This window comes from Petaurus breviceps, unplaced genomic scaffold (assembly GCF_028583685.1).
Source record: "Petaurus breviceps papuanus isolate PSGF00001 unplaced genomic scaffold, PetGlider_PUasm1.0 139, whole genome shotgun sequence".
Lineage (NCBI taxonomy): Eukaryota > Metazoa > Chordata > Mammalia > Diprotodontia > Petauridae > Petaurus > Petaurus breviceps.
The window spans coordinates 16,350,615-16,494,793 of record NW_027185697.1 but is presented as its reverse complement, the minus strand read 5'-3'; the positions used below and the strand labels follow the sequence as shown (position 1 = coordinate 16,494,793).

The following is a 144,179-nucleotide window of genomic DNA, read 5'->3' as shown; positions in this document are numbered from 1 at the left end:
CTGGGATTGAAATGCAAATCTTCTTCCAGATTCTCCATCTTTCCGCTGTGCCCCGCAGGCTCCTTCTATATTATTCATGCATATCTACATGCATACATACATGCATGCACTCATTCACTCACTCAACAAATATTCATTAAGCCCTGAGCTGGGTCCTGGGCGAGATGTGAAGCCCCAGCAGCCATCTGGGCGGATCGTGGTGAAGGATGGGATACGGAAACCTCTTTACAACCTTGTTACATTCTGTTGCAATGTGTCTTCCAAGCTTGGGCTCGAGCAGAGCATATGATTGCTTTAAACTCTTTGAGAAAGCAGGTCGTCTCTGAGCCCAATTTATGAGTTGGAGCTGCAGGGAAGTGGTTAATGAGTCAACTTCACCGTTTTATTTAAATCCATCATATTTCCCCCAAGTAGCTGGGAATCCCTGTTGGGAGGGGAAGTCTGGCTTGAGTTAACGAAAAGGCTACAAAACCTTCTGATTGGGGAAAGGCAGTCACAGGGGCTTGCGAAGAATGCCACCTGCGCCTCATTTCTTCTGGCTTCTATAAAAGTTTGGAATCGGTCATTCATTCAGCAAACATTTGTTATAGTCTAGTTACATAGGGTATAACAATGTGGAGAGTCCTTGGAGTTGAAAAAACCCCAATTCAAGTTCCTCCTCTAAAACACACACACACACACACACACACACACACACACGTCATATGACCCTGGTTGAGTCACTTTACCTCTCAGTGTTACTGGAAACTCTAAAATTAAAAATTGCAAAGAAAGTGCTAATCTGCACCTGTAGAGGGAATTTCCTCACCAGAAACTCTCAGGGATCCAGCCTAAAAACAATTTACAATTCATGATGCTAGGAAGTGGTGGGAGAAAGAGAGAGATGAGGAAAGTGTGCTGTGAACTCCTAAAATTCTTTTCAATGCTCAAATTCAGTGTGCTGGCTGGACTTGGAGTAAGCAAGACCTAGGTTCAAATCCTATGCATGGCCATGGAGAAGTCACAACTTCCTCTGAGCCTCTGTTTCCTCATCCATAAAATGGGCACGAGGATACTTGGATAGATGTCTTCCAAGCTTGTGGGTACTTAGCCACCCACTTAGCCAACTTCTAGCCCTGGGTCATGATCAGTTATTATTCTGTGATATTCTGAGCCCCACCCTCATGCAGTTCAAAGTTCAAAAGATGAGTCAAGATAGAGTGAAATACCAGAAAGAGCCCTCCTGGGGCGGGTATCAGGATGCTGGGTTCCCATTCTGGTTCTGCCATTAACTAGCTGTGTGACCATGGGCAAGGTCCCTAACCTCTCTGGGCCTTAATCCTCTCATCAGCTTCCTTTTTAAAGCAGGAGGATGTTCAGTCCAGCCTTAAATCTCTGATCCACCCCCATTGCCCCCATCCCACATCCCCCCACACATCCCCACCCCACCCCCCATACTGCCTCCCCAAGCCACTTCCTCTGACCCTGCTAATTTCCTTATCCCAGTGTCTTCTTGTGGGCTTTTCCATTAGAATATCATAAGTTCCTCGAGGATAGGGGCTGTTTTAGCTTTTTTCTAGTGTCTCCAGCACACAGTAGGCACTTAATAAATGTTTATTGATTCCTTCTCACACTCTTTCAATGATTTTCCCTTTCTCTCTTGAGTTTGAGAGCACAGAGAGGGGATGGAGACATATCTTGGCATGAGGCATGAAAACTAGACCCCTCGCAGCAGGGAGCATCTTTCTGAGACACGCATGTCTTTTATTTAAACAAAAATATTTCCCAAGCCTCTCCAGACTGCACCTAGTCCTTTATTTATAATTCTTACTATCATACTTCTTGATGCTGTTTTGAGTCGCAGGGGTATTCTAGTGCATGTTTAACAACCTGCTCTGTGAAAAGCAGAATACACCTGAAAGTTAATCTATGCTATTACCATTTCCTCCAGCACTTTCTGAAGTCCAGACACAAACAAATAAATAAGTACATGAGTGAATGAATGAATGGGTGGATGGGTAGATGAATTGATGAAGCCCTGAGCAGTAGCATGTGATGATTTCTGAAGTAGAAATGCTCCCACTGACAGTTTAACAACTGGCTCTCCTGAGTTTGTACTAGTTGCTTCCAGCCTATGCTCCCCAAGACTATCAATCTCAGTTAAACTTTACATCTACTCAGTGCCTGGCATGGTGCTTTCCACACAGGCAGTATTTATTTAATGTTTGTTGAGCTGGAGTGATTTGGGCAATCGGCTTCCCCACCTCAGTTTCTTAGGAAAAATTGGGCTTGAATTCTACCTCAGGCACTTCCTAGCTGTGTGATACTGGACAAACCATTTAACTTTTTGCCTCAGTTTTCTTATTTGTAAAATGGGCCTGCTGATTTCTAAGGCCCCTCCTAGCTCTAGCTCTGTGGTCTGAGGACCCTAGGCACCTTATTAGAAAGTATATGGTGCCATAGAAAGATTGAGGGCTCTGGAGTTCAAATCTCCACTCTGTCATCAGTATTCCCTATGTAACCCTGGGCAAATCACTTAACCCTCCTCCCACCCTTCTCTTTAAAATAAGAGAGGTCAACAAGTTGACCTCTAAGGGCTATTCTAGTTCAAAATCTACAATCCAATGACATGAGTTCAAATCTTAGCTTTGCCCCTTATCCCTTGTGTGACCTTTGTCAAGTCCCTTATTCCTCTCTGGGCCTCAGTTTCTCCATATGTAAAATTAGGGGACTCTGAAGATGGACTCTGAGGTCCTTCCAGTTCTCCATTGAGTATCTGTGAAATGGATAGTCCAGATTCAATTATGCTAAGCTTCCTTTCAGTTGTAATATTCCATGCTCTATAAAGATGTGCTTTTCTTCCCCGACCTGCCCACCTGACATAATAATCTGTAATAATAATAATTAAGGTTAATCCTCCAGGTTATATAAAAAAGGGGGAGACATAAGAAAAGATTTCATGTAGAAAATAGTGCTGGAGCCGAGTCTTAGAGGAAATAAGAAATTCTAAGAAAAAGAGGGTAAGAAGAAATAGACTCTAAGCATGGAAATCAGTTGAAAGGCACTGATAAATCTCTGTGGGGGGAGGGATACAGAAAGACAGAGAGAGAAAGACACAGAAAGAAGGAGAGAGAGAGAGAGAGAAAGAAACACAGAAAGACAAACAGGCAGAAGGACAGGAGGGAAAGACAGACAGATAGAGAGAATAATGACAGAGAGAGGAAATGAAGGGAGAGAGAGGAAAAGAGGAGAGACAGAGAGGCAGACAGAGACAGACAGAGCACACAATAGCCAGTTAGGCTAGGCTAAGGAGTGTGCAAAGAGAAATGCCTTATGATCAGGTTAGGAAGGAAGGGTGAAGCCAAGTTCTAGAGGGCTTTAAATGAATTGAGATATTGGGATGTATGCTCATTTTCTGTAGGCTTCCTGAAAACTTTTTTGGGACAAATCCAAAAGGAATGAGTTCAACAATTACATTCAACAAAAGTTTATTAAGTGACTACTCTGTGCAAGATCCATTCGATTTGGCAATTACGAGATCATGAGTAACAGTGAAGAGAGCAGTCTGAGTTGAGTGGGGGGGTTGCAAGCCAGATTTCAGTGGGATGAAAAGTGAGTGAGAAGAGAGGAAGTCAAAGCAGCCTAAGGAGATTTTTTTTCTAGAAGTTCGGTTGAGAAAGGAAGGGCAGGTTTGAGAATATAGCTTGATGGGATGGTAGAATCAAGTGAAGATTTTTTAAATGGGTGGAGTGAGTTGAACATGGCTGTGTAGACATCAGGGAAGGAACCAATTGATGGGAGAGATTGAAGATTAGAAAGGGGTCAGATTATTCTGGGGGCAATCTTCTGGATAAGATGGGGGAGGGGATCAAGTACACAAGTATAGAAATTGACCTAAGAGATGTGCCATTTTCTCCTCAAAGACTGGAATTCTAGAGCAAATGGGGCAATGGTTAGGAGCAGATGTCAGGGGGCGTTGAGATATTGAATAGGGCAGAAGGAGCTCACTGCAAATAGAAGTCTTACCTGGTCCCTCAAAGCTAGTCTCTCAATGCCAGTGCTTTCCCTCTGGGACTACCTTCAATTGATGCTCTTTCTCTGTCTTTGTCTCTCTGTCTTTCTCTGTCTCTATCTCTCTCTTTTTCTGTCTCTGTCTCTGTCTCTGTCTCTCTCTCCACACACACATACACACACACACACACACACTACGTAATTATGTTTTCTCTACCATTAGAATGTGTTTTTCCTTGAAGGCAAGGATTGTGGTTTTGCCTTTCTTTGTAACCCCTGTGCTTAGCACAGTGTGTGGCACATAGTAGGTGCTTAATAAATGCATGTTCCTTCTTTCTTTTCTCAGTAATGTATGAGGCCAGTTCTAATGTTTACAGGGTAGAGGAAAGGGATGCTTAAAGAGAGTTAGGTTTGGAGTAGTCACTGTGGTGGGGCATGTGATAGAGAATCAATTAGGGATGAGTGAAAGGATTGCTTTGATGCACTGAGGGACTAGCTGAGATGTAGATAACACTTTAATTTGTAATGAAGCCTGTGAGCTTGCAAAGACTTCCTCCAGCACCATTCACCAGCATTCAAGTGAGCTGTTATTGAGAGTGATATTGAGGGTTGGGATCTGTCAAGGGATTATTGGCAACAGGGCAGGAAATTCAGGGACGATGGATTCAAAAGTAGGGAGAAGTATAGTGTTGACCTGATGAACTAAAGAGAAAGAAAAGACAGAGCGAGGTTGAGTGAGGCCTGAGCAGTGGAGAAAATGGAAGCTATGGTGACAGCAAAGTCTAGATTTCAGAGTGAAACAGGGTGAGATGAAATGATAAGAGCTTCTGGCCAGAAAAGGAAGTCCAGTCTTCTTAATCAAAATTAATCTTAATTATGATTAATCAAGAATTCATATACAAAGGATATCACCCTCATGGATAACGGTGAGATCCAGCATCCCTGTGTGTGACCAAGACGGGAATAAAGACCATGTCATGGGAGACAAGTTTTGTTGCAAATCACACAGCCAGTATGTGTCAGAGGCAAGATTGAAATGTTTCTGATTTAAAGGTCAACCTTTATACTCTACTCCATGCTACCTCTATCCTGAATTCTGCAAGTTCTTAATAAATGTTTGTTGGATGATTGAATTGAATGATGCTTAGAGTTTAAGATTGGGTAACAGGGATGATGTTGGCATTGCTCACAGATACAAAGAAGAAGATTAACAAATACAAAAGTAGCAGGAGGAGGAAGACATTAAGTTTGGTCTGGAGCATCAATCAATCAATAAGCATTTATTAAGCACCTACTATTTGTCTGTCACAGTGTCGGGCTCTGGAGATACAAAGACAAAAGCAAAACAGTCCTTGCCTTCAAGGAGCTTAAAGAATAAGAAGTGGGTGTGTGTGAAATGTTGATCTTGGTCTATTGTTATTCCGTCACATTCACTTCCTTGTGACCCTATGAACCATAGCCTACCAATACTGTCCAAAGGTTTTCTTGGTAAAGATATTGAAGTAGTTTGCCATTTCCTTCTCCAGGTCATTTGACAGAAGAGGAAACTGAGGCAAACAGGGTTAAGTTACTTACCCAGGGTCACACAGCTAGTGTTTGAGAGCAAATTTGAACTGAGTCTTCCTGACTCCAGGCTCAGCAATCTATCCACTGTACCATTTGGCTGCCTTAGAGGTGAGGTTTCACAAATCATCTAGGTGGAGCTGTCCAGCAAAAGGTAGAAATGTCTTAGGGGAGAGTTTAAGTTGGTTTTAACAAATATTTGCTGAATCAGTCAGAGGATTAACTGAAATAATATTTGTAAAAGTGCCTTGAAAAATTTAAAGCATTAAATAAATGCTAGCTATTATTGGTATTATTCATGCATCCAATTGAAATGGCTACATGGGTATCTCACACAATAGATGAATTCCCTAAAAGTCCTACAGCCTAGAAACCTAGAGCCAGAAATCAATTTGGAGAGCCTTCTGTCCAAGCTCCCACCTGGGGCAGAGCTCCCTTGGCAGCATCCTTGACAAAGGCTCTTCCAGTGCTCACAAGGCAGCAGGGCTGGTTGGCTCTGATGGTCCAAAAGATACTTTGGAGGCTTTCAGCACCCTTCCGTTCACACCTGGTAGGTTATGTCTGCTTCTAAGAAGTGAAGATGGATTTGTGTGCTTCCAGTCCTGTTTTCTGGTCCCTCTCTTTAAGGCAGCTTTTCCAGGCTGGGAGGTCATCAGGACTATACCAACAGCAAGAGGAGTAAGATTTGAGGGCACTCTCCATTTGGAGACACTGAGATCCAGCTGGAGAACCCTTCCCCCGCCACACTCCAGTTCTGTATGAAGTGGTGGCGGAGATGCTAGGCAGCAGTCTGAGGTTGTGCTCATGTGTGATTTTGCTTCAACGATTCTCATGGCAGCCCCCTGCTCTTTGCATTCTCAAACTACTAAAGGGGATTCTCCTTTGTGGTAGCAGCACAGGGGTGGGTGAGAGGACACAACTCCTCCAGGCTTCCTTCATCCTCTGGCACTCCCTCAGTGAGCTTCCACAGCTAAATCAGTCGATTAACAAGTATTTATTAAAACCTATTGTGGGCCAGGTGTATGTGTAAAGACAGTGCAACAGTGGCTAGAGAGAAACTCAAAGTCAAGAGAATCTGGGTCCAGATCTTGCCTCTGAGAAGATTTCTGTGTGATGCTGAGCAAGTCACTTACCTCTCAATCCTCTAGGCAACCCTATAGGACCCTAAGTTTCAATGAAGGTATAGGTAGAGTTTCCTCACCCTGGAATTTCCTATACGTATGTATATAAATAATCATAGGTTCCATCTATAGCACTGTGATTGGCACCGTGTAAGGTCAGTCAGTCGGTAAATATTTATTAAGTACCTACTGTGTGCCAGATGGGCAGCTAGGTGGCACAGTGGATAGAATTCTGAATCTGGAATCTGGAAGACCTGAGTTCAAATCTGGCCTCTGACACTTACTAGCTATAAGACCCTGGCCAACTCACTTCAGCTCATTTCCCTCAGCTGATTTATCTGAAAAATGAGCTGCAGGAAAAAAAAATGGCAAATAATTCCAGGCACTTTGCCAAGAAAACCCCAAAAGGGTCCAAAGAGTCAGACCTGACCAACATGACTGAGCAAGCCCTTGGAGAATTACTTGAGGAGAGAGGTCCTTGAGGCATGCAGACCAGTGAAGAGGCCATGGCAAGAGTCTAGGCAAGAGATGCTGAGGGCGTCTCTCTGGCCTTCCTGAGAATCATTGAGTCCCAGACTCTCGGTTTTGGAAGGAATCTTAGAGGTCATCCAATCCAACAGCAGAAAGAACCGTGGGTTAGAGTCAGAGGGTTTGGATTCAAGTCCCTGCTCTACCATTTACTAGGTGCGTGACCTTGGACAAATATTTCTCCTCTCTGACTTAAAATAAAGTCAGCATAAATAAAGAAGCAAAATAGCTTCTCTGTAAAATGAGGAGGTTGAACAAGATGGCCCCGATAGTTCCTTCTAGCTCAGAATCTACGTTCCTGTGATGTCTGCAGGGATCCCTCCCTCACCATCCCCAACACATGCTGCCTGCCTGCTTCCCAGAGGTCCAGTGAGGCTCTCACAAGAGGTAAGTGGTGCCGGAGAGGAAGAGTGGGCCACCACCCACCATGAGTCAGAGAAGCCCGGCTTCAAGGCTCACACTTGTTGGCTGAGCAACCGCAGGCAAGCCCTCAATATCTCTAAGACAATGAGGAAGTGCTGACTTGCCTTTGTAGAGGGAATTTTATCATCATAAGGGTTCCCTATATGAATAAAGTCACAGATCCGGGGCCTGGCCCTCATTTATTAAGTTCCTACCACAAGTCAGTAACTGTGCTGGGTGTCTGCCCCTGAAGAGCTTACTGGGGGGTTGGGGAGCAGGGAAAGACATGTACAGAGATAAGCAAAAAACAAATAATCTGAGAGCGTAGGGAATTAGCGATTGGGGAATCCAGGACAGGGCTTATATAGAGACTGGTTCTTGGAGCTGAGTGATGAAGCTAGGGATTCTGAGAAGCAAAGGTGAGAAGGGAGAGATATCAAACCATGGGCAGCAGCAAGAGTGGGAAATGGAATGGGACATGACAAGAACAGCAAATAGGCCAGTTTAGCTGGAACACAAAGTGTGTGGAGTGAAATAATGTGGAATCAGCCTGGAAAGATAGGCTAGAGACAGACTGGGGAGACCTTTAAAGGACAAACAGAAGGGTTTGGCTTTTTCCTAAGGGACAGTAGGGAATCACTGAAGGCTCTTTAGCAGGTGGTGATGTGGTGAGACCTGGGCTTCAGCAAACTCAGTTTGGCAGCTCCATAGAGGAGGGATTGAGGAGATTGGGGGAGGGGGGACCTTGATACAGGGAGATCAACTTTCCCCATTGGCGCTACCTGCCATGTGCAGAGCAGGCACTCCATAAATGAATTGGATCTGTTTGTGCTGCCCTCACACTCACTGTACTGAACATCAGGGATCAGCACAGATGTAATGTGTACCATGTTGAAGTTTGAGAGCAAGCTGGAGTGACCCAGCCCAGAACCTGGAGATTTCTTTTTGGAACAAGTCCCAGATATTGGCTGGCTTCTTACCATATGATTCTCATTCCTGATGTCAGAGGATTGAAAACGGGGCTCTGTTTAGACCTCCGATCACAGAGGAGAGACTTCAAAGCTGGAAGGCCCTGAGCAATCATCTATTCCAAGCCTCTCATTTTACAGATGGGCAAACTAAGTCCCAGAGAGGACCAGGGATTCACCTAAGGCCATAGGGTCAGGCTCGACTTTATCTAGGTTCCACCAGAGTTGCTTAGTGGGCCAGTAAGTAATGTTAGCACCTGAAAAAGCCCCTCTTGGACTTTAAGCATCCCCAAAGAAATCTTTATTAAAAATAAAAAGAATCATCTTTTTGTTAGCAACATGCCCTCTCCAGTGGCCCGTGTGGGCACTGTCCACTGAAGTACTTACTAAGGAAGGATCACGGGTTAACTTTCATCTGCCCAGAATGGGAACGTTGACGAGGGACCAACGGAAAACCTTCATCCAATTTTTTTCAAATTAAATCAAGAACGTCCATAATTAGTTTCCATCGGAGACATCTAGTGGGAAATGAAATAACTGAAAAAGCCATAAACTGCCTGTTCTCTTTCATTAATATTTGCTCCCCAATGCAGGCCAGATAAACCACACTTGCAGTTTCAAATGAGTTACTTTAAATCTGATGAATTACTTTCTCCCTGGATTTACACCACCTGTCTTGGCTAATTACTCCCACTCTTTTCTCCCATCACATTTGAGGTTTTCTGAAGAATGAAGAAACCAAAGTGAGTTTCTGCTGAAATCTTAATAGGTTTCTTTTTTCTTTCTCTTAAAAAGACTCCACTCACCACCTTTCTTTCTAGCCCCACACCCAGCATGGAGCAGCTTCTCCTGCAAAACTGGGTTTAGAATCCAAAGCTCATAGCTGGGTCTCTGCTACAACAATCATGTAGTTTGTAGATGGGTTGAAAAGAATGGGTTCAGACCCCTCAGGTTCACAGTTCTGTGGTTTGGAGAGCTGAGGCATAATCTGTAACAGGAGAGCTGAAAATGCTGATCCCAGAGGGGCCACTACTTGGCAACTTAAGGTATCTGGGTGAAAGTGATAGCTAAGGGGCCTTGTGGATAAAGTACCCAACAGGGAGATGGGAAGAAGACCTGAGTTCAAATCCTGCCCCCGGTACGTGACCCTGGGCTAGTCACTTAACCTTGCGCATCCTCAGTTGTCTTATCTATGAAAGTGGAATAATAGTAGTGCCCTCCTCCCAGGGTCGTTGCAAGGATTGAATGAGATAATGTTTGTAAAATACTTTGCAAGCTCAAGTGCTGTACAAATATAAGCTGTTATTATAGTAGAAAGAGTGCAGGCAGTGCTTGTGTGCAGTGGAAGGAACCTGGAGGTCAAGGACCCACATTTGAATCTCTGTTCTGCCACTTAGGCTTAGGGTTCAAGTTGGAGGCTTAGGGTTAAAGTCAGAGGCATTAGGGTTAGACACGCCAAGTGCCTCCAACTCACACCTGTGTGACATTAGGTAACTCAAGCCCACTGGGTCTCCATTTTCATTGTTATAAAAGGAGGGGATTGGAGTAGATGACCTCTAAGGTCTTCCTAACCTCTAACCATGTGGTCTCTGACTGAGAATATGGAGGAATCTGGGTTCAGAGCCCACTTCAGACCGGTCATTTAAGCTTTCTGAGCCTCAGTTTCCTCATTTGTAAATATATATGTGTATGTGTGTGTGTATACCTCCAGTGTCTCTCTCAGAAGGTTGTTGTAAGGATCAAGTGAACACTACTGTGTGAAATATTTTGCAGACGTCTCTGGGTGGGGAGACAGAGTCAGTGTCATTGTCCTACTCTCCTTGCCTAGTTTAACATGAAACCATAAACACAGGGTGTTGCTATCGTTCCTGCCCTTTCCTTTCTCTTCTTTTCTGCCTTAGGTGGAGTACGGTAAATTAAACAGACAAAGCCATGACCTCATGAGCTTTGAAAAGTTGTAAGAGTGAGCTGTTAGAGGTCCAGACATTGGAATTAGTGCCAGGATGTGTGGACAGCCAAGAGGTCTCAAGCTTGACCCATCATAGCATTGGATCTAAGGCAATCAAGAGGGACGTGCACATCTATCAACTATGACATATTTAGAAATGAACTTGGTGAGGGATGAATGCTTTGCACAACGGCTTTCAGTTCCAACCCACCCTCCATGCCTGCCAAAGTAATACAGGGGAGAAGGTTCTCTGGGCTTCGGGGGCTAGATGATCTTCTGTTCCTGCTATATCTTCTCAGTAAATATCCCTTCTTAAAAGATAAAAATAAAATAAAATAATGAACCCTTGATGTGTAAGAAGTACTGTGCTGGTAAATCAGGGAACGGAATAATAGATGATTTCAGCAAGGCTTTTGGCAAAATCTTTAATGATATCCTTGTGAATAGAGCGGAGAGATATAAACTACCTGTTAAATGTAGTTCACAGTTAAGTCAATTTAGGACTGCTTGGCCAAACTAACCTAAAAAGTGCTGATAGAGACAAGGATCATGTGACCAACTAAATAGTAGACTAAACTTGGTCCCCATTCCTCTCTATATCTTAAGAAAAAAACTCAAAGGAACAAAAATGTACTAGATACAGAACAACTACAGTTCAAGACACAGGACAAGAAAGCAAGGATACCAACAAAGAAAAACTTTATGAAATTAGAAAAAAATAATCCTTAAGAAGTTTACTTAGTGCTCCTGCCTCATCAGCCTCCATACTCCAAAATAGATGCACAAATCAACCCATGGGTTTGTGCTTGGGATCTATGCTGGGACACTCCTGCTGCAGACAGTGTCAGGCACACCTTATACTCCTGTTCATCCTTTACCCTCTTTGCAACAAGTAGAAGATATTGATTTCACCCAGACACATTGGGGCTAGGGGGAGAGCAGGAATTAGACTTCCTTCTGCCTAGATCAACTTTGGATTGGGCTACCCTAGACTGCAGAGATTCTGAAAAGAACACTCATGTAACCCTTCCCCAAGTTTGCAGAGAGTAGGAGAAATTGATCCAGTCTAACCAAAGAAATAAAGAATAAAGAGTCAAGGAAGAAACAGGGTTGGAGGTCACCTTGAGGTTCTGCACCTTGCCTGAAGGAAAGGGAATGACATCCAGCTGGAGCCAGCCCTGTCTTTCATGAAACTACTTAGGGTAGAGAATGAATCTCAATAAAAAGGAACCCCCCCCCAATTTGTGAGGAAGCTGAGGCAGCCCTGAAGTTCAGGCTGGGACCCCCACTATCAAAGGAGGAAGAGTTAGAGAGTGAGTGACAAGGGATTATTAGGTAAAAATGCTAAAGCATTAGTGAGAAGGAAAAGAAGGAAGAGGAGGAAAAAAGGAGGAAATACCAAAAAAAAAAAAAAAGGAGGAGGAGAAGAAAGAGAGGAGAAAGAGGAGGAGGAAGAGGAGGAGGAAGAGGAGATTCAATTTTTTAAAACAGAGCAGATAAATCCACCAACAGATAAATCAACAGGGAGGATAAAAAAATTAGAAAGAAGGATGTGTAATAAATTCTCAAAAATTTTACAAAGCTACTTTAAGAAATCTTACAGGGGTGGCTAGGTGGTGCAGTGAATAAAGCACCAGCCCTGCAGTCAGGAGGACCTGAGTTCAAATCTGTCCTCAGACACAACACAAAAACTAGCCATGTGACCTTGGACAAGTCACAACCCCAATTGCTCTCCAAAAAGCAAAAAAAAACCTATCTTACAAAACAAATGAAAATTAAATAATGCCTGATGAAATATAGAACCTTTTAACTCTCAAGAAATTATAGAACAAGAAGACATTCAATAATCGTTCTAAAGAGAAATGAAAACCATAAGAGAAGTTAGAAGGAAACAAATGTCAGAACTAATACCCTTCACAACAGAAATAATTAGCAGATTAGAAAAAAATTAAATATGTTGTGGTTTCTCCATAAAAGATAAAGAGACAGTAACAGATTTGGAACACTAAAATATCAAAATGAAGGATGATTTGAAAGAACAGAAGCAAAAGACAATAACACAAAAAGAACAGAAGATCTCCATACAGGAAAAAGGAATTGATATTAAAGACAGGATACACAAAGACAATTCAAAGATCTTCAGCTTCTATGAGAACATGACAAATCAAAAACAAAAATCTAAGCACAAAAATACAGGAAAAATACAGTAATGAAGAGATGAATAATTAAAAGAAATATTAACTAATATAAAAAAATGGGTCAGATATATGGAGAAGGAAAGACTTCATGACCAAACAAGAGGTAGAAAGCATTATAAAATGCAAAATGGATAATTTTGATTGCATTAAATTGAAACACTTCTGTACAATGCCAATGTAACCAAGATTAAGAGGGAAGTGGAAAATTGGGAAAGAATTTTTACAACCAATGTCTCTGATAAAGGCCTCATCTCTAAAATATACAGAGAAATGAGGCAAATCTATAAGAATATAAATCATTCCCCAATTGATAAATGGTCAAAGGATATGAACAGGCAGTTTTCAGAGGAAGAAATTAAAGGTATCTACAAACATATGAAAAAAATCCTCTAAATCACTCCTGATTAGAGAAATGCAAATCAAAATAACTCTGAGGTACCACATCTCACTGGTCAGATTGGTTAAAGTGACAAAACAGGAAAATGACAAATGCTGGAGAGGATGTGGAAAAATTGGAACACTAATGCAATTACTGGTGGAGTTGTGAATTGATTCAACCATTCTGGAGAGCAATCTGGAACTATGCCCAAAGAGATATAAATAATTGCATACCATTTGACCCAACAATACCAGTTCTAGGGTTGTATCCCAAAGAGATCATAGAAGTGGGAGGAAGACCCATATGTACAAAAATATTTATAGCAGCGCTTTTTGTGGTGGCAAAGAATTGGAAATTAAGGGGATGCCCATCAATTGGGAAATGGCTAAACAAGTTGTGCTATATGAATGTAATGGAATGCTATTGTGCAATAAGAAATGAGGAGCAGATGGACTTCATCATAACCTGGAGAGACTTATATAAACTGATTCTGAGTGAGGAGAGCAGAACCAGGAGAACTTTGTACACAATTACAGACACATTGAATGTGTGACAACTAACTTTGATAGACTGGGCTCCTCAGCAATGCAGGGTTAGAAGACAACTCCAAAGGACTCATGATGTAAAGGGATATCCACATCCAGAGAAAGAACTACAGCATCTGAATGCAGATGGAAGCAAACTACTTGCCCTCTCTCTTTTGTTTTTGTTTCATTTCATTCCTTCTTTCTCATTCACTCCATTAGTTATAATCCTTCTTTACAACTTGACTAATGTTTAATGTGAAGGGATTTGTAGATCCTGTATTTGATTACATGCCACCATGGGGGGGGGGGAGGAAAGTGAGGAGGAGAAAATTAGAAACTCAAGGGATTCTAGAACTTAATGTAAACTAAAAGTAAATAAATATTTTTTTTAAATTGGAGAGCTACAGATTTTCCCCCAAAAGAGAGAAACTTCATAACAAATGCAAATAATGATTCAAAAAGAAAAAATGGTCTCTTCATAAGGACTGCATGAATATCTGGAAGATATTAAGCAAAAGTTTAAAAATGAAATAGAAGTTATATAGTTAGAAGAAGAAATAGCTTAGAAATGAAATTTATAAACCCTACCCAAATAATTGCCTCCCCGAAAACTAGAATAGACCAAATAGAAATCGATGTCTCCATAAGATAAAAAGAAATACTAGAACAAAATCAAAGATCAAAAACTAGGAAAAAATAAAATATATGTGTTTGTTTATAAACCAAATGATCTGGAAAATAGGTCAAGAGATAATTTAAGGATCTTCAGACGCCCTGAAAATCATGGTGGGGGAGAGGAGAGAAGCTGCCCAGATCTATTATAATTAGAGGGCAAAGTGAAGGTAAAAAGAATATACCAATCATCACCTGAATGAAAACCCTAATGGAAAATGGCATAGCCAAAATCCAGAGCATCCATATCAAATGAAATAATCCAAGAAAACAGTCCAGAAACTTTTGAATACAGAAAACAAAGCACCAATTGAAAGAATCCACAGATTGCCTCCAGATGAGTGCTCATGTGAATGGGTCAATATCAGTGTGGACGGATGTTTACAGTGTAATATTTTGGAAGTCACACCTCAGTATAGTCTCTCTCCTTCCATCCCACCCCACCCCCCATCTGTCTCTGTTCAGCTTTTTATCAGTGAGTTGAATGAAGACATAGAGGACATGCTTTTCAAATGACATAATGATGAATGAGATAACAACCATTTCAGAACAAGTTATCTCTGTGCTGGCCAGTCATTAACTAAATAAAACAAAAGTCTAAATTAACACCAGACGAGAAGAGAAGATTTTGTAAATGTTTTGTGTGCGCTTTCAGATCATATGACCAACAAGATGGAGGATTAGACATTTTTTATATCTCATGACCTCTCAGACCTCTCCAAAACAGAAATTATGCACCTAAGATAAAGCAACTTCAGCTGTCTCTGTGGTCTGGGACACCCAGAATCCAAAAAGAGGTTTAAAAACTAAACTTGAACTGAAGCTCACTGACCCTGAGCATACTCAGCACTCCTCCACCTCCCGCGTTATCAGCTGCAGAGAGCATGTGCTAGTAGCCCCAAAACCCAACAGACAGGCTTCTAACAAAACCCAGCTGCACACTCTCACCCTTTCTCTTTCCAATGTTGTGGATACCCTGCTTCCAGGTTGCTGAAGTTTGCTCCAAGATAGCTGGTGGGACAGGAGCCCTTGAGGAACAAAAGCATCTGGAAGCTGGGACAGAGAAGCAGCGCTTCAGCAGACAATGCCATGCACCTGTTCTACAAAGCTCTGAGCCGCAGATCCTGGGTCACACAACCCTGTAGCACCAGTGCAGCAGTTCTCTGAGCTGTTGGTGCCAGACCGGAGAAGCAAGGAACAGAAGGAACTAGAGAGAACACTGTGTGTGGACTGGGGGAGGGAGTGCAATTTGTAGAATGACACTAAGTCTAAAGAATAGTTCTCAGTATACAACTGGGGCCAGTTCCATGTACCCAAGTCACTTGGGACACAGACCTGTGATGGTTCATTTCCCTGTGTAAGAGAAGACTGAGATACTCTGAGACCCCACCTCCAAGGAAACCACCATCAGAGAGGAGATACTCAGAAAATGAAGAACTAGTAAAAGGGAGGGAAGTGAAATTCCCTAAGATCTAAAGAAGAAAAAAACCCTCAAAATTAAACAGATAAAGCAACTGAGAAAACACTGCTGGTTGTCATCCTTCACTCTCAAAGAGGACCAAAATGACATCACTGTGTTGGAGTCAAGATACAGTGTGTCTGACTGTAGCTGATCAGACCAAGATGAACTTGGAAGGCTCCACCACAGCTCAGGCACTTTTGAGTTACTGAAATTCTGCTTCACTCATAGAGCACAGGGCCTTCTTTGAGGCAGGCATGCCATGCTGGGCAGTCCTCTATCAGTGTCTCTCATTTCACTCAATTTATTCCAAAGTTCTTCAGAGTGACCTTGAGAATGTCCTTACATCACTTCTAACCACCATGTCAGCTCCTTCCTTGCATGAGTTCTCCATAAAAAAGTCTTTTAGCAAGTGTACATTTGGCATTTGAACAATGTGGCCAGTCCATCTGTGAGTTGCACTCTCTGCAGCAGAATTTGAATTTCTGGCAGTTTAGCTCAAGAAAGGACCTCAGTGTTCGGTGCTGTGTCTTGCCGGATGATCTTCAGAATCTTCCTAAGACAATTCAAAAGGAAATGATTCGATTTCCTGGCATAGTGTTGGTAGACTGTCTAGGTTTCACAAGCACACAACAATGAGTTCAGAACAATGTCTCTATAGACCTTCATTTTGGTAGGCAGTCTAAGACCTCTCCCACACCTTCCTTCAGAGCGTCCCCAAACTGAGCTAGCTCTAACAATGTGTGTGTGTGTGTGTGTTAACCTTAACTTCTATGTGGACATCCCGAGAAAGTATACTGCCAAGCGAAGTAAACTTATCCACAGTTTGCAAAATGTCTCCATGTGTTGTAATAGATGGTTCCATATATAGACAGTATGGTGCTGGCTGGTGGAGAACCTGTTTTCTTGGAGTTAATTGTTAGATCAAAACTAGCACAAAGCAACAGAGAATACTGTGCTGCATCTCAGTTTCAGAGACTGCAGAGTGTATAATCATCTGCAAACAAAAAAAAAATCATGCACAACCTTTTCCTCCATTTTAGTCTTGGCTTGCAACCTTGAAAAGTTAAATAATTTGCCATCAGTGCAGTAGCTGACCTTGACACCCTTTTTATCCTCTTTGAAGGCATCTGACAACATTGCTGAAAACATCATGTTAAAAAGCATGGGAGGAAACACACAGCGCTTCACTCCTTTGGTGACTGGGAAAACACAAGAGCATTGTCCACTATCCAGAACCCTGGCAAGCATACCATCATGAAATACTGATGAACTTCTCTGAGCAACCAAATTTTGACATAACTTTCCATAAGTCCTTATGACTGACAACATCAAAGACCTTGGTCAGATCAATGAACTTTGCTTATAGACTTCTGTTCTGCTTCTGGCATTTCTGGGGTGGGGGTGGGGGATTAATAACAGAAAGAAATATGGCTTCTAGTTCAAATAAACAAGTTCAGCCATCTATAAATAAATACTGCAAAACAAAGGAAAATAATTCAACACTTGATGAAACAGAGAACCCTATAAAACGTGAGAACATGGAACCGCAACATGCTCTTTCTGAAATGAGATTTGAGGACAAGCTCTACAAGCCAGTAGTAGAAATAGCCTCGAGGGGAAAGCCTAGATATTTTGGAGGTTTTTGACTGCATGAGGAATATAGAGCATACATACAATATATATATGTATATGTATATATATGTATGTATGTATGGAAAGAGAGAGAGAGAGAGAGAGAGAGAGAGAGAGAGAGAGAGAGAGAGAGAGAGAAGGAGGGAGGGAGGGAGAAAGAAAGAGAATTATAGGAGTCATGAATGAAAGAATGAAGGTCAGTCTAGGATATAGGGAAAGAGAGGATAGATAATGAAGAGAGTGAGAGGAATTCTTTCTTGGAAAGGGGTGCAGAAAAGTGAAAATTTTTTTGGTCTTTATTAATTTGTTTACTTTTAGTTTACAAGATTCATCATCATAATTCCTTGAGTTTCAAATTTTCTCTCCCTCCCCCCCTCTCCCCCCCATGGTGGCATACAATCAAGTATAATATCTACAAATACTTTCACATTAGGCATTAGTCATATTATAAAGAAGGATTGTATCAGATGGAATGAAGAATGGGAACGAGGAAACAAAACCAAACAAGAAAAAGATCAGGTAGTTTGCTTCAATCTGGGTTCAAACTCAGTTCTTTCTCTGGATGTAAACATCTCTCTCCATCATGAGTCTTTTGGGGTTGACTTATGACTCTGGATTGCTGAGAAGAGTCCAGTTTATCAAAGTTGGTCATCACACATACGTTGTGCCTGTAATTGTGTACAAATTCCTCCTGGCTCTACTCTTCTCACTCAGCATCAGTTCGTATAAGCCTCTCCAGGTAAATATGAAGACCGTCTGCTCCTCGTTTCTTATAGCACAATAATATTCCATAGCATGTATATACCACAACTTGTTCAGCCATTCCCCAATTGATGGGCACCCCCTTAATTTCCAATTCTTTGCCTCCACAAAAAGAGCTGCTATAAATATTTTTGTACATATGGGTCTTCCTCCCACTTTTATGATCTCCTTGGGATACAACCCTAGAATTGATATTGCTGGGTCAAAGGGTATGAAATTATTTATAGCCCTTTGGGCATAATTCCAGATTGCTCTCCAGAATGGTTGGATCAGTTCACAACTCCACCCGCAATGCATTAGTTTTCCAATTTGCCCACATCCTCTCCAGCATCTGTCATTTTCCTCTTTTGTCATCTTAGCCAATCAGACTGGTGAGATGTGGTACCTCAGAGTTGCTTTGATTTGCATTTCTCTAATCAATAGTTATTTAGAGCCTTTTTTCCTATGCTTACAGATATCTTTAATTTCTTCCTCTGAAAACTGCCTGTTCATATCCTTTGACCATTTATCAATTGGGGAATGACTTGTATTCTTATAGATTTGCCTCAATTCTCTGTATATTTTAGAAATGAGTCCTTTATCAGTGACATAGGTTGTAAAAATTCTTTCCCAATTTTCCACTTCCCTCCTAATCCTGGTTACATTGGCTTTGTTTGTACAGAAGCTTTTCAATTTAATGTAATCAAAATTATCCATTTTGCATTTTATAATGCTCTCTAAATCTTGTTTGGTCATAAAGTCTTCCCCTCTCCACAAATGTGCCAGGTAAACTATTCCTTACTTTCCCAGATTGCTTACAATATCAGCCTTTTACCTAGATCATGCACCCATTTAGACTTGATTTTGGTATATGGTGTTAGATAATGGTCTATGCCCAGTTTCTGCCATACTATTTTCCAGTTTTCCCAGCAGTTTTTGTCAAATAGTGAGTTTTTATCCCAAAAACTGGGGTCTTTGGGTTTACCAAACAGTAGATTACTATAGTCATTGACTTCTGAGTCTTGTGTACCCAATCTATTCCATTGGTCCACTACTCTATTCCTCAGCCAGTACCAAGTAGTTTTGATGACTGCTGCTTTATAGTACAGATTGAAATCTGGTATAGCTAGTCCACCTTCCCTAACATTTCTTTTCATTAATTCCCTTGACATTCTGGACCTTTTGTTCTTCCAGACGAATTTTGTTACTATTTTTTCTGGCTCTATAAGGTAGTTTTTTTTTTTTTGGTAAACTGATTGGTATGGCACTAAATATGTAATTTAATTTAGGTAAAAGAAAAATGAAATTTTTAAGAAAAACTAATAAACAAGACTAGTCAAAGGGGAGGAAAGGAAAATGGAATCTAATTGACTAATTGAAAGGGAACAAAAGGGGGAAAAAATTATATAACCCGATAAAAGCAGGAGAGAGAAAGAAACTAATAAGCAAAACCCTAAAGGGAAAGGAGTAACAGACAAGAGGAGGGTATCAACGGTGAGAGGAAGAAAGTCAGTGGAAATAGGACTACCTTAAAAAAAGAAAGAAAGAAAGAAAAGATCAAAGTTCCACTATTGTTTGAGATAGTTCTGGAAGTCTTAGCAACATCAATAAGTCAAGAGAAAGAAATCAAAGGCACAAAGACATCTAAAAAGGAGATAAAACTATCCCTATTTACTGATAATATGATAGAATACTTAGAAAATCCTAGCAAAGATATTAATTTAGACAATAACTGCTTCAGCAAAGTTTTATGCTTCAAAATAAACTCTCAAAAATCAACAGCATTAGGGGTGGCTAGGTGGTGCAGTGAATAGAACACCAACCATGGAGTCAAGAGGACCTGCATTCAAATCCAACCTCAGACACTTGACACACTTACTAGCCATGTGACTTTGGACAAGTCGCAACCCCAAGTGCCTGTATCAGCAATGCCATATTCACAATGCCTATAGAGATTACAAATATGCTGATATAATTATCCTTCACAAAATACGTCAGGTTTGCCATCTGGGGAAATAAACTAGAAAATTTATTAAGATACCAAAAGACTGAGTCCCAAAACCAGAAAGTGAAAGCCATCAGAGTAGTTATGATATTGGCACAGGTAGATAAAGTAGAAAACACCCACATTTTCAAGCCTTTAAAACAGAACAGGCTACCTCAGGCAAAGGTCCTCCTCTCCCCACTCACAGCAACCACCCAGCGTCCTGGAAGAGCGCTCCCAGCAGCTCCGGCCGCCGGCAGTGCTCAGCAGGAGTCCTAACTCAAAAAAAAAAAAAGGCAACCGCCGCCAACTGCCAACCGCAGGACCGTTAGCTCGGCTTTTCACTTTCTCTTGCTCTGCTATGTCAGCACGTCCATGGGGCATGGGAGATCTTTAAATCCCATAACACTTACAGTGCCCTCCAAAAAGAAAAAAAAATCAACAGCATTTCTATGTAATAATAATAAAACCTAAGAAGCAAAAATAGAAAGGAGATCTCATTTCAAATAGTTACAAAATGTATAAAATATCTGTCTTACCAAAGCACACAAAAGTTTTGTATAGTTTCAATTACAAAATTCTCTTTATCCATCTTTGCTTCCTTGTGTTTTCTTTTGTCCTCTGCTGTGCACTTGTTACTTTATTCTTTTCCCCATCCTCCCCACCCAAAGGCTACAATCAAGTGTGGTTGGATACATGTATGTATGTGTATGTATGTATACATATATACATAAACATAAATATCCATAAATATATGTATACATAAGACTACATTATGCTTATTTCCACTTGTCATCTATTTCTCTGAAGGTAGATAACACCTCCCTTCATAAGTCCAAGTCTTTCCATATTTTTAAAAATCTACCAGCTCATTATTTCCTACACCACAACAATATTCTGATCCAATCACATTCTATCTGGGAGATTATCTATGAGAGTTTTTCTGTCCCCAATTTTCTGCATCCCTTCTATTCTTGGCTATATAGGTTTTATTTATACAGGAAAATTTTAATTTAAAATAATCAAAATCAAAATAATCCATTTTACACTTCAACACTGCTCTTACCTTATAATATGGCTTAAGGTCTGATACTACTATTCCTTCGTATCTTTTTTTCCCCTGGTTTCCTTGAAGTTTCTGACCCTCTGCTCTTCCAAATGAACTCTGTTATTATTTTTTTCTGATTCAGTAAGATAATTTTTAGTAATTTAATTGGGATGTCATTACATAAATAGATTAGTTAAGTAAAATAGCCATTTTTTATTATATTAACTTTACCTGCCCTTGCGCAATAAATATTACTTCAGTTATTTAGATCTATCTTCATATAAAAGATGTTTTGTGACAGGAAAATGACAAATGCTGCAGAGGATGTGGGCAAATTGGAACACTAATGCATTGCTGGTGGAGTTTTAACTGATCCAGCCTTTCTGGAGGGCAATCTGGAATTATGCCCAAAGGGCTATAAATACTTTCATACCCTTTGATCCAGCAATACCACTCCTAGGGTTATATCCCAAAGAGATCATAGAAATGAGAGAAAGACCCATATGTACAAAAATGTTTATAGCAGCTCTTTTTGTGGTAGCAAAGAATTGGAGATTAAGGGGGTGCCCATCAATTGGGGAATGGCTGAACAAGTTGTGGTATATGCATGTTATGGAATACTATTGTGCTATAAGAAATGAGGAGCAGACGGTCTTCATATTTACCTGGAGAGGCTTATACGAACTGATGCTGAGTGAGAAGAGTAGAACCAGGAGAAATTTGTACACAATTACAGACACAACGTATGTGTGATGACCAACTTTGATAGACTGGACTCTTCTCAGCAATGCAGTGATATAAGTCAATCCCAAAAGACTCATGATGGAGAGAAATATGTGCATCCAGAGAAAGAAATAAGTTTATATCCAGGTGGAAGCAAAATACCTGATCTTTTTCCTTCTCTTATTTGGTTTTATGTCCTCTTTACCATTTTTCATTCCATCTGATACAATCTGCCTTTATAAACTTGACTAATGTATAATGTGAAAATATTTACAGATCCTATACTTGACTATGAGCTGCCGGGAGGGGGGGGAGGGGAAGGAGGGGGACAAAATGTGAAGCTCAAGGAATTGTGGAATTGAATCCTGTAAACTAAAAGGAAACAAACAAATTAATAAAAAAAGATGTTTTGTGTTTATATTAATATAGCTCCTGTGTCTCTTTTGACAAATATACTCTCATATTTGTTTTACTGTCTAGTTATTTTATATGGTCTAAAACCATTAATATGACTGACTAGTTTACCCATTTTCCTCTTTTGATTAAATGATTTTAGCTTTAAATTTGTCTGAAGTCATGATTACTATCCCTGCTTTTTTACATCATAAATTCTATTCCTGACCTTTATTTCATGTTTGCATGTATCTCTCATTTTTATAGCAATTCACACATTTCATGTTATACTTATCAAATTACCAGAGGGATACTTTACAGAACTTGGTAAAAAGAAATGACAAAATTCATTTGGAAAATCAAAAGATCTAAAATATTAAGGGACATGATGAAAATAATTAGGGACATAGGAGGAACAGAAGCTATCCAGACCTCAAACTATATTATAAAGTAGCAGTCATTAAAACCATCTGGTATTGCATTAAAAAATAGAGAGATCAATGGAACAGGCTAGACAAGGAAGAACCAGAGAAAATAGAACTCAATAACCTAGTGTTTGATAAAGTAAAAACATAAATTGCCTAAGAAAAAAAATTCTCATGTGACTAAAACCTACCAGCGGTCTGGCAGAAATTAATTTTAGAGCAACACCTTGCATCTTATTTCACAATACATTCTAAATGGATATGTGTGTACATACATGTATATGTATATATACATACACATATATGTGTGTGCGTGTGTGTATATATATATAATGTTCCCCAATAGATAAACATCAAAGGATACAAACAATTCTTAAAAGAGGAATTGCAAAGTATTTACAACCTCACAAAAGAACACTCCAAATCACTAATAATAAGTGAAATGCAAATCAAAACAACCTTGAAATTTCATCTCACACCTTGCAAAGTGGCAAAAAAAGACTTTAAAAATCACAATAATGGGCAGCCAGGTGGCTCAGTGAGTAAGAGCACCACCCCCAGAGTCGGGATGACCTAGGATCAAATCTGGGCTCAGATACTTAGCACCACACCCAGAAATAACTGGCCGTGTAACCTTGAGCAAGTTTCTTAACCCCGACTGCTTAAAAAAAAAAAAAATCACAATAGTTAGGGGTGGCTAGGTGGAACAGTTAATAGAGCCCAGGCCCTGGAATCAGGAGGATCTGAGTTCAAATCCAGCCTCAGACACTTGATATACTCACTAGCCATCATGTCACTTAACCCCAATTGGCCTCCAAAAAGCAAAAACAAACAAACAAGCAAACAAACATCACAATATTCTATATTGAAAGGATTGTAGAAAGATAGGCACACATTGTGGGGAGGAGAGAGAGGGGGACAAAATGTGAAACTCAAGGAATTGTGGAATTGAATTCTGCAAACTAAAAGTAAACAAACAAATAAAAAAAAAGAAAGAAACATAAGCACACTCAAACATTTGTGGAACTGTGAAATGGTACAACAATATTGGGAAGCAATTTGGAAATATGCAAATAAAGTTATTTAAATGCCCAAACTTCTATTCTTCTATTTGGTTACAGGTATGAACTCTAGCAAAGTCACCAAAAAGAAGAAACTTCCCACAAGATACAAAATATTTATGGTAACAATTTTTGTGATAATGAGGAACTGAAAACAAAGTAGATGCCCATCAATCAGGGAATGGCTAAACAAATTGTGGTACAAATACAATGAAGTATTACTGTGCTGTAAGAAATGATGAATGTGATAACTATAGAGAAGCTTTGGAAGATCTCTATGAACTGACACAGAGTAAAGTAAGCAGAGCCAAGAAAACAATATATACAATAACTACAGCAATGTAAATGGGAAGAACAATTACACACCAAAAGATCAAAAGTGAATGTAACAAAATTACAAAGCAAGAGAAGAGAAAACATACCCAATCCACCCCTTTCTGGACGTGGTAGAGTCACAAGTATTAGACATCTGAAAACCTGTGGTTTTTCAGATCTTTTCAATGTATTGATGAGTTATGGTGATTTTTTTTTTTCCTTCTCCAAAAAAATACTATTTGTAACATGGGTTGGCTCTCTGGGTGAGGAGAGGAAGAGAAACTTGGGTATGACAATGTAAGAAAAAGAAGTTATCAATAAAAACTTGGTTCTGAAATGCACTACAGCCATTTACAACAACTTCAACTGAAGCCATTCAAATAAGCTGAAATAAAGGAAATAAATATAAAGATATTTTCTCTATCTGCATTTCTAAAAGAAGTTTAACCAATACAAAACTACTGCCACAGCTAGGAGTCTAAAGAGTCCAGAAATCTCCTCTCACTGCAAATCATTAATCTCTCTCAAGCAGAGATTCATGGCAGCTGAGGGCAATATTTGTTTAGAGTATAAATTGGTGAAAAAAAATAAGCAAAAAAATTACAGAAGAGGAAATTAAAGACTATTTGTAGAGTCATATGACAAAACAGTCAACAACTAATGATAGGAAATGATCCTGCAGAGAATTTGGCAAACAGATGTTTTAGCATTTCTATTTTTATCTCTGCCATGAAAATACGACCACCATATTTGAGTTCAACTACCTCAGTGTCTAATTAACAATGTAAGAGAGTGGCATGGAACTTAAGAACATGGAATCAGGAAGAATAACTAAACTTGGACACATGATGAAAATAAGCCGAAATGATAAGGGGTGCTGTAAAATTCAAATGAGATGACGGATGTAAAGCCCTTTGCAAACCTTAAAGCCCTTTATAAATGTCAGTTATCACTGTCATTGCTGTTATTGGTATTAGTAGTAACCTCCAGTATGGTAATGACCTCATTCTCTGAGTCTTCTACTGCACTCAGTTAAGCTCAAGGTATATCAATATAAGGATGTGCTGCTAAATGTTTCACAACTGTCTGATGTGTGTGTGTGTATGCGCACGCATGCAGAAGAGAGAGAGAGAGACTCTTTTATAAGGCAATTACAGAAATAGAAATATAGAAATAGAAAAAGATATACAGTTAACAATTGTAGACAGAATGTGGTGTCTTCTTTTCTACCTTTGCTCAATTTTAACACCCCAAAGGTAGAACGACGTCTTTTCTTATATCCCTTTGAGGACCTGCCCCCAAGGAGGTAAGTGATAAAAGGAAAAACCTCATGTACACCCAATATTTCTAGCAGCACTTTTTATAAAAGCACAGAACTGAAAACAAAGTAAATGCTCATCTCCAATTAGTGAAAAGCTAAACAAGTAAACAGGGTGTGTTCCATGGGTACAGGGGAATATCATTGCATTCTAAGAAGTGATGAAGATGATGAACGCAGAGAAATAGGGAAAAATATGAACTGATGCAGAACGAAGCAAGCAGAAACAGAGCAATAGACACAATCATTAGAGCAATATAAATGGAAAGCACAATGACAAAATAATTGAAATTGAATGTCGCTAAAGTATCATAACTAAGCTTGGCTACAAAAGAACATATGAGAAGATATCTCTCCATCCCACCCCAATTTCTTTGTAGAGAAGGGGGACTATGGGCATGGAACTGTAATACCTGATTTTTAAGGTTTAGTAGATGGAGTTTTTTTTCCTGACCTGTTTCTCCCTGAATTTTTATTCTCTGTTAAAAAGTATGGCTCTCTGGAAAAGGGAGGAGAGAGAGAGATATTGGGAAATGTAGGTGATATAAAAACAAAACATAAAAATTAAAATTTACTTTTCAAAAGTGTAATGTATTTCCTAAAAGTGTTACTGCAAAATATGCCCTCAAAATTTTGTTACTAAAAATTTATTGCAGTTCATTGAGACAAACAACTGTAAACTAGTTCTGAAAAGAAATAAAAATATTAATACTGTCCAAGGAAACAGATTATAGTCAGATCCAAAAGTATTGTATAAGCCCTAATATTTTTTCTTTCAGTATACATTTAACACCAACCTTAGGAAATATTACTTAATGTTTATCTTTTCTGTGTAACATATATATATATATATATGGAACACATAACATACATTTATATCTCTTTATAGCTAATATTAATCTATTCTGTATATGTACCCATATTACATGAATGTATTATATATCTTTATATTATATATACCTAATGTTAGCCTTTTCTATGTAATATATAAAATGCATAATATATATTTTATACTTAATCTTTTCTGTATATTATATTCATATATCACATACACATATTTACATGTGTATGTCTAATGTTAATCTTTTCCATGCTTATGTATATGAATATATATCTTTTTGTGAAATATATGTATATATTTATGTAAACATGTAGGTAGATAGAAATACCTAAAGTCATATTAACTTTCCTGAAACTGGTTTAGATTACAACCTTCTTAAGGATAGGATCAGGGCCTCATTTATCTTTGTATCTGTCACAGTACCTTGCACAATAAACATTTGTTTAAATTTTATACACACATATATACAAACATGTGTATATATACATAGACATAGACATATAAACACAGAATGTAGTTTCCATTTTAAAATATAATACTTTATTCAAAAAATGTAAAAAAATCTTTATTCTCAGGCATACAAAAACAAGATACCTTTTGACTTGCCTTGGGGGCCATAGTTTACCCAACCCTGAGAGAAGGTGATTGATCAACATTTCCCTGATTTTCATCTTGCCCCCCTAAGGAACTTAAGATTTCCACTAGGGTGAAATCAGAAACTTTCTCTTGGATGAGTGGAGATCTTGTTCCCAACTAAAGAACTCTTGTGTATTTTCTGGCATATTCTAACGTACGAAGTCCAGTTTCTGATTCCTTTTGCTTTGAATGAAGGGTTTACTCTTCATTCACTATTTGTGATGGAACTTTGTGTAACCAACTCATGGAAGGAATCAAACTCATGAAGGTGAGTTAAGGGTTAACTACCTAGAAGTGGTTTTTGTTTTGAGCTAAAATTGTACTCTAGACCAGCAAAATGTATGAGTCCAGGAAGATATAATCCTAATCTAGTGCCCCTCTCAGACACTGAGGAAAAGTGCACGCAGACTTATGACTCTTCTCCTCCTTCCCCCTGGGCAAGAATCCTGGTTTCTCTTGGAGAAGAGTGGGTATCAGTCCAGAGATATTTACCCATTCTTCTCACTCAGATGGCCCATGTGCACATACGTATCTTCTTAGGGGACATTTACACTTGGCTTTTTTTTAAGGGTCTACCTAACACACTGCTATGCACATAGTACCTCCATGCAGAATAATGGATAAAGATATGATTTTAGTCATGAGCAGCATCTGGGGAGATCAAAAGAAAATGAGAGGCTGAACTATGCCTGGCAACAACCGCAAATTGTGGGACTAGGTGGGTCCATCCCCTCTCAATACTGAAAGTGATTGACAGGTCCTTTAATAAAAGACTTCTGTCATCTGGATGGCAGAGCGAGAATTCTAAAAACTCTCATCAGGCTAGAGCAATGGGCCCAATCAAAAAATATGAAATTTATTTGGGATAAAATTAAAATCCTATTCATGGATTTTTAAAAAAATCAATTTCACAAGTACAAGTTGGGGGAAAGGAATAGATGGGTTGAAGTTTGTCAAGGCCAGGGGATCTTAACCTTATTTTGTGTTGTGGACTAGCAAAGGATATGAACTTCTTAGCACCATGTCAACAAGCATCTGTGGGCACCTTCTATGCACCAGTCACTGTACTAACCTCTGGGGACAGAAAGAAAGGAAAAAGTAATTCCTGCTCTCAAGGAGTTCCCAGTCTAATGGGGGATATAACATGCAAGGGCCTATGTACAGACAAATTGCATCCAGTGTAAATTAGAAATAATCAACACAAGAAAGGCCCTAGGGTAAGGAGACCTGGGAAAAGCCTCCCGCAGAAGGTGGGACTTTGGCTAAGATTTAAAAGGAGCTGGGAAATCAGGAAGCAGAGAGGAGGAGGACTGTGAAGGGGGACAGCCAAGGAGAATGCCTGACATCAGGAGATGTAATATTTTGTATGATGAAGATCAAGAAGACCAGTGTCACTCTATTGTAATCAATTTACATGTCAGTTTTAATACACTTATGATGTTATTAAGCTGGAGATTTCTCTGAAAACCCATATGCTTGCATACCTTCATTAAATACATTTGTCTCAGAAAGTCTTATCTGTTTTATTGATTGGTACTTGGACCACCTCACTGATTTATCATCTGGATCTTAAAAGTTTCTTGCTAGAAAAGGAATTCCCTCCCAGAGCAGTATCAATAACATATCTCAGTTCAGTTCCCTAAATGAGGAATGGGAATTGAACCAGATTCTATGTGTGGCACCTGCAAATCAAATATTCATGTAGCTCTGAACTAATAATTTTGATGAGATACCAATCTTCCAGTCAACTATAGTGGCATTGCCCAATTGAAAAGACATCAAGATGAGACTATAAACTCTCCTTTCAGGTCAAAGACTGTGTCTCACATAGATTTTGTACTTCCTCTGGGAACTAACACAAAAGGAGCTTAATCAATGTTGGTTGTATGAAATTGAATTCAGTTCATACCCTCCTTCCTGGCCATCTTCTCTGTAGCCTTCCCAACCTCCTTTCCCCATATCACCATCTCAGTTATAACCAATGTGCCCCTCCCTGACCATGACCCTCATACATAAATTGCCTCCTCCAATTAGAATATAAGCTCTTTGAGGGGTTCTCTGTTGTTTTTATATTTGTATTCCTAGCCAAATAAAAATGCATGGCGCATATTCAGCACTTAATTTTTTTCAGTTCATTTCTCAATGTTTAACTAAATACCATGCAATATAACGTACAATGTAATAATGCATACAAAATAATATGTAGCCACTCCTGAAACTGAGCATTTATATTCACAATTTAGGGAAGGTGGTTGAGGCAGATTACTCCACACAGAGCCTCTCACATACTAATAAATATTTGTTGATTTTGCTCATTGGCCTGTCATGGGAACATAACTTTTTTTCCTTCCATTTTCTTTATGTTCAACACATTATGTGGTTTTAGTATAATCTAAGTTCCATGAATAGAAAGGATTATGACTGGTGGGAAGAAAATCCATTTAAGAAGTGGAGGAATTCTAAAGGATAGGATTCAGATTTTTTTAATTTACTGAAAAAAAAATCCCTTTTACCCTCTAGATCAGAGGTGTCAAACATCCAGCTTGTTTACAATACTCTAGAATGAGATTAAAATAAAATTGGGAAATATCTAACAAAGAAAACAAGAATGCAATAGAACACAAATGACATTGCTGTGTGGTTTTTCTGCGCAGTGTGTGGCCTTTCTGCGCAGTGTGGAGCCTTGTTTCTATTTGAGTTTGTCGTGATAGCCATAGAGAACTCTAAACCCTGCTAGCATAGACTTGAACTGCTTAGCAAGGGGGAGAAGCCCAGCTGTTTGCAAGGGGAAGACTCTTTGGTAACCAATGAGGACACTACAGCCTTGGGGAGGCTGTACCAGTCTGGTAGTCCAGCACTTACCACATCATATACTCTTAATAAGTGTTTATTGAATTGAATTGAATCTGTACCATCCCCATGCTGAAAATGAATTGAGGTGGCTTTAGCAAAGCACCACCTGCTGGGCAACTCGTGTAGTGCACTCCCTCCCTGGATAATTCTATGAAGACACCCTGCCTTCCTGTGGCCATAACTAAATTTATTTCAGAATTCTACTATTGCAGTATCATGCACGGGGCACACAAGTATCACATTTATACAATGCTTTCACATAATATTATCTTACTTTATCTTTATTAAAAACAATAGGGAGCATATTATTATCCCCACTTTAAGAATGAGACAGACACAAAACAGGGTCTCCAATGGTGGACCTGAGACTCAAAGCCAGGTCATCTGATGACCAGTCCAGGGCTTTTTTTTTTAACTAAAGAATAATGTCAGAGCTTTAGAACAGCAAAATCATAGAATCATAGATTCAGAGGTGAAAGAGATCTTTCTCTGGCCACCTCATTTTACAGTTGAGTAAACTGAGGCTCTGACAGGTTAAGCTAGTGTCTGAGGTGAGATGCCTACCCAGGTCTTCCTAACTCTAAAGTTCTTTTACATCCCCTTATCCTACAAATGAATAAAACAAGAAAAGTTAGGGATTTTCTTGAGGATGTGTAGGTAAATAGTAGCAGAGTTAGGGTGAAAAATCAGGTTCTCCACCTCCAAATTTAGTCTCATTTCCTTTTTCCATAATCTCTCCTCTTTTTCCTCCATTTGCCTTCCCAGCTGGCCAGAAAATACCTAATCCTTAATGAGTTTCCTTCCTCATTCCCAAATCCTACAAATTTGAGCAAAGAATCGCCCTACTACCTGGGCGGCCATCCTTGCTGCGTCCAAACTGACTAGAATTCCCAAAGAAACTATGACTTCTACCTCAATGCATTCTACTCCAATTCCCCTTAATAATGCATCCCAGGCATAAGGCTTCAGGCTGATGTTTACGTGGATCCATGGGTTATTTCCAGGCCCAACCATTACCGGCAAATGCGGTGACATTAATATGAGTAAATGCAGGAAAAAGGATGAAATAAAACATATCCTATTGAAGGAAATGAGAGCTCCTTAAGAAAGGAAAACACGCATAGGAAAAGACATGGGCATATCAGAATACAAAGAGGACCCAGGGGGATTCCAAATTCCACAGGCATGATGTTATTGAAATGGCTGATACTGGAATAAGCACCTGCAGATATGAATTACATCCTTGTTCAGGCCACTAACATCGCGGGACTGACATCTCAGGAAACACTCATGTTATATCTCAAATCCCCCTGCCAACTGCGCAAATATCCAATAAATCCATCCAAGATATAAAGGACATTATCTGAAGGGCTTACACTGCTGAGCAAGTCGCCTCTCCTGCCGCAAAGCCGCTGCCACTCTGAATTTATTGGGGCTTCCCGCCTCACTCACACCTCCACCCCTAAAGTTTTCTGGGGAGAGAGGGAGGAAAGGGGAGGGCAGAGGTCAATGCATTAACTTCTTCAGTACTAGGTTGATCAAGAACCCTCATGGGCAGAGCCCAGATGAAATTCTTATGAGCTCATTTGGACTTAACATAAAACAACCGTTTATGGGCTACACTATGGGCAATCAGGTGGTACAGTGGGTAAAGCACCAGGTCCGAAGTCAGGAAGATTCCTCTTTATGAGTTCAAATCTGACCTCAGACACTTACTGCCTGTGTGACCCTGGACAAGTCACTTAACTCTGTCTGCCTCAATTTCCTCATCTGTAAAATGAACTGGAGAAGGAAATAGCTAAACTACTCCATTATCTTTGCCAAGAAAACCCCAGATGAGGTCTTGAAGAGTCTGAAGCAACCAACAATGAAAATGGGCTTCACAAGAAGAATTGCCCGGCACTGAAAATATGTCGATTTTTGAAAACTCATATTACAAAGTGCCCCCTTGCTGTGCCTGCCCCCAGGTGCTGCCCCCTTGGCATAACCTTTTGACACAGGACTTTAGACATCTGGAGCTGGCAGGGACCCTCAGAGACTATCTGTTCTGACCCCCTCTTTTTACAAATGACAAAACTGAGATCCAGAGAGGGGAAGGGCCATGGTGACAGAAGTAATGAGGAGTAGAACCAGGATCGCAAGGTCATGGAGTCAAAGCCAGAAAGAGCCCCCTCGTTTTGCAGATGGGAGACTGAGGCCGAGAGAGCTTTCGTGGCTTCTCCAAGACCACACAGCTATAGTGCTCGGGAGAGCGAGGATTCACACCTGGCTCCCTCCAGATCCTTTTATTGCCAGTGCCTTCCCTCTGTCTAGAGCTTGTGTGCATAGAGATGATTGCATATGTCTCCCCTGTCAGGCTGTAAACTCCTTGAGGGCAGGGACTTGTCCCTGGCCTACATTTGTATTCCCAGTGCTGAGGAGCAAGGCGCCGAGCTCTTAATAAATTCTAGTTGCCTGCTCTTATGTACCAGACTTGGGATACAAAAGGGGAAAAAAAGCTGCGCTCAGAGAGTTTATATTCTATTGGAGAAGCTCACATTCAACACAGAGATCCCTACTTTTCTGTAGAGCTAGAGGAAACCTTAGAAATCATCCAGGCCACTGTTCTGACCTTTTACCTTTAGGATACTGAGGCCCAGAGAAGTAAAACCACTTACCCATGTCTATGTAGCTAGTGAGGTCAGGGGTAAGGCTTGAACCCTGAGTCAGGAAGATGGGAATTCAGATACAACCTCTACCATTTATACCTGTGTTCCCATTGGCAAGGGTCTCCTCTTCTCTCAGCCTTGGTTTCCTTATTGGTAAAATAGAAATACTAATACCTAGACACTTTCCTCATAGCTTAAATATTAAGAGGTTTAGTACACTTTTATTAAACACCTACTAAATACCAAGCACTAAGGACTCTAAGAAAATAATGAAACAAAGTACTTTAAAACTTCAAAGAGACAGAGCATCGGCCCTGGAGTCAGTAGGACCTGAGTTCAAATCCGGCTTCAGACACTTAACACTTACTAGCTGTGTGACCTTGGGCAAGTCATTTAACTCCAATTACCCTGCCTTCCCCCCTCCAAAAAAAAGTCAAACAAACAAGCAAACAAACAAACAAAACCAGGGACTATTTTGGGGCAGCTAGGTGGCGCAGTGAACAGAGCACCAGCCCTGGAGTCAGGAGGACCTGAGTTCAAATCCAGCCTCAGACACTTAACATTAGCTGTGTGACCTTGGGCAAGTCACTTAACTCCAATTGCCCTGCCTTCCCCCCTCCAAAAAAAGTCAAACAAACAAAAAAAAACCAGGGATTATTTTGGGGCAGCTAGGTGGTGAAGTGAACAAAGTACTGGCCCTGGAGTCAGGAGGCCCTGAGTTCAAATACAGACTCAGAAACTTAAAACATACTAGCTGTGTGACCTTGGGCAAGTCACTCAACCCCAATTGCCCTCCAAGAAAAAAGCAAAAAAAAAAACCCTTCAAAGAGTGTGCTTGGCAAGTCTTAATATTGGATCTTTGGCCAGTGCACTAGCCTCTGGTCCAACTGGCTCAAAGAGTAGAAAGGGGGAGGCAGATAGAGTCCTCAGCCCCCAAGGCTGGTCTCTATTGGCCCAACCATCCTATTTGTGAACGGAAAACCAGAGTGAATCATGGAGCAAAGCCCAGTGAGACCACTCAATATTTCATTTCAAGTTTAATTCAGATATAAATTCCCACCAGATCAATCTGCTCACCCCCAAGGAGAATTAGCATCAGAATTAATTGCAAGATATCACTCACACTCCCTTCAATTTCTGTTTCTGAAACTATGTGTATTATAGGTTCTTTAAAAGTTTTACATATGGAACTGTCTTCCTCTTAATAATAAATCAAACTTGTTTCTGTGTTGATTTCCATCCCTAATGGTTTTATCCTTATAACATTCAGTTTGATTCAATGGACACTCACAATGTAGGGATTGGTTTATTCTACTTACATGTATATTACCTGGCACATAGTAGGTGTATAACAAATGTTTGCTGATTCATTGATTGATCGATTTACTCAGTGCGATGCTCGGTGCTGTGAGAAAGCAAAGCATATGCGTCGGGCTGTCAGGGGGCATGCAAGCTGTCTCCAAGGATGTGGAGGCTGTCAACCAAAGGCAGAATAGGCTTCTTCTGTTTAGCTCAGGGAGAAAGAGCTAGGCGCAATGGAGAAAAGTTTCAGAAAGGCAGATTTGGACTTGGATCTTTCTAATGATCAGTGTTATGGTTGTTCGGTTGCGTCTGGCTTTCTGTGGCCCCATTTGGGGGTTTTCTTCACAAAGGTACTGGAATGGTTTGCCATTTCCTTCTCTAACTCATTTTACAGATCAGGAAAATGAAGCAAACAGGGTTCAGTGACTTGCCCAGGGTCACACAGTCAATAAGTGTCTGAGGCTGGATTTGAACTCATGAAGATGAGTCTTCCTGATTCTAAGCCCAGAGTTCCGTCCACTGTGCCCCCTAGCTGCCCTTAGTGATTAATATAAATATGTATATATATGTATATATGCATATATATATATAAAATCTAAGATTTGTAAAGCACATAACATATCATCTCATTTGATCCTCACAACAACCCTTGGAGGAAAGTGCTATTATTATCACCATTTTACATTTTACAGATAATGAAACTGAAGCTGAGAGATTAAGTCACACAGCTAGGCAGGATTTGAACTCAGGTTTCCCTGACTCCAAATGTCTCCATCTCACCATGACAGTTATCTCACAATGGAATGGATTACCATGGAAACAGAGCCCTAAACCAGCAGCCTAGAGCGGGGAAGCATACACTTTGGAACACAGAAAATGTGGCCACTGATTAAGAGCTGAGCTAGGCAAGGGAGAAAGGGTTGACTTTGATGAAGCCAAACTCCAGCAGCCACTACCAGCAGTGAATTGAACAGAGAAGAAAATGTCTAATGGAAGTTGCTATCAATGCCCTCTAAATTTACTGCATTGGTGAAAATCACCAGCTTCCCCACCCTAGTTACAGCTTTGCTTCAGAGACAGCAGAAAGATTAAAAAAAAAAAAACATGGCCCCAGAGATAGACAAGTGGGAGCTGGGAAGGCTGGCTCGGCAGCCCTCTCCCACTAGGTTTTCGAGCCAAGACTACATGACTACTTTGAAATGTGGTGTGTTGGAAAAAGGATTTTGGTTCAGTAACAGGTTGAATTACTTGGTAGCTAAGGACCCTTTCAACTCAGAGCATCTATAAAGTCACCTAGCATTATACTTGAATGGCTTCCCTTCTGGGAGAAAGTGCTTTGTCAGTTCTTGGACCAAAACAAAGGTTTAGGTTATTCAGTCAAATTATTAGGTTATCATTATTAGGCTATTTAATCAATACCAGGCACTAATTATCTCATAACAACCCTGGGAGGTAGGTATTATTATTATCTCCACTTTATGTTGAGGAAACTGAGGCAAACAGAGGTTAAGTGACTCTTCCAAGGTCACAGAACCAGTAAGTGTCTGAAGCTGGATTTGAACTCGGGTCTTCCTAACTCTGGGTCCAGGGTTCTATCCCTTGAATCACCTCACCTGGCTGTGAAGCTCTGAAGCATTCCAATGACTCTCCTTAACTCTGCCATTCCATAAGTGTAATGGGGAGCTGGCACATGTCCAGGCCTCATTCGCTTGCTCAGATGGCGTCTCCACATGAAAGACACTGGGGAGTTGGCTCTGGGAAATTCCTGATGATGTGGGGGAAGTGCTTTGGAGAGATTAGAGCACTGGTGACCTTCTGTAACGCGCTGGCCTGTCATGCACGAGGAGCCTGTTTCCAATGACTGCATGGTCACAGCTGTCAGGATCTTCCCAAGGGCCCAAGTCAACTTTGGCTCCCAGTTTTGATATTCATTTTATTATCTTAAGATGCACTTTGGCGTTGGGGAGGGAGAGAGTAAGGATTCACATAATACCTACTATGTGCCAGGTGCTAAACATCAGGCATGGCACTGAGCGATTTGTAATTATCATTTTATTTAATTCTTACAATAATCCTGGGAATTAGGTGCTATTATTATCCCCATTTTGCAGAGGGGGAAGCTGAGGCAGACAGCAGTGAAGTGACTTGCCCAGGGTCACATGCCTTGTAAGTGTCTGAGGCTGGATTTGAACTTAGATCTTCCTGACTCTAGGCTAAGAACTCCATATATTGTGACACCTAGCTGCCCCAAGTGTGACAATGTCTGGTGAGAGGTCATGCTTTAAGGGGAAGGTTAGGTGGCCCCCAGGGAAATGTGATCATCTTGGCCTTTCATTCATTCTTTTCCATTCTAGGTTCACAGAATGGTTCTCCATCCTTAGGGGTTTCAGTGACTGAGAGAATAAGCCACAAGAATCTGGGAGGTGCAATTCAGGACTGGTTTCTTCTCTTACAACATGACTAGTATGGAAATACGTTTTACATGATTGCACATATATAACCTATATCAAATTGCTTACCATCTTAGGGAGTAGAGAGGTGAGGGAGGGAGGGAGAAAAATTGAAACTCAAAATTTTAAAGAAATGAACGTTAAAATGTATAGAAATGTTATTAAAAATTAAAATGTAACTGGAAAAATAAAATGTTATTAAATAAAAATACATTTAAAAATTTAAAAATAACAGCGCTGCTATCTTTGGGTATAAACTCTGTGGGACCAACTCTATTTAGGAACTAAGCTAAGTTTCAAGCTTAACCCTCCCCTCACCACCACCCCACTAGAGACCATGGTGGTATATGTTCCAAGGTATTGGGGAGTTTTCACCTTTATTCTTGGTCTATCTCTGATATATTCTTTTTTAAAATTATTTATTTTTAGTTTACAGCATTCAGTCCCACGATCCCTTGAGTTCCAAATTTTTCCCCCTTTCTCTCTCTTCCCCCCTGCCCCCCATGGCAGCATGTAATCTGATATAGGTTCTACAAATATCTTCATATTAAACATTAATCAAATTGTAAAGTAGGATTATAACCAATAGAATGAACAAGAAAGAAAGAACAAAACAAAAAAGAGAGCAAGCAGTTTGCTTCCATCTGTATTCAGACTCCATAAATATTTCTATAAATATGGGTATCCCTTTCCATGAAGAGTCCTTTGGAGTTGACTTCTAATGTTGCACTGCTGAGAGGAGCCCAGGTTATAAAAGTCAGCCGTCACACATACCTCGTGTCTGTCATTGTGTACAATTTGGGTTCTGCTCCCCTCGCTCAGCATCAGTTTATATAAGTCTCTCCAGGTTATTATAAAGTCATTTCTTATAGCACAATTGTATTCCATTATACTACTATACCACAACTTGTTTAGCCCTTATGCAGTTAAGGGGCATCCCCTTGATTTCCAATTCTTTGACACCACAAAAAGAGCTGCTATAAATATTTTTGTACATATGGGTCCTCCTCCCACTTGTATGATCTCTTTGGGATACAGCCCTAGAAGTGGTATTGCTGGGTCAAAGATATGCACATTTTTATAGCTCTTTGGGCATAGTTCCAAATTGCTCTCCAGAATGGTTGAATCAGTTCACAACTCCACCAACCATGCATTAGTGTTCCCATTTTTCCACATCCTCTCCAGCGCTTATGATTTTCCTGTTAGCCATTGTTATGTTAGCCAATCTGACTGGTGAGATGGGGTACCTCAGAGTTGTTTTGATTTGCATTTCTCTAATCAGGAGTGATTTAGAGCATTTTTTCATATGTTTATAGATATCTTTAATTTCTTTATCTGAAAACTGCCTGTTCATAACCTTTGTGATATATTTTTTGTGAAAAAGCTACCTAAAGTTAAATAGAAGTGGGATGCTAGTCACTGGGCTCCTAGAATTGGAGGAAGAAGCCTCAAATTGATGACAAAGAAACTAGGGGTTCAAGTCTATGAAAGAGAAAAGGAATAGATTTTTGTGCCAAGATGGTGGAGTAAAGGCAGGGACTTGCCTGAGCTCTCCCCCAAACCCTTCCCAATACCTTTAAATAATGACTCTAAACAAATCCTAGAGCAGTAGAATCCACAAAGACAAAGTGAAACAATTTTCCAGCCTAAGACAACTTAGAAAGTCAGCAGGAAAGGTCTGTTGCACCTGAACGAGAGTGGAATATAGTCCAGCACAGTCTGTGCCAGTGCAGACCAGGTCCCAGCAAACCACGAGCAAGTCTTGGGAGTCACTGAATCAGCAGTGGCAGTAGTTACTTCTGCAGTTCTCAGCCTACAGATAGTAAGGGAGTAGAAAAACTAGTCAGAAAGAGATGACAGGGGTATTTTTGCTAGTCCTGGGGCAGGACTCTTATTTTGCCCAGGCATGGATCTGGGTAGGAGCCCTGGGTGGCAGTCCCAGGGTGAGGAGGAGCATGAGCATAGCAGAGCTTACAGCCACAGTGGAGGGGGGATCCCCCTCACCGTTCCAGGTCAGAAAAGAGTTTTTGTGGTCATTGACAGATCAGAGCACAGGCCAGGAGAGGAGTAAACACCTCCCCTGAGATCACAGCACTTTAGAAGAACTGAAAAATTACAGGTTCCTAGAAGTATCTCTGAAAACCTGAACAAAACCCCTGAACCTTGGGACAGTGTGCTCTTCACCCTGGAAGTAGAGCCCTACTTTTAACCCACAGTTAAATGTCATGTAGTAGGCTGGGGAAATGAGCAAACAACAGAAAAAATATTCTGGCCAGAGAAAGTTACTATGGTGACAAGAAAGATCAAAACACACATTCAGAAGAAGATAGCAAAGTCAAAGCTTCTACAACCAAAACTTCCAAGGGAAATAGGAATTGGTCTTAGGTCATGAAAGAGCTCAAAAAGGATTTTGAAAACCAAGTAAGAAAAGTAGAGGAAAAATTGGGAGGAGAAATGAGAGTGATGAAAAAAATCATAAAAATGAGTCAAAAACTTGGTAAAGGACACACAAAAATATACTGAAGAAAATAACACCTTAAAAAACAGACTAGGCCAATGGTAAAAAAGATACAAAAAGCCAATGAGGAGAAGAATGCTTTAAAAGGCAGAATTAATGAAATGGAAAAGGAGGTGCAAAGGCTCACTGAAGAAAATAATTCCCTGTGGGGTGGCTAGGTAACACAGTGAATAGAGCACCAGCCCTGGAGTTAGGAGGACCTGAGTTCAAATTCAGCCTCAGCCACTTAACACTTACTAGCTGAGTGACCTTGGGCAAGTCACATAACTATAATCGTGATTGCCCTGCCCTCCCTACCTCCAAAAGAAGCAAAAAGAAAAAAAGGAAGAAAAAAGAAAGAAAGAAAAGTAGAGAATTCCTTAAAAATTAGAATTGAGCAGCTAATGACTTTATGAGAAATCAAGAAACAATAAAATAGAACCAAAAGAATGGGGGGAAATGAAGACAATGTGAAATATTTCATCAGAAAAACAACTGACCTGAAAAAATAGATTTAGGAGAGGTAATTTTAAAATTATTGGACTACCTGAAAGCTATGATTAAAAAAGAGCCTGGATATCATCTTTCAAGTAATTATCAAGGAAAGATACCCTGATACTCTAGAACCAGAGGGGAAAATAGAAATTGAAAGAATCTACTGATCATCTCCTGAAAGAGATGCCCAAAATGAAAACTTCTGGAATGCTTGAAAAAATTTTTTTTCACAATTATTATTCCTAATTTTGAAGCAAGTTTCTATGATAAAGGTCTTTTTTCTCAAATATAGAGAACTGAGTCAAATTTATGAAAATTAGAGCCATTCCCAATTGATAAATGATCAAAAGATATGAACAGTTTTCAGATGGAATAATCAAAGTCATATGAAAAAAAATGTTCTAACTCACTATTGATTAGAGAAATACAAATTAAGACAATTCTGAAGTGTTGCCTCATACCTATTAGATTAACTAATAGGACAGAAAAGGAAAATGACAAATGTTGGAGGGGGTGTGGGAAAAGCAGGACATTAATGCATTATTGATGGAGCTGTGAACTGATTCAGCCATTCTGTAGAGTAATTTGGAACTATGCCCAAAGTTCTATAAAACCCTTTGACCTAGTAATACCACAACTAGGTCTGTATCCCAAAAGAGATTTAAAAAAAAAAACAAAAAGGAAAAGGACCCATATGTACGAAAATATTTATAGCATCTCTTTTCCAGTGGCAAAGAATTGGAAATTGAGGGGAAGTCTATCAATTGGGGAATGGCTGAACATGGTGTGTGATTATGATGGAATACTGTTGTGCTATAAGAAATGATGACCAGGGTGCTCTCTGAAAATCCTGGAAAGACTTACATGATGCAAAGTGAATTGCACTGTGTATAAAGTAACAGCAATATTGTAAGATGATCAGCTATGAATGACTTAGCTATTTTGAGCAATACAATGATACAAGATAACTCTGAAGGATTTAGGATGAAAAATGCTCTCCATCCCCAGAGAAAGAACTTCAATCTGAATACAGATTGAAGCATACTTTTTTTAAACTTTATTTTTCCTGAGGGCTTTTTTGTCTATGTTTTCTTTCACAACATTATTATTATGGAAATATTTTGTGTGACTACACATGTATAATCTATATTGAATTGCTTTCCTTCTCAATGAGGGGGTGTAAGTAGGGAGGAAGGGAGAGAATTTGGAACTCAAAGTTTAAAAATGAATGTTAAAAATTGTTTTTACATGTAACTGGGGAAAAATAAAATACTAAATGGAAAAATAGGAGATTTTTCAAGGGGGGATGTAAGACATCTGGCCTAGAGAGATTGGGACCAGAGTAAACCTCAGACATAAGCATGCCAACTCTGTGCTGCTGACAGTTTAGCAATTTGATGGATTGATAATTATCGCTTAGACATTTCTCTTACTGCCCTGAAACCCTCAACACAAAACCAGTGCCAATTTCTTACTATCAGTTTCTGTTTCAGCCTGTCAACAGCTCATTCAAATCTTGAACCTTTCTTGACAGAAATGTCAATGGCTACCTCCATTGTTACAGATCCTTTAAAATAACTGGTTATAGGAAAGTCTATAATAGTGGGGTTCCCTGCAGAACTATATTTGAGAATGTGGCAATTAGGTGCAGCAAAGAAAGCACAGAGAGCTGGATTTGGAGTCACTAAGATCTAAGTTTGAATCCTGCTTCAAGCATTTCCATAGCTCTGTGACCCTGGGCAGGCACTTAACAAATGCTTATTGAATTGAATTTCACCTGTCTATATCTGTTTCCTCAACTGCAGGATGGGAATAACCCTTCACAGGATTGTTGTGAGAGTCAGGATAATATATGGAAAGTATTCTGCAAACTTTATAGAGCTTTGTGTGAACTGAGAGCTTTATGTAAACTTACCAGAAGAGCAGACTGGTTTTCAAAGAGGCAGAGGAACTAGAGACCAAATTGCCAAAATTCACTGGATTCTGGAGAAAGCAAAGGAGTTTAGTGACTACACTAAAACCTTTATTTATTAGTGTAGTCACTAAAACCTTTATTTGTGTGGATCACTGCAAAATGTGGCAAGTCCTCAAAGAGATGGGACTATAAGATCATCTTATTCATCTCCTGAGGAACCTGTATACAGGCCAAGAAGCGACAGATAGAACCAAACATGGAACGACTGATAAAGAAGTACAGCATGACTGTATATTGTCACTTTATTTATTTCACTTACATGCAAAGAAATAAGTTCAGATTATTCTCTGGAAGATCAAATACTTAATTTTAAGTATTTGAAGCTTAATATTAAATACTTTGACCACATAATAAGAAAAAAAGACTCACTGGAAAAGACCGTGATTTTGGGAAAGATTAAAGGCAAAGGAAAAGGGGATGGTGTAGTGGGAATGCAAATTTGGAAGGTCTTCCCTGCCCCTAGGCTAAAGTGCACCTGAAGCCTGGGGTGGGAGGCTTGTTTTTCAGTAGATACTTTTTGGTTGGGCAGTGGGTCCAAAAGGTTGTTACATTCTCTGAGCCAGGAGAAGGCTATATAAGCCCTGATGTGTAGCTTTGTTTTGGGGGCTCACTTTGAGAAGTGTTCTGTGATTTGATATGGATTCTGGGAAGCCGTTGTCTGGAGCATCCCCGCCCCTTCCCGCTTTGAAAAACCCAGATGTTGACTGGGTATGGATGTAATGGCTGGACAGTTTGGAAAGCTGTCTACTTGATCTGTTTCTGTCTTGATAATTCTGCCTGTATACTTTGAAGTTCGGGGTGCTGACCTTTTAACCCTGAACAAGGCAAACGATATATGGTCTGACTGATTAAAGTAAGCTTGTTAACCCATTTTGAGTTGCTTTCCTTTAACAAAGCAGATCCAAGAACCTGTATGGGGAGCACGCTTGGGGTGCTTGCTGCTACAGATGGCAAAGGATGAGACAGATAAATAGTGTCATGGATGCAATGAATATGAGCTTGGACAGACTTTGGGAGATAGTAGAGGTTAGAAGGGTCTAGAGTGTTATATTCTATGGGGTCTTGAAGAGTCACACATGACTTATAAATGGTCTAGCTAATTTTATTGTTATTGGATTCAAGAAGACACAAGTTCAAACCTTGCCTCAGACTCTTCTTAGTGCCTATTTGATCATGGGTAATATTCAATTCACTTTATGAACTTACCTTCTGTATAGCTATAATGAAGCTTTGTGATTGAGTCCCATAATGTATTAATCTCTGAAAAATCAAACTTGCATGAAATGAAATGATAGATACAAAGTGCAAGGGAGAAACACCAGTGGCGGCTGCCCCACACGCCCCATATTGGCTTGTGCTCAAGACGCGATGGGAAAGATTTCATTCTGGAGATGTGTGATAGGGAATGGAGGAGACTAGTGCCACAGCCAGTGAGAGGGTGACTGGTGGAGAGTGGGCAACCCCCTCCTGCTTCCCTAGTTACGTTAAAAAGAATGTTAAATAACCTATCAGGGGCTCCTAATGAGGGTCTTAGCTAAGGAAATTTTATGTATGTATATATATATATATATAATATATATATAGAGAGAGATATACACATATACACATGTTTATATACATGCATGTATGTATATATGCATGTGTGTGTGAATATATATATATATATATATACACCTGTATTTCAATGGAATTGGTTTCCTTTATAATCCTATGTGTTTCATCTTATGCATTTATAAACATTCTTCCAAAAAAGCTTCCAGAGGCTTCACCAGACAACATTCTCAGGGGGTCTGTAGCACAAAAAATGATCATGAAACCCCAATGATCTCCAGTATGTTAGATAGACCCACATGAAGGATTATGAAGGATTGTTATGAAAAAGAATAGAAAGACAGCATAGAGTGGTTTTGCAATTATTATCAAATTTGATCCTCACAATAACCCTGTAAGGTAGGTGCTATTATTTCCCCACTTTCCAGGTGAGGAAATTGAGTTAATGAGACTTGCCCATGGTCACACAGTCACTCTGAGACTGGATTTGAACTCAGGTCTTTCTGACTCCAGGCCTGGCTCTCTATCCACTGAGCACTGTAGGATAACTCCAAGCTGGAAACCTGGGGCAAGAAGGACACTGAAACTTTGATTGCAAATCGAGGGGGATGGGGAAGGCTGTGTGGGGGTTGGGGGTGGGCACGAGATATTGGACAAGATCAGGGAACAGCCAGCTGTCCACTTTGGCTGCTTTGTCTTCATGGAGTAGATAAAGGGAAGAAATGTGAAACCAGCCTGAGTAATCAGGATGGAGCCAGATTGCAGAGGTCTTCTATTCTGTTTGGTCTTTACTTGCTTTCCCTCCCTCAGAGGGTGAGCTTACTTGGGGGTAAGGACGATCTTTCTGCCTCTTTTTTACTCCTAGACCTTAGCCAAGGTCTAGGAGGAAATGGCAAACCCCTCCAGTATCTTGGCCAAGAAAACCCCCCAAATGGAGTCACACAGTCGGACACAGCTGAAATGATCCAACAGCAAAATGAATGCTTGTTGACTTGACTTGACTTGAGGAAAGAGGGAGATATTAACATTTTCTGAGCAGAGAAAAAAGGTCAGACCTGACTTCCAACAGCTTAGCCCTTCGAGGAGCTGCACTTTTCTTAGTGGGTATACAATCCCTCCATAATGCAAACAGCACCTTCCACTGCCCAGTAGACAGTCTTTAGGAGCAGCTATGTGGGATTGAAAAATTCATCCTGAAGACAACGTGATGTTGAGTTTCTCTGGCCATTTCTATCCTGACTCTGGGGCAGTGGATGGTTTGTCCCGAGGCCCATGCTGGAGACTTTCGTGGCCTGGCAGGGCCGTCCAGAGTCTATTCCACTGGCACAGCCTTCATGACTCCCAGCCTCCAGACCTCTGCATCATGAAGAGAACTTGGAGGATGATTTGGCCATGCTTCTATACACCATGAGTAAAATGGCCTGTCAACATTGGTGTTGAAAGGCCAGCCTTTGGGATACTGAGGCCACTGTAGCTCCTTACTCTCTTTGAAATACTCTTTTGTTGACAGTGCTAATTAGAGGCCCAGCCTGCTGGTCTGAGCCAGGGGAGATGGGTTTGCTTTGGGGGGAGCTGACTAGGCAGCCTACGCCGTCACTCTGATTAGAGTTATACGAGGGCCCTGATCGATGCAATGACTGGCCAGCTGTTAGTTCCAGAGATCCGATGGGGAATCACACTGTCCACTTCCTGGCAGAGGAAAAGGCCTCACAGGGCAGAATGAGAGGCACCACTCTGAATATGACCAGTGTGGGAATTTACTCTGTGTGATTGTCCATATTTCTTATGAGAACCTTTTTTTTTGCCAAGGTAAGAAGTAGGAGGGAGAAGAAAGAGATGCCAGTTAATTGACAAAAAGTTACCTTTTTAAAGAGGTTTATGAGACCAGAAGCGGTGATGTTTAGACACCTCTCTGCCAGAAGTTATGTAGATGAGTTCCATATTATTACCATGAATAACACCAGTCTCTTAAAGCCTCCCAAAGGACTCTATAATCCTTATCTTGTTTGATCCGCAGGACAACTGCGTAGGGTAGGGGCCATTATTATCTCCATTTTTACCGATAAGAAAACTGAGGCCTAGAGGTTAAGTGCCCAAGGTTGCGTGTCAAATAAGGCCCTACCAGCCCAGCAATCAGTGATTCTGCCCAAATAATAATATCCCAAGTTGATAATATTAATATGATCTGTTAACTGGGCTCAAGGTAGCAATGGGTTTTCATTTCCCGGCATGGGCATTTGGTGGTGAAAGTCTTCCCTGATCATAATGTGCCCCTCTGTCCAGTCAGTCCCCTCATAGGACCACCTTTCTAGTCCATCAGCTTTTCTAAATTATTGTTTCCTAAAAAGTAAATAAAGCCATAAGATGACATGCATCCTTCTCTCCTCAACCCTCACTTCAGAGTTGAAGGGGAAAAAAACCCTAACAACCCCTACATTTCTTGCTGCACTGCTTATTGGATGGGCATTGTTTCATAAATCATTAACATCTTTCTCAGAGACCCTTTTCCCAAGGAAGAAGAAACCCAATCCCTCTTCCAGCATCCATGGCCATCATCCCACGCGACCACCCTGATCCTCAACCGGGACTTGACAGCTCTCATCTTTCTCCTCGAGGAAAATTAAACTCACTCCTACCCTCTGCTTTCCACTCCCCAGTAGTAGACAAGGGTCATAAATTGAAGAGACACACCTTGGTGCCTGTTGCATCTCAGCCGAGGTCAGGATTTGTTGGCACCATCCAACTAACAGAATTAAGGACGTCCAAGTAATGGCAAAAACTAAAAGCAATCATATTCCTTTTCTTTAAAAGAAAAATCCCAAAAACAAACTTCTACAGGAAGGGGGAAAAATTGCCCTGCTCAGCTGCAATAAGGTGAGAGGTTAAATGTGGACAGAAGACTAATACATAAGCAGTTTCTTAGTTCTCTGATGGGAATACTTAAGAAGCTAAGTATGCTCAGAACCAGATGATGTGTGACTGGGTCCAACTTCTTCCTCCAGGAGCTGAACCAATTCATGATGTAATGCCCCAGGGAGAGCATACTTCTCAAAAGAGAGGATCTTTCTGGGGACAAGGTTGAGGAAAACATCTTAATATTGTTAGCCAGCTTTTGGCCTGGTGGTAAGAGGACTTTGCAGGCAGAGTCTAGGACAGCCTGAGTGAGACAGAAGGATGACTGGAGTGAGGACCACACATCTCTAGAGGTTTTGGGGTCTACTCAGTGATTCTGTTTCCCACCAGTCGAAAAAGACATTTGGAATCACATAGAAGCGTGTTGAGAAACACAGGCTGTCTCAGTTGGAGACAGTCCTAAAGATCATCTAGTCTAATGACTTCACTTGGACAGGGTGACCAGAGGGGGAAGGGACTTGCCCAAGGTAACACAGTTAGCAACCCAGAAATCCTTCTGACTCTGTTAAGAGTACACACCAAATAGAACAATGGGCGAGTCACTTCTCCTTTCTTGGCCTCAGTTGCTGTTTTAAAATCTGTAAGAGGAGAATGCCAATAGTGGTGTAGCCTACCACACAGGGCACATGTGAGAAAGACGCTAAAATTCAGTGCTTACAGAAACACAAGTTACTATTACACAGGGACTTGAACCTCAGTCGAAGTCAAAGTCAGAGTGCCCACCAGACAGAATCTTGGGCAAGTAACTTCTTCCTTTACCTGTAAGAGGGGAATGATACCATTGGTATAGCCTATCACATAGGACCAGTGTGAGAAAATTGCTATGTGAGGCTAAAATTCAATGCTTCAGAAACATGAATTATTATGATGGTTGAATGGCAAAGTTGTAAGTAGGACGGGGCAGCTGAACTCTTGTACCAAGGGTGACCTTCCTGGAGAGAAAGGTTGCCTACCTGCTGAGGTCCAGAGATCACACCGTCTATGTGTCTTCTGACTGCTGATCTTCTACCAACTCATGAGTACTCCCATGGAGGTAGGAAGAAAAACGTACTTGGTCCAGGAGGAATGGCAGAGGGTGATCAGTTATCCCTTCTCTCCTCATGAGGGCACACGTTGTCAGATTCTCTTCCAGGGCCTGCCTGCCCGAGGCTCAAGAGTTCTAGCTATGGCTCTGCTGAGAGGCCTGTGCTTCCCAGAGAGTTTCAGAATTATGAGAATTCTAGGACTGACCTGACCAATTACTGAAAGGACTGGTATCTTTAATGAAGGTCCCTAGAACTGAACATCTTGGTTTTCTGTTATTTACATCAAAAACAAATTAGAGCCTCAAGGGAAGAGTTGTCAACTCTTAATCTGTTCGATTTTAAGGGCAAAATCAAAGGAGTAAATGTTCATTTTTAGAGCTAGAAAGAACCTTAAATGTCTGTCTAGCCAACTCCTTTATTTTAGAGGGAGCAGGCACCATAGTGGATAGTGTGTTGGGCCTACAGTCGAGAAGTCCTAAGTTCAAATCTACCCTCAGATATTTTCTAGCTGTATAATTCTGGGTAACTCACAACCTCTCTTAGTCTGTCTCCGCATCCATAAAATGGGGATAATAATAACACCTAAATCACAGGGTTGTTGGGAAGATTAAATGAGATAATATAAAGTGTTTTGTAAACCTTAAAGCACTGAATAAATGCTTTTCAGTTGTGTCTGGCTCTTTGTGACCCCATTTTGGTGTCTTCTTGGCAGAGATACTGGAGGCATTTGCCATTTCCTTCTCCAGCTCATTTTACAGAAAAGGAAACAGAGGCAAACAGGATTAAGTGACTTGTCTAGGGCCACACAGCTAGGAAGTGTCTGAGGCCATATCTGAACACAGGAAGATGAGTCTTCCTGACTCTATTATTAAACCAGAAGAAGAAAAGCCCTAGAGACGGTAAGTTATTTGTTGTAGGGTCCCATAGGGCAGGCAGCAAGGGGGAAGGGTAAATCAAATTCTGATGATTGTAAGAATTAGAACAAGACTGGATAATTCTGATATTCTTCTTTAAGCATTAATTTCAGCCTCTTCTCCAAGTCATACCCTGACCATAAGAATCCCCATAGTTTGACTTTCTTGGGACCCTATCTACAAAGAAATAACCATTGGATGATAAGGCGATAAGGCCCTTGTGAACAGAGATCTGGCCTTGTTTCATCTTTGCCTTGCACAAAAGTGCCTAATTTCCTTGATCTGAATTACATAAAAGGCTGTTTGGTTTGGTTCTCATCTGATTCTGCCAGTGACCAAATCCATCCAATCCAGTACAACAGGTATTTACTAAGGAAAGCAGGAAAACAAAGACAAAGTGAAAAATTATCTCCACCTTTCAGCTTATATTCTACCCAGGGAGGGTTTATTGTAAGAACAGAGCTAAGAATGCACATTATAATATGAGTAGGAAAGAGAGAACCCTAATAGGAAAGGCTTTCCATTGGAGGTGGCCCACAAGCTGAACCTTGAAGAAAGGAGGGAATTCTAGGAGGTAAAGGTGAGGATGGAGTGAATTCCAGGCATGGGAAGCACAAGTTGGAGATTGGAAACTTTACTGCAAACTCAGTATGGGCAGTAAGAAAACTTTACTGCAAACTCAGTATGGGCAGTAAGAAAACTTTACTGCAAAATCAGTATAGGGGTAAGAAAACTTTACTGCAAACTCAGTATAGGCCGTAAGAAAACTTTACTGCAAAATCAGTATAGGGAGTAAGAAAACTTTACTGTAAACAGTATAGGCAGTAAGAAAACTTTACTGTAAACTTCCCTTTAGAAATTCAACAAAGAAATTGACTATGAATGCAAAAGCAATTACTCAGCTCTCCTGGGATTCAAGATGAACCTTATGGAAAAAGTTGAAAATATCCCCATCTGCCTTGTCAGTCCCACCTTCCTCACTACCATCAGGGTACAGGAAACACCTCTCTATATGGTAGGTTTAGACCTAAGAACTCAAGAAAAACTTCACGTTTGGAAAACCATCTTCTTAAGAATCTTACATCGTTTTCTTTCCATCCTTCATCTAGGATCCTGGTCCTACACTAGAGACTTGACAGCCTGAGAGCCATGGACCTGAGCAATACCCACTCACCAAGGTCAAGTCCATCTCATTTCCCACAATGCAGAGATCCTACAAAAACTCTTTTTTAAAAAGCTCTTTAAAATGATTTATACTCCCCATGCATGCCACTCAGGGTGCTTTATAGCTGCCTCCTTTGACTTCACAATGATTGTTGCACAGGGAAATCTGCAAGAAAATCTGGAACATTCCTCACCCTGGCTTGCAAAGTTTCAGGCAAGGTTTTTCCCTGTAGAGTTATTCACAATGTGAAACATGAGCCTATCGGTCCAATTAGTCTCGTTCTGATCACTTCCACTCATCCAGACGTCTGATACCGTTCACCTAAAATTTTCGATCAAAGTTCTCGTTTTATTTTTTCAAAGAGATTACTTCCATGGTGGATTTAAGCCTTTGCTCCCATTCTGTGAGGTATTTGGGCAGGATGCCTAGCTTGGGAATTTATGTTTTCTTGGTGAAGGTACCTAGAGACCTCTGGGCACAGGTAACTATAAATTAGAAGTTATTATTGCGATTAATAATAAATACATTTTGTCAGGCCCATAAAACACAACAGGCCACTACAAGATGAATTATCTTGTATATGCAATAAGGCTTTCTCTCCACCCATCCAAAGGAGGGATTGGATATAGAGAGAAGGGAACCCAGTAGACAATACTCAAGCCTGCTTCATAAAGGCAGCTTTGAAACTTGACTTTGAATGTTAGGAGGCTTATTACCATGGGGGTGTTATTGACAATTTTCTGGGCTTAATGTTCTCAGGACCCTCTGGTGCTTGGTAGCCTTTGTTCATTTAAATCCTGGAATTTCAGCATTTATCACCCTTTGGGGGCCTATGCAGAATTTATTTTCTTTCGGGGTTGCCATTCTCTGCGACAAGTTAATTTAACAAATAACAAAGTGTATAACCGTTGTGTATAAAAAAACCCCGAAATGGAGCCCCGCAATTGAAGCTCCTTCACAACCAACAGCTAAACTTTTTTTAAGAGAAAAATCAATGCCACCTGCAAGCTGTAAATATGTGTATTTAATTTTTTTTCCTTTTCAGTATTTGCTTTGGCTCTGACCTATTCTAACATTCAGCTGAACAAGAGCTAAAAATTGTCAAACTAAATTCTTGTTTGAGAGCAGGGCTCATACTACCGCCAGTTTCTGAGGAGCACGGATCCAGGCTTGGGGAATGTGTTTTGTTTGTTTTGGCTGTGACATGGGGCAGAACAGTTTCCATCCCATCCGAATGCAGTCAAAAGGGTTTGAAATATTACACAATAAAAGTCATTCATTATATCTGTCTCCTTTCCCTTCCAAAAACAAAAATGGCTGACCAGTTCCAAATCCGCACAGGGGGCAGGAAGATGGGAGTCAAAGGTTCACTGGAAAGGACCCAAAACTAACACCAGGTTTTTCAGGTTGGGACTTGGGAATCTGTTCCACCCTGCATCCTCTACGGAGGCTGGAGGTTTTCTCTTCCAGCTTGCTTGGAGCAGCTTGTTGCTGTTGTACGAGATTTACAAGACCTAATTACAAAATGAAAATGTCGATCTTGTTGGAGCCACAGAGATTAAATCAAAAAACAACCTCAAACTCTACTTTGCATAGTACAGTTAGCTGATGAGTGAGCCAATCCTACTTCTGACTTAAAAACAAAAAAACACCTTCTCTATGACTCTCCTGGAGTGTATGGGTTTGGAGTCAGAACACTTTGGGTTCAAATACCACTCTGCCCCTTGCAAGCATGGTCCACAGTAGAAAGAACATGGGCTCTGGAATCAAAAGAACCCAGGTTCTAATCCCACCTCCATAAACTGTATAACCATGGACAAGTCATTCAGCAGCTCTGGGTCTCACTTTCCACATCGGTAAAATGAGGGAGTTGGCCTCTGAGGTGGCTTCTCCCTCTATATGTCTTATTATAACAATTTTGATCTTATCAACTTGTATGACTTTGGGACAGTCATTTGGACTCTAGGCTTCAGTTTTCATTTGTAAAATAAAGGGGATGGACAGATAGGAGGGGTAGTAGGGACTAGTTTAAGATTTAAACAACTCTCATTTTATGGTGAACAGCCTCATTCCATTGTTCCACTGGACAAATCAACATGCATTTATTAAGCACCTACTGTGTCAGGTTCATAGCGCTCTCTCTGTCTTCTCTCTCTCTCTGTCTCTGTCTCTCTCTCTCCACACACACACACATTTCATTTTGCATGTATATATATATATCTTAATATCTATCTACACACACAAATGAAACTATGCTTGCCCTCAAGAAGCTTGAAGTCTACTGGGGGTGGGGACATGTACACAAATCATACACAGACTATGCAGAACATGGAATGGTCTTTTCTCTCCAGCTCCTGGCTTCCTTCAAGTCTCAGCTAAAGTTGCACCTCTTGCAAAAAGCCTTTCCTCCCAATCCCTTTCCCTCTATTGAATGTCTCTCATTTATCCCATTTGTTGGTACCTAAGCATGTTGGAGCTCTCATTAGATCATGATCTGTTTTTGCCTTTCTCTGTGTCCTGTTGACCATCATTGACATCCTGTCATTAAATCAGCAGGCAGTTATAAAGTGCTTAAAATGTGCTAGGCACTGAATCAGCCCCACTGTATACATGCTTTGCTCCTATCTTTGCCTGAGCCACAGCATGCTGCTGGAGGAAGTCCTACTGCTGTGATCACGATCTGATGCCAAGTGGGTCCATGACCAATTCTTGTTATTGCCCCCACTAGAAGCCTTTTCCTGCATGGTAAAGCTTTGTCTTCCTCAGTTGACTCTCTCCGACCCCCCATGCCTCCTCCACTCCCTTTAGTACCTGCATTTGCCTCCTTTGCAGAGGTCATTCACCATAAACCTCCCTCCCTCCATCCTTACTCCCCCATCCCGCACCCCCCCCCCCACACACACACACCACCTCTCTCTTCCTCTCCCTTTCTTTCTTTCTGTCTCTGACAAAGGGGCTGTTCTTTTCTTTGCCAACCACATTTCCTCCCATTTCTCCTTCAGGAACTTGCCTCATCAATCATTCTTTACCTCATTTTCCCTCCCTATGGGTTCTTTCCTCACTTCCTAGAAAACTTGCTTAGGCCTATCCCATTCTTAAGGAATCCTCATTTGATTGTGCCATCCCAGGCTCTCAGCTTTTACCCTTCTCCATTGCCAAATTTCTGGGAAGACTAATCTCCCCCTTAACCTGCCTCTGTTTTCTTACCATCACTGAGATTGCTCTTGAAGATTACCAATAATTGCTAGATCCCGTGGCCCTTTCCTAATTATCCTCCTTGACAAACTCATAACAAAACTGCCTCGTTATGTGTCCTCTTTGGAACTTTTTTCTTCTCTGTATATCTCATATCTTAGGCAATGTGGCTTAGTGGATAGCCAGCATGACAGGAAGGCTAGGCTGAAGTCCCACCCGCGACATGTACTAGATGTCACTGAACCTAGGCAGCCAGGAATGTATGTTGAAGAGACGTCCTTCTGAATTGGGGGAGTCTATATATATATATATATTTATGAAATCATAGGTCCAGTATCACTCCCCCATTTATTTATGTATGTACATGTTCTAACACCCTCATAGAATGGAAACTCCTTCCAAGGCAAGGATTTTTTTCATGAGACTGTATACATTTAGCACTAGATGTACCAGGACCTTAGAGGAAGGAACGGTTGTGGCTTTCTGGAAATGGAGGTGAGGTGGGAATAGACTTTTATTATGGGGGATGGCTTGTGCAAAGGAGGTGGAATATTATACAAAAAGAACAAATCAGCCAGTCTAGCTGGAACCTGCATTGCTTAAAAGGGGGCCAAGTATGATGGACCTGGAAAGGTAGGTGGGAAGCAGTGTGTAATGGGCTTTACATAGCCGTTTTCATTTGATCCTAAAAGTAACGAGGGTCCACCTGGCATTATCTGAGCAGGGGTAATAGATACAAGCTTCAAGAAAATCACTTTTGCAGTTACGTGGAGGATAAATTGGAAGGTAGAGAGACCAAATGGGAGGCCATTTGAAATAGTGAAAGCAAGAGTGGGTATCACCAAATAAAGCATTTGCTGGCATCACGATGTTCCAGGAAAAAAGTTATCCCGCTCAGGATGAGAGACAGGTAGATGGCTCAGTGGATAAAGCACTGGGCTTGGAGTCTGGAAGACCTGGATTTATTAGCTGTGACCCTAGGCAAGTCACTTTCCAGTATGTTTGCCAAGAAAACCTTAAGGAGAGTATGTTCCACAGGGTAACAGAGTTGGGCATGACTGAACAAAAACTCATGATGAGATTTCACCAGTTACTCCAATTTAAATACTATACTAATTGCAGCAAGCCTCAGAGCACACCAAAACCTCATCAATAAAAAATTCTCAGAAGTGCTCAATTTTCTAACCATCCACCCTGGGAAAACAAAGTGGATAACAATTACATATTGTCCAAACTCACACACAACTAGATGGGAAGCTCATTAATTCCTTCTGTGAACATGTGTATCTTGGACAGATTTTGGATTAAAGCTGGAACTCTAAGAAATCTTACATGTTATATATCCTATATATTAAGGAAACTGAATAGCATCTACAAGGCTGGTGAATCTCGTTTTTGTTCAGTCATGTCTAAATCTTTACCATACTGTCCATGGACCATACTGTCCGTGAGGCTTTCTTGGCAAAGACACTGGAATGGTTTGTCATTTCCTTCTTCAGTGGATTAAGGAGAATTGAAGTTAAATGGCAATGGAAATATGAGATGCATATAATTAGCATGCTCTCAATGGTGACTTGCAAACGAAGTGACACTAAAGGCATTATTGAGGACATGCATAACTGTTGGGAAACAGCGTCAAGACCTTGGAAATACCAAAAACCCAAAGGAAGGCCTCTCCCTTGCAGCAGATCCTTGAAAAGATTCACAGGTGAACAAAACCCTGATTGGCTTTCAAAGCTTTTCATCATCTGGCCCCTTCCCACCTCTCATTGAGCCAGTGACATAGGTCTCAGTGCTGGCTGTTCTTCACACATGGTGCTCCATTTCTGAGTCTCTTCACTGGTGGTCCTGATGTCTGGAACATTTTCCTTTCTTATCTCCACTTCCCAGCCTCCTTTGGTCTCAGTTACAACCTTCTAGCCTTTCTCAGACTTCCTTAGTATCTTCCCTCTGAGACAATTCCCAATTTATCCTGTCTACCCCTAGGGCCCCTGAGGTAGTTCAGCGGATAAAGCAATAGGTGTAAGAGTCGAGACCAGAATTCAAGTATGATGCTAGTTGTGTGACCCTGGGCAAGTCACTTCACTCTGCCTCAATTTCCTCATCTGTAAAATGAGCTGGAGAAGAATGGTAAACCACTCCAGTATCTCTGCCAAGAAAACCCCAAAGGGGGTCACAGTCGGAAATGACTGAACATTTTTACAGTTGTTTCCATGGGATCTCTCCCATTAGACCGAGTTACTTGGAAGCAGAAGGTGGTTTTTGCCTCTCTTTGTATGCCCAGCTGTTGGCAGTCCGACGCGTAGTATATACTTAATAAATGCTAGTTGCCTGGCAACAGAAGAGGAAGAGAGAGTTACAATGGCCTAGACAAGCAATTCTCAAAACCCAGGGACCCTTTTCAGGGGATCTGTGAGGTCAAAACTATTATCATTAAACACTTTTGCACTAGAAATGGAGATGCAACCCCACAATCGAAAGCTCTTTGAGATTCTCATGATTTTTATGAATGTAAAGGGGTCCCAAGATCAGTAGTACTTAAGAGATCAGACACATCGGGGACCATCTGATACATTGCCTGTTAACTGAATGGAATGTCTTGCCATGGGATTATTTTACTCATGGACCGGATTGAAATTACGAATGTTACATTCCTGGAGACTTCGCAGCTCTTTGGCCGAAAACACATGGATAAAATGGGCTCCTAAAAGGGCCCCATGTAGTCAAACTCTTGAGAGATGGGGAAACTGAGGCTTAGAGAGGCTCAGTGACAATAAGGTCACCCAGGCAGTAAGTAGCTGGGAAAGGCTTTGGAGCCACTACACACCATGCTGCCTCTGCCACATTTCAAAGTCTTCAGGAACCTCCTCCGAACTCCTATCAAGGATCCTGTGCTTGGATGACACATCACTTGTCTGATCTATGCAATGGCTGAACGATTTAATCTCAATCTCTTTTCTCATCTGTAAAATGGGAGACATGCTTCTACCTTCGCTTCACAAAGCTAAGGAATGAATGACGTTTTACACATAGCAAGCTATCATTACAAGTGAAGACTGAAACTGATCATGTTTTGCAAAACTAAACAAATCCCTCTGCTGTATGCGCTGCTATCTGGAGCGGTGAAATGTCAGCTGTCCTCCCTGATTTGCAAAGGAACTAATTTTATCTATATTATAAAGCCATATTCAGGAGCAGAAACATCCTGAAGAGCTATGATAGATTATTAGCAAATCCTGAAATCCTGTAGAATCCCTACCCTCCTATTTAAATTTTTCAAAGTTGTGATTATGGCTTGACAAATATTAGCTAACTTTTAAGATTAGTGTCAAAGAAGTATAAGTATAGGGGTGGCCAGGTGATGCAGTAAGAGCGCCAGCCCCGGCGTCAGGAGACACGGATCGGTTCCGGCCTCAGATACTTGGCACCCACACAAAATAACTGGCCGTGTAACCTTGAGCATGTTACTTAACCCTGATTGCTTTTAAAAAAAAAAGTGAGTATAGACAATGTAAAACTATGCATCTGGCTGGACTAGTACCATAGAAATTTGCTGTGGAAAGTCAGGGTTTCAGCTCATTGTAAAAAAATTAAAAACAAAACAAAAAATGCTGAGTTAAAGCCCAAGAAGAGTGAAAAGCAATTTATTTTCAAAATTCAACCAAAATTCTTAGAAAGTTAATAATTATCTTTTTGGTTAGTACATTTTTTTCTGGTGAATTTTTATTTCAACCTTCATTATTTTAAAAAAGTTAACAGTTTCTATTCACTAAAGTCCAGTAAAATGGAAGAAAAAGAATCTTTCCCTCATTTTAATTCAACAAGTATTTGTCTGGCAGGAGTTAACACTCCCAAGTACAACTCAGAGCACTCAGGTTTTTCTCTAATGGGTCCATTGACATTAGATTTCTTGGGGACAGTAAGTAGTGTCACTCTCTACCATTGTCAATTATCCCAACCAGATTTCTGGCATATTAAGGCCAACCTCATTTTCTTTGGTCTGCTAGTGACCTAGGGTTAAAACTACTGGGGGCAGGGTAGACAGGGAGAGGGGAAGAAGGATGATTTACTGGAAAACAAGGGAAAAAGGAAAATTGAACCAAACTACCAGAGAGAGAAAAGACCACTTTTTGAAAGAAGAGAATTCTAACCTAGTGTAACCAACCCCCTCCACTAGCCAGAGAAGGATGGCAAAAGGCAAGATTAATTGGCTCTACAGCAGGCCCAGCAATGGAAGAAGCTTATGAGCATAGAATGTGCCCCGAGTTCTGCAAACAGGCTGTGCAAAGTCCAGTACATTTTGGTTTTTGGACCCAGTGTGCATTAGTTACATCAGCTTGTTTCCATGTGACTTGCCTCTTTCCAACTTAGGTAGGGAAGAAAACAAATATTTCTAGCTGTGCTCCAGTTGGACATCCATTCATGTAACCTCTCCCTGTACCTCCCCAGGACCCACCCCCCCAAATTTAAATACATCAGCTGTGATCAAGTGCTATCTTTAGAATCTGTTACAAAAAAGTGTCTCCCCAATTCTGTGTCTGTGTCAAGCTGAAGATTACCGGAGCTAAGCATGGAACCTGGACCTGACAACCAGGACTCTGGCAGAAGGGGAGCAAAGGTATGGGCAAGACTGAGCCTGGAGAAAACAGCAGCAAAAAGCAGGAGTTGGGAGTGAGAGTGGCAAACATAAAAAAAAAAACAACAAAGATGTCGGTGTGGGAAATTGTCAGAGGCTGACTTGCTAGAAAGGATTGGGGGTGCCCAGCTTAGCTACCAGATGCCTTATTTCATACCAAATAATTGGGGAACAATTTAAAGAACAAACACACAAAAATAATCAGGTGTTGCCCTGGATTTATAATTAAATACACACAAAAAGCCTCATGTCAGGCTGCCATCTTCTGGTACAAATAAGAATTTACATCAATATAAAAAGCTATTGGAAGATTCTGTCTAAAAATTTCCAGGATACAGGGAGATTTCAAGAAAATGTACTATGAGTAAAGATGTTCAGCAAGGCAGTCGGAAAAAATGAACACAACATAAGTACATCATGATCTTTGTTTTTACCACTCATGAAAAAACAGTAAAAGCAAACAAGCATGATCAAATACAGAAATCTTAACGTTTAAAATTTTTTACAACACAAACAGTGTTTGGTGGATGAAATTGCTTCTAAGTTGCTTTAATTCTTCAGATCTTCTGTTTTTGGGAAAACTGCCTATTGTTATCTGTAGAAACCAAGTAAAATATTTATAATGAAACATTTTGAAACCAATAGTAATTCAAAAGTATATACAATACAACGTTTTATTTTCATCTTTAGTCATAAAGAGTCAAACAAGTTAACAGTGAAAGAAAGATCATTAAAAGATAAAGGAAACATACACATACCAAATATTTTCCCCTCCCTGTTAGTAAAGGTTGGGAATTGAAACAGAGAAAATTTAATTTTAATTACAAACATAAAAGTCATCTGATGCTGCATTAGACTAGAGAAAACTGAAACATTATAGATTATGTCAGAAAGGTTTTGCCTTCATGTTAAACAATTAAGAAACAAAAGACTGATAAAATATTGAGTGCTACAGACTAAATTTGTTTGAAAAAAAAAAACATCAACAAGAAATCGAGTACTTTTTTTTGAGGTAAAGATGATTTGTTAACCATATCAAACCATAAACAGAAAAAAAAAGCCCATAAATGTTTTACATTACAAAAAACCAAGCTTTGGAAACAATCTACTCTTTAGCAGGAGTTGGGATCACTTTGAGTGTTAATGTAAAATACATTAGTCTTAACCGCAGGGGTCCCAGACCTACTGGTGCCAAGAAGGTAATGCAGTCTCTTTACAGAAGAGGAAAATGCTCCATCACAGCAGGAGTTTTTTTCCTTGTTGTGTTATTTATAAAGAGTTCTATTTGTTAACAAGTTTCTGCTATTATGGCAAAAAGGCTTAATAGGACTTCAAAGAAAACTGTTGAATGACACAATGATTTATATGGATTTTATAAGTTCAAGGCAGACCAGAGTTTCTTCGGTCTTGTAAACTCCTTGTGCCCATTCACCTAGCGACCGATGAGACTCCAGCTCAACGAGGAAAAGCTCAACTCCCTGATGCGAACAGAAGCTCCCAAGTGGAAATGTCAGGGAGAAAGAAAAGGATGCTGCTTTTTAAGAGCAAGCTTGGATCTAATGGCATCCACACACCAGCAGACTATTTTTCTTGGGCCCAACCAATTAAGATCATTTAAAAGCTGTTACTGCAAGTTAAACCATGATAGCATCACTTCATGTTGAGAAAAAAATGTTCAATAAGCTTCTGAGTTAGCTGTAACTATCAGGGTGATTCTGGCACTAAGAATTAAAAACCTCTGCATCTAAGCCAACCACCTATTTATCTGTTGAGACACTGACAGCTTAGTTAAAAGCAAACAATGCTTTCTTGTTGAGCTCATTTTAAAAAAATCCTCAATGGTGCATTTATTTTTTGAAAACAAGTCACTGGAAAAATTATTTTAAACAGTATATATTTCAGATTGGATTTTAATAATTTTATGCACAATTTTCATGGAGATACACATAACTTTATCAAGCTTTTGAAATTTGCAAGCAAAGTGGAGTCTAATTTTCATCAACTACCTAAAAAAATGTTCTTTACTTCCTAGACAAAATTTTATGAAGAATTCACTTTTATATTTAGGAAAACTGTCTTAGCCTTCTTACAAGTCAACACAAGACCTTCTTCTGTCTTTTACAGCCTTGGGTTAATTTGATTCCTATTTACTTAAAACCCCTTCTATCTCTATATAATGAATATCAATTTTTTTCTAATTATATAATTAGTCAGATTTAGATATCGAAGGGAATTTTTCCAAAAATACCACTGAATTTCCAGGTAGTTTTGCAAATTAACTCAATAAAAACTGGGGATTCTTAACATTAATGGCCTAAAATTTTTATTCTTTCTTAGTTTCAGTCTCACTAAAGCATCATTTACCTTTAAGAAGGGAAAAAGATGAATTATTTTCTTTAAAAAGGTTAAGCATGAAAACACACTTAACATCTATTTTTAACTGGTTTAGTATGTTGACCTTTACGTTACTGAACAACGAAGCATTCTGAAGGATGCCAACTGCAAAGAAACGATCTCTTAAACATATAGTTACCTTCCCCCTTATAAAACGAATGCTGGAAATGTCAGATATTGTTCGGATTCTCCAATACTTCCATTTTTTCAAAGTCACTCGGGCAGTTTTCCTCACTCCTATGAGAAAGGCTTGTTCTCCTGTAGTATTTGGGTCGGGAGGCACTTCTGGTCTCTGAAAGAGCAGACACACAAAAGCTCTTCCTCCTGGTCCCGTGAGAAGCAACAGACACAGAATCATCCTCAGAGTTTTCTCTGCCGGAGACAGAGGCCAGGAGATGGGGCCCTTGTGTGTAGGACAGATTTTCAAATTCTCTGGTATTAGAAAAACACACTGTCCTCCTCTTGGCTCTGTGAGCGGGAGAGGAAGTAGAGGGGCCTGGAAGTGAAACCCAAATGAGACCCTGACTCTCAGAATTTCTTCGAAGTCTCGTGCTGCGTCTTACTCGTGTTCCACTAGTGTTTAGTCTCCTAAAGGCTTGTGTAATGGACTTGGTTAAATTGTTAAAGAGTTCAGAGCTGTCAGAAGGTACTTCTTCTGCTGGACAGAAGATGGGTGGCTGGTTCCCAGGCTCTTCAAAGTGGCCCTCCTGGTCAGCTGGACGATAGACAGAGCTTCTCCTCCTCCGCCTCTTTACAAGATTTTTGTAAGTCAGGATGCCACTGGAGCCTCTTGGCTTTCTCTGCTGCAGCTCTGGGCCGTGGCTCTGGACTTGTGCCTCATCTTCACTCCTGACAGTATTTTCTAGAGGGCTCAGCTCTGCCTCTGCAGCATCTGCTGCATGGCTGTTCCTTGGTCTCCCTTCAGAAGCTATGAAAGCATCTTCTTGCTTTTCACAAGATATGCCCAGCTCTTCTCCCTGATGGGTGTTGTTAGCACCTTCAGATTCACAAACACTTCCCACATCTGGAATAACGGCAGCAGACTGCAGGGGCTGCAACAGAAAAATGTCGGACCGAGGGATGATTGGAGCCATCCCTTCTACTGTGGTAAGAGTGAGCACTGGAGAAAGAAGACCTCCATCCGGGCTTCCAGGCCTTTTCTTGGCGTGTTCTAGGCTCTCCAGCTTGTTCGCAGGCCTAACACGGCCACTTCCATAGACGGCTATCCCACTTCCATCTGAACCCTGGTCAAAAGTCACAGCACCAAGGGATGGGTCACTTCCTACATTAGAACCGGAGAGTTCAGAGGTGTCATCTTCTTTGTAAGACAGATCCAATGTTTCTGGGTTCTGGGGCAAATATTTACTTCTAGGTTTTCCAACTGGTATATTTAGGCCAGTGTTCATGGCATCTTCATCTCTGTCTTTGGAATCGCTGTAATCCTCTTTTGGCAAGTCAAGATAATCTGACAAAAAGGTAACAAGGGCAAAAAAATTTTAAAAACTGTTGCTTGTGTGCACCTTGTAAAATTAGGAGGAAAGAGCCTATCAAAGATTCCACCCACCACATAGGACACTCTCCTGAGTAGCTCCCTCCTCTTTCTCCCCATAACAATAACCTAAGGGGTGAAGTACCCAAAATATTTGTTGGACGAGCTGATCAGTATCTTCTAGCTCAGGAAAACATTCCAATTTTATAAATGCTCCTCTGGCTATATACTTCCCTCATGGAATCCACAACCCGTGTCTGTCACGTAGGGAGAGGCATGACCAAGGAGCTAAAGCAGAGGAAAATAGCTAAACTGTCTAACATCATCAATATAGTCAGGACTAAAATCAGATTCTCTACATTCTTTGAAGGGGTTCCTTTTGCCATTTAACTCTTAATTACAATGAACTGCTACTATATTCTCTAGCTAAGTGTTATATATAATTCTTTAATTCTAACACACACAAACAAATGAAACTGAAAAGCTCAGTCCTTTCTACCTGGCTAATAAAAGAACCCAACACAAAATAATGTAATGCATAATTTGGTATTTACATGGGGTAGACCTAGTTTATGACAATCAACCTGTAGGGTGGATTCCTTATACAGTTTCACAGATATATGAATATTTATCAAGTTTTCATGAATTCCTACTCCCATACTGGAGAAGAGGTAAAATTTTTAAATGAATTACCTACTAAATCATTTTTATCATGTTATATCATTGGATCCAATTATGGATTGAACTGTACAGGGACTAAATATGTTCGGTATTTCCAGTAATAAACTATCTGTACTAGATCCAAGATAGTGTTGATTTTCATCAAATTCCACCCAATAATTAATTTATCTCAATGCATCATGTTTAGACACAAAGGTTGGAAAAGAGAGCAAGAGAGTGGGGAAGTGAACAAACTACTAAAAAAAAAAAAAACCCCAATTATATAAATAAAGCCTTGAAAACAAATAAGCACAGAGCTATGGTGGGATTTAATTAGTAAAAAATTGTAAGTTATTTTTGATCTCTCTAAATCAGTGAGCCAATTTTTAAAAATCCTAGCATTTAAGCTGAAGACTTTCACTGTAATGTGGTCTTTACAGAGCGGTGATACTCTGAATCCTAGAAGATGCTTAATATTAAATATGTAAGATTCTCCAAGTCCAGACGAGTAATTTTGTGAATAACTAGAGGCAGTGTGGCTCAATGGCTGGTCTTGGAGTCCAGAAGCCCAGGGTTCAAGACTTGGCTTTGTTCTGCATTTGATGAATGATGAAGGACAAGTCACTTAATCTCTTAGTGTGGCATGTAACTCTTGAAGTATTTAAGTTATCCGAGATGTGATCTGTATCATCAGAGGTTCCCTAACAGTGATGAAATCCTAAGTCACCCAAAAAACGGACCAAATATAAATGAGCCAAATTCTCCCTTAAAATATATAGCAAAAATTTTCTGCCTTGAAAACTATCATAAAAGTTTAAGTCTTTAGACAATTATAAGGAAAGTAGTAATGACTTGGTTTTCAATTTGCTTTACAGCAGCTGGTTACCCTCAGTATTACTAATAGTCTTAGGTAAAATAGAAAAAAAAATCTCTTAGCTAAGATTCAAGTGAATTGGAACATGAATCAACCCTGAGTACATTCCTTCATATCCAGCAGCCCCACATCGGGCTTCATGTCCTATTCAGCCATCCAACAGGACACCACCTCCTCCCCTAATTGTTCAGAGAATAAGAATTAAATTCAATATTGTCATTACTACTGGAAATGGTATGAATGGATAGCTCCATGGTCCCGCTCACAACCTCTCTGATTTCCTAGATCAGTTTCCCAATGTGATATAAGAAGCTTGTCAAGTAGGTCTGGGGATTATATGACAAATGGTTAGGATGAGTCTACTAAAAACAGTAGTGTTAGTGAAAAATGTTGTGGACTGGAGAGAAAAAGATGGGACAGCAGGGGCAGGATGGGAAAAAGTTAGTGTGTCTCAAAAGCAAGCATCAGTTGAAGAAATTATTTCAACTGAACAAAACCAATTTTTTAAATGAAGATATGAAAAACGCTTTTTATACTGAGCTGGAAAAAAAAAGCGAACACTTTCGCTGCCACCCCCCCACCCCATGCCCCTAGAAAGACAAACTAAAATTAATTTATTTCTTATATTCAACATACATGGCCAGCTGTACAAGTGATTCTCCTTTCCTATCAAATCGGATGGAGGCAAGTTAACTGAAAGTCCCTTGGGCAAGAGCCCAGAGCCCTCTTCCCCACCACTGCTTCCTCCTCGCGCTGCAGTACATCCTCCTGGAGAAATCTAAGGTCCTTCAGGGCATATTTACATTAGGATGTCCAGCTCATGGTTAAGTGGTCAACAGATGTTTGTTGAGCAATTTTTATGCCTGTTCTGATTATTCAGAAGAGATTAATATGGGCAAGAATGCTGAAGGATAGTGTGGAAATGGATTGCAATCCGAAGTTACCCACATTGATGGAAATAGCTATACTGCCATATGTATGTTTTAAAATGACTGAGAAACAAAAGGAGAAGTACCATATACCTGAGCACCACAGAACAGGCATTCTTTGTGCACTGGGCGTTGTCGTAGAAGGGTTCTCGGGCATCTCAGGAATAGGACTCAGAAGAGGTTTCTTAGAAGCCACCTCTCTTAGGCCAGAGAAAGATTTCTGTAACCTCTTTCCCTTTCCTTTTCTCCTGCAATTTTTTAACACCTAAGAAAATGCATAAAACATTATAATCAAAACAGAAATTATGATGTTATCCTTTATAATTTTTACATTATCTCTATCACTCAAATTCTTCATTAGGTTATCTTTACACGTCCGAACAATCTCTAACGAGTTGCCCTCACCCTAGATAAGAAAGGTCCTGTTCCTGGTTTGCAGTTGACATCACTGCTCCGATCATATCAAGGCCCAGAACCTTGCAGAATCTTCCAAATTAGAACCAAAGACACTCTAAAGAATTTTGTTTCCCTTTCCATTTGAAAACTCTAACGTGTAAAAGAATGCTTATTGTTCGGATGAGGACAGGCACAAATGGATGGCCAATCCACGGAACTCAGCTGGTGGCAGTACATCCATCTGTATGAAATTTTAGAATTTAGAAATTCATTTTAACTTATTTATTTAATTAGAACTGAACAGAAACTAGAGAAGGGCCTAGATTAACTTTTAGGAAACTCCACAATGATTCTAGTGATCTCAAGTGTCTTGGTAATGTTAAATGGCTACAAGTCTTGGCACAGCAAAGTTTCCAGAAACCTAAAGTTGCAGGACACCCAAAGAACAATTACTAAACAATAATTCTGCAGGAGCGGTAATCAGGTGTCATCAGAGATACATGAGCAAACAAGGTCATCCGGCCATGTAGTGGGAAGGATGGAGCCTGAGTGCTCCAATGTGTTAGGACACCCCCAATTTCCACAAAATGTGGACAGAACAGAGTAAAGCAGCAGGCCAGAATGGAAAAGGTCAGGGTGGGCTACGACATGCAGTTGGAAGTCGTATACCTCCACAGCTGCCACAAATCCAACTCAAGAAAAAGAAGCATATCAACACAATAAGCAGCAGAATGTCATTTAGAATTTTTAAAAGTTGTTCATTTCTGCAAAGCACCTGACAGTTTTCCCTTATACGTTCAGGGATCATATGGTGAGAAGTGGGCTGAATGTTTATTCTATATTATTAGTAGTAATTTACAACAACAATATATTCACATAGCACTCTACATTATAAAGCACATCACTTGCTCATCATAATATACAAAAGCAGAGTTGGTAAACGGTAGTGACCACTTTACAGAAGGGTAAACTGATTCTAGGTGAGGCTCGATGAGCTTGCCCAGGTTCCTGAGCCAGAACCAGGACTCTGAGTCCTGGTCACTCCTCTTGTGCTACAACACTGTGATGTTGTGATGCTGTGATGAGTCAAACTCTAACCTCCACTTTGGACAGTGCTTTCCTACAGGTCTAGGCTGGGACGGAATCTGTCTATGACAAAGCTGGTTCAATAACCAATGTGTGAGGACAAAATAAACATTCAAAATGATCTTGATCAGAAAAGCAAAGGGTCAAATCAAAGCTGGAAACTAAAAGGAGAAGATAAGAGGTATTGAGTTTAAACTGAAAGCTAAGTTTAAAAAAATGGCAATTCTAACGTGGAAGAAACCCAGCCTGGCAGCAGCTGTTTCAGTCATTCCAAGTCAACATGCCTGTATTAAGGGCTTGCCACGCACCAGACACCAGGCCAAGGCACTCAGGAGACAAAGAAATGAAACCACAAATTTAACATGAGTCAAAAGTAATACATGGCTGCTAAAGAAAAAAGAAAAAATACATATATATTTTTAGGTCTTAATAAAAGTCCAGGGTTACACTAGACCTCTTAACGACAAGCGTCCTGCCTGGAACGCCGTGGGAAATACTTGTTAAAGGAGCCGACCAGACCACGGGCATGGAAGAGGCAAGGAAAAGCAGGAACCCTAAGAGCCTGGGAAGCATGGAGAAGAGCTGGAGGAGAGGGGATGCAGAGCGCAGAGAAAGCCAGGCCTGCCACGGGAGGAGGCCGCCAGGCCGAAGGCGTCAAGCTCACGCCTGCCAGTGGGGCCCAGGCTGTCAGGATGGAGGGAGGACAAGGCCAGGGCAACACACTCACGTGTACCTTCTTTGATGCTGTTCCGTTGATGTTCTTTGTTCCTTGAGCTTTCTTCCTACTGAGTTTCCTTTCCATATCAGGCTTAACCTCTACACTAATCAGATTGCTAAAATGAGCCTCTTCAGTAACATCAGGTGACTGCTGCAGCAAACACAAAATTTGAAGTTAAAAAGACAATGTTAAGCTTTAAAACTCTTGTGTGAGCTGCTAAGTAAGACATTGATCTGTAGATCATATAATTATTTTCCTTTTGGCTACACTGCCCCTTACCCTTCCATGGGCTACTTTTCCCTCAAACATAAAATTCATTAGATAGTAACGGATTTTAAGGCTTGAAGGAGAAAACTGCTGGAATGATCCACAATTTATCAACTCAGAAGTCTCCAACCTGATCTTGAACTGACACATAAACCCAGGACTTTATCATCTGTTATACTAACCACATTTAAGGAAAAGAAGGAACAAACTAATAACAGATTTGTCAATTAAAAAAAAAAATCAGAATCTATTGAATTAGTATGGTTCATGAATCCAGTATTTACTACCCTTGAACACTCACAGAATAAAAATTAGGAGGATGGGGTATTCAAATATTTTGAAATTACAAATAAAATTCCATTAATTCAATTTTATGGAAAGTTCAACTACAATTAAATCTGAATTATTAAAACAGGAAGAACATTGTTTAGTAGATTTTAATGATTAAGGCAGGCATTTAGGACACGTTTAGATCTCACTGCCCCAAGGCTCCCTGTACCCCCACTAAAACTTCAGAAGGACAATACAGCTACAACAAAAGACAAAAAGCTCTAAATTGAAATAAAAGTTTACATTAAATTAGATCGCCTGCTTGTTATATTAATAAATAATGGAGAAAATATCAAAATTTAAAGGATTTCTTTCTTAAGAGTTCACTGGAACCCAATCAAAAAGGATCTTCTAAATGGAAGGAAAGAAAAATCATTCATTTCATAAAGAAATTTTTTTCACTCAAAAGTCTATTAACAATCAAAGCTTCAAGTACAAGTGTTACACTTCAAGTAAAAGTGTTACATTTGTTTTCTTTTATACAAATGGAACAAAAAACCAAAAATCTTACCTTTCTTTTGCTAGAGGATCGTGTTACCCTATCAACTTTAGGAGGGGAAGTTTTTTCACTTTTATTTGAAGAATTAACAGCATCAGTGTCTGAATGAGTAAAATACAAGACAAAATCAGAATTTCAATTAAGCTGACAACACAAAAGATGTCCTTCTCACACACACAGAAACATTTAACTTATAATAATTTCTGATACAATGAAGACATTGCTATCCTGACATCTTCTAAATACCCAAGGTAAGTTTAAAAACCAGGTACATCTACTGAAATCTACTGAACACCATGAAACTTGACCTTTCTCAAAACCATCCAACACTTGTTTCATCACTGCAGGGCCATCTACTTCTAATTCACAGTATGACTGATGCCTCTATACCTTAGGCACTTGTGGACAGTAATATCAAAGAAATAAATAACAAACCATAAAAGAAATCACCACTGAGTGGCCTGGCCAGTCTTCCAGTGGTGAATCAAACTCATCTGAATCTTGACAAACTGAGACTGTAGTTGGACCTGTACTTAGAGTCCTTCCAGGTTGGCAGGCTTTTACCACAGAAGTGTTCTCCGATGATAGAGCCATAAAGATTCCAAGGTTGCCACCATGTATTGACAGAGACTGAAATAGTTGTAGATACATTACAAAAAAAAATGCAATGTGTTAACACTTACAAATTAAAAAATTAAAACATAATTTGTTTGCAGTAAGGGAAAAATGTTTTGTGTTCTGATTCCAAGCAATAGTCAATACAATGCCAGGCTTAAGAATGAATAAAATATAAGCTTTTTGTGGGCAGTTGTCATTCATCTTTCTATCTTTTGCATGTAACACAGTACCCTGTACATAGTGAGAATTTAATAAATATCTACCGAATTAAAGTGTATTTGGACACTATACTTTTAAAGTTCATTGTACTGGTAACTGATTCACATAGGTATTCACAAAATTTTAATTCGGTTCATCAATTAAGTATTAAGATCAAGTACATATTTTTTATGGGAAATAAAATTCTTTTAAGGGTTGGGAGCATAGAGAAAATGAGTCCATTCTTGATGGTCCAAAGATGTCTCATACTCAGGGTTCTCTACTGAGCTATGCCATCTTAATCAAATCACCACCTTCTGCAGGTCAATTTTCTCATCAGTAAAATGGAGACTAGATAATCCTTAGTCTTTTTCAGGTCCTTAGACTTGCCAGTGGTACTGCGATTATGCCCAGACACTGGCATCACAGAATCCCAGGACTTGGAAGGGACCCAGGTGACGTATCAAGTTCAGCATCTAGTCCTAAAACAAAATCTCCACTAGAGAAGAGCCAACAAGTGGGTCTTTGGCTGGTCCTTCTCTGCAGTCCTCCGCCACCTGGAACCCACTGAGGGGGGCTGCTCATCCATATTGGATAGGTCCAATAGTCACATCAAGCCTGAGATCTCTTTGCGACTTTCATTCACTGTTCCCAGTGCTGCCCTCTAGGGCCATGTCTGATCTCTCTGCTGCTGGCAAGCTTTCTAATACTTAAAGCTAGCTATGACCCTTCCAAAGTCTTTCTTTCCAGATGAAATCTCCTCAGCTCCTGAAGCAGATACTTCTTTAAGGGCATAATATTGAGGGGCTTCATAACCCTAGCTATTCTCCTTGGGATCCACCTGTTAATAGCTGTCCTTCCTAGAGTGAGGTCCTCAATGAGCAGACTTTACAAAGCTGACATACAGTAAAATAAGCCCCAGAAAAACAGTACAGACAGAGATCATCACCACCATGGCAAAGAAAAGAACAAAGAAAGGGAAGCAGTGTTGTGTAACTGGAACGCCCACGCTCGTGCCCGAGGGATAAGGGAGAAGGCATCTCTCTAGTTTTTGCAGGCAGGAAGCAGAACCATGGAAGCGGGACATTCCACTACTTTACAGTAGACAACTTTGTCATCCATTAGCGTTAACTCCTCCTCCTCCTCTTTGTGTCTGTCATTCAAGCTGGCTTTTCCTGAAGCCCACTCCTCTCTATCTTTTCCATAAGAAGAGCAAGGGACACTCTGTGCAATGCTTTGCTCCCATACAGGTAAATCTGTCTATAGAGCCACCCTCCTGGCCTACCAACTTAGTAACCCTGTTACAATACTTTGTAATAGCCCTTCTGTTCGAATCCGCTGGTATCTGTTCTTAACAAGCCCCGGGGCTCTCTAGGACCATTCCTTTTTCACCATCTCTAAAAGATACTAGAAATTCTCCTGGAGTTGAAGTTAAGCAGTAACTTCCTCACTTTTTTTTTTTTTTAAAGCAATCGGGGTTAAGTAACTTGCTAAAGGTTACACGGCCAGGTGTTTCTGGGTGTGGTGCTAAGTGTCTGAGCCCGGATTCGATCCCCAGGTCATCCCGACACTGGGGCCGGTGCTCTTACTCACTGTGCTACCTGGCCGCCCCACTTCCTCACTTTCTTTAGAACAAAATCTAACCTCTGCTGTTTGGCATCGAAGGCCTTTCCCACCAGGGGCCTCAGTTTATCTGTGTAGCCTCACTGGATGGCTCTACCGCTCCCAACACTCTGCTGTCCAGTCCCAATGGCCTTCTCTTTGTTCCATGTACATGGCATTCCATCACCTGTCTCCCCACCTCTGCACTAGAGGTCTCTTGGGCTTGGAATGCACTACTTCTCAAAATGCAGACCAAGTAGCACTGCTCTGGAAGAAAGCCTGCCCAGATCCCCACAGCTAGTCCTCTCTTCTGATCTTTATGGTGCATATGCACTGCCTCATTCCAACTGAATCAAAGTTCCTGGACTTTGGAAGTTTCAGCTCCCTTTCTGAAGCTGTGTGCCCAATAATAAATACCCAGTGCTGGCTGGCTCGTCTATGTACAGACTCCATTAATTCTCCTATTCTCCAGTCATGAAAGAGCCCTCACAGTGGCTCAGCACTTATATCTATCAGTCTTCAGCAGCCTGGATTCAGGACCTTAAACACATAGATGGCTAAACGCTCTTTCCATACTCCTTATGTAACTCTCCACATGTAGCCAGCTTTGGTTTTGTCTTTTCCCGTGTAGGGACACTTCTCTCTCTGGTCCTATGACTACATCATTCACCCAGAATAGGAGGTCTATCAATCCCTTTCTTTCCCCAATACAGCTAACAACCATGACCCTCAGTTTTCCCCCTCAGGCTCCTAACACTGTTCTGCTGACATTGTCCTCCGTTTTCTATGCGCATCTGGCTAAAAGCTGCCCGGATTAGTGCCTGTGTATCTACATTGATCTCTTTACACAACTAGAATTTTCTGAGGTCAGGCCCATAAAGGAGAGTCACAGCTCCTACCTGAACCAGAGAGTAGCCATGAGAAAAGACTGAGGAGAAACTCCATCATTCTCTGGGCTAACTGTTCAACAGATCTGGAGCTAGCTGCTGGGTGTCCTGTGAGCATCTCAGAGACTTTGGCTGGATGACTATCTCCTTCACTTGGCCTATACTGACTCTAAAATTGAACTACTATTTAAGTAACAAGATTACCTGTCAAGACTTCCTACTGTCCAACTGAAGAGGGTCTCTTTAAGAGAATTCTTACTAAACCTCTTAAAAATCCCCAAATAGAACATTTCCAGTCACCTCTCCGACAGGGGAGTTGTATTTGGTTTATCCTTCACTACTTGTTCACGAGGTAACTAAAAAGAGTTAAAAAAACATAAACCATACCTTCAAGAGTTTCAGAGGATGAAGAATTAGTAGCAGGTCCTAGAACTGCAAAAGACATTTCAAGTGGTTCCATGTTTACCTGGAAGAAAATGGAGTTGAAAGGATTGGGAGGAAAATTAAGACTCATATTCAGCAGATGATCAAGAGAAAAACCCATGACAAATAAAGAGGCTTTGATGAGGAGTGATACAAATTTATTTAACCTAATTCCCAATACATCAAGTCAGAAAAGAGGCTGCAAATGTGAACTTTCTAAGAAAGGAAGAAAGAAGCAGTAGAGGCAGAGTAGTGGGAAGGAACCCAGAGCTCAGCCGCTTCCGCACTGGCCACCTAGGGGAATGCAGGTCACTTTTTTGAAGTCTCACTTTCCTAATCTATAAAATACCTAATAATACATAAATACACAATAGCAAATAAAACAATGTTTGTACTTCCTTTTTCTTAGTAAACAGTAAAACACTATATAAAGTTATTATTATGACAGAAAAACGTATTTTCTGGTACCTTTGAAAGTAAATTGAGTTTACTGACACATGCAATACATCAAAATAAAAAATTTACAATTACAAGTGACAATATGCCTAATCTACCAGGCTTTATTTGTGAAAAATCACTTTCCTAATACCCAAGAAACATTAGAAAAGTGCTTCTTGAACATAATAAACTACTTATACAATAGATGTACAGTATGAAAAATGGCTTTAGATTTAATGATTTTAAATCTTACAGGTCCCATTACAGGTTCAACTTTCACCAAAAAAAAAAAAAAAATCTGCCTTATGAGAAGAGGTAATGATTTCTGAGTGTGTTGTATATGCATAAAAGTTCCAAAGATATCTCATTTTAGGGGTACAACTCATAACAGAACCTATACATTTAATACTCCCAATAATTTTCCCACAAGATTTCGTGAGAATAGCTTCATTAGAAACAGTCAAATATTTTAGGCTTTTTTGAATCTAAGTTAGTCATGGGTTAGTCATCAGAAACCCAAATATAAAATAATACAGTCATATTTTAAGCCAAGGGTTAACTTGGCATCTGTGAACTTCTTTTTAACTGATAATAATATTTCAATAAAATTGGCTTCCTCTGTAATCCCACTAAGTATTTTATTGTGTGCATTTAAAAATATTTTTCTGCAGAGGGTTCACAGGCTTCACAAACTGCCAAAGGGTGACACAAAATTAGGGTAAACTGCCCTATTTTAAGTCAATGTTTGGCTCTTGGTTTTTACAGCAAATGAGCAATCTGAACCCATTCTATTTAAATCAAACAACACCCCCCTCCCCCAATCCTTGAAAGGAGGCAGGCAAGCAAGCATATTAGTTTAAGCACAAATCTGTGACTCAGGTACCCAAAGGAGCTGAGGGCTGCTCTGAGGGCAAGCCTGGCTGGCACAGGCCTGTTCTCACTTACAAGATTCTGTTCTGGCTCCTCAAAGTTTGGTTGAGATAATGCCTCCGAAATGGGTGGTCTTGGGCAAAAGGGAGGATGAATGTTTCTCATATCTTGCTGTCGAACAGGTGTACCGCCTTTCCGCAGTGGGGTATTTGCTGGCAATGATTCGTCAAACACTTCTGGGCTTAGCTCTTCTCCAAAAGTAACTCTCTTTCTGTGCCATGTTTTTTGTTCTGCTGCAGACAAAAAAAATATAAACAATCTTATACTCTGAAGCCTTAGATTTGAAATCTACGTAATGCTTCAGAAAAAACAGCGGCAATAGAAAGTGAACAGCAATGAGGACAATTTGGAATTTCTTCAATGTTTTTAAATTTGCATAAAATGAGATGTAAAATTCTATTTAAAATTTTGCTAGAGTGAATGGAGAAGTTGGAAGTCAACCCGCAAACCCACAGACTCAGTCATCATTACAACACAGGGAAAGCCCACCCCTGCCTGGGAAGAATGGGAGTTTTCTAGCAACCTCTCAGTGTTCAACTCCAGGCTCCTACCACTCCATTTCAGCCTTCTAACAAGCTGCCTGATTTCCTAAGACAACTCCTAACCCTCTCACTTGTGAACTTTACCACTTCACCTGAAATCATTCTGCAGTGGTTAGCATACTTCCACAGCACCAAACCCTCCAGTGATTCTGCAATTATTCAAACCCCTCTCGATGGGGCATCCTCTTATTCTCAAATTAAGTAATCAAATCATCCCAGGGTCCCATTCTAAAGCCACTCACCCCCTTCTACTGTGCTCTGAGAAAAGTCAGCTCATGTACAGTAACAAATCAGCTTTCTTCTTAAATTTTTTCTCCCCCAGAGGTTGCCTCGGGCTGCCAGTTTCCCAACAAGTTCAGCAGCCTGGTTTATGGCCTCATTCCCATTGGCACTCTCAATCGCCAAGCTTATCCATTTCCCATGATTTACTCCCTCAACTGCACACAAAGATAGTCACGTCTCTTGATCTGGTCCTCCCCAAGTGTTTCCAGTCCAGGGCCATGAACTGATCTGACAATAACCTGTCACCATTCCCCTTCTTCCTAAACCTCGCTACTCCAATCCTTCAAGTGACACCTCTAATCCTTGACCCCCCCAAGTTCTTTCTCAGGTCATTATCTCTTTCCTTTCCCCATCTTGACCCCTTATTGAACCATGCTGTCACTTCTCCCGTCCCCTGTCCATTATCCTGTGACTCCGTTGTGCACAGCCTCATCCGTGGACTACTCCTACCATCTGCTGCCTTCACTCCTACTTGCATGTTCTTAAAACTGGAGGAAATCTTGAAATTGTGCTTACTCGTTCTACTCCTAATTTATATTACATAAACTGGGCCCTGACGGAGGCTGAGGCAAGGCAATGCTTACGTCTGACTATTTCCACTCTCCCCAGCTGCTCTTTCAAACCTTTTTACCCCCTCCTCCAACCTGCCATGGGCCTCCCTCCTCCATCCTCACAGCTTTCACTAAAAAGACTGAGTCCCCTCACGAGAGTTCCCTCTTCTCTATCGCCTCACAGCGGTGCTCTGCCACCACCACACTTCTTGACCCCGCCTCTAAGAGAAGACCCTTCTCCCGCCTCAGCAAACACTTCTAGGTGCACAGGTGGTCCTGCTGCACCCTGTTTTCTCCATCAGACGCCTCCTCTAGCATTCCCACTCTTCCACCTCTCCCTGTGTGCTGGCTGCCCCTCTCCTGCCGACAAACACGCCCGTACTGGACCTGGCCAGTGTCTCGGGGATCTTTTGTGCCTACACCCTTTAAAAAGGCTGTCTACAAGGTGCTGCCTCCAATTCCTTTCCTCTCCCTCACTTAATTCTGTGGTCTGACTTACACAGTCATCATTGAACCGAAAAAGCTCTTGTGAAGTTAGTTCCTTGTCATTTCCTAGCTGAAGGGCCTTTTCTCAGTCCTCACCCTTCTTGACCTCTCTGGCAATCCTTGCTACAGTGGGTCACCTTCTTCTCCTTGACACCCTTCTCTCTCCCGGTTCTTTTCCCACCTGTTTTACCCATTACCTTCTCAGTCTCCCTGGGCTAGCTCTTTGTCCAGCTCACGCCCACCATTCATGCGTCTTCCCTCCCCAGAGGCTCTGCCTTGGGCCCTCTCTCCTCTTCTCCCTCTATACTACAAACAAGATTTTCAAATGTCCAGCCCCAACCTCTCCCAACCTTCAACATGGCGTCACCCAATGCCTACTGGACACCATGACGCAGACAGCTCGAGGTATCTCAAGTCCATTCTATCCAACACTGAACTCATTATCTTTCCTCCCAAACCCTTCTTCACTTATTACACTGGTGGCAGCACCACCCTCCTCCCAGTCAGTCAGGCTCCCAAACCAGGCATTATCCTCAACTCTACTCTCATGTTCACCTCCCTTGTACCTCTGCCCTCAGGCCACGCCCTCCCTGCCCCATTCCATCCTCTATTCAGGAGACAATCTTCCTAAAGCACAGGTCAGACCAGGTCACACACTCCCCTCCCCCAATCATGACATTTCAGTACCAAGCACAAACTCCTCTATTTCGCCACCTGACAGCTGGGTCGCTTCTTACCACCTTTCCAGCCTTACTGTATTTTCTTCCCCCCATCTATGCACCCATAAATTTCCTTACCATTTTTCAGTTCTTCACAACCCTTTGAAAGATCTGAGAACGAGAATGATTGCTTTCCATCATACCCAGTGGTGTCACAATGCTCCTAATAAAACAAAACCCAATGACATAGTTTAGAGCCCTAACATTACTTAGGACAGCAGTTGCAAAACTTTTTTCTGCCAAGAATATTAGCAATGTTTAAAATCTCCTTGGACTTCAGAATAGGTGTGGCCTGGGAAACACACAGGGGAGTCTGGATTCTCCTCTTACTAAATGTGACCAGGATAAACTGCTTACTGTCCATACCTATACAACCTTATTCAGTGCTTTATGCCTGACAGAGCAGGATTAAAATGAGAACTATTCGGTCTACCCTCACCACCCATCTTAAAAGGCGGCGTTATCAGACTCCAAGAACTGACTGAGCATCTCCTGGCTTGGTACACTTCTCTAACCCCTGTCCTCTTTCATTCCCATCATCCTGACCCCTCCTTTATCACCATGATATTCCCATTCCTTTTTCTATTTTCATAAGGACCCTCATGCGGAACCATGAAGAGCTTGAAGAAGGAAAAGGCACCAGGACATGGAGGGCAGTCTTAGCCTAAAAGGATGTTTTGTTTCCTGACATGCTCCAGTCCCCAGATGTCCTCTACAGGACCAGCCTGGGAGATAACCTCTCACCTTGGATCTCGAAAAGTGTCTCTGACAGGAATCATTAAAAAATGTGTTAGTGCAAAACCTTGAAGGTGGATTAGCTTGGAAATTGTACTCAAGGCATAATTTAGTAATTAAACAGACAAATGGTAACTAGAATCATATGACTGCATAATTTCTAACCGGAAGGGATACTTTAAAAGCCCCTCTTTTTTACAGAGGACACGAGGACCCAAAGACAGGTAATGAGAGTTGAGCTTAGGATTTCCAAATATAAATCCACTGTCCTCTCCACTATACTTGTTTCCTTATAGAAATCTCTTCCTGCTGGTAATCTCTTTTTCATACTCCCATTACTGGAAAAAGATGAGGGGGTACCCATGCTCCCCACCCAGACCCTCGGTCTCTGTCTTCCAACTATGGAGGAGGCCAGCACTTGACAAAAGAGTGAGAGTTATACAAACCCCAAAGATGAGGACCATGGGAAGCCTAAGAGTCAGCACCACATGGATTTCACCTCTCTTCAACATACAACTGGTTTTCTTTTACTTTCAATTCTAAATTTCCTAAGTTGGCTCCATAAAAGATAGCACCCAGACCCAAGTTCCCTTAATGTATTTCCCTAATAAAGTCCTTCAACACAACAATCCCTCTCAAACCAATTTGGTCCTGAATAGGCACCTAGTGGCCCCCCTACAAATGCACATTCTGTTCAACAAATATTTATTCAGAACTAGGTATAATATACAAATAACTACATAGAAACCCCCCCAATCAAATGTCTGTATTTGTGAAAACAGATATCCATTAAATACGCAAATTACTTCTTTTTAATTAATTAATGCCTACAAATAAATAGGCATACTTCAAACTTTGTTCAGCTTGGTAAAAATTTTATCCTTTCTTCCACAAGAGTGCAGCATGGCTTAGTGGAAAGAATGCTAGACCTGGGAGTCAGAAAGACATATTAGAATTCTTCCTAAGACAATTATCTGTGTGACCCTGGGCAACCATCAGCTATCTATCTAGGTGTTAACTAATTATCATGTTCCCAAGGGGTTACCTAGTACAAGATCCTGCAAGAGGACAGGGGAACTAATGTGGGCTTTGGGGAAAGGAGGATATATTTAGAAAGCACAATGAAGCAAAGTCCACAGAATGGAGTGAGAATCTCAACAGTTTTGCCACTAATTATTTATATGGTCTTGAGAAGTATCAACCTCTTGCCACCAAATGAAGAGGTGGTACTAGGTGATGTCTCAGATCCTTTGCGGCTCTAAAGTGCAATGACTATGTACCAACCACCGAGTAAAATCATTTTCATGATTATAAAAGTCAACCTTGGAAAAGAGTATGGAAGTGAGGGTCAAGCTCAGACAGGAAGGTCTCAGCTCAAGTCCTGCTTCTGGGTGAACTGAGGCAAGATGTCCGGTGTTGCAGGTCACTTTAAAAGACTAGAAATTGTAGAAATTCCTGAGCTATTTAAGAGAGGCTTCCTCACAAGGAGCTTCCTGTATTGATGAAATTCACAGGACAAGCAAAAAAATAAAACAAAGGCCCCTCATCCAGTATACAATGACAAGGAAGGCAGCCGTTTCTGCCAAACACTACAATCGACACAAAAAGAGAAGACAACACTTAAGACTGCTGAAGGTTCTGGAGTTCTGTCTTTCAATCGCCCCCTGAAGAATTCTCTTTTAGCCACATAAGCCTCTAGTTGCAAGGCTGGTACCTGTAAGCTTTCCAGAAGCAGCTTCACAGGGGTCTTCTTCAGCACAGAGCGAAGGAAGGAGGACTCACAACATGAAAGGTCCCCCTTGTACACATGTGCCATGGGTGGCATGGTCGCACTGAATGCTTGGGTGCTCAGTTCTTTCTCAGCTTGGCTTCTTCTTCCACTATATCTCGAAGCAGCATTACTTGCTATTTCTTCCTCTGCACATCCAGCTATGTCCTTCCCTTGAAAAGAGATACACAAAAGCTTAAGATTTTAAGGGTAGGTCAAGCCCATCTGAATTAAAAAACAAACAAACCAAAACAACAACCCAAAAAATTATTTGTTTACAAAGAAAAGCAAGCTTTTGAGAGGATTTTTTTTCCTAATCTTTAAGTGAAGTATCTTATCTTACAGTGCATTCTGGTGTGGAAGCACACTAGGGAAAAGAGCAGGGTCTTACTTTTAAGTCTTTTCTCATCAAAGATGCACCATATGACAGCAAAAATGGTGATGCTACTCAACACTTACCATTTCAGTGTAGCTGCTGGGGCTGAAATAGCCCCAAGTCAAACCCTATCCTTCCTAGTGTTGACCTGCCTGTCCCTTCTTGCTTGGAAGGGTTCTGAAGTCTGGCAACATGGCCTGAAAGGACTAGGAAACTATATAAAATTGGGTGGTTTGTTCATGTTAAACACAGAAAACTGATACTTTAATTATCACTGTGGATCTTGGCATGAAAATGCCATCTGAAATGCCATTACAAGGCAGAAGTATTAATGTAAAAAACTTCAAAAAAATGTTTATCTTTTTCCAGCCTCTATGTGAATTTTTACATAACAAACTCCTATGAATTAATGACTTGCCAGAGGGAACCAGTGGGAAGCATTAGATTTGAGTCTGAAGACCTAGGTTCTGTCAACAGTGGAATTAACCTGGTGATAATGGACATGTAACTCCACCTACCTTTGCCACTTGAGTTTTTTTCACCTAAAGAATAAGGTTGTCAGATTCGATGTCATCTACGTTCCCAGTTTGACAGTAAGACCACGCTATGTAACCCAAGTCCACTCTACCTCTAAAGTGAAGTCAAAGTGCACCCACATCCCCCCCCTTCAGTGCTGTGAGGGCTGCTGCAGAGAAGAGCCGAGAGTGCATCCCAGTGGCGCCAAACTTAAGCTCCACTATTGTTTACAGCCCAGACACAAAGCAATAAGGTTCTCTTTAACAGTGTACTTTATGTAATCTCTGTCAAGCCAAATTACTTTCCTCTAATAGTGTGGGATTTGGGCAACAAGATAAAGCAAGGACACCTTAAGATCAAAGAAAACTATATCCCTAACACAACTTAGGAAGTTTTGAAAAGGGAATTAAAAAGATCAATGACCCCATCCTGCACTCTGTTAATTGTTACCAATGGCTGTTTTGTAGAAGAGCATGGCAGGAATAGCCTTAACTCAGCCTCAAAAGATTATAGAAATTATAAAGAACTCCTGGATTTTCCATTAATAGACAGTAATGAACATATTTCTCCACAAATTTCTGTAAGTCCTTCTTGAGCCTATTAAATGTTTTCAGTCTACTCAACTACTTAGGATAATAGATTCCACATGTGAATGCTTCCCTCCACCAAAAAACCCTCAATTCCTTTTGGATTCAAGGGGACATCTCCAACTTTGAGTATTATGGGACCTGGCTCACACATCTGGCCTCTATTGTGAAAATTCAATACCTTCAAACTTCAGCTTAAATAAACACTAAAACATAGAATACTGTATCCTCAGGGCTGGAAGTGATACAATGATTAACTGAATAAGACTCCATTCCTGCCCTCATGGAGCACACAATCTACTTAGGAGAATGCAAGAAATCAACTGTAACAACAATGTTGTAACTGTAACAACAAAATACATGAGATATAAAAACCAAACAGGCAGTGAGGTGGCCAAGAAGAAAAGAGTGCTTGGCAAACCACTCCACTATCACTGCCAAGAAAACCCCAGGGACAGAGTAATCCCTGCAGTCACAGAGAATTAGACACAAATGAACAAGTGCCAAGGAGGAGCCCAGTTCATACACACCTACTACGTACCAACCAATGTACTGGAAATAATACAAAGGCAAAAACAGTCTCTGCTCTACTGACGTGTGTGTGTGTGTGTGTGTGTGTGTGTGTGTGTGTGCTGAATGGGGGAGATCCAAATCCTACACAATAAGGCAGGAAAGGGTTGGCCCCAAATTGGTAAAGGACCTTGAATTTCGCTAGGTAGTGTGATTTTTAGTCAGCAGTCTAATTCAGAATAGCAGAAGGATTTTTGAGCAAAATAATATTCTTGGATCTATGCAAAAGGAAAATCCAGGGGGAATGACTGGTTAGGAAACTGCAAAAGCTAACATGAAGGTCCTGGACTGGTAAGCTGGCTATAGGAACAGACAGCAGGGGTTAGACATGGAGGAAACTATGAAAGGTAAAGAGAAGGGAAAAACTGGGGCAGCTAGGTGGTGAAGTGAATAGAGCACCGGCCTTGGAGTCAGGAGGACCTAAGTTGAAATTCGGCCTCAGACACTTAACACAAAAACTAGCCATGTGACCTTGGGCAAATCACTTAACATCAATTGCCCTCCAAAAAGCAAAAAAAAAAAAAAAAAGAGAGAGAGAGAGAGAGAGAGAAGGGAAAAATCAGAAGAGAGGACCATCACCCAATCAGATGAAAAGTGATGTCTTTATTAGTAAAGAGTCAGAAATAGAAAACTGTTTTGGGGTAAAGATAATAAACTTGGTTTGGGAAATTTACATTCAAAGTGATGGTACAGATGTCTTTTTGGCTAACTGGATTTGAGTTTAGAGCCTAAGAGGAAAGTGAAGATGAAAATACATATTTGGATGTCATCTGTGTAGAAGTTACAAAGAAATGATGACTTAGGGAGAAGCTGGCTGAGTCTGGCTCCTCCTCAGGGAACCTGAATGGGCTGCAGAGAGGCTGGCCAATGAGGGTCTTGGAATCTCCCATCAATGGGCTCTCTCTCTCAGGAGACAACTTGCTGAATTCACAAAGCCCAATGAACTGCTTCTCAGCCACATCCCTAACAAGCAGCCACAGAGACTAGTCTGACCTGAGCACATAAAGTGATGGGTAATTGGCTACCAATCCAGGAAGTTTAATGAACTTCTGGACAATTTCAATGATGAAGGAGTTTATTTCTTACATAAATCCAAAATTTAACCGCTACTCACTGTTACTGTACATGGTAGGGGCAGTCTGTCATGGTGGACCTTTCCTTACAAACATTCAAGATTTATTCTGATTTTGAGAACCATAAGCATACTGTCTTTCAGGCAAAGGGGGTTAAACTGATTTTATCTAGAATAATCAACAGTTAAAATCAATGATATCTGTAGAAGGGTAGGAAAAGAAGGCAGATAGCAAAAGGTACAGGAAAAAAAGGGGAATGAAGGTATAAGGTGCAGCAGAATATTTAAAATCTGGTAGTTATTAAAGTTGAGAGTGAAAAACCCAAATGGTTCAGAGAGTTTTTTATGTCTGAGGAGACCTAAACATGCTTATACACAGAAGAGGAAGATAACAGAGAGTATGAAGATGTTACAGGACAACAGGGGGATGCTGGATACACCAAGGATTAGCCCTAGTAAAAAGTAGAGGGTAAAGAGAAGGAGGGAATGAGTGAAGAGGCTGGGAGTTTTTAAGAAGGGAAATGAGGGAAATAATCTTTGAGGAAATAGGAATCAGGATGCACTGCTGGGAAATGGGTCAGGCAATGAAGCTTTGGAGCCAAGCAAGGAGGAAAAAGTTCAAATAGTTATAGTTAGACCATGAGACATGGATTCAATGAGCATTCATTACATAGGATTCCTGTGCAAAGCAGTGAGGGCCTAGTATTCTCAAAGGCTAGGTTCATAGATAATGTCCTCTGGTATGAAACCTCCAGTCAAATACTTACTATTCAATTTGTGTTATCTTGACCCTAACAGAGATTATGATCTTTAACATACAGATGGGTCTTACACATGTTAGAGATGCCATAGGACTTGCTTTGGTTGAAAGCAAAATTAGAGAAAAAAAGGATAAAATATTCTCCCAGAATAGGAATTCTAAAATAATGACAAAGTACACAGAGTTATGGACCTAGAGTCAGGAAGATCTGAGTTCAAATCTTGCCTCAAGACACGGACTAGTTGTGTGACCCTGGGCAAGTCACTTTACTCTGCTTGATTCATTTCCTCATCTATGAAATGGGGATGCCAATACCACTTACCTCCCAGGATGGTAGTGAGGATATCCAATGAGACCATATGAAAAGCACTTTGCAAACCTTAAGGAGCCAGGTAAATGCTATTATTAATGCATTTTAAACAGGACATGAGGTCACCACAATAGAAATGGAATAATTACCCCTTGTAGCCCCTGAGAGACTTTTCAGTGAAGTATTCTCTAAAACTGAGCATCCAGACTGCGCAACAATGGATGGATCACAAGAAGATTCCTGGGGGGGAAAAGTGCTGATTAAGGTCAACTTTCTGGGAAACACCAAGTAAACAAACGTTGATTTCTTGTTCAATCTGGTCAAAATAGGCCTGGTTTCATTTTGATCTTATATCAGGCACAGTAATAACTAAGCTATTCTTTGTACTCTAAACAGCCAAAGGGAATCTTTTCAGTTTCCTGGGTCAAATTTGGAAGATAAATATCTGTTTTCTAGTCACTCTATTTCTACAAAGCAGGGTCTTTGGTGACCTTAGAACTGGCCAGATTTTACTCAATGATAAGATCCATGTTAGGAGATGTTTTATTTAGTAGAACATAACTACACTGTCTGAAATGAATTCCTAAACTGTGGTCTTATGCTTCAAAATTCATCAAGATCCAAAATCTTATTCTCACTAAACATAATAATTTTTAAAAGTAGGAAAAGTTGGAGCAGCTAGGTGGTGCAGTGAATAGAGCACTGGCCCTGGAGTCAGGGGGACCCAAGTTCAAATCCAGCCTCGGACATTTATTACTTACTTAGCCATGTGACCTTGGGAAAGTCACTTAACCCCAATTGCCCTGCCCTCCCCCTTCCAAAAAGCAATAAAATAAAAGTAGGAAAAGTCCTACTTCATTAAAGAAGGCCTCCTTTCAGATAGGCCATCTGACATAACAAAAACAATGGAACCACATAAAAATCTAAGGGCAGACACATCCAACAATGCACCCCTATCCACTACCACCACCATATACAATCACTACAGGAAGTCAAGCACTACTTAAATCAATAACCACCAAGTTCTGATGTTTTCTTTCTCAAGTAATTACCTTAGAATGATCTGTCGTATAAGTTTCACAGGTATAAGTTCGGTTTGTATCAGGAAAAGAAGTAATATGGAATATCTGGATGTCAGTCAATTTTTTTTCATCATCAGCTATATTTTCTTTTAAGTTTCTCTGGTAAGATATTCGCCTACGCTTAGATGGTACCTCTCCACACAGCTTGGGCTGGTCGCAACGTTTTGGGCTTTTGTTCTTAGCTGAATTCCAGATGGGAGGTAAAAAAGACAGCTTTAGAATCATTTAAACAATTTACCCTTGAAATTTTAAAAATATTCTATGTATAATTCTGAATATTTTTATAAAATTAATAAAAAGTTCACTTAAAAATTAAGTCATTTTGAAATACTGTAAAAAAAGGAAAAAACCCACTAAAACAGATAAAATGAAAATTTAATGAAATCCAGTAATTCAAGGCTACACTTCTGAAAAAGTTTCTAATGCTGGGTCTGGCTATTAGTGAAGGCTCCTCAGTAGATCTATCTGGTGAGCTGATTCCTTAATTCTGAAAACCTCAGTGGTGTGTTTCTTCATCAAGAAAACAGTTCACACTTGGGGTCAGTCTCCACAAGCGGGAACCTTTAGCCCCTGGGCAGTCTTGCCCCAAGACAGAGCATCATGACTCAGCCTAAGTGGCTCCCTCATTATGAGGTACACAGTAACAGCCTTTTCATCATCATGGACACCAGCACCCAGGCCCACTTTCTTCCCTGGCCTTAACATTTTAAATTCTGATACAACTTTTACTGCCCCAAACACATGAAATTTCAACAAAGCCATCCCTAATCTGTTAAAACAGTCTCATTTACCTTGACTGTTTATTTGTTACAAGGGCATTGGGCAGAAGAGGATTAGTGGCAAGGAGAGCCGGAAAAGACGGAATAGCCTAAAAGAAGGTCATGTAATAAAGCATTTTAAAAAAATTGCACAGACCAGATGATAGGCCACAAAGTATCAAGACACAAGGGTGGCAGCTTTGAAAGTTACCTGTTAAATTTATTTTATATTTAAAAAGAAAAGCAAGCTCTATAGAACACTTAGTTTCATGTGACAATTCTTTTATGTTTTACTATGTATGTGAAAATTAAAATTGTCTTATCTGAACCCCCCTACTTCATGATAAATTAGATAACAGAGATCACATTAGCTAAGCTTTGTATTTCTAGCATCTCCTAAAATAGTAGGCATTTAAAAAGGTTTTGTTGTTGCTGGGTTTTTTTTTTTGCTTAATTTAATTAACCTTGATAGACTACATTGTGATTCAGTTATTCTTATCTTAAAGCAATTCTATCATCAGCAAATCTTCTATAATGACATAAATGACCGACTAGGTCAAAAACACTGAAAAACATTACAGCTGAGGAGGTAAAAACTAAAATCACAAATGTGAATGGATAACGTCTGTCTCAGAATGTATGCTCTGGAGGGAAAGGGCTCAAATCTTACTGACTTCTATTAAAGAGTATCAGTCACAATGCTACATATTTATATTTGAAGATGGTTCCAAGCAATTGTTGGAATTGGAATCTAACCTACTAAGGCTATATGACCATTACAACAGGCACAGTAATGTCAAGCTAATTTTCCTTTTTCACAGCTTTTCTGATTCCACAATTAAAGATGACCATTGGTTTATAAAGCAGAGTTTAAAAGCTGAGGTGATGGATGATAAATGATTATAAAGAAATATTTTTAATACAAAGACAAGCAGTTCAGGTCTCAGTAAATATTTGTTGAGTTTAATGGACAAACAGGATTGCTTCACAGCAGGAAGCTGAAGGGCAACTCAAAGTACTCCCCAGGTATTCATCAAATGCATTTTTTTTTGCCAGGAACCAAAGTTTATAATGTATTCTGCATAAAAATTCTTGGCAAAATCGACTTTGTTTACTTACTGCAGTCTGCTTGAAAGTCTCCCTCTGGCCCTGAATGTCCAGACTTTCCTTCGTTTTCCTTTACCTGGTGAAAAGCAGATTGGAAGGCAGAAATTCGCTCTCTTAACGAATCACCATTTCTATATCGAAAAGGGCTGGCCTGCTAAAGTATAAGAACAGAGGAGGTCAGTCCAAAATGCATATCCTATATTCCATACCTAAAACTGCACTATTTAAGCATTAACCACTTAAATACATATGATGATAAATAACTGTTAAATTCAGGAGGCTCTATTAATAAGTTTGTTGAACAAGTAACTGAATGCTTTCCTTCCTGAAAAACACACATTTAAAATATCCTACCTGCAGCTTTCTTTCCCACACACAAAACCCTCCTCTATATGAACCCAAGGGCTACTTGCAAAGATGAACACAAAAGTCATTGGTAACATACAACCTAATTAAACTAGAGCATTTTAAACGACCCCAGATTTCATCTAAGTTGGGATATAACTCACTTGACATCGATGACACAGTACAAAAAAAACCTCTAGCTTCAGTTAACGGAAAAAAACCAAGATCTCAAAGTTAAGGTTAAAATGCATTTAACTAAAAGAGATAAGCAGGTTACCAGTATTATTCAATGTTGTTTTAGAGCATTTAATACAACCATAGATAGTACAAAATACCCTAGAATATACCTGCCAAAACAGACCCAGGAACTACACGAATATTAATTATAAAAATCACTCTTTAGAGAAAGTCAGATTTAAATAATTGGAGAAATATTCATTGTTCATGGGTAGGGAGGGCAAAGCCAATATAATAAAAATGACATCTAACTAAACCTATTTATTCAATGCCATCCCAATTAAATTACTAAAAAAACCATTTAACTAAGTTAGAAAAATATAATAACAAAAGTCATTTGGAAGAACAAAAGGTCAAAAATGTCAAAGAAGGTAATAAAAAGTGTATTTGAAGGAGACTTAGCAGTACCAGACCTTAAGCTATTTATAAAGCAGTAAATACCAAAATTTTTTGGTACTGGCTAAGAAACAGAAAAGTAGATCAATAGAAGAGAGTAGACATGATATACAGCAGTAAAGATTTAAGTTTTAGGATAAGAATCCATTATCTGGTAAAAATTGTTGGGAAAGCTGGAAAACAGTATGGCAGAAGTTGGGCATAGACTAACATCTTAAACCACGTACCAAGATAATCAAAACGGATACACAACCTAGATACAAAAGGAGATATAGCAAGAAGATTAGAAGACTATGGAACATATTATTTATCAGACTCAGGTCAAAGAATATATGAAGAAACAAGAAATAGAGAGCACTGTGAAGTGTAAATTTCAATTACATTAAATTGAAGTTATTATACAAATAAAACCAATGCAGTCAAGATTGGAAGGAAAGCAGAAAATTGGAGGAAATTTTTCATAGACAATCTCAGATAAAGGTCTCATTTCTCAAATGTATACAGAACTTGGTCAAATTTATAAGAATACAAGTCATTTCCCAAGTGATAAATGGTCAAAGGATATGATGAAGAAATCAAAACTATACAGTCATATGAAAAAAGGCTCTAAATCATTATTGATTAGAGAAATGAAAATTAAAATAACTTTGAGATGCCATCTCACACCTATCAGACTGGCTATAATGAAGATGCACTTCAACTGGGGAATGGCTAAACAAGTGTGGTATGTAATTGTGATGGAATACTACTGCACTCTAAGAAAAAATGAGCTGGTTGGTTTCAGAAAAACATGGAGATTTGTACGTATGAAGGAAGATGCTATCCACCTCTAGAGAAAGAACTGACAAAAATATGTATATTATGGTTTTACATAAATGGAAATGTTATTGTTTTATAGTGAATCCTGTTTTTTCTTTCATTTCTCATTTTGTATTTAAATTTAAAATAAATAAAAAATTAAAACAAAATTTCTCCATGCCTCATTCTGTGTATTCTATTTTTATGAGAATTAAAAGTTCATTCTAAGTATGTTGAGGTAACAACACCACATTGACGAGCCGATCCCTGAAGATCAGCCTTATCTATCTTAACCAAGAAATCATTGACAGAGACTATCCAAAGAGCTGGAGGCTGAGTTCTTATTAAGGATAACAGTTCATCACCCAGGTTGTCAAAGGATGACACTGTGAATTCTACTTCTAGTCTGATGTTGCAAAGGTGAATGGGAAACAGAACCAGACCAAAAGGGAAGGGCAGGAGAATTGGAATAAACAAACCAGACCAGAGGGCTCCAAAGTTCTCTCCCAGAATACCAGGAATGATACAGTTTTGTTAAAAAAAAAAAAAAAAGTGCCCTGTTTAGGGTATAACACCCTGCTAAAAATTTTAAATTTAAACCTTCAAACCTTAAAGTCTCTTCCTTTAATCGGATTAACAGCTACCTGAAATACTCAAGAGTAAAAAGAATTTCAATTCTAGCATGGGTTCACAGTGAAAAGAAGGGCTATTGAGGAAAGCCAGATATGTAAAGTTGGGCTTTGCAGGCACAGAAGGCAGACTGAATGAGAATAACCAGGAATCAGTGGGAGAGAACAGGAAGGTGAGAAGAATGAGGAAGTACCTGAACTGTTTTTTTTTTTTTTCAGTATTGCCTTAGGCACTGCTGGGAGTTGGCAACGTGGACACGACCCCACCAAAGCCACCCCAATCATGATTTGGCAATTACAGGGACATTGTGATAGGCTCAGTCCGGGAGTCCAGGAGGTTCTGCTTCTGGCACATTGGGCCTGGGTAAGTTTTTTCTAAGTAGCCAGCCTTGCTGCCTTTGCCTGGGCCCTCTTTCCCAAACCAGACAGCTCCTAGCAGCACTGTTTGCTTCTGGTAACATATAACCACAGATGACTAAGGGCTGGAAGGGGTCTTAGCTCATTTTATAGATGAGAAAACTGAGGCCCAGCGAGCTTAAGTGACTTGCCTAAAGCCACAGGTAAGAGTCAGAAGGATTTAAATTGAGCTGAGGCCCAGACTCTAATTTCAGTCCAAGCTCTTTTCCCACTCCGCTACTCTGCCCCAAGGCTTAGGTCATCAACCCAGAGTTTGTCCCAGAAAAGTATATGCCCTTATAGGTCTTTTCAGTATCACTAGTTATTTTTCACTTTAAATATTTGTATGCCAACACAAATTATGGAAAAGGGAGGTAGGTAAAACTGGGAAGGTATAAAGTTGTTAATGAAACAAATATCCAAAAACTTAGTTTTACTTAACTCCAGGGTGGGTTTATTCTGATGGACATTTTTTTTTAAAGCAATTGGGGTTAAGTAACTTGCTCAAGGTTACACGGCCAGGTGTTTCTGGGTGGGTGCTAAGTGTCTGAGCCTGACACTGGGGCCAGTGCTCTTACTCACTGTGCTACCTGGGCGCCCTGACAGTTACATTGCTAAAAAGTTTCACGATTCTAGCAAAACAACTAAGGCATTTACCTCCCTCAAAGAAAACCATAAGCTTTTTTTAAAGCACTCAATGAAAAACAAAAATGTTTTCAATATATAGAATGCCCATAATATTGTTTTAGAACAAATTTGGTCTACTATCTCTTAAAAGCAGCATTACAATATGTATTTATCATTAGCAGCAGGCATTAAAAAAAAATGATTTTGTAAAGGTTCTACCACTGGCAAAATTTGAGAATCAGTGTTTGAATGAGGAACCAGCTGACAACATGAAAGGAGGCTTAGCTTAAGAGTGACATTAGGCTGCAAATTCCTAAAGGAAAAGGGGAAAGGAGATAGAAACATTGCCCCTTTCTTGTGATTTTCTCAGTCTTATAGTCCCATGTTTTTATCTGTATCTATAAAGATTATGATAACAACATAATGTAAAAATCCCCCCACTCCAAGGGGAACTTCTCTATCTCAAGTCCAAGTGCTCAAAGCTCCTGCAGCAATCCGGGGGTGGGATGGGGATGGACAGGGACTTCTGCAGGGAACTGCCCTGTTCTACAACTGGAGGGTTAAGTGACTTGTCCAGAGTCACAATGCCAGTTGGCACCAGAAGTGACCCTTGAACCCAAGTCCTCCTGGCTTGGAGGTTAGCTCTCTAGCCACTGGGTCATATTTCCTCCAAATTCAAGATAGAGAGTATAAGTAAGCTAAGCAGAGTAATTTGGTCAAGTGCCTTGAGCTGAGTGAGCAAATGTTTTCAAAGCTCACACAAATGAAAATAATACATGCAAAACATATCTCTTCCTCGGAGACTATTAAGGATCCATCCAAGTTGGGGTCAGCCAGACCATTTTCTGTTTTTGTTAAGCCCTTCTCCCCGCAGGTGCGTTCTGCACTGTATGGATAATGATCTGTTAAGAATCACAGAATTCTGGAACAAGGAGGAATTGGAAGAAACCATTTGGCTGAGCTCTCTCAGAAGGCCCAGTCAGGACCCCTGAACCAGATTTACTGTCTCCCAGTGAAACAGAAAGGTGGGAAAGGCTCGGAAAAATGGACATCAATTCCATTTTAGCTAAAGAATATACATGAAAGAAAAAAAAATCAGTAGAATTATTTACAGATCTGAAGCTTTTACACTGTATATTCAGTTCTTTTTGTCAAGGTTTCTGCCTGCAATATTGTCAAAAACAAAGAAAGATTATTTTATGTAGAGTAATAGAGGGAAAAAATTATCTTATCTATATATAACTTCTTTACATTTTCTCTTCTCATCTCAATAAGTGAACTTCCATAATGCATTAACATACTTCCCTAACATTCCCCCCAACCTTGATTTCTATCCTTTTGAAAAAAAACCTAATTATTCTAATTTTCCATTTCTATCAAAAGTAACACTAAATAAACAGTAAGTATGTTTCCAATTACAGCAAATACCACAAATAAAAAGTTCTGTAAAGCTTTCAAATTACCTCCCATTAGGTTCTAGAGTGGAAGAGGAACAGACAGTTAAAATCTGGATGCCATGTTTGTTGGTGATCTGTTCACACTGAATTTTACTTTTAGTCAAATGTGCTCATAAAGCAAGGTTGCTGCTACCAAAGCAGCAGGGCATTTTAAATTCAAATAAGGTCATGCACATTTATGATGCAAACTGGACCTTTATGACACACTTATTAAAAAGAAAAGACAAGCCAGTATTCAGGCAAGTCTTAAATTATTTTTACTAATGGAGAGCAACAAACAGAACCAGTCCCCAACTCTGATGTGCTTTCCTATCACATTTGACTATGAATAAGCCTGGGAATTTACAGCATTTCAAACCAAACAGCCAAACCAGAGAATTAAAAAGGACACTAGCAATTTCTCTTCTCAAGGCCATACTCAGAAGCTTGAGCACTTCCCATTTTCTTTCCAAACAATTTTTCCTACCTCCCCAGGAGCGAAGGTGCTTGGGATTAAGAAGCCTCTTCAGACATCCACTGGGTTACCATGGTCCCTTCTACCTGCTCCAAGATTCTATTCTAGAACTGTGCACCTCCTGGGCCTCCCTAGGTCAGCAATCCCCTCAACATGGGGATTCCTGTCCAGGGGCAGACTGTACCCCAGCCAAAATTCCTTCTTCTTGTGGCATTTTTATCCACTCCCTCAAGAGTGGATGGCAGAAAATCTACCTATTATAGCCAAGGGGCTAGAGGCTTTCTTTCCTTTAGACTTTTAACATTCCATGGGCACTAGGGTAGCATAAAAGGGGTTCCTTACTCTCATTCTATGAGTGACTGGATTTTTGGATGTTTCCTGGCTCAGACATCCCTTAAAAATGCAGATTTATAACCCAACCTTGCCTGTGCCCCAATGTCACTATCATCCAGGTTCTCTTTCAAACTGATCACAGGAAATTTAAGCTAGGTACTGGGATTTTGGGGTGGGGGTTTCCTCACATTCTCCACATGGCAAGGATACCAGTGGAGCATTCTCCCATAGGACAATTCCATGGTAGTGGCTCAATCATAGATTTTTCTGATCACAACCTTTAACAGTATTGTGACTAAGTAATTCCTTACTTATACTATATTGCAACTTCAACAAACCCATCACATATGCCTTTTCAGGGCCCTCTGGGTCATCCTTGACTTCAATTTTTGGGGAACGGGTAGTGTTTTAAACCACTTCTTGCAGACAAATCACCATTACCAATGTCCTGAAGCCTCCTGATATGCCCGTGTGTCTTTCCAATGCTCTCTGGTTCATTGGCAAGAGCGTAGCACAGTGCTCAGCACCCTGGCCCTTAATAAATAGTTCTTGATTGGGTAATTTGATGCTTCAAAAATTAGTGTTTCAAGTTCATGGCCACATGACATCATTAAAAAATATGTTGCTAAAATGAGAGACTTTTCAATTCTAAGGCTTCACCTTATACCTTGCAAGCTGCCAAGCAGCCGATCACCCGCTGACTAAGTCGCATTGATTAAGTTCTGGGTGCCAGGCTACAAAGAAAGGCAAACCACAGGAGCTCAGTCTTCTGGTGAGAGCATGACATGCGAACAACCGCAGGAACAAAGCCCGTATCAAGAGAAATTGGGCGGGTATCAGAGGAAAGGGCATTAAAAGGAAGGAAAACTGGGAAGAGCTTTTTGCGCAAAGTGTGATTTTAGCTGAGACCTGAAGGAAGCCCAAAGGCAGAGAGGAGGAGGGAAAGCATTCCAGACACGAAGAACAAGCAATAAAAGTTCCTGGAGGGAGGAAATGGGAGAACTTGGGTGAAGAACAGCAAGGAGGTGGGTGTCACTGGGTCACAGGGTACATAGAGGGGATTCAAGGCGTTGAAAAGCCTGGAATGATAGGAAGGGACCAGGTTATGAAGGGTTTGTGCAAATCAAACAAAGGACTTTATATCTGATTCTGAAATCAATAGGAAATCACAAAATTTTATTGAATAGCGGGCAGGGAGAGCTAGGCGGTAGAGTCAAACCCATGTTTTTGGAAGATTAATTTGACAGCTGAATGGAGAATGGACTAGAGTGGGGAAAGACTGGAGGCTGGAGGACCAAACAGCAGAATATTGTAGTAACAGTCTAAGTGTGAGGTGATGAGGGCCTACACCAGGATGGTGGAAGCATTGGAGGAGAGGAGGGGGTCTACATGAGAAATGCTACAATGGTAAAATTGATGTGCCTTGGCAAAAGATTGGATTGGGTGGGGTGGTGGTGAGAACAAGGAATCAAGGATGACATCTAGATTGGCCGTCGAGGTGATAAGGAGAATGGTGGTTGTGATAGTAATGGAATATAAAGATTCCCCTGTATTGGCTTGGTTTTCAAATAGATTGTGTTAAAACCCAGAGCTTGTTAATCCCACCTGTGGGATGGACTTGTTGATGTAAAAAGAGAGTCCTGAACTGGGAGGAGCTGGTGATGTGGATTTGGAGAGACAAGAGAGAGGCAGAAGAACTTTTTGGAAGCAGCACCCTTGTGGAGGCAGAGAGAGACTGAGAGGATTGCTGAGGGCCACTTTGAATCGCCCTGGACTTTTGAGACCTGCCCCCGGAGCCGCCAAGGACTGAGGAGACATGGCTGTTTTGCTGGTACTTTGTCTGTTTTGATGTTGTTTTGCCAGATTTGTCCACTGGTGAAAGACAGTCCTGTTGTTGAAGAAGTCCTGGAACCTGGCTGTTGGCTAAGAGATCCTGAGACTGTCCTGCAGACAGAGAGTGAATACTGTCCACTGGTGAAGGACAGTGCTGTTGTTGCAGGGGTCTGGGAACCTTTCTGTTGGTTCAGAAGCCCTGAAGAAGGATTTTCTTGTTGTATGTTTACAGAAATCCTAGGAGAGGGTTTTGCTAATGTTTTCAGGGGTTCAAGGACTGTTCTGCAGACAGAGGATGAATTAATGAAGAGACTGGCAATGTATCTTGTGGCCTTGCTAAGCTTTGTCTCCCTAGGAACTAAGATTGCTGAGAACTTGCCTTGTGTCAAGATGAAGAAAAGACCTCCATTTGGGTATTAAGCTAGATGTAACTCTGGGGTGGATTCAATTGTGATCCAGGGGTGGGGAACTTTTGACTTTTTTGTGTTTCTATGGTTGAACACGTGAATGTACTTTACTTATGTTTGGAAACTAATCTCCATTTGAGAAGAGGGACTTTGTGGTGGACTAAATGAAGGTACAGCCTAGGGATGGAGTAGTATTTAGAACAGGGACTTTGTAATTGATTGAATCAATGTAAGGTCCTGGGGTAGGGTAGTACTTGGAGATTATTTAATCACACTTGGTAAATGCTGTATTTTGAATTATGCTATATGTTGATTCTCTCTGTTCTTAATTTGTCACTGAATAAAATGGAGAGCACCTATGCTGGTATTCTGAACCTTGGGAAGTTGCCTTTCCTTGGCATGACATTACAGTGGTCCCCTCAGCAACAGGGAAGTTAAGAAGAGGGGAGAGTTTAGGGGGCAAGCAATGAGTTAGTTTTTGACACAGTGTTTAATGGGACATTCAGTTTGAGGTGTCTAAAAGGCAACAGATGACATGAGACTAGAGATCAGGAAAAGAAGCTAGGCCTGAACAAATACATCTGGGAATATTCTCTTATGTGCCAAGCAGAGAGAAGTGGGAGAGAGAAGTGTCATGAAAAGCAAGAAGAGAGCAACAGGAAGAGGACTGAGGAAAGGCTATTTGATCCGGCAATTAGGAGATCATCGATAAATTTGGAGAGAGCAGCTTTGACTGAATGCATCAGAAGCCAGAAAGCAAAGAAAAAGAGTGGGAGGAAAGGAAATGGAGCCATCTAGTACATTCAGCCTTCTCAGGCTGTTTATCAATAAAAGGGAGAGGAGGTACAGGACAACAGCCAGACAGATCGAGTGAGGGTCTTTTTTTTGAGGATGGGGGAGATAAGGGTATGTTTATTTGTTTTATGTTGTAGGCAAACAGCTGATGTTGGAGGGGGAAAGAAAAAACACAGATTCTCGTGGAGCTATTAACTGGCCCAACCATTCTGGGAAGCAATTCAGAATGATGCTGTGACTAAAATGTCCATACCCTTTGACCCAGAGAGGCTGCAGTGCTCACTACCACCTCGCCATATGGGCCCTTCTAGAAAGGAAGTAAATGCCTATTGCTCACGTAATGGCTAAACAAACTGTGATACATGAATATAAGAAAGTATTACAGCATCATAAGAAATAATAAGAAAAATGTGAGAACAGTAAGTTTTCTATGAACTAATAATGCAGAGTGAAACGAAGTAGAATTTAGAAAATATATATAATAAATAGAAATAAAAAGAACCAAAAATAAAAATCATGAAACTGAATACTGTACTTATAAAGACTGTTTGTCTCCAGAGAGAAAATGAACCTTTCTCCATTCTTGGCAGAGGTGGGGGAATATAGGAACGGAAGCCTGCATCTGTCAGCAAATAAGGTTGATGTGTTTGTTAGTTTTGCCTAATTTGCTTTTTCTATTTGGTTACCAAGGGTGGTCCAACAGGTAGGAAGATTATAATTGGAAACATACTATCAATCAAAGCTCTCACATCAAATATGAAATTAAAAAGAAGTTTAGATGTTAGAGGACAGCAAGCTCAGGATCCCAGAAAAGAATGTGAAGGGTGTTCTCTTGCATTTAATCAATGTTTCTGCTTGGTTTCTTGTGTATCCCAGACTCAGGGAACGACAGCATGACAGCACCAAGAGTTCAGTCCATCTGCCCACCAGGAGTGGAACTCCATTAGCACTACTCCTTTCTCCAATCAGATCCCTTCACATAGCTTCCACTTCTCCTCTGCACTCTCTACTCCTAATTTCAGGTCCTCAACAACTCTCATCTGAGCTACCGCAATAGCTTCTTGCCTGGTCTTCGCCCTGCCCCCTGAAGCAGCCAGCACATGGCAGCAAAGACCTAAGACCCCACCACGCCCTGCTCATGATGCTCTCTCTTCCTTTCCTGCCACAAATCCCTCTGGCTGTGTGGCAAAGCCAGATACCCCCTTTCCCTATGTTCTTACAGAGGACAGCAAACAAATTCAAAGGCCTCTGGCCCCAGCCTACCCTTCCCAGACGCTTCATTACATGCCCCCTAGTGTGCTGCTTGTTCTGATCCATTTTCTCTCCTGTTTTCATGCCTTTAATCTCTGCTACTCATTTCTCTTTGGAAGGATGTGTGGCTCTCTTCAAAGGTCAGGCCTTTCCTGAAGCCCTCAGCTGCTATTGCTCAGCATATTCCCCCCATTATCTTACATCTGCTCTGAATCTATTTTGTACTTAATTCATGTCCATATATAATGTGTATAAACATGTACAAATGTCGTACCTCTCATTCAACAATTCTCTGCTGATAATCAGAAATGAAATGAGTGCTACATATAGTGAGGATTCCCCATGGAAGAGTAGGGATGCAATGTTGTTTCTTATTGCTGGTGTGCTCATGTGCCATTGACACTCAGAAGTATTCAGGAGAGGCAAACAGTTTTAAAAAACAATAAGCATTAATTAAATGCCAAGATGTGTCAGGCACAGCGCTAGGCACTGGGAGCGGCCAGAGCTGAGGCCACCAAACAGTCTTTGCTATCGATGAGCTTACACACTAGACCGTGGCACAGGAAGCACCAGTGGGGCCCTACTTCTTCCACTGGGAGTCTGTGCAGGACGTACTCCACCATCCTGCCTATATGTGGCAATCATTACGCACCTTTCTGGACATACACAGAAAATTGTTGAATTAAGGCTGCCACATTTACACAGACTTACTGAAGGTCAACCAAGTACATAAAATACATTAGGGAATTTGCATAACAGGAAGAATGTGGTCTCTGCTCCTAACTAGAATGTGTGAAAGAAGTGAACAAAACTGAGACAAATTATGTTAATAAAAAAGATCATTTCAAGAACTTATTAAAAAAACACATACCTGTACTGAAGAAGCTTCTACCAAAGGAGAGCCATTTGCATTTTTTAAATTCCTTTGCTGAGCAATGTATTTAATGAGAAAATTTGTTTCAGGAGAACCTCTGACTCCAATTGTGGAACGGCGCCTTGATTTTTTTAGCAAGGATTTTCCTAGAATGAAAATTTTCTTACAATTTAGGAAATCCCCTGAAAAAAGTACTCAATAGTTAACAGTTTAATAAAGCTTATTAATATTTAAAGTTCTAGTAGAAAATAGTCTCCTGCATACAATCAGCACACATATGGATTTTAATGGACATTTCTTTGCCTATTTCCTACCCATGAAGAATACTGGGCTTGCCCACCTCAATAATTTAGTAAGTATCTACTACGTTTGGTGCTGAGGACAGAGAGACATAAAATAAGTTCTTGTTCACCAGGCCCTTACGTTCCTTGAAGAGGCATGTGCTCCACTGACAGGCCATGGCCTGAGCAGAGGATGGGGAGAAAGGCACTAGCAGCCATGGATACCAGAAAAAAATCATGAAGGAAGGCAGGGTTCTCCGATGCAGACATGTGAACCACGGACAGTCCAATATGACCTAGAGAACTTGTTTCCAGTTTCACTCAGAGACCAATAAGCCTTTAAGGCACATGCACCTGCTCATTATACTTGTCCCAAACAACAATCAATATTAGGCTGCTTCTGCCGCTCACCATCTCCTGAGAGAGAACATGTACACAAGATATAAAATGAAGGCATACATTTTCTTGAAGCATAGTGAATGTGGGAATGTGTGGGAAATTGTTTTGTTTGACCAGTCATTAATGTTTTTCCCCTCAACTGGAGGATGGGAAAGAAAGAGGCGTTAAGGATAAAACAGCCAAAAGAAGAGAAAAATGAGTCAGTGAAACATTTCTTTCTAAATGCACAGAACAGCTGGACAGAAGGCCCAAAAGAATCACAGATAAGCGGGAAAACTTTCAGAGTTATATATTTAAAAGTTATACCCAGGAGAGGTTCATAGTTTCAGGAACCTTTTTCCTGTTCTAATATGTGGGGGTGGGGGGGGGAGAGGTAGAGAAGGAAAGGGAGAAGGAGAAGGGGAGAGAGATAGAGATGCTTTAGTGTTTGCTAGTAATTTTTTAAAAGTAAAAAAAAAAAAAACCTAAGCTACTTTCTCCCTCAGTCTATTTACTGATCAGTCAGGTCTCAAACACTTGAAAATATGTACACTGGCCAAAAACTAAATTATTTGGCACATGTAAATTTCTGCTCAAAGAATGTTTACATTAAACGCACCTACCTGGATTTTAAGTTCCTGATGAAGCATATCTATCCACTCAATTTTTATACAGGATGTCCCAAAAGTCTTAGTGCACCAACAAAGCTTTAAAACTGTACAAGACTTTTGGGATTCCTTGTAGTTATACATTTTTTTGGCCTTTTGGAAGGCAATTGGGGTTAAGTAACTTGCCCAAGGTTACACGGCTAGTTTTTTTGTGTGCGTGTTAAGTGTCTGAGGCCAGAACCAAACTCGGTTACTCCCGACTCCGGGGCTGGCTCCGGAGCTGGCGGTTTACTCACTGCACCACCTAGCAGCCCCTATTTACACATTTAAAAAAATGCAAATTTGCTCAATTCATACAATATCTTGTACTTGAAAAATCTCTCTGAATTTTTCTAATCAAACCTATCAAATGCGAAATATTCTTATTGGCATGTCATCATTCCAAGATAATCCATTCTATTTTGAGATAACTCTAAATATTACTTAAGTTCTTCCATGCACAGAGGCTGAATGAATGAGTGAAAAAGGACTTACTAAGTGCTTACAATTTGCCACACAGGGTGAGAAGCACTAGAGAGGGACACAGAGATAAGCTAGAGGATTCTGGCCCTCCAGCTGATTTTCTAATTAGGGGAGGTAAGGTAAAGAGGAAAGTTCAGCAGGAGGGCAGACAGCAAAGTGCAAAGGAAGAGAAAGACATCATATTCACCCTACTTCTTCCCCATCCCTGGGCAAAACATCAAACAATCCAGCAAAGGCCTGGGTTCCCATACCCTGACTAGCCCAGAGACACCTTCCATGTAGTCTTAAAGGACCCTAGAAGCAAAACTGTCCTTTATGAGGTCAAGTACATCTCCTACACACAACCTTTGCTGACCCACAAGTCACAGCTTCTCACTCCCTCCATCACCAACCCTTGTTTTGTATACATTTTCCATTTACTTACTGGTGTACTTGCTTGTTTTTTCACATTAGACCCAGCACAGTGTTAGACAGTTGAATTCAGACACTGTCATCTAGTTCAAGCCTCTTCAAATACAGAGGTCCAAAGGGCTGAACATCTAGCCCAAGCATCACTCCCAGCAGGAGCAGCTGAGACAGAATCCCAAACCAGACCTGCCTCAAGTCCGGAGACTAGCATCAGGCTTTTTCCTAAGCCACAGATTTGTGGCAACCCTGAGCTGGCCACAACTGTCTTTCCTTATCCTCATCCTCCAAAGTGAAAATGTATCTTCCAATACCTAATTGACATGAACTGAATAAACTTCCAAGAAATTCCAAGGGGACAATCATTCTATCATAGCAAAGACACCTACTCTGTTTTCTCATTTTTCTTTCCATGAATAATTACATATTGAGAGTGGATTGCAAACCTAGGAGCCCATCAAGAAAGAGAATGTCAGCTCAGGCACAGAGCCCAAGAGATCCGGGATAGCAGTCAGTCCTGTGGTTTTGTGCCCCAAGCAGACGATGGCTGGCTCCTGGATACCACAGTCAGAGTGCAACAAGGAAGATGAGGGGCCAGAAGAAAATCAGGGAAGGCACCGGCAGGGTAGCCAGAACAAGAGGCCACTCCCAGGCAGCGGTCAGCTTCTGGAGGATTAGTCTTGTTTCTTTTGGCCAGAGGTCAGAACCAGGACCACTGGGTAGAAAAGGCAGAGACAAACTGAGGCTGGAGGTCAGGCAAAGTTTCCTCAGGTGCAGAGCTGTCCCAAGGGCGAGGGGCTGCTTCAAGTCCACCTCATTGCCTTATGACAGCTTCGGGAATACCTGGCAAAGGATTTTTTTTCAGAGGTGGGCTGGGGACTGGGTGTCTTCTGAAATCCCTTCCAACTCAGAAATTCTTGGTGTATGTTCTGTGTGCATGGATCACAAGACTGCATTAATTATCCGGTGAAGCCTCGAGGTCAGTCTTTATACTTTGTTATTCAAGTATAGCATAATCCTATTGTAACTAGATGAATGGGGTAAGAAATGATAATGAGATTTCTCTCCTTTAGGATATTTTGGGAAATAATCTTCCCTTCCCAATCATTAACATAAATATTCAAAAGACCTTCAGATTGTCCCCGTGGCTAAGATACAAAATAAGACTTGACAAGATAGGCCTGGGACCATCCAACCCCAACAGCTTCAATGTCCTGGCCTACTAGCCTTTGACAATATATATATATAAAAAGATCTAGGGGAAAAAGATGAGGTTTCAAAATGGCTGGTGAACTCCACAGATGGCAGGGGCTTTCCCCCTGTAGCGTAGTGACCACTGTGGGTACAAGGAGCTTGGAAAGAGGCTTTGGGGAAGGATACTAGACTCCATTTATGGGCAGGAGGGTAGTAAGTTCTCAAACTCCCTTCCATACTGAAGAGAAGGCATAAAAAGGTTTAATGCAAATCAAGGGCTATCAAGACCAAAAAGAGATAGACTGGGCACCTCTGTCGTAAGTATTTCTATTTGGCCTCTTTTGAGAATTTTGCCTTACAAAAACAGAATCAAATTAAGCAGGTGATAAGCTTGGATCACATGTACCCAAAGATATAGGAGTATGTGCATGTGTATTTTAAATCTGGTCCTACCTGCTCTTGGACTTTTTGTTCTGCAAAATATCACCTGAGGACAAAATACATTTTGACTTATAACATCCTATGAATGCTCTCCTATCTAGACTGACCAGACCTAGAATGTGGACACATGTAACAACATACAACACATCCACAAAAATCCTACTCTTCTGCTTCTGGGAATGTAGGAGTGACCCCGGAACTTTGAAAACCTGGGTGGCAGACTGCAAGTGATGATGGATTGGATCTAATCAGTATAGGTTTCATGAGACTATCATCTGAGGATGAATCCATAAGCTAAGTTTGGAGACCAAACACCACCATGAAGTTGGCCAATTAGCTGTAAATTCTTGTAGCCACAACAAAGAAAAATGGTGGTAAAATCACAGAATAATTTGAGTTGGAAAGGGTTTCAGGGGCCATCCAGTTCAACCATCCACAAAAGGTATTACCACCAAACATTCCCCACTCAGGCAGTCTGTTGCACTGTGGGAGAGTTCTAACTGTTAGGATGGCTTTCCTGACATCAACCACAGCAGTTTCTCTACAATCTCCATTCCCTGCTCCCTGTGCAACCCTCTGAGGTCATACAGAAAAATTCCATTTTTATCCTCTGCATGATTTCCCTTCAAATAGATACCGACTGCTCCCCAGTCTTCTCTTCCTCAGGCCAAACATGCTTTGGCCAGTCCTTTGATGACATGAGCACAATGCCCTCTGCCATCCTGACTGACTTCCCCAAAGGGCACAGAAAAACACCATGCTCTGGAAGAGGGCTGGAGACAGCAGAATACAGTGGCCCAATCAGTTCCCTTTCTTTGGAAGCCATGCTTCTCAGTGCAGCTTCAAACTGCCTTTCGGACTACCACAACAGCGAATTCACACTGGGCTTTGAGGTCTCTAAAAAGCCCAGGTGTTTTCCAGAACAACTGCTATCTAACTGTATTCGATTAAACCTAATGCTCTAGTAACCAAGACCTTTTTGGGTCCTACCTCTCTGTCCTAGTTTTGTGTCATCTGCAGACCTGAGAAGCATGTGGCTATAGAAGTAAGATCAAACACAGACTGGTAGGCTAATCCGGAGACCTCCTGCCATGCTGACATCGAACCACTTAACAACTTCTCTTTCAGTGTGACTAGCCAACTAGTTCTGAGTCTGTCTACAAGTATAATCAACAGCTAGGTGGCTCAGCGGATAGAGGACTACTGGGCCCAGAGTCAGGAAGACCTGAGTTCAAATCCAGCCTCAGACATTTCCTAGCTGAGTGACCCTAGGCAAGTCACTTCAACCTGTTTTCTCATCTGTAAATTGAGCTGGAGAAGGAAACAGCAAGAATCTCTGTCAAGAAAACCCCACAGGGGGGTCATGAAGAGTTGGGACATGTCTAAAATAAGTAAACAAATATGTATTATCACCTTGTCTGCATCTATGAGAGAATTTATACAGGTTTGGAAAAAATTCAGTATTGCCCTCAGCTCCCTTTTCCGGATGCCCATCTTATTTCTATTGTTAAAGAGGGAGCACAGTGCCAGAGCTTCAACTGTCAAGGTACTAGGATCTACATTAGAAGAGGGAGGATCCAAAATGATGAAACTGTAGATTGTCTGAAACAAGAAAATTCACATAACCCAAAAAGATTTTTTTTCCCCTCCTATATAGGAAAGGAACTGAAGATATTTGGTTCAGTGAAGAGTTAATTTTTATTATGATAAACTCTGCTCTGATAAGACTGAAGAAATTCCCTTGTGAAAGGGAATCTGAATAGGAAAACAAGTTATTCCAACCAGATCGCTATATAGGCAAGATGGATGAGGGGAAAAAAAAAGAATGCCCAGTATTTTAAGATCTACTCTTTTTTTCTTCTTCTAAAAATCTTTTTTTTTTTTTAAGATTTAGAAGACTCTAGGAAAATACATTTTCCCCAACCCTTGCTAAGTATACTCCGTCCCTGGCCAGGGTCTTGTCATTCTCAAGGTCTACTCTTAAAAAGTGGACTAGAAGGGGCGACCAGGTGGCTCAGCAAGTAAGAGCACCGACCCCAGTGCGGGGATGACCTGGGGATCGAATCTGGGCTCAGATACTTAGCACCACACCCAGAAATAACTGGCCGTGTAACCTTGAGCAAGTTAGTCAAAAGTGGACTAGAATGTCATCTTCTGCTCTTACCTGGTGAAGTCTTCACAAAACTCTCTGGTGTAATTCCAAGCTGCTCCACTGTTACAGTAGAAAAGTTCACCGGGGTCTTAAGTTTATCTGGTGTCCTGAAGGCTGGGTCCACTACCGCTTCTTGTTTCTGATTACTTAAATGTTTCTCATCAACTGAAGACCTATTTTCTGAAACCCAAAGTAAGACATTGTGCAGTATAGTATAAATTATGGCATAAAAATTTTAAAGATTCTCAAACTCTAAATTCCAAAGTAAGGAAAGTGATTACCACATACCAATGCTGTTAATAACAGGCTCCTTGATTTCAAGGTCATCTGTGGCTTCTGAAATGACATCCATCTAAAAAATAAAGAACACGATGGCTAATGGGAAAAAATTCAAAATGGCTTTCTGATTACATGGACATAACAAATATATGCCCTTAGTCTTGAGGAAAGTTTTGAATATAAAATAGAAAGGCTGGGTTGAAAAAGAGGTCAAACAAATGCGAAAGGTCAAAAAGGAATTGACAATGTTGATGAGATGGCAGTAGTATAATAGAAATAGTGAATTGTTAAGCATATCTTTTTGAGGTTGCAGAGAGCTGAAAACTAAGGGGATACCCATCAACTGAAGAAGAGCTAAACGAGTTATGGCATATGTAGGTGACAGAATGCTATTGTGCTATAGGAAATGACAAAGTGGAGAAAGCTGGAAAGATGTGTATGATTGATGTAGAACTGAGCAGAGCCAGAACAATTTATACATTACTGTAAAGTCTTAGATCTCTGATCAATGCAAAGACCAATTACAATTTCCTAGGATTCATCATGAAACATGCTCCCCACTTCCGGACAAGAGGTCTGACTGGGACATAGCTTCTGATGTGGCTAGTGGGGGAATTTGTTTTGCTTGACTATACATGTTTGTCCCAGGAGCTTTGTTTCTCTTCATTCTCCATGGCTTGGGGGGGCGGGGGCGGGCGAAGTTGGGGGAGAAATGGAAAAAGAAGGGGGAAGCAATTTTTTTAATTAAGAGAAAACTTAACTAATTAGAATAAAAAAACTGAATTTGCAGGTAGGTTTAAATTTTAGCTCTGCTACTGAATGCTTCAGTAACTTTGATCAAGTCACTTGTGTTTATGCTTCATATAATTTCTCTTTAGAAATTCTACATTACAGCCAATTCCCCCCATCTCTATATTACATCTGCCTCTGTGCATCCCCCAAAACTGATCTAATGCTAGAATACAGTAGTACTTCATGTCAACCACTCACTACCTAGCGTTAGACTCAGTTACAATTACGTCCGTCAGTTGCTTTTCATGGGGTCTGACTCTTCATGACCCCATCTAGAGTTTTCTTGGCAAAGACACTGGACTGGTTTGTCATTTCCTTCTCCAGTTCATTTTACAGAGGAAACTGAGGCAAACAAGGTGAAGTGTGTAGAGAATTTTCAGGAGGCCCCAGCTTGGCTAATGAAATGTTCCCCTCCCCTCTATTATTACTTGAAAGGGTACAGGGCAGATAAGCAGGATGTATAAACTTGTTTGGATGTAGAGAACTTTTGGGGTCCCTTGGCCCCGCTAAAGGAAAATTCCCCTGCCCTATACAGTTACCTGCAAGGTTATAGGGCAGTTAAGCAAGAGAGCGTATCTTATTTTTGTTTGTTTATGCCTCCAGATATGGTCCTAGGGTATTACCCTAATAAATAACTAACCTTAATCAAGGGTAAATAGTAAACAACATTAAGGGAGGGTCCTTGTCTGCATTTTTTTGGGTCACACAGACCTTCTGTTGGAGGGCATATAAACTCTGTGAGCCCCTTGTATCTTTGGCTCTGTATGAAATGGTCCTGTAATAAACAAGACTATTGATTACACCCCTGTCTCGTTATTCTCACCACTGGCTAGCCCACCAACTGCGATGGCGGAAGTAGAAGTGACTTGCCCAGAGTCACACAGCTAGTAAGTGTCTGAAGACAAATTTGATCTCAGAAAGACCAAATTCCTGACTTCCTGATTCCAGGCCTGGTGTTCTGTGCACTGTGCCATGTAGCTGCCCCAAGAAAATGATAGTAAAACGACAGTGCTGGACTAATGATTGTGAAGGTCCTTTTCAGCACTAAATCCCTTGAGAATCCCACCTCTGAAATGTAAAGCAATTTACCCAAGATCCCAAAAACAGGAGTCTCAGAGCTAGGATTTAACCCAAGTCCTCTGGTTCCAAAGGCACCTCTCTCACGATTTTTCACAACAAATACAAGGTTATATCTAAAGTGCTTTTGGGTAAGACAGAAATTTCAGTTAAGGTAAAGATCTCATCCTCTTGAAGCTGTGATAGAGAAATAAGATACCAATATATAATCATGAATTGATTGCTGATCTCAATCCTTATGAGCATTCTACCATATTACAAATCATACCCATCTGTTTTCTCACTGGGTATCCAGTCCTCGTACTCCCATAAATTTTCTACAGCAAACTGTACCCAGGCCTTTTGCTACCTCAAGGGACCCAGGCAATACCTGGGTTGTGGGTGTTTTCGTGACTTTGCTATTCTGTGCACCATTACCAAGAGCTCTGGAAGGATGCTAAACAGAGTGGTGTGTAAGATCCCAGGAATCGGAGCTGGAAGCAACCTTGGACATCATCTAAGAGCTTTACAACTGTGAAGAACTTCACAGATCTCATTTCAGCATCTCAACCTAATGAGTAAGCACAGCAAGTATGACCAACGATCCCATTATGCAGATGAGGAAACCACTCAGAGATTCTATCCAGTTCTAAGCTGGGACTGGACCTCGGGTCCCTGTGACTTTCCACTACAAACATGTCCATGGTCTTACAGACAAGAGACCTCCATCCCAGGAGAGTGAGTACAGATGGCCTGCTCTGGAGCAGTGACACTGAAGGAATATGGAAGTGCTCTGCCAAGGTTATCAGTGGCAGATGAGGCTCTCCCCAAACTCAAAAACACCAGTGATCCCAAGAGAAACAGGAACTCTGGCTGGGCTTTGAAAGGAAAGTCGCCATCCCCCCCGCCCCTTCCCTCGCCATGCCTGTCAGGCGCCTCCTCCTTACTGCCAGCCCCAAGAACCCCTCACTTGAAGAGGGAGCGCCAGCTTCCTGGGGAAGCCTCTTCTGGTTCCCCCAGATTTATTTTGCACCCCTGGGCCCATTTCCCCAACAGACCAAACGCTCCTTGAGGGCAGGGACCAGCTGGGGAGATTTCTGCCTCTTCTCCCCGGGGCCTTGGGCAGTTCCCAGGACACAAAGGGCACTTCCCGCAGCTCCAAAGCCTCTCTTTCCATCGGCCCCCAGCACAGAGGAGTGAGCGCTGCGGGTGAGGCCCCACTGCTTCCCAGGGACTACGCGGAGGCACAACCATCCACAAGGTAAGAGGGGCAGCAGGGGCAGGCACTAGGAGGAAGGGGGAGTGCACCCGGGCAGAGGAGCGGGAGCGGATGCGCCCTGGGACGCGCTGGGCAGCACGCGCATGGTGGTACCCACGCCTTGGGCAGCTGCGGAGGACGGGCGCTACCGCAAACACGGCAGGCGCAGCGATCCCAGGCGGACAAGGCGGGCCGTGCAGCCGGACGCAGACGCGGGGCCCTCCTCCCCTCTGGGCGCCCCGGGCCTCGGCAAACAACGCCAGCAGGGAGCCGGAGGGGCAGACGGACATTCCCGAGGGGGGAGGGGTACGCAGAGAGAGCGCGTCCGTGGGGGAAGGGGCTCGCCGGAGACCTCGCCTGAGCGCCTACTGCACGCCAGGCTTCGGGAAGGCCAAGACCAGCCGGGCGACCCCTCGGTCCCTCTCCCTCTCCCCGCCTCCCGCCGGCACCCAGGCTCCCTCACCTCCCGTCCGCCGCCGCGGCCATGTCCCGCCGCCAGGTTCAAACGGCCGGCAGCGTACCCCGCCCCTTCACGAGCGCCTCCGTCAGCACGTCGACTCGCGGCCAACCGCCCGGCCTGCGTATATCTCTCCGCCGGCTCGCCGCGCGCCTGCGCAATGAGCGGAACCTGCCCCGCGGCCGCGAGGACTTCTTCGCCTTCTCGGCGGAGTGATCCTTTGGCTAGTCCACCTGAGAGAGACAACTATTCCCGCCGGCTGCACACACTCCCTTCGGTTGGCTCCGGCGATTTCGAAAAGTAGCCTTCGGACCAATCACGATCGGATGCCGGGGTTCGATCGTAGCCAATAGACAATTCCGGACGGTGGCGCTTCCGCGATTGGTGGGCCGAGGGGGAAGAGGGGCGGGACAGTGGGGCTGTCCCTGGAGTGGGCTGCTGTTCCTCCACCTCGCGCACCCTGGCTTCCCTCTCACTGCTTGGCGATTGGACGGACGCTGGAGCCATCACCGCCGGATTCCCGCCCCGAAACTGTCTCAGCTGTCGATTGGACCTTTTCTTCGTCCCACTTGAGCCTCCTCCCTCTGTCACGTTAAATTCGGGCCCACCCTCTCCTCCTCGCGGTTGGGCGAGCGACCTCCAGCCCTGCCCGGTGATTGGTCTGGGTCGCCGCCAGTCTCTCCGAGGGCGGGGTGAGGGGGAAAGGCCAGGAACGGGCGGAGTAGTGGGGTGTGGAGAGTGGGAGGGGACGGCTCTCGGGGGGTGTGTGTGTGTGTTGGGGTCTGGGGCGGAAGGACCCCCCCCCCCCCAGGGAGGCGGGTCAGGCTGAGGGCTGCCTCTGGGTCCCGGGTGGGTGGCGGGGGGGAGGGGGAAGGCGGGGGGGTGGAGGCTCCCTCGGGACCCGGCGCGGGCAGCGCGATGAGGCGGGTCACCCTGTTCCTGAACGGCAGCCCCAAGAATGGCAAGGTGAGGGGGGAGGGGCGGGAAGGGAGGGGGGAGGCGTGGGGGAGGGGACCGGAGTCCAGGTGTTTGGCAGGTGTGGGGCGGGGCGCCAGGACCCCCGCCCTGGAGTGCCCCAAAAAGTCCTCCAGTGCCTTTATTCCCCCGCCCCCCGGGATTTCCTGGTGGCCGGGAACACCCCATCGTGGCAGCTCCCTCCTGCTGCGGCTCACCTCCTTGTTTCGGCGTAGTCTTCTCCATTTTACAGATCGGGAAACTGAGTAATAGGACCCTAGGGGTAGCGCTGGAAGGACCTTAGAGATAGCCTAGTCTAGCAATGCTCCCATTTTACAGATGAGGAAACTGAGGCCCAGGGAGATGAAGCAGCTGTAAGCCGCTCTGGCGTTTAGAAACTCTTGCCAGCATGGCTCAGGCATATGACACAGAAGTCCTTGGCTCCTGCCCTGGCCTCGGGGTTCTAGTCTAGGTGTAGAGCTCCCGCAGACTCGCCAGGCCGAGAGTAGAGTCGCGCCCCGCGCCCCCCCCCCCCCAGTCCGGCAGGTCCGGAGCCGAGAGCCAGGCAGAGTGAGCCCCTTCCTTTGCCCCTCATCTCCCTAAAGCGCTCCCTCCGCATCTCCTCCTTTAAGGCTTGGCCCCCAGGCCCACGGCTCTGTCCCGGCTTTCCCTTGTTCCTCCCGCCGCCTCCAGAATCACCTTGTATCTATTTTGCGTGTTACTATGTATTGGATATTTACATGCCATACACTGTATCCCTATACACATAGTATCTCCCTTCGCCTGTAATCTAGGGAGCTGGCTACGGCCTTGGGAGATTCAAAGACTTCTCCCGGCGGGGTTGGGACTTTGCCCCGGTCGGTGACACCAAGATACCCAACATCTCAGCTCTTAAGGAGCTTCTCTTCCTCTGTGGAAACCATGAATCCACTCTTAATCATTTACAAAGTAAAGGAAAAGTCTTGGGGGAGGGGAGGGCAAGGTGGGGTGGGTGTGGCTCAGAGTTGGGAGGCCTCTAACTGTGCTTTCTTTCCTTGGGAAGGTTTTATTAACCTCCTGTTAAAATTGAGATACCGAGGGCCCAGAAAAAGTTATGTAATGTAAGTGTGTGTCTGAGGCCGGATTTGAACTCAGGTCCTCCAGACTCCGGGGCCGGTGCTCTATTCACTGCACCACCTAGCTGCCCCTGGATTTCAGTTTCTTCAGACTATGTCTCTATGATCTGGGTAAGTCACTGAACCTCTCAGTGCCCTCTGGGAACTCTCTGTCTTCAGTAACTGATCTGCTTTGGGGGATGGAGTTTTCTCCTATTGCATTGCCTCTTCACACAAAATCCCAGAACTGGACCAAGGAACTGGACCTACCTTTTATCACAACTCTGTAAATCTTACTAGCCCTATGCACTGTGAACTGGGATGGCTGTCATCCTGTGCCTAAGGGTTACAGTTGGGAATAAGCATGTGTACAGCACCTACTGTGTAACCCTGCATCCTCACAAAGACCTTGGGAGACACATGCTGTTATAATATCTCTATTTTACGAATGGGAAAACTGAAGTCGAGGGAGGTGAAGTGACTTGGCCAGGATCACACTAACTAAGAGTCTGAGGCCAGATTTGGATTTAGTTTTTGGTGATTCCAGGTCCAGAGCTCCATGCACTGGGTGCCAGCTGTCTTTCTTTCTTGGATATGAGGTGTCATCTCATTCAAACTGCTTTTCCAGCTGGGAGAACTGATTTCAGAGAGGTGAAATGACTTGCTCAGGGTCACACAGTTGGTTCTGGTTGCAGAACCAGGATTCTGACCTCCCATCCAGTGTTCTTTCTAGATTATGATTAGGAGATGAGGTTGGCAAAGGTAGTGGAGGCCCAGGGAATTCTCAGAAAGAGAATCTGGCAATGAGGTGCCTAATAGAATGAAAGCCTCAGGGCCACAGGATGGGGATGCAGTCGGAAGAGTCCATTATTGATCATCTAGGGTTAGGGTATCCAGCATTGATCTGTCATTGACCCTCTTGGCTTTTACCACTATAGTACAGTAGCTGGTTTAGTTTGAAATCTTGGTCAGTAGATGAGGGGGGTATCTTTATTGATGAGATAGAGGTATCTGTGGGTCTGGCTTGGGGCCCAGAGGGTGAAGCAAGGGGGGAAAGGGGAATAGCAAGAAGATGGTTGGATGCTAGGTCCCAATCAGTACTGTCATTGTAAGGTTTTCTTAAGATTTTTCTTTAATTCCCTCCCCTTAACAAACCAAAGGTAAAGTGATTCTTTTATAGTTTTTTGTCATTACATTTTTGAAAAATTTGGAGTGTGCTCCAAATAAGTTCAGTTAAACCTAAAATTGAATGGCAGCCACTGGCATTTATTTAACTCTTTATAGATTCTGCTACTGTGCTAAGCCCAGGGGATACTAAGAGGCTAAAGACAGCCCTGCCTTCTAGGTGTTCACTTTCTAGTTCTGGAAACATTATGTGAATGTCTAGGTTTATCCCAGAGTAGATAAAGGTAATACAAAAGACCAGGAAATGCCTCCTGCCTAAGTCTTTGAGCCTGTCTTGAGGAATCCAAGGGAGCATTCCAGGCTGGGGGCACAGCTAGTTCAAAGGCCCTGAGTTGGGAGATGGAGCCTTTGGAGAACTGTATGTAGCAAGACCTCCTAGCTAGATTGTAGAGTGCCTAGAAGGGATTGAGGAGCTTGGGTCCTTGAGGTAACAGGGAGTCACTGGAACTCATGGGGGGTGGAAGGGAGGTCGTGGAGAAGGAGACCAGGTCAGACCTATGATTGACTGAAGGCTAGATTGGAATGGGGAGAGACTTGAGGCAGAGACTGGTTAGAACATTTTTTCTTTGCCCCTGGCCTTAGCCTAGGGTTGTGGTTATGTAAGGAAGGGAAGGGGATGCAGGAGAGATGTTAGAAAGAGAAGGTTTTTACCAACAAAATTTGGCACATTATCGAAGGAAACTTAGGGAGGAGGGAAGGAATCTACCTTTGATACCTTTGGGCGGCATGGCTTGTGTGGTTGTCATCCTCTCATTAACTGTACCTCTTGTCAAGGTGTGACATCTAACAGTTTTTTTCCCCAAACCTCTACTGTTCAGCAGTGGTCTTATCTATCACTACACACTATTGGTCTTTGGGAGGAATATTTGCTTAGGAATATATTTGTTAGGTCCCTGAATGCAGAAAGGAGAAATTGGATTATTAGAAGTTGGCTTGTCTATGTACAACCAGGAAACATTTCCAAAACCAGGGATGTTTTTACAACTGGTTAGATTTAGAACCAGTCTTTGTAGGGGGCAATGCATTTGCAGTTTGAACCACAACTTGATTCATTAACTAAAAGGCTGTGTTTTATTTTCTCCTAGAACTGACATTATTATCTAGTGTAATTCAAAGACAGAGTTGTGGGTATTAATGAAAACTATTTGATTTTCATAAATATTAAACCTACAAATAGTTAAAAAGTTAACCATTCTCCCTTCAAACCTGTTTTCTTTTTGTCTGCATGAGTCAGTCTTTTTCAATATTGAAGTTCACCTTTAGATTAATATTTCCAAATGCAAATATAAAACCAAACTGATAATGAGGTGGGTTTTTTCCAATGTTATTATTGTTCATCAGCTACCCGAGTGTGTGAATGAAATGTCTGATTGAAGACAATTCTGTACCACTCGCATTTGGTCTGAAGTTTTCATCTTTTTCGACCTGCTTTTTGCAGATGCCTTTTTCTGTTATTCAAATATAAAACTGTTGTAGTGTCACTGGAAAAAATGACTTAGTACATCCAGAACCACAAAACATTTTTGTCCCTAGAAACAGGCCTCTGATCAACCTTTTGTTTATCTAACATCTCTGGTATGTTACTGCTGGTGAAATGCCAACTGGCTAGCCAAAATCTAAGGCCTGGTCGTGGAGACTTAACTATATTCTTCATCTCCATGGAATCACAGAGGTTTTATTTTGTTTTTATTTTTTTTTTAATGCCAAAATTGAGGCATTGTCTACATATATTTGTTCAAGGGTGTTGCTTTTCTTTTAAAAGGTCATGAAGCTTTTGAGATTTTGGATTAAGAATAAAAACTTATTTAATTTTTTTTTCACTTTTTATCTTCAGAGAATTTTAGGATAATAATCAGCATTTCTCAAGTTTTGTAGTAGAATATTTCCAGATGTGGCTAAATTTATTCCAGAGAGATTACTCTAGTAAAAGGTGGAGACAATTGATATCTTAATGGAGCCTTGGAAATAAATCATACTACAAACCTTAGTTAACCCTTTTGTGTAAAATATCTTAAAATTTCTTCTGTCAGAAAAAATATTTTAGAAAATTTTATCTGTTCTTTTAAAAAAAATGATTAGCAATATGGAAATGTTTTTCATGATTGAGCATGTAGAAGCTATATCAAATTGCTTGTCTTCTCAAGGAAGAGGAAGGGAGAGAATTCGCAACTCAAAATAAAAAAAAACCGAATGTCAAAAATTTTTATGTGAAGAAAAATTGAAATTAAATAAAGAAAGAGAAATGATTGGCAAATGAAAGTTATAGGTTCTTTTTTAATGAGACCAAAAACTGCCCAGCCTTCTTTCACAGATCCAGCCGACATTTGTGTGAGCATGGTTTTGGTGCAGGCCTAAAACTCACCATGTCCAAAGCACACCTCATCCTTCCCCAGCCCTCAAACCTTTCCTCATCCTTACTCAAGGATGCCGCCCTCTTTTTAGTCACCGTGGCTCAAAGCTTAGGGGGCGTCTTTGACTCCTCCCTTTCATTTCCTCTATCCGATCTATTGCCAAGCGCTGTCGATTTTACCTTCACAACATCTTGTCTCCACTCCTCCTTGCCTCCTCTCCTACTGCCCCCAATATTGCCTGGTACAGGCCCTCATCACCGAGCACTGGGTCTATTTCACTAACCTGCTCATTAGTCTCACTTTTCCAAATATCTTCCTACTCAAATCCCTTCTGCACTCCCCTGTGATCTTCCTAAAGCTTGGGTTTAACCATATCTGTCTCCTACTCGATAAACTTCTGTGTCTTCTCTTACCTCCAAGATCAAATATAAAATCTCTTGGTTGGTGTACAAAGCCCTTTATAAGGGGCAGCTAGGTGGCACAGTGAGTAGAGCACTGGCCCTGAAGTCAGGAAGACCTGAGTTCAGATCCAGCTTCAGACACTTGACATACTAACTGTGTGAACTTGGGCAAGTCACTTAGCTTCAATTGTTTTGCCTTCCCCCCTCCAAAAGAACACCCCCAAAACCAAAAAGAAACAGAACCCTTTATAAGCTGATCCTCTCTGACCTTTCCAGCCTCCTTATACCTTACTCCTTGACACGGACCCTTTGATCCAGTGGTGCTGGCCTCATGCCAGTTGCGTGAATAGGACATTCCATCTCATGGCTCTGGGCATTTTCATGGAATGGGAGGGCCTCGAATGCCCTCCCTCCTCATTTCCACCTCTTGGCTCCCTTCCAGCTAAAATCCCACTCTCAGCAAGACTCCCCTTAATGCCCAGGCCTTTCCTTGCGTATCTTCAGTTTATCCTGGGCTTATCTGGTCTGCACAGTTATTTGCATATTCTGGGCTTCTCTAAGGCCAGGAATGACTTTTCCCTTTCTTTGTATCCCCAGTGTTTAGCAGAATGTGGGGCACACAGTAGGCACTTTATGAATGTTTGTTGACTGACTTGTGATTTAATTTATATGTGGAACTCCCCTTTTGGAAACTCCCTCCACTGGTGCAGATTGGCCACTTCTGAGTGACCCACAGCTTACCTATGTGCATCAGAGCTGGCTTTGAATCTGACTCGCTGGCTCCAAGGCTGACACTGTCTGCTACTCTTTGTTGCCTCGAGAGATTTAAATATTGCTTTACAATCACTTTACACATAGTAGCTTCTGATCCTCAGCAGAGCCCCTTGAGGTTTGGTAGGGTTCGTTTTATCCCCATCTGACTTAGGAGAAGACTAAAAATCCAGAGGTTAAGTGGGTCACATGCCATAGTCAAATCAGTCACACAGCCCTGATTGTCAGGTGGGGCTCCCGCCTGACTCATCTCCATCTCCTCTGATTCAAGGGCTGTCCAGCACCAGTCCATGCTGCCTCAGTTCTCTATGAAAGGGGTGAAATGTAGTTAGTGTCCTCAGATGACAGAAATTATTCACTGAGAGAATATGAGAACAGAAAGTGGGCTACTCTACCTCAGACATAGTCATTGGGTTATTTTTATCCTTTCCTTTTTCTCTTGCCCACCCACCCCCTCCCCCTTACCTTTTCGAAGGTCACCTTTTGCTTCACATCCTCAGCCTTAAAAATCATCTCTGTTGGATCACCTGAAAGCCTTGTGACTCTCGGTGTATCAGAAACTGGCTTAAGATCATTCCCAGGTCTGACCACTCTCCACTGGGGCAGCTCTACCCCTGTTTTCCACTAGCTTTGCTAACAGCAGGCCCACAGAACTGCTCCCCGGTACTGGGGTCCTTCTGCAGACCAAAAGTACCTGTGTCATGAGAGTGACTCCTATTTCTGGGAGATTTCGATGTGTTTTAACTTCATAGTACTCCACTTTTGTGAAGGCATCCTCTTCGTTCTCTACTGTTTTAACGATTTTTAAATCCCTTCTGGCAAGTAAGGAGTGTTTCCTGTTCAGGTCACATTTCATTGCTGGTGTTAATAGGCATGAAGTTATGAGCTCTTGTTTTCATAAAATAGGAAGAACCTGAAGGTCTGCATTATTGAACTATTTCCATTTGAATACTTGGCAAAAGAAAAGGCTGCTGTAGCATTGATGTCCTTTTGAGCTGTTCACCTTTTTATGAGTGACCATGGTCTTGAGACTTCTTTATTTTGCTTGTTGCACAGAAGTCAAGTTAAATTGATTTAACATAGCTAGTAAATGTAACCTGGTATTGGGTAAGTTCGTTAGCATTATTTCAACAACTATTTGTGGAACATGGCCTCTGATGACCCTTCCAGCATCAGCATTGGATCTAGGAGCTATTGAATACTGATTAGTGAGAAAGAAGAAGAAAGTCTTCATAATATCTGCATGCAGTTTTCAACTTTTCAGCTTCAGTAACTTGGGATTTAAGTGTGATACATCCAATCTGTAAATGCCTTTAAAACGCTTAGAAAGTTGTCCCAGCTGGCATGGCCGCTGGCTCAGCCCAAGAAGGCTGTGTTCTGGTCAGTTACATAATGAAACCTCTTCCACTGTAATAGATTAGCTTTGAAGTACAATCTACAGATTCCTTTGCAAAGATAAAGTGCTCGCTCTGCATACATAATTCACGGTTTTCAGATGGCCAGATCCCTGCTCCCCAAGGATGTAGAAAAAAGTAGAATGTCAGGCAGGGTGTGGGCACAGCAAATGAAAGGACAGAACCGTCTCCCCTCTCTCCCGTACTCCCAAGCTCAGCATTTTTCTTTTTTACTTAAAAAAATCTTAAAACTTAAATTATTGAAGTTTAAAATTTAAAAATCAAGCAGATGCCATATGCCACTCTTAATGTTTTTTCCATTACCAGGCATCTATTGAAATAAGTTTCCTAAATATTTGTTGGAATTAATCCTAGCAGACCTGCCCAGGAAAAGGACTTTATGAATATCCTGAGACTATTTGCCCCTGCTCCCCCACCTCAAAAAAAGTTTATAGGTTTACATTTGCTAGAATCAGGAAGACTGGAGTTAAGATCAGGCCTCCTGCTAGCTATGGAACCCTAGGCAAGTCACTGAGCCTCTCTAAGATGCTAAGATGATTCTCATCTGTAACATGGGACTAATAATAGCCCTTACCTCCCAGGGATGTTGTGAAGGTCAAAAGAGGTCATATTTCTAAAGCAGTTTGTAAACCTTAAAGAACTATGTAAATGCTGTTATTGATTGAGCATTAAACTGCTCATGTTATTACCATCCTGGTTTTTGCAGTTGCTCAGCATGAACCTCTGATATCCTCCATTCCACACAGATGTTTCATTCATGTTACAGCCCTTTGACAAAGTATGGTGAATAAAAGTGTCACTCAAGGCCTTTGGTGCTTCAGTGTGGTAGGGGAAGGGCTCTTCAGAGGGTTCAGTGGGCACTCTGGCTTGCTCTGAAAAAAATTCAGGTAGGAGCCCTGCAATAGATTGTCCTTGTGGGACCAACTTATCTAGGGACAGTCATGTCATCAGGTGCTTAGCCCCCAAGGCAGCCAGGTGGCACAGTTGCTAGAACACTGGTTCTGGAGTAGAAAGACCTGAATTCAAATGTGCCCTCAGAAAGAAAACCCTTACCTCTGTCTGCCTCAGTTTCCTTATCTTTAAAATGGGGATGATAATAATAGCTTCTATCTTCCTGGCTTATTGTGAGGATAAAATAAAATAATATTTATAGAATGCTTTGCAAACCTTAAAGTATATCTGAAATTGTTGTTTGGTAATGTCCAATTCTTCACGACCCCATTTGGGTTTTTCTTGGGAAAGGTATTGGACTGGTCTGTCATTTCTTTCTATGGCCCATGTGACAGGTGAGGAAACTGATGCAAGCAAGGTTAAGTGACTTGCCCAGAGTCACACAGCCTAGTGTCTGAGATCACTTTTGAATTTAGGAGCAGGAGTCTTCCTGACTCCAGGCCCTGCACACTATCCATTGCGCCACCTAGCTACCCTAACCTGAAATGCTAGCTGTTTTCCCAGGATAATAATTGTTTTGGCCACTACATGCTGGGAAACTCATCAACCCAGCTGTGCAAAGACTACTTTCTCAAGTGAAAGTTTGAAATGAAGTACTACTGTTCTCATTCCATTGCTTGCCTTTATTCCAGCATGTTTAAGATCAATCTAAAATGCCATTGTTTCCCTTTATGAATCACATACTTATAGAATCAAAAGAACAGCCTTCTCTTTGAAACAGCTTTATCTTGTTCTGTAAAAGCACTTTCTGAATGTGTTATAGCCCCAAGTCTTAGAGTTTGAAGTCAGCAAACATTTATTAATGCCTACTATGTGCTATCCTCAGCACTGTGCCAAAGTGCTAGGGATTCAGAAAAAGTTAGAAAAAAAAAAACTGGCCTTGATCTGAAGGAACTCATTTTAAAAAAAATTTTCGTGTTCAATTTAGTTTGTGTTCAATGTCAGGGGGAGAATTTGGGCTTGCCTGTTAAAACAGATTGCCTGTCAGAAATGTGGCTCATGATATTAATTAAATTGATCCATAAAAATCAAACTGGGAATGAAAAATTATGGAAAACAGTATGGGTTAAGGCTCCATTGGCCTAGCTTTGGGGAAATTTGTCAGCGTGCAGGCCGCTGCTATGATTGGTGTCTGTTTTAGACCCCTTTTCTTGAGCTGGTGGTCCACTGTATATTTTATTTTATGAGAGATTCTCAACTGCTAGGCTTCATTTAATTAATGTCTTTGTCAAAATCAGAAGCCCTAGGGAAACTGATGAATTTTAGACTAATCAAAAATATCTGACCCTGCTAAAAATCTGGTTGCTTCCCAAGCATTAAAACTGGCTCATAAAACTTTAAAACTAACATTTGGCCAAGTTGAACCTCCCATTTTCAATGACTCCAAAGATATTTTCTAGATCTCAAGGGCTGATAGAGAACATAAAGCTAAATTAAATATAACACTCTGGAACATACTTGTTCAGTCATGCACATCAGCCTTGCCCTTAGCTATTTGCCTGTGTACTTTAGAGCTAATAATTTATGACAGTCTAAAGCCAGAGAATGTTGACCCATTCAGCTGCTTAGTTACAATAGAAATCAGATTGGAAGATATTTTGTGAATTAATAAATATAGCACTGTGTGTGCTTGTGTGTGAGTCTGAGACTTAAGTGAGATGTTCTGACCCAGCTCTCACTCTGGACTTTGTTTTTCAACTCTTTTGCTCCCTACAGGAAGGCCCCTCTTGGGCTCTGATTTCTCTAGGAATGAATCAGCTTTTACAATGCTGTTGGACGGGTTTTTTGGTTTATGATAGATATTTCTGTTGCATGCGCTAATCTGACTTGAACATGGGAGGAAGATGGAAACAGCTCAGCTCTAAACCTCAAACCAGTAAACTGGTTTTGAAAAAGGTTGTGTGAATTTCAGCAGCTTGTTATTGTAGGTCTGTACTAAACAGTTTTATAATGCAAGTTGCTAAGACATCTGGTTTGAACCTAGAATTAATGTGGTTATTTCTGCATACTGTTCTTTATTTCATTCTCTTTAGAGGAGTGATGTAGAACTCTTTGTTTGGAGAATCACTGACTCTCAAATGAGGGCTACATGGAAGGAAAAAGCAACTTAATTTCATTTGGATATTTTTTATTCTCTTCTGAGTAGCAAAGACAGTACAAAAAGTGAAAAATCGCCTTTTTATTGAAGAGGAGCATATATTTTGATTTGACAAAATAATATTTTAAAGGAAATATGGTATGTAATGCCATATGTCAGTCAGTGAATGAATGGAAGAGATAAATGAAGAGACACCCTAAAAAGGGAGAAAAATTAAGGAGGAAAAAAAACTGCAGAGAGGCCAAAAGGTACATATATTAAAAAAAAAAAAACATAAAGAGGGAAAAAGAAAGGAAGGAAGACAGATTGATGGCCAGGAGGTTTTGAAGCAGACCAACATCCTGACCAGGAGGAATTGGGGCCTCCCTGCTGTGTTGGCTTTGCTCCCTATGCTTTAGAGCTTCTGCCCTCCTGCTGCCTGATTCTGCCCATCCCTACTTCTCCCAAGATTTGGCCTGACCACCTCTGAATAGATATTGATGTAGTCTTGCCATATTCTTCCTGTGGCTCAGCCATCCACAGCATTCAGAAGTGTGTCATTCTGGACCCTCCTGTTTCCATTTCTGACCAGCTAATATCTACTGTGCAACAGTTGTCCTCAGACTGCCTGTTTTTAAAGAGAGTACTTGCCCTAACCCAAGTTTTATTTTCTTTAAGTCAGACCTCTGCAACTTGGCAGTAGGTTTGGGTTGCAAATAGGTTAGACTAGAGACAGACCGATGATGGTTGGTTGCTATGGGTCATGTGACAGAAAGGAGAGTGGGAAGTGGAAACCCAACATTTTCTGAGGGCCCCCCGAAATCCTTTGGCTGCCCCAAGCAGCCCATGGGCAGTATGTTGTGCACACATCTGCTTTGAATCATACTGTGTGAGCTGCCACCAATCATTCTCGCCATGGTGCCACCATCTTATAGCTCCTCACTGCACTTACACCCTCTACATTCTCCCACAAAGACAAAAGGTAAACTCTTAGGACAGAGAAAGTTTGGTTTTTGTCTCATATCTTGCACAGTACCTGAATGTGATAGTCACTTAGTAAGTGCTTATTGAATTGAATTTCCTAGCTTTCAGGATAAAATCACGTTCAGGTATTTGTAGATGCTTTCAATCATCTCAGAGACTTGTTGGTTGATTGATGCTATAGGGTTATATATGTCTCCTGTTTTCCTCAACCTTCCTAGTCATTCCTTTTTTTTCCATTCTCCTTCCTGGCTAGATGGTTCTCCTGACAATCAGTCTGTCTTCCTTTCTTTTTCCCTCTTTCTATTTTTATATGTATCTTTTGGCCTCTCTGCAGTTATTTTTACCCCCCTCAATTTTTCTTCCCTTTTAGACTATCTCTTCATTCATTCCTTCGTTGACTGACATGTGGCATTACATACAGTATTTCCTTTAAAATATTATTTTGTCACACCAAAATATATGCTTCTCTTCAATAAAAAGGTGATTTTTCACTTTTTGTACTTTAAATTTGCTAACTCAAAAGAGAGAATAAATACCCAAATGAAATTAAGTCGCTTTTTCCTTCCATGTAGTCCTCATTTGAGAGTCAAATGAGAGGTTCTCAAAACAAAGAGTTCTACATCACTCATCTAAAGGAGAGAATGAAATAAAGAACAGTATGCAGAAAACTAACCTATCTGCAACCCCAACCTACTGCCAAGCTGCGCAGGTCTGTTTTAAAGAAAATAAGACTTGGGTTAGGGCAAGCACCCTCTTTAAAAACAAGGCAGTCTGAGGACAGCTGGAGGACAGTAGACGTTGTTAGCTAGTCAGAAAAGGGTCAGAAACACCCTCTTCTGCTATGGCCCTTCCCAGATCCTGATCAGATGAGTACAGAGGTGGCCACAGTGTTCTTGCTAACATGTGGGCCCACATACCCTTGTGCTGCATCCTCTGGATCCTTGGGCCTTGCCAGTTGCCCCACTGTTGGACCTTAAGGACAACTAAACTTTTCCATCTGCCTTGCAGCCAAACTTATGTCATCTGCCCTGATTATGATAGGAGCTGCTGGAACTTTTCTGTCTCTGTCCCCAGCACTTAGCCCAGGGGATGGTTAACATATAGTAAGCACTTAATAAAGGCCTAGTCCAGGGGTGGGGAACCTGTGGTCTTGAGGCCACATGTGGCACTCTAGGTCCTCAAGCATGGCCTTTTGAATCCAAACTTCATAAAAGGATCTGTTCTTTAAATCTTGGATTTAGTCAAAAGGCCAAACCCAAGGACCTAGAAGGCCACATGTGGCCATGAGGCTGAAGGTTCCCTGCTGTTTCATGTATAACATACAGGAAGCACTGGAGTTTGTGAACTCCAGCTTCTAACAGGTTCACCCTTGATCTGGTCAGACAGGAAGACAGCTTTGGAGGGGTAGTCATTTTACTTTATTCTAGTCTAGTCTTCTCAATGGGTTGCTGATAATGGGAGCACCAGCTCCTACAGCATTCCCTAATCACCCTTCTCACAGTGGGGCAACTACTCCTACGTCTCAATGGGGCAATCGAGACAGGCACAACTCGTGTGCTCCCCTCAATCCCCTCAAGCCTCATTGGGGCTGGTTGAGGCATTACCCAAATCCCCATGGGTTCCCCTCTGGATTCCCCACTCCCTGACCAGTGCCCACTTGCTTTATAGAGCAACAATGAAGGCATCTTGCCAACATTAAGCTCACAGCTTAACTTAATATCGTCATTCTGCGCAAGTGTAGTAAATTTCACACTGTCACCCCATATCTCATGGCACAGCCTCTGTAGGCCTGTCTATCACTATGATTCTAGGAATTACTATCTAGGATCCTTGGGGCTATTCTGGGAGTTATTATGTAACACCTGGAAACTAGACATATCTTGTGGCCATGGATCCTGAGAAACTAAGGTCTAAAAAGGATAACAAAATACTCCTTGCATACACTCACCCCTGGTTTAGTCATTCATTTGGACCAGCTAGGTGGCACAGTGGGTAGGGTGCCTGGCCTGGAGTCAGAAAGGCTTTCCTTCCTGAGTTGAAATCTGGCTTTACTAGCTATGTGATCCTGGGCAAGTCACTTCACCCTGTTTGGCTCAGTTTCCTCCTCTGTCAGATGAGCTGGAGAAGGAAATGGCAAACCAAGAAAACCCCACATGGGGTCAGAAAGAGTTGGAAATGACTGAAAAGCAAGTGTCTCCTGATATTGGGCTCTCTTCACAGAGCTTCTGTTGTAACTCTTGACACAGAGTTGGTTAGCTGATTCTCACTCTGGTCCAGATGGATTTTATTCATGGCTGATGACTCTGGTTTTCTAACAATGGTTTCTTTCCAGGTAGTTGCCGTGTATGGAACTTTATCAGACTTGCTTTCTGTGGCCAGCAATAAACTTGGAATCAAAGCAACAAGTGTGTATAATGGAAAAGGTGGATTGATTGATGACATTGCCTTGATCAGGTAATTTTGGCCAATAAAATTTAACTTTGATTGTGCTGACCATTCACAATCCGTCCTTGCTGCTTTACCATTCTCTTAAAGAGTACATTACCTGTGAGGGCGGGCCCTGCCATAGAAGGACCTCTGTGACCCTCGAGGCAACTTTCTTTTTTCATGTCCCCCTAAAAACTGCAAATTGCCTTTTTGGCGATACAGTGAGCATGGTTACAGATGAGTCAAGCCATTGTAACTTCTCTGGGAGTTTACGCAGTAGTTGTTTTCTTCACCACTATAGTATTTGGCAAATAACCTGTCTCTCCCATTAGAATGTAAGCTCTTTGCAAGCAGGGATGTGTGTGTGTGTGTGTGTGTGTGTGTACATATATATATATATATATGTATATATATATATATATATATTTGTATGCACATCACCTAGTAGTATCACTTCGGGGGCACTTAATGAATGCTCATTGATTGGTTTACAATTCAGTTATTCAAAAATCAGCATTGGAGTGAAAATGTAATTTCTGTACTATTTGTATGTAATCTGGTGAAGTGGCAAGAACCCAGAGGAGGAGAGAGGGGTTGAACTAGCTGGTCTCTAAGTCACTGTATCCCTTTAAATTCTAAGGAGCTGAGCCTTTGGCTCGTGGGCTGGCCAGCCTCCTTCCAGTGACTTTGGCTCTCATTTTTAGGAGGTGCTGTAGTATCCTGGGCCTGACCCAGTGAATTTACAATCATCCCCAAACCAAGATTTCTTAATAGAAATATAAGCTCTCCCGGAACAGAAAGTCCCAACTGAGCCCTCTCATAGTAGATTTGCTAACTCAAGGCTTTGCAGGTAGCATGGTCTCCTCAGTGATAGGCAGTAGCAGAAGAGGACTTAGACAGAGGTCATCTCAAGCAGTGGTGATCCCCATGCCACCTAGCTTTGAGGCAGGGGAACATTAAGTGATTGGCAATCGGCAGAGGGGCAGTAGATTTGTCGTCTTGCTTTTTTTTTTCTTAGTGAGCTTTTCATTAACTGCTGGTGTGGATAATTCAGGAATATACATACATAAATACTTGTTTAATAAGGGGGAAAATATTTTTAAAATGAAATGTATTAAAAATGAAACAAGGAAAAAGGTTAAGAGGTGACTATGATTTTAACCATGTCTTTGGAATGCATTGGTATTTTTTTTATGTTAATGAAATTTACATTCAAATGGATCGTTATGTTTCAAGGCCAACAGGTGGCAAAATTTGAACTAAGTGTTAACATTTTGGGCAACTTATTTGACCTCTCAGCATTAGTATATGACTGAGAATTATCTAACATGTGAATTCTTACCTCGGGCCCATGAACTTCAAAAAAAACATTTTTAAACTGTATTTCAACATAATTGGTTTTCTTTGTAGTACTATCTATTTTATGCATTTGAAACATTCTTCTGAGAAGAGATCCATACAAAAAAAGGCAAAGAATCCCCACTCTCACAACAGAACCAGTTAATTACTTTGATTTCAGAACCGGGCCCAACCAAATTGTACTGACAGGATCTTTTTTTTTCCCCAGAGATGATGATGTTCTCTTTGTGTGTGAAGGAGAACCATTTATTGGTAAGTGACCTAATAGCTAAACTCTCTTTTGATGAAATGTTGATGAGAAGAAATGAAAAATGAAATGTTGATATTGGGCAAAATTGGCCTGTGAAAAGGGTCTTGTGGTAGGTCTTTTATACTTGTGTCAACATTCTGACTTGGCAGCATATTTCATACCAAAGAGATGGTCTTTTTTTGTTGGGAATGACTCTGTTATGTGTTTAAAAATTATGGGAATAGACCTAGAAGTCAGAAATAAGGTTATTCTGTTTTTAGAAAGTTTAACTTTAATCTTCAGATTTTCTTTGGTAGTGATAGTATATCCATACTCTTTATAACTACACATTTTATGTTTTACATTACTGTACATGGATAACCTATATCAAATTGCTTGCCTGAATGCGGAGGAAGGGGAAGGAAGAAGAGAGAGGATTTGAAACTCAAAATTTATAAAAATAAATATGAAATTATTTTCACATATAATTGGGGAAAAAATAAAATATTAAGTAATTTTTTAAAAGCTAAACATTTTAGATATTTCTACTTAATGTGAGTTTTCTTTCTGATGGTATAATCAATGGCAGAAATCATCTGTTGGGGAAAAAATGTCTCTTAAGTTCAAAAGAAATAGAATTTGGTCTGTTAAACAAAACATTTAAAAGCTGCAATAAGATGTTATTTCAGTAAAACTTTTGTTTGTTTCATTGTAAGCAGTTATGACTGAGAAAACAATTCAATGGATCACTTTAAAGCAGGGAGCATTTTGGAGTAGGGCCGGCCATGGAATGAGCTAGGGGAGCCAGGAATAAAGTCTGAAGGACCTGGCCAGCAGGCAATGAGGGAGGAAGGGAGATGAAAATAAGTTTGGTTGATCTCAAAATTTTGCCTTGAGCTGGCTCTGCCTTTGGGAAAGAAGGACCAAATTTTCCTTGGCTTCTCTTATTCTTAGCATAGTTTTGAAAACCATAGTACATTGTAACAACTTATGTGGGGTAGCCTGGAGACTTCACCATATTTCTCACATTGTTTCTTTGGGAAAGTCCAGTCCTCGCTCCAGTTGCACTAACCACAGCTTTTAGAAACTCAGCCTGTTTACAAATTAGGAACTTCTTGTGCCTCCCCCACTTTTTCCATGGCTTCGGGAAGTCAAACCCCTACTTCTCTAATCTCCAGATCAGGGATAATTATGGTGTTCTCCCCGTTGCTCAGAGCCGAGGATAATTAGATCCCATCTGTATCCCTTAGGGAGCCAGCAGACAAGTCCAGGGTCATCGTGCCTTCTTTCTTCCCTCTGCAGATCCTCAGACAGATCTGAAGCCACCTGAAGGACCAGCGGGAGCTCACACAGACTGGCTAACTCTAAATGTAGGAGGACGATACTTTACCACCACACGGTAGGAGTGCGCCTTCCTAGTGAATAAGAAGCAGTAAATGAACTAGGGCTCTTTGAGTTCACGTTATTCCCTGCCTCACAGATCCTTCAAATGCGATTTCAATAAATAGCAGCCAGAAACCAGTTTACTGACTGGGAGTGGTTGGGCTCCAGAGGGGCCATTCTTTGGGAGCCTTGGTTCTGTCCCATTCGTTTTACAGAGAGGAAACTGAGGCTGTGGGGGCGAAACAGCTTGTCTAAGATCTCGCAAAGCAGAAATGATCAAAGACTTCCTGTGGTCTGGGGAAGATTCCTCTCTGGTCTTTTTTCAGAGACAATGTCAGAAGTGTGGCAGGAAGCTTTCTGTGGTCATGAATTATGCTTCTGAAATGCGCTGTCCCGCTTAGTATAGGTAGAAAGGGTAGTGGCCTTGCCACTTATAGAGGGAGAGAATGCAGCTGCTTGTCTGAAAGGTCTGGGAAAGTTGTGGGCTCAGTGATCTCCCACACTGGGCTGTGATCACCTCCCAGGAGGATCAGTGTGAGGAAATGCCAGTCAGGACCTGCAGAAATGGCAGCTCGCTCAGTGGTGTTGTGTCCTGCCAGGTCAGATCGTGGCCTTTTTTGAGAGAACAGCTGGGATCCACTAGACTCTTGACTCAGTATGTTTCTTTATAAAGACAAAGGAGAAATCATCTTTTTTTCCCCTGAATTCTTAGGAGCACTTTGGTGAACAAAGAGCCCGACAGCATGCTGGCCCACATGTTTAAGGACAAAGGTGAGCAGGACTCAGCTCCCCAGCCTCTGTGGGATCTGGGGACAGTGGCTTCTAACACCGCTGTTCTTTGCCATTTCAAGATGTGAGCAATTCTTGTGAGAATGAAAAAGTCACGGTACTATACCTTCTATTTTCTGAAATTTTTTTGTCTTAATGGGACCGCAGGTGCCTGGGGAAATAAGCAAGATCACCGGGGAGCTTTCCTGATTGACCGCAGCCCTGAGTATTTTGAGCCCATTCTGAACTACCTACGACACGGCCAGCTCATTGTGAATGATGGCATTAATTTATTAGGTAAGTCTTTCCGGGAGCTAATTCTTCCCAAAAGCCTCCCAGTTGAGGAGCCTTTTTGTTCTCTGTGCTGTTTCTTTCCCGCAATGGTAAAATTTCCTTTTATTTGAGAAGAGGATAGCGTTTGCATGTGCTTTGCCCACAGAATGTAGACTGACCTGGGCCAGGAAGCCGAAAGGGCCAGGAGATGGGCCCCAGGGCTATCTGCTGCGCCAGGCAGGCTGCGTGGAGGGCGTGTGGGTCCCCTCATACTCGTGAGAAGCACTGAGCCCAGGAGCATTGCACAGTCCTTTATTGTCTCATAGTTCATCCTTTCTACCGTGGAGCAAAGCCATGTGAAACCAGGGTATCTGCTTTGGTTCTGATCCGGAAAGCAGCATTCCAGCACTCTGGGATACCTGTGAGTTCATCCACAGGGATGAGTATCCCTCCACTGATGCAGATTGCAACTCATCCCTGGCTGCCCGCACTGGGGGGCTCTTGTCCCTGTTTGCCCATAGACCCTGTGTCCCCGGGGGCTGGGAGCCTCCCTTCAGCTGGCTCTGTGTCCTTGCTCCTTATTTTTTCTGGGTACACATTTCCCTCATGACATCCCTTGTACTTTTTTCCTTTGTGATTCCTCAAACACATTGAAATGCTCAATATTCTCTGAGTGCCTTTGAGAGTTATAAAGAGTGTGCCTTGTGAGGTCTGAGTGGGGAGGGCTGTCTCTCCCCAGGTGATCAGACAAACTTCACAGAGAGTGTGGTGCTTCCTTCATTGGACTCTGAAGGATGACACGGGGAAGAGTGAGGCCATTCAATTCAGGCAGAGGTGACAGCATGAGCAGAGCCACAGAACTGGAAAATGAAACATACTTTTTCAGCAGACAGAATTGTGTGCTTGCTTTGTGCACAGTAGATAGAGCCCTGGGACTGAAGTCAAGACGTGAGATCAAATCTAGCCTCAGTCCCTTACTAGCAGTGTGGCCCTGGACAAGTCACTTCACCTCTGCTGGCCTCAGTCTCCTCTTCTATAAAATGGGGATAATAGTAATAGCATCCATCTCCCAAGGTTATTGTGAGGATCTAATGAGATTATATTTGTCTAGCCCTTGGCAAACTTTAAAGTTCTATAGATGTGCTAGCTGCTGCAGCTCAGTAGCACAGTGGGCAGTATGCCAGCCCTGCAGTCAGGAAGACCTGAGCTCAAATCTGGCCTCAGACACTTACCAGCTGTGTGACCCTAAGCAAGTCACTTCACCCTGTTTGCCTCAGTTTCCTCAGCTGTAAAATGAGTTGGAGAAGGATATCTCCACCAAGAAAATCCCATATGGGGTCATGAAGAGTAAGATGTGACTGAACAGCAAAAGCTTCTGCTGCTGCCCTACTCCGACTCCTCTTCCTCCCCTTCCTCCTCCTCTTCTTCCTCCTGTGGTTTGATTCATGCCTAGAGTGTGTGGTGGGTAGCACTTTAAGACGAAGCAGGGTCCCAGAGGGTGTAGAGGCCTTTGGGTATCAGGCACAAGAGTTTAAATTTTGCAAGACAATCCATAGAGAGGAGGAAGCCGGGTAGGATGTATCAGGGCTGGGTCCGAAGCATTTAGCAATGAGTGAAGGAGTGGAAAGAGGCTCAGACTGGGAGCTGAAGGCCTGGGATTTGCTGTCCTCCATCTCTTTTCCTCTTGGTTCTGTAGTCTTGCACAAGGCATTTACTCTGTGGGGCCTCAGTTTCATTATCTGCAAAATGTAAAGGTTGGACTCGATCATCCCCCTTGTCCTTTCTACTGCTAATTAATTGGGGATCCCATGACAGATCCCAGGTTACTGGTGTCACAGGCTGAGGAAGTGGTGATGCAGCCAACAAAGAGAAGAGAGAATGCTTGGGGAAAAGATCCCCAAGCTGGTAGATACCAGTGGGGCCCCCCAGAGAGCAGGAGATCCTAGAATTTCAGGGAAGAAGCCTCAGGTGCCATCTAATCCAATTCAAAGTAAATAGGAAATCCCTTCTCCACCAGCCTTGATTACAGGTTATTCAGCCACTGTTTAAAGAGCTCCTGCCTCCCAAAGGCCAACCCAACTTTAGCTCCAAGGAAATTCCTTCTGTTGAGCTGAAATCTCATAGTTTAGAAGTCCATCTTCCTGGCCCCTCACCCCCAGTCCACTTCTCCGGAGAAGGAAGAGCAAATAAATACGTCTCCCTCTTCCACAAGCTGACCTTGGGAATAAAGGGGACTTTTTTTTTATAACAACTTTTCTGTGTCTTAAAAATTTAACTTTTGAGAACTTTTCAACACCTTCGAAATGAAACATTTCCTGGTCCTCCAACTGCTAGGACAATCTTTTCCAATACTACTTCTATGGAAGAAAAATCATTCATAAAATTCTCTACATTTTAGGCATGCCTTTCAGAAACAATGTTTATTTATTTAACGTTATTCTAAAGCCAAGCATTTCCAGCCCGGAGAGAGAAATGTCCCAATGGCCGTAGTCTCCCCATGCCTTGAAACATCTCTCTACCCCAAGGCAAACTGAAATGACAGCTGTAGGAATATTGAACCAGGAAAATGTCATAATGTCCTGATACAGTTTGGGGATAGCATTCCAGAATCACAGTCCCCTCATCTTCAACTTGAGCTTCTCAGTTCTTTCCTTGACCACTGCCCTTGAGGATTGAAAAGATCTTTTCCAAAGGCATTTTTCCCTTGGGAGGCCTATCCTTTCTGGGGATGGGAGAGAGACCAATACAAGGGAGAGCTGGATGGATGTTACTGTGTGCTAAGTACTGGGAATGCAAACTCAAGGGAAAAGCACAACCCGTGGCCTCAAGGAAGGTGGGGAAATAGTCTACTAGTCCAGTCCGTGGTCCAGGCTCCAGGGAGGAGGTCACCAAGAAAAGGTTCTTTGTTCAGCTTGGTTTCTGGCCTTAATCCATTTCCCGAAGAAAGACCTTTTGTCTTCAACCTCTTCCTCACCTTCCTATAGATCTAGAAGGGAAGTCTTTATTTCGTAATATTATTTAGAAAAGAAGGTTCTGGTAAGCTTCCATAGCTACAAGGAATGCTCCCATTTCTTAAATAAGATACTCCAAAGGGCATCCTGCCTTCGCTTGAAAGCTTCCAATGGGGGAAGAGCTCTCTGCTGCCCTTGTCAGCCTAGTCTGCTTTGGAGCAACTGAAATCAAGCCTTAATTTGTCTCAGTGAACTCACCTGTCGCACCTGACTGTGCCCTTGGGCCAAGAAGGACCCAGATGAGTCGTTTACAACACCTCCCCCCGACACACACACACACACACACACACATACACCCATGCACATAGCATTCAGTAGCAGTCAGAATATAGTATTATTTAGCAAACAGACAACTCACCAGAGAAAGGTGTGGGAACACAGCCACATATCCCAGGAGCTACAAACCATGGTTGAGTTTACCATTGCAGAGCAGTTCCTTTTGGGGAAGATAGGGCTTCTCTTTAGTCATGTACCAACCAAGTTTGGAAACTTTGTTTTTTTTACTAGTAAAACTTCTGTTAAAAGCCCAAAGCTATTTCAACATATGCTTATCTTACTACTTAATTCTCCAAATCAAGGTCAACAGTTGTAGAAAAAAGAAAACATTGTCTTCCTCCCCCACTGAGTGCTCTCCTGTCCCAGGAAGATGCTGTTACTACCCAGTTGGCTTCATAAGAAGTGCTTGGAAGACGGGAGGTGGAATGCCTAGACAGTCAGGCTCAGAGTCAGAAATATAGTTCGAATCCTGCCTCCGACAGTCACTGTGTGCATGTGAGCAAGTCATAGGATAATTGATTTAGAGTATAAGGAACCTTCGAAGTCATCTGGTTCAGTCCCTCATCCACCAGGTGAGGAAACCGAGGCTTACTCATAGGCTCAGAGGTCGTAGATGGCAGAAATAGGATTCATACCCAGATCCTCAGGTTCCAAAGTCAGGGGTCCTTCCTCTGCATCACACTGCCTTCTACTGAACCTGTGTCTGTAAAATAGGAATAATTAAAGATTATGGCGCCTACATCAGAGGGTTATTCAAATGAGACAGTATGTGTAAAGTGCTTTCTAGGCTTTTAAAGCATCATGGCAGGCCTAGTCATTTGTGGGGCCAGGGGCCATACCTTCAGTTCCTCCTCCTATGGAGGCTGAGATTGAGGCTGTTGGTGGGTGGAGTGTGGGCATCGTCACCTAGTCCAGCCTAATGTGGGGAGCCCTTGGGAGTAGGGGCAGGCTGGCCCAGTGGGGCCCAGGACTGCCTGCTGTACTTCCAGCCTGCATGACATAGAGAGACATGGTTCAAAACAACAAGTCAATTATTCATTTCAGGGGTAGAAGACGTTACAGGTGGTTTGATTTTTTTTTTCCAACAGCTGTCTACCTCTCCCCAAAAATACAGTCATAAGATTTTGATAATGACATTAATACGCACAAACAAAAGAGCCCGTGTGACTGTGGACAAGACACTGCTTTTCTCATCTTTGAAAATAAGGGAATTAGGCTAGATAAATCTCCTGCTTTAAAGCCTCATGAGATAAAAAAGGTGGGTTCATTTGCAGGCGTTCCTCATTCCAGTCCTACTATGACTCAGCAGTCCCTGGGGCCCTCCTGATTTTCATCACCTTCCTACCAGCCAGGTCCAGTGATTATTCTCCCCCATTAAATGTGCTCAGGTATGGTTCGGTTTCCAAATAAGGCTTTTCATGAACATCTGTGTTGTATAAAACAAGGTACAGATGTATTTATTTGTCGTATTCTCCTCTCGTGATAGGTCCAATTAGTATAAACTGGAAAATAGTCTACAATCTGACAGCCCTTCAGAAACAAATTTCACTGGCAGATCAAGTCTGCAAGCATTTATTTGTGCTGACTTGTAAGACTCCATGCAAAATACTCAGCATATGGAGAGGCAAAAAAACCCTGTCCTTGCCCTTGAGGCCATATTCTTATAGGGGAGGAAACATGCAATCAGTTCTACTAGCTGTAACCAGTGTAAATGGAAAGGTCTGGGTCCAGTGGTGAGATCGATCAGGATGACAGGAGATGGCATCTCAGAGAGAAGGAGGGATTGGAACTGAATCTTGAAGGAAGCCTACTGGCTGAAGTGAGGGAGAGCATTCCAGGCATGAGGGCAGCCATGCTGCTGTTCCTAGGGAACCACCAGACACTTGGTGTTCCTAGATGTTTATGGAGGGGAGGAAAGTTTAAGGAGCCTGGGAAGGTAGGAAGGGAGCTGATTGGGAAGGGTTTTAAAGATCAGAAAGAGGACTTGATATTTGCTCCTGAGGATGTAATAGAAATCTGAATCTGATGACCTTTTCTCAGCCTTCATCCTTCTTGACCTGTTTGGGCCTTTGAGCCTCTTCTCCTCAGTACTCTCCGCTCTTTAGGTTTCTGTGGTACTTACTGCTCTCTGCTGGTTCTCCTACCTGACTGCTCATGCTTTGCTTCCTCTTTGTCTGGGTCATGCCTGTCAACTCTGTTACTTGCAGGGCTTTATCCCGGGCCCCCTTCTCTTCTTGCTATATGCTTTTTCACTTAGTGTTCTCATTAGTTCCCAAGAATTAAATTATCATCTCTCTTCTGATGATCCGTAAATCTCTGTCTCCAGCTGTAACCTCTGTGCTGACCTCCTCTCTCACATCTCAAAATGGATGAACCACAGACATCTCACACTGAACCCTGAACCACTTCTTCATTACCATGGAGGGCACCACCATTTTCCCGAGTCGCCCAGCCCCCAAGCTTGAGCATCATCCTTGCCTCCGCAGTGTCTTCTCCCCCACGTCCAATCTGTGACCTCGGCCCTTTGATTTTACCTTTGCAGTCTTTCTCTCATTATACTCTCTTCTCTCCTTGGACCCTGCCCTGGTGCATGCCCTCATTCCGTTGTGCCTAGACTACCGCAGTAGCTGCTGCTGGGTCTGTCTGCCATTGGTCTCTCCCCACTCCAGTCTATCCTTCACTCACCTCCTTCCTTTCCCTCCTCTTCAGTAAACTGCAGTTGTTTCCTGTTGCCTCCAGGATCACAAGCTGCCCCCAACACCGGCCCTTCCCGCATACACTGGGGTATATTGACATGGGCTTCCTTGCCATTCTTCAGACAGGATGCCCTCCATCCTGCATGTCACTTGCTTATGTGTGGCTGTTTGCACATTGTCTCCCTGAGGCTTTCAAGAGCACCCGCTGTCTTCAGCCTTTCTTTGTATTCTCTGCACTTGGCACAGAGCTGGCACATGATATGTGTTTATTTACTTACTGACTCTTGAGAAAAGAAGGCAGCGTGGTCAGAGCTCTGTTTTGGGAAGACCTCTTTGGTGGCTGAGCGGAAGATGACCTGGCATAAGGAAAGACTTGAAGCAGGGAGACGTACCAGACGTACCACAAGACTGTTTCAGTAGTCCAGGTGTGAGGTGGTGAGGGCCTACACCAGGGGCCGGAAGTGTCAGAGGAGAGAAGGGGGGCTGTGCAAGAGGTGGGACAGAGGTGACAATGGACATGGGGGGAGGATGATGGTGCCCTTGAAAGGACAGAAGATGATGGGTTTAGTTTTGGACTTGTTGAATTTAAGATTTCTTTAAGACGTCCAGTGTAGGTGCCCAAGAGGCAGTTACTGATGTGAGTGAGACTGGAGGTCAAGAAAGAGATGAGGGCCAGAGAAATAGCTCTGAGAATTGTCTGCTGAGCCTGACCATTGAATCCATGGAGCTGAGGAGATCACTAAGTGAAATGGTAAAGAAGGAGGAGGGAAGGGGGTGGCCAGGAATGGTGGAAGGTCCAGCAGTGGAGACCCAAAGAGCAACTTTCAAGCGGGCCGAAAGGAGAACAAGGGAGAGCAATGGCATGAAAATGTAGAGAGAAGATAGTGTCGAGAAGAGGGGGATAGACAGTGGAGAGGTGGCAGAGAGATATGAAGGATGAGGACTGAAAAAAAGGCCTTTAGAGTTGGTGATTAACAGCTCACTGGTGACTTTGGCTGAAGCAGTGCAGTGAAGCAGCTGCTAGAGAACAGAGGTTTGAAAGAAAGCGGGTGGGACGGCCGGGTGGCGCAGTGAGTAAAGCGCTGGCCCTGGAGTCGGGAGACCCTCAGACACTTAACACCCACACAAAAAAACTGGCTGCGTAACCTTAGGCAAGTTACTTAACCCCAATTGCTGTAAAAAAAAAAAAGAAAGAAAGAAAGTGGGTGCAGAGATTATAGTTTGCTTTGCTGTAAAAGAGAGGAGAAATCCAGATAATAACTAGTGGGGATGGAGAGATAGGAGCATCCTTCTAGGCAGCTGGCTGATAGAGACTGAAGACTGGTGAGAGTGGAGACGATAGTGGGGGAAATCTGTTGGAGAAGACAGCATGCTGTGGAATCATGGCTGTACATCGAGACCTTTGACTTGACAGGGAGAAGGGAGATGGATAAGGGAAGACACTCAGACTTCTGACTGATTCGACAACTGTGTGAAAGGCCACAGTGCTCTGGGTCATTACCATGCTATGACAAGGGGCTGTTAAATAAGGAAATGGACTTCCTGAATCATTTCAAAGAGATTCACATGATTTGTATCAGTTTAAGAAAAGTATATAATAGAGTACCCTACATTGGCCCATTATGAGGGCCATCACAATTTGAATCCTTTTTACTATCATCTCAAAAATGTGAAAGAAGTGGGGGCGAAACTTCTTATAAACCTTATTTATCTCTGTTCTATTTGGAAGGCTAATGGAGTTTTAGGATTTTATGTGATTGAATGTTTTTCTTAGAATCCCAGTCAAGCAATTAACATAACTGTACCCATATTTGTTAACGAGGATTTCTTTCTTCTAATTTAATAATTACAGAAATGATCAGAAATGTGTATGAAATGTATATTTACTTAGATCCTATCTAGTAATCATTTAACTTTATGTTTTTCCCTTGTACAAAGTAAAAACTTGCGAAAGTTCATTCTCTTTTCATTTTGGGATGTGTGGTATGTTACTGGCTTCTCTTCCATGTTAAATAGTAATCTGCTTGCTAAATGTTATGTCCTTTAAGAAATCCTGCATTAAGTGATGAAGGATCAAAGATGATTGGAGACTGCTGCCCTTTTTTTTTTTTTTTTGCAACACCCATTTTTTTGTTGTTGCTTTGGTAGGTGTGTTAGAAGAAGCCAGATTTTTTGGTATTGACTCGTTGATTGAACACCTCGAAGTGGCAATCAAGGTACTTTTTAATATTTACTTATACTATAGTAGGACTTAGAGCACCGTTACAGGATTGCCGCTAGCTCAGAAAAGACTGACGGCTTCCTGCTTTCTCTCTACAGAATTCTCAACCACCAGAAGACCACTCTCCCATCTCTCGGAAGGAGTTTGTTCGGTTCCTGCTTGCCACGCCAACCAAGTCAGAACTGCGTTGCCAGGTACGCAGGGCAGTCTTCCTATCAGCCATTCACTCCGCTTAGCAGCGTAATCAGTCATTCAACAGAATGTTTTAGAAAACAGTTGTGTTAAACCTTGTGTGTTTTTTTCCTTTCATTTTGTTTAATTTCCTTTTGAACACAGATAAAAAATCTTAAACATATCCGCATTTTAATCCCAAATAGCAGTTACCTTTTTTTTCTTTTTACAAAAATCCTTGAGTTACTAAATAATGCAGTTTCCTAACTGGTGTAAAACACACCAATGAAGAGCAACACACACACACACATACTCACACTCACTCACACACATGCACTCACCCTCATACACATGCACACTCACATACACACTCACACATTTTCACACATTCTCAAACACACACTCACCCTCACACACACTCACACACACATTCTCACATACTCACACACATACTCACCCTCACACACATACGCACGCACTCACCCTCACACACACACACACACCCGGTCGGTTAAGGCTGCTTGGGTTGCCGTGTTCAGCTGTTCCTTTTTTGTCATAACATTGGTTGGAGCAGACTCATGAGGTCCTTTTTTTTTTTTTTTTTTACAAACCTTCTTTGCCATTCATTGAATTGACAAAATACTTAAAAGCTATTCCTATTTTAACTTAGTGCCCTTTATTCTCATTTAGGGCCATCGAAGAGGCAGTTGTTATTATCTGTTGCCCTTTTACTAGCAACTCCCTTCTGCAGTAGTCCCCAAACTGCTCCCTTTGCTTCTCCTCAGAATCAGCATGGCGTGGTGTCTGTTGGATGTATTTCCAGAGGGAAAGTTAAATGGAATATTCACTTTCACTCGTGAAAGTTTATTTGTTGTTTCTTTTAGGGTCTAAACTTCAGTGGTGCTGATCTTTCTCGTTTGGACCTTCGATACATAAACTTCAAAATGGCCAATTTAAGTCGATGCAACCTTGCACATGCTAATCTCTGCTGTGCAAATCTTGAACGAGCTGATCTCTCCGGATCAGTGCTTGATGTAAGAGCAAGTTCATTCATTAACACAGGGATTTGGAACATATTCGTTGTCTGTTCTCCAGGCATGGAACTCTCTCTCCTTATCTCTCCCTCCCAGCTTCCCTGGCTTCCTTCAAGTCTCTGCAGGAGGCCTTTCCCGGGCCTCGGTCTTAGTGTACTTCCTCTGAAATTATCTCTAGGATCTCCTGGATGTGGCTTTTGGTTCATAGTCATTTACACATTGTCTCTCCCATTAGACTGTGCACTCCTTGAGAGCAAGATCTGTTTTTTGCCTTTTATTGAATTTTCAGTATTTTGCACAATGCCTGGCACATAGTAGGTACTCTATAAATCCTTGTTAACTTGTTATTGTGTCATATCTGAAGACCAGTGAATAGGAATCCATCATTCAGTAACCATTCATTAAGTGCCCTCTATGTTATCTGGCCCTAGAGATATAAACATAGAAATAGAGTAGTACTTGACCTCCCAGAAGTGATCACATCCATCGTGTTTTATTTTTCTGTGAAGGAAAGACTTATCAAAATGATGATTACTCTAGTGAAAGCTGCTGATTTGTTACTATAATTGGTACCTGTGCTAAACATACACCTCCCAGATTCAGTAACTTTTAACTAGTAAGGCAAAAAATGGTGGAAATTGGCCATACTTGCCACACTGTCATGTCCTTTATCAGGTTGTCCATTTTTATGGTCGATAGAAGGTCTGAATTAGAAAATAAAAAACTTCAGCGATAGTACATTGTCAGCATTTTGAGGGTGGAGAGGGAGGTGTGTGTTTGTGTGTGTGTGTTTATATACGTGAACATAAATAAAAGTAAGACATTCCCTGCCCTCTTGAGCTTAGCATTTAATGAGGGAAAGCCTGAAAGGGGGCAGAACTGTTCAGAGATGGCTGAGAGGCTTGGTTCACAGCAAACTAAGGCAAAAAGTCTCTCATCTAAATGGAGGATGCAGGGACTAACAGATTAGAGGGGGAAGATGGGGAGGGAATGAGAAGGATAGCCCAAGTGAAGGCATCTTGGGAAAGAATGTACATAGGGGGAAAACACGAGCTGATGTTAGCAAGATTGAATGATACCAGATGTAAAGAGAATGACTTACGAGGCATTGCAGTCATTGAACCTTTCTAAGAATTTTAGTGATGAAGGGTAAGAAAGAAATGTGTGACTAGCTAGAGGGTATGGTAGAGTTAAGGGAAGACTTTAGGGGAAGATCAGGGAGACTTTAGTGTGTTTGTAGGTGGCTAGGAAGGTGCCAGTGGGAGAAAAGATAAATGTGCATGATGCTGGTAAACTTTTTGGAGGAATTTGGAGAGGGTGGGATCATGGGTACAACTGTAGAGATTAGCCTTAGGGAAAAGTCGGAAGATGTCTTTTGCAACAAGAGGGTGGGAGGAAGGAATTATTAAAATGCTGAGAAATTCTGAGTAGTGCCCAAGGTAGGGCTGAGGAGAAGCCTTCAGTCTTCTTGGTGAAGTAGTGAATTGAGATACTGAAATGGGGTAGGGTGGGAAAGAAAAGAAAAAAAGAAAACAAAGTTTGGGGTGGGAGCCCAACTGAGATTAGGTTCTGTTTTGAGGCATTGAGTTTGAGGTGATACTGGGATATCCAGCTGGAGATGCTGATATACCCCAAGTCCAGTATGTCCCTATCTTACAAAACTCAGCACTGGCTATCATTATACAATGAATGATGCCAGGCTCATTGCTGCAGAAATGTGTTTCATTCTCAAATTCCAGACTTTCTAGCATTTAAGCGTTCTTAGCTTTCTCCTGTCTCTGTATGACAGCGATCATATTTGCTAAAGTCTTGCTGTGAGTCTGTGAATTCACATTTTGAAAATATTCTGTAGTAGTCGCTGTTGCAGAAGAACTTGTACTAGCCTCTGGTCAGCAGTGGAGGGCAGGAGAGGACTCTGCAGCTGTTGGGTTAAGTAATGAACTTTTCTAAAATCAGGGATGATCACAGGATCTTGGAAGTCCAAGCCATTCTGTTGGTGCTGGATGTACTGATAAGTATCAGTAAATCTGGGCATCTGCCCTTCGTGCTCCCAGATTGTGAATGGCCCACTGTGAGATACAAACCTTGACCAGGTTTCATGGCTTGGTTTATCTGAGACCCTATTTTAGATGTCAAGAGTGTGCATTCTTTACTAGTTTGCTAACCTCCTCAATGCTGACTAGTGTGAGTATGAGTGTTTATTACTAGGAGAACAGAACTAATGTCCTCTGTTGTCATTGTATCCAAGGCAGTGTGGGCCACGTGGAAAGAATGCTTGCTTCTCGCACGCGGGGCTTCGAGTGCTTGTTCAGCCCCTTATGGGTGGGGGTTCCTGAGTGTCTCGCTCCCTTAGGCTCCAAGCCTGCAAAGGGCCCATTCTGATGATGCTTGTTCTACCCAAGCAGCAAAGAGGGGATTGTAACAAAAGCATCTGTGCTGGAAAGGGCCATGTCAGCCAGGTGTGTTCTGCTGCTTTTTAGTGTGGCTTGGGCCACTACAATCTCCTTGTAATGGGGGCATCTTCTCTTCTCTTGACAGTGTGCGAACCTCCAGGGGGTGAAAATGCTTTGTTCTAATGCAGAAGGGGCATCTCTGAAGCTATGTAACTTTGAGGATCCTTCAGGCCTTAAAGCCAACTTGGAAGGTGAGATGTCATGTCAAATCCTCGACCCACAGTGGAGGATGCTGGGCCTTTCCTGGGGAAGCCACTGCTCACAGTGAAGTCAAGGAGATGGGGATGGGCAGTGCTCAGGGGGTCAAGCCTTGGACCCGGGGTCAGGAACATCTAAGTTCAGATCCAGTCTCAGGCACTTCCTGCACGTGTGACCCTGGGAAAGTCACTTAGCCTCTGTTTGCCTCAGTTTCCTCATCTGTAAGATGGGGGTAATGACAGCATTTACCTCCCAAGGTTGTTATGAGGATCAGACGAGGTAATTATCGTAATGAGCTTAGCAGGTGCTGGGCAGTCATGCGCCCAAGCACATGATCAGTGTTTCTCCCCTGTTGGGGAGGAGCTCTCTTCAACAAGGCTTCAGTCTGGGGTAACTTCCATTTTAAAAACAAGCCTTCATGCTTTTCCATAAAGAAAGAATCTTCGTTGTTGATGGACAAGTCACCATTTGTTTCTGTGTCTCCACTTAAAGTCACGAGTCAGAGGAGACGTATCTCAGTTACCTTACAGAAGTGATCATCCGAATTGCCAGGGGTACTGCTTATGTTCCGAGCTCACAAACCTTCAGAATTTCAGATTTTCTGTTAGGTTGTTATTTAGATTAGATGCTTTCAGGTTTGCTCCAGTAGTTCAAAAACTTGGACCTCCTCTATCATTTTAGTCTGGACTGGTGATAAAATAATGTCCTTTGTAATCTCATGTATTTTATTTTGTACATATAAAAACATGGATTTTACCCAACTGCTTGAGGCTATTAACTTTGGCCTTTCGTACTTTGTATTTCTTTGCATTTACTAAAATTCTGCTTTAATTTGTAGAAAGGTTTCTATCTGCTTGCCCACTCCCATTTGTAAATTGACTAATCCCTGTGTGGTTTGGGGAGGTGGGAGTCCAGTGTCAGTAGAAACCATTCTCAAATTATCATCTCTAGGTGCTAATTTGAAAGGCGTGGATATGGAAGGAAGCCAGATGACTGGGATCAACCTGCGAGTTGCTACATTAAAAAATGCAAAACTGAAGAATTGTAACCTGCGGGGAGCCACCCTAGCAGGGACAGACTTAGAGGTGAGCTGGCCCTGCTTTACCATCCAGCCATTGAACAAGAGACTAGCTGCTATGTAGCCTCAAGTCATTTGCTTCCACAACTAGAAAGAACATTTTCATTTCAGTTTTTTTTTTTTCAGTTAAAAAAATATTGCTGTTTTCTATCACCTACATTTCCCACTATGTCCGTTCCCTTTTCCTCTCTCAGAGAGACATCCTACATAGCAAAGAAAAAAAGGAAAAAGTTCAACAAAATTGCCCCATTTGCTGAAGAATTCAAACATTATATTCACTATTGTACATTTGTGGTCTTACATCTCCGTGGAGAAGTGGGAGGGACAATTCTTTATTTTTTTTAAAACGTTTTACAAAGCAGATGTTAGTTCTAGGATCTTTATGTAGATATAACTATAGATATATACATGTGTGTATGCATATATATATACAGTATATATACATGTGTGTATATATAAAATATTACTTATTTGAAAGTGTTTCATTCTTTTTCCTATTTTCCCTGAGGCCTTCACACATGTGACCTGAACAGTAGCTATAGTATTCCAAAGTCTTTTAATTTTCTTAAGATAATTTCTACAACAGGACCAGATTCTTTAAGCTAATTTAAGTCATTTCAGTGACATCTCTGTTTAGCATCAGATTCAGGATAAATCTCTGGGAATTCATTTTCCTGTCCAGACTTAACTCCAGCACCAAACTGACACTCTTACCTTTAATCGGCCATTTTAAAACATGTAGTCTATGGATTCTCCATTTACATGTTACATGTTAAGCTGACAGGATCTCACCAGCCAGACTCAGTGACTGGATACACGCCTGGACAGACACTAGAAGTGCCGCCTGCCAAGCTTCGTTTGACCTTCGTGAGAGTGCCTGAGATCTGAAAGTTTACCAGACAGAAGGTCATTCGAAGTTGAAAAAGAGCCGTGGGTTCCATGATAGGTTCTAGATGTGCTAGAGGCCTACAATCGCTATTTTAAGTGTACATCTTTCAGGAGTGTAGGATTCCCCCGTCTCCTCCTGCCCTTAGCTCATCAAGCATCTCCGACCCTCACCATGGAAATGCCCACAGTCATTTGATCTTGAAAACTGACCTGGTTGGTCAGAGGGTGGCAGCCACTGTCAGGCCTTCCTTCACAGCATCAGGGTTGGCTCCACAAACTTGGACGGGGAAAAAACCAACATCTTCATTTCATTAGAATGAGTTTCCTTTGTAATCTCATGTTACTTTATACATATAAAAGCATTGATTTTCCCTGATTGTTTAAGACTCATCGTGGTCAAAAAAAAATTTTTTTAGGGTTTGCAATTAGAAGAGTTTGTTGCCATCTTGTTTTAAAGCATACCAGTCATCACCACCACCAAACCCTTCCTCTTTCACCACTGTGGGTTCCTGTGATAAACAACCAAACCCTCAGGCAGAGGGGACTAGGAACCACAATCACGTTTAGATTCCTTGGGTAGAACTCAAGTCCACGGAATAACTTGGCTCTGGGGGGTGGGGGTGGCCATTTTCCATTAGAGTTGGCATCTGCTTCCCAGAACATGGAGAGGATCATGGAGTGAGAATGAAAGTGGTCTGCAGGTCCTGGTTTTGGCATATACTTTGTTACCTTGGGCAAGTCATTAATCCCCTGGATCGCGTGCCTCAGTGTATCTATTTGTGAAATGAGGACAATGATACCAGTTTGATTTATATTGTGGGTTTTGTAAGCTGTAAGCTATGCTCTGGAAGTTGTTCTCTTTTTTGTGATTATAGTAATAATAACAACTAAAGTTTCATCTATTTTCTTCAGTTTTTCATTGGGTTTTGTTGTTACCTTGTAGAATTGTGATCTTTCGGGCTGTGATCTCCAAGAAGCCAACTTGAGAGGCTCCAATGTGAAGGGCGCCATTTTTGAAGAGATGCTGACTCCATTGCACATGTCCCAGAGCGTCAGATAAGGTGCCCCTTCGAGGGGCCAGAGGCTAGGTGATTTATCCTGAACAAGAGGAGATGTGAAATGTTTTCCTTGTGACACATTTTTCTTCACCTACTCAGTAGTCTAGAAGAAATAACACTGTAAAAGAATTATAAAGCAGTTAGACAATAATGTATATTCTCAGTAGTGCCTAAGGAAAAAAAAAATCCTTCTTTTTTTTCCTCCAGTTGTAAAGAGGAAGCATTTACTTAATAGCTGAATGAAAATTAGATTCTATTGCTGCCTTTCGAATGGGCTGGGAGACTTTGCCTGGCCTTCTAGTCAGGAATAGTATAGAATAGTATATTTGCTTTTAAATAGGCATGTTATGGAAACAACATCTTGGTTTGAAATTCATTGAGGGTTTTAATTTATGAAAAGCACAACATATGCAATTATTTATTGAATCTCTAGATGCAATATGGATATTTAAACTGTTAAAAGTTTGTGCAATTAGGGGATAAAGTTCTTGAAGTTGCAGGTAGCTTTAGAGTTGCTACTGTTACTTTAATTGCCTGTATAAATTGTCAGAATATATGAATGTGGTGGAGCAGAGCTCCCCAAGCCTCTCTTTTCAGGTACATTTTCATAATGTTTATTTTGTTTTTGAGCAACACAGCAGCTGAACTAAAGAAATTCTCAGTTCTGACTGAGGCAGGGAGGGCAGGGGAGGGGGAGGGAGGGGCTTCGTTATATATCTTTGAATTCAGGTGGTGGGATGGAGTAGACATCTTTTAAAATGTGCCAGAACTGAGCTTCTAGTAAACGAGCTCAGAATGCAGAAAGAAGGATGTCTTCACTCTCAGAGCAGGGGATTTATGTAGCTGCAACTTAATCGTATATTCCTGGTTCAAAAGGATTTTTGCTCCAAGCAGGTTCCCCTCATCCCCAAAGCAGACAGTTCATTGATTTGCACAGGCCCGGTTATCTCATACAGTCAAGCACACAAAGATGCTTGTATAACCAAAAAAAATCAAGGTGCATCAATAATAGTCATTCACTGCAGGTGCTGATCAGTCTAGACAATCGCCACTCTGGAGTGGTGAATCAAATCCAAATCAATTGCATTGAGTGTTGGGAAATAGGAATGAATAGGTGGAAGTTACGTTCTTGGGAGTCAACACAGTGTAATTGCAGTTCAGACTTTATAATGGGGACTCAAGGATTGAAACTGACACTCAGATCACCTCCCCCCAAATTTCAGCTGGCTGATGCCAGATGTGATGCCAATCAGTCTGCACCTGTGGCTCTCCTTGGCAAAGATCTGGCCTGTCCTGCTTACAAGTGACTTCATGTCCCGATTTTAGCTCTCCCAAGACTGGGCAGAGGGCCTGTTCTCAAGGCTCGGAAGGAAAGACTCCTCAGCCCTGGGCAGTAAACTATTTGACATGTTTGCCTCCTGTAGGAGGAAGGACTTGGGTTCAATATTTATGTTGTCTAGTCTTTTCTACATATGCAAAGCTTTCCTTAACGATGAAGTGTGTGCATAAGGAGAGGAGATCCGGACCTCTGTAGTTGAGGGAAAGCAACTTCAAAAATGAATTATTTTCTTTGCTTTATCATTTTTTATTAAGACAGAGAAGTAGAATATTGTATTGAAAGAGATCTATTTTCATAATCAGTATGTGTATAAATTATATTTAAATAATCCATTTCACTGTTGTATTATATTTTCAGTAAGTATAGAATGCATCATTCATTCACTTAAAGGTACCTCTTTAGACGCGACTTAAAACTGCGGAATACTAAACCTGGTATGTTCAGGAACTGCAGATTTCAAGTCTAATGTAAGTGTATTAATAAAAAAAAAAAAGCAATCTGAAACAACGCCAAGGAGGTTCTGCTCATATTGACTTTGAATTGATTTTTTTTAAAAAAACCTTGATTTCTTGGTATGCTGAGGGGTGTTGTGGTGGCCGGGGCAGGGGGAGTGGGTAACAGGGAAGCAGTTCTGTAAAAAGTGTCCTTGCAGGCGAGCATAAGCAGGAAAGGACATGGGCTGGTCACAGAACAGGAAGGGAGAGAGTCGGGCATTAGGACCCCCAAGAGCCAAGACCTTCTTTGCAGGTTGTTCAGCGGGGCTTGAGGGAGATTCTGTGGAAGGACATGGAAGAGAATTGAGAGGATGAGAATGGGTGAAGAGGGGCCTGGTTTGTGGGGAGTGTGCATCCTCATTAGATCACAGATCCAGCAAGCCAAAGGGAGCCGGGTAGTAACATCATACCTTTATTTTTCCAACAAGGAGTGACAGACAGCTGGCCATGAAGATGTAGGGTGAGAGGTATTTATCTGGTTTGACCAAAGATGCTACTAGATAGGTCTGGTTCACCAAAAAGAATTACTTTATGGTCATCATTTTTAAAAGTCACCAAACTGAGGTGACCTGCACATGGAAAGAACAATAACATCTCTAAAGAAAGGACATTTATTACCTCTTGGCCCTTGGCTGCTGTACCCCTTGATCTTTTATGTGGGGGCTCTGCACACCAGAGCCCTGGGCCAAGTCACACCCGCCACCTGGTGGTTTACAGTTTTAACTACAATAAAACTTTGTTGTAAAATGTGAAAAACAGTCTTCGCTCATGGCCAGACAAAAACAGGCAGTGGCCTGGGGCTGTCATTCGCCCACTGCCACGATAGGGACATACAGTTAGACAGAACTGTTACTTTTGCTTACTAGGCGAGCCCCGAGTTCAGAAGGGATTGTTAGAGGTTGGAGTGGTTTTAGGGTCAGCAGTGGTTATTGTGGCCATTTCCTGGCTGAGCTTTGGGAGCATTTCCTCACCCTCTCACCCATAAAATAAATACAGCAAAGCAAAGAATCCTTTCTTCTGCTGAGGTCACTGACAAAACCCTTCCTCGAGTATCTCCTTTTCCACCGTTACCTAGCAATGTCTCCGGAAAGGACAACAAACATTTATTATTGCCCACTGTGTGCCAGACACTGCTAAGTTCTTTACAAATAGCGCATTTGAGACTCACACCACCCCCACGAGGTAGGTGCTGTTATCAGCATTTTACAGTTGGTGGAAGGAGGTTAAGTGACTTCCTTAGAGTCACACAGCTACTAATTTGTGTGAGATTTGAACTCAAATCTCCCTGTCTCCAGGCCCAGCACTTTAACTACTGTGCTTCCTACCTAGGCACCTGGTATGCCTAGAACACAGAAGAGTTTAGGAAAAGTGAAACTGGTTGCTACAAGTTCAGCCCCATGTCTCAATTCTTGAAGAGAGAGGAGTGAGCATCCCTGAGGCTCCCCTGCCTTCTCTTTATTTTTAATAATGAAAATCTTCCTTCTTTCCCTCCCACACCACCCCATATTGAGAAAGAAAGAAAAACAACAAAAAATGTTTAGAGCTGATGTGATTATGAGATTGATCTTGGGCCTATGGTTTGTTTCCACAGCACCACATCAGACCTACAGCACTGTCCAAAAGGAAGATCCTAGCAAGTGGTTCTGCCATTCCTGCCAGAGAGAAGTTGTCTACATAGACAAAAGCTTGTTCTCTCCAAAGCACACACACACACACACACACACACACACACACACACACACACACACACGCACGCACTGTTCCTAAAGTACCCATGTTACCACCAGTAGATGGATGATGTTCTACATGGATAAAATTCAAATAACTTGTCTATTAGAAATTACTCTCCAGTTCTTCAGGAGTAAAAGAATTAATTTCTTATCTCATCTTTTTCCACTTCAGCATCAAAAAAGAAACAGTAGCAATAAATTTCATTTTTGAAAATTTCACTATATCACCATTATAAATCAAGATTTGAAATATTTGTCCTGGTTACCACCTTAGAGATTTACATTTTAAATTTACACTTTAGGGGCAGCTAGGTGGCACAGTGAATAGAGCACTGACCCTGGAGTCAGGAGGACCTGAGTTCAAATCTGGCATCAGACACTTAACACTTACTAGCCGTGTGACCTCAGGCAAGTCACTTTACCCCAATTGCCATGCCTTCCCCCCTCTAAAAAGCAAAAAACAAATAAATAAATTTACACTTTAAATCTGTCTCCTGATATACTTTCTACCTTTCTTAAAATATGGCAAACTTCTAAACCTTTCCTTAGATCCCCTAGGGTAACAATTAATTGCAAAGTAAATTGGTTACATAATTTTTGTTTCTACATAAAGCATCCTGTACCAAAGATTATTTCTTTTTGAAAACCTCTAACAACTTAATTAGACATAGAAAGGGTGAGACATATTCTTCCTGCTGAGATTTTACATTAGGGCAAAAAGAACTTTTCATCTGTCATTTAGAAACTGCTAAGTCATGACTGTTATAAACGCTTTTGAATTTCTTTAAATTCATTTCTAATATGAGTGAAGTAGACATGTTTAAAGAGAAATAATTTTCCCTCTTTTATTTCAACTTCCTAAGAATTATGTGATCACTTTTAAAAGCCAGGGTTTTCAAATTAACTTTTTTACTTTTTAAAATTTTTTTAAATTAAGTTTATTTTAGTTTTCAACTTTCACTTTTATAAGATTTTGAGTTCTGAATTTTCCCCCTCCTCAAGACGGCATGCAATCTGATATAGGCTATACATTCACAATCATGTTAAACATATTTCCACATTAGTCATGCTTGTGAAAGAAGAATCGGGACAGAAAGGAAAAACCACAAGAAAGAAAAAAAGACAAAGAGAAAATAGTCTGCTTTGATCTGTATTTGGACTCCATATTTTTTTTCTGGATGTAGATAGCATTTTCCATCATCAATCTTGGAATTGTCTTGGATCATCGTATTGCTGAGTAGAGCTCAGTCTATCAAAGTTGGTCATCACACAGTGTTGCTATTACCGTATACAGTGTTTTCCTGTTCTGCTCACTTCACTCAACATCAGTTCATTTAAGTCTTTGCAGGTTTTTCCGAAGTCAGCCTGCTCGTCATTTCTCATGGCCCACTAACTTCACAACGTTTCTTGTATATTGGGTTGTACTTGATGTGGGGTGACTATCCCTACCAGCACTCATAATGATGAATGTAGCTATTGCACACTTGAAGAGTTAGTGTTTGTTTTCTCAGAGAATAAGTTACCCCAAAGGAGCAGCCTAGCCTTTCTAACTGCTCCTTGTGGAGCCCTGCTTCTGCCTTTCTTCATTGTGTCTAGTCTGTCTGGACCTACCACTATAGGCATTCTCATCAGTTACCCTGAGACGCTGCTAAGGCTAGGATATTGATGGAAAATGGCTTATTTGGGGGTCGGCTAGGTGGCGCAGTGAGCCTCATAATGTTCCTGCTAGATAGTTAAGGGATTCTCCCCATTTTATAGACGAGTAGACTGAGCTTGGGTTCAGTGACTTGCCTATCAGAAGGAAGATTTGAAATCCATATCTTCCTGACCAACTGGAAGGGACTTTAGAGGTCCCACTGATTTAAAAAAATTGTGGAGGCTCAAAGTCACACAATATCAGAGATGGGGCAGGAGCTGAGGTCTTCTGACTCCAGAGCTATGCTACTCTTTCAACCATATCCACCATACAGGTATGGGATGGAGGGAGGCATGAGACAGCTGAAGGCTGTAGGAGTCAACATTGTGTGATGGAATGAGATCCAATCCAGGAGTGACTATGAGTTCAAACACCCCTCTGACACTAACTGCATGACCTTGGGCAAGTTACTTAATCTCCCCAAGCCTCAGTTTCCTCATCTGTAAAATGAGGGAGTTGGACGGCCCTTCCAGCTCTACATCTATGATCATGTTTTCTTAGAAGACTGAATGCTCGTTATTAGTCCAAAGTGTTACATGACAGGCCCCAAAAGCAAATTGAATGCTAGCTAGCATTAATAATCTAATATGAGGAATGATGCCACCCCTGCCCCAGTTAGACCAAGGCTATGTTGTGCTCATTTGGGAGAAGCATGTATTAGGAAGGACATCTATGAGCTGGAACATGTGGCTAAGATGAGAATTGTAGAGACTATCACACAATCAACAAGCATTCATCGGGTGCCTACTGTATGTGAGGCACATACCATATAATAACTGATTAAGGGGCGGCCAGGTGGCTCAGCGAGTAAGAGCACTGGTTCCAGTGTTGGGACGACCTGGAGATCGAATCCCGGGCTCAGACACTCAGCACCACACCCAGAAATAACTGGCTGTGTAACCTTGAGCAAGTTACTTAACCCCGATTGCTTAAAAATAATAATAATAATAATAACTGATTAAAGAGCTGGGCATTTTAGGAGATATAATTTAACTTTTTAAAGAATAAACTTTTACTGATGTCTCTTGTTTTTACATCACTTACATTTCCCAACATATCCCTCTCCTTCCCCTTCCCCTCCCAGAGACACATCCCTTGTAACAAGA

At 41.6% G+C, this 144,179-nt stretch overlaps 2 protein-coding genes and 1 long non-coding RNA gene across 7 annotated transcripts in view; 2 read left to right on the top strand and 1 right to left on the bottom strand.

The window, feature by feature from the left end:
• The window catches only part of LOC138145315 (uncharacterized), a 57,064-nt gene extending 32,450 nt beyond the window's left edge, over positions 1-24,614 (top strand). Inside the window, exon 3 of the long non-coding RNA XR_011164185.1 lies at positions 23,826-24,614. This is a non-coding gene — a long non-coding RNA (uncharacterized lncRNA). The remainder of the gene's footprint in view (positions 1-23,825) is intronic.
• A 30,872-nt stretch (positions 24,615-55,486) lies between these two features.
• On the bottom strand, positions 55,487-104,688 carry CDCA2 (cell division cycle associated 2). 5 transcript variants are annotated; one of them, XM_069066922.1, is made up of 16 exons: positions 104,115-104,681; positions 100,555-100,618; positions 100,279-100,446; positions 94,283-94,431; positions 83,466-83,607; positions 81,559-81,770; positions 80,656-80,746; positions 76,262-76,488; positions 73,891-73,975; positions 71,248-71,465; positions 69,829-69,907; positions 66,149-66,237; positions 65,056-65,190; positions 62,934-63,105; positions 59,028-60,353; positions 55,487-57,089 (listed from the first exon to the last, which is right to left on the bottom strand). In XM_069066922.1, exons 2-15 carry the CDS (start codon positions 100,616-100,618, stop codon positions 59,059-59,061), a joined length of 3,126 nt encoding a protein of 1,041 aa, XP_068923023.1. In that variant the 5' UTR covers positions 104,115-104,681; the 3' UTR covers positions 55,487-57,089; positions 59,028-59,058. The 5 variants fall into 5 exon arrangements, with proteins under 5 accessions (XP_068923023.1, XP_068923039.1, XP_068923037.1 ...); XM_069066938.1 differs by having other exon boundaries at positions 56,906-60,353; positions 83,466-83,604; positions 104,115-104,688; XM_069066936.1 differs by having other exon boundaries at positions 56,906-60,353; positions 71,248-71,462; positions 104,115-104,683.
• A 250-nt stretch (positions 104,689-104,938) lies between these two features.
• Positions 104,939-139,661, top strand: KCTD9 (potassium channel tetramerization domain containing 9). Its single transcript, XM_069066939.1, has 12 exons — positions 104,939-105,074; positions 118,624-118,745; positions 120,286-120,329; positions 121,609-121,705; positions 122,402-122,460; positions 122,626-122,754; positions 130,862-130,929; positions 131,033-131,128; positions 131,990-132,139; positions 134,678-134,783; positions 135,742-135,875; positions 137,700-139,661. The coding sequence occupies exons 1-12, from the start codon at positions 105,027-105,029 to the stop codon at positions 137,814-137,816; spliced, it is 1,170 nt and encodes a 389-aa protein (XP_068923040.1). The 5' UTR covers positions 104,939-105,026; the 3' UTR covers positions 137,817-139,661.
• Positions 139,662-144,179: the final 4,518 nt, after the last annotated feature.

Bases quoted from the DNA above. Each gene is read 5' to 3' on its own strand.
- CDCA2 (XM_069066922.1), bottom strand. From the start codon at position 100,618: ATGGATGTCATTTCAGAAGCCACAGATGACCTTGAAATCAAGGAGCCT. The intron at 83,608-94,282 runs GTATGTGTTTTT...CTTATACTTTAG, and splicing joins TAGAAGCTTCTTCAGTACAG to CAGGCCAGCCCTTTTCGATA. The intron at 80,747-81,558 runs GTAATTACTTGA...TTTCCCCCCCAG, and splicing joins ATACGACAGATCATTCTAAG to GAATCTTCTTGTGATCCATC.
- KCTD9 (XM_069066939.1), top strand. From the start codon at position 105,027: ATGAGGCGGGTCACCCTGTTCCTGAACGGCAGCCCCAAGAATGGCAAG. The intron at 120,330-121,608 runs GTAAGTGACCTA...TTCCCTCTGCAG, and splicing joins TGAAGGAGAACCATTTATTG to ATCCTCAGACAGATCTGAAG. The intron at 131,129-131,989 runs GTACGCAGGGCA...TGTTTCTTTTAG, and splicing joins AGTCAGAACTGCGTTGCCAG to GGTCTAAACTTCAGTGGTGC.